Here is a 133,820-nt window from a genome sequence, read left to right as displayed (position 1 = left end):
AAATTTTCCGTTTTGCTTGTGGTATTTTGCTTAATAAAACACTCATGTAGTATCCAAAGAACCCTAACTGGTGTGCTTGCACACCAAGCAAGCAATTTAAAGGGTGTTTCTCTCCAAATGGGAAATAGAGTTGTTCTTCAATTAGAGAATCTAAAGAGGGAAAAAAATAAATAAAGACCACAATAGGCAGAAAGACTTGTTCCCGCCCAAGGTTTGATCATTTCTCAAACTCTCACCCACAAAGTTTCAAAAACCCAAATACCTACCATTTTGCGAAAATTCTCTATTAAGATTAAAGATAAAACTGTTATTTAACAAAAAATATTTAAAAAACTAAAATTTAACTCATTTTCTCTCGCTCATAATTTTGAAAAGTTGTATTTTCCCAGCTAGGGTTTGATTTTTTCAATCACCACTTTTTGGCAAACTTTGTTGTCTCCGATCACATTCTCTTTCCCTCCAAACTTTTTTGTCCCTCTCGAGCTCTCTCATCTCCCTCCTTTGCTGGCTTCATTGCAAACGAAGAAGAGGAGTCTTCGTCTGTGACAAAAGCAATGATTTTCATCTCAGACTCATCTTCGTCTCTCAAACAAAGATGACAAGCCTTCATGTTAGACAAAGAGAGAGATGAGAGAGACCCAAAGGGAGAGATAAGTGGAATTGTTAGTTTTTTAAATTGAGGGAGGAAATGAGATAAAATTTTAGTTTTTAAATATTTTTTATTAATAACGGTTTTATCTTTAACCTTAATTGAGAATTTTAATAGAAAAGTAGGTATTTAAGTTTTTGAAACTTTATAGGTGAGTTTGAGAATGCACCAAACCTTACTTACACTTCAAGCATTCTTCCATAACTTGAATACTACCATAATAAGGGATAACATTCTTTTAACCCTAGCCTATTTCACTACATAAAGTGGACTAACGACAAGGAATGAAATCTCAATATTCATTTAAAGAAGAGTTACATTTGAGCACTCTATATCGAAGTTGACAATCATATGAATTAGCCTTCGTTCTTGCTCTAACCTCGCAATCTCATATGTGTCTTTGTAGCTTTAATGTAGGGACAAAAATTACCATTACAATGAAAAGGTTAAGGAGACCAATTCAAGGCCAGAAGGTTGAAGATACTGAGTTTTGAATAGCCAGACAATAATTTCTAATTTGATGCAAAATTTTACATCAATAATTGGTGTTGTTTGTAAGAAAAGTACAAAAAGACATTATAATGACATGGTGACCACATGCTTTGTTAAAGGAAAAAAACGAAACAAAGATGCATTAAATTTTATAGCCTATGTTGCCAACATTTCTCTACATTGATCAACTAGGAGTGGTGATTGCACTGAAAACAGGCTTACCACCTCACAACAACTAAAGAATACAGGTTCTTGGAAAATTTGAGTTATGAATGATAAGATCTCTCCAAAATTGATTAATGACTTGTGCAACAAGTTACAAGATAACCTATTTAACTTGTTAATTGTATAAGCCATCACAATAAAGGCAAATTAGCTTATAGAATTGTCTTACTGGCTAACATGGATTGTATCCACAATGTGTTTTATGTGTTATTGCTTTGCAAGTACATGAGAGACCTAATCCACATGTTGAGGACTAATGAGTTAAAGTTGACCAAGGACTTTGTGTACAAAGAGCTACTAGTAAGGTAAATAGATAGATTAGAAAAAGTGTTTTGAAACAAGCAGATCCCTTTGGTCAAAATCCTCAAAAAGCTAAGAAGTCTACTTAAGAGGTTGAGCAAGATATGAGAGTAGTTCGAATCAAATTTTGAGGACAAAATTTTGAATATGGAGGGGAGAAATGTAACACCCTCATGTATGCTCCAAAGGTATTATTATCATTTTTATATGATTAATATTGAAATTCAGTCAGATTGGGCTAAAATCAAAAGTAGAAACCTATTTTGGCTGATGTACAATTGTGCACTCAAGAAATGCATGTTTGTATGTCTTAACAAAGGATGTACACCCATACTTCTAAAAATGTACGATCGTATGCAGTTAAATGTGAAGACTCCCAAATTAAGTAAGAATCCTGATCGAAGGAAGAGAGACATAAATATACAAAGTCGTCTCTAGCCAAGAATGAAACATGATTCTCTACTACCTTTCAATCAAATAGAGAGAGATAATGAGTTTGTTTGAGAGAGGAAAAATATCTGATAATTAACAATGAAGGTTTCTAGTGGGAGAATAAGGTAAGAAAAAAGAGTACCAATGAAAACATTGCTTGCTTGCAAAAACCATGTAAGTAGGATCATCTTCCTTATATTTCCAGAATAAATTAATAAACATTCTTATTTGTAATTGATACATCATGTTTGCTTGATCTATCCTTTGAGTAAAGAGTTCTTGTAATCTTACATTTAAGACATGTACGTATGTATTCCTTTTGTTTTCAAGCATCTATGTCTAAAAGAACAATTAGGAGTGATCGTATGTGTTATTGAAAGAGGTACGTTTGTACGTAGTAAACAAGTACACCCACATGTCCTTATTTTTCTTACATTTACACCTACAGTTCAAAGAGGTATGCTTGTGCACTATAGAGTGTCATGTCTATAGTTAGTGGATTTTGAGGATGTATGCTTGGAATAGCCATAAGAATTATTATGTTCCAAAATAATGCCATGTATACCCATGCATGGCCAAGAGTACACCCGTACATATAAGAAAAAGTACAATTGTAACTTGGTTATGTATATGTTGTACACATAAAAGATTAGATTGATTATTGAATGAGATTTAAGGTTCATTGAGGTGTCGAGATGAACCTTAGAAGTAGATACCCAAGGTGATGATTTGATACAATCAAGGGAAACCTCTATCTGATCTTATGATCTTGATTTATTTTCCACATTGTTTCTTTACTTTTGTCTTGAAAACCTTAAGGGGGCATTTGGTTTGGGTAATGTTTGATTACTAAAATAGAAAGATTACCTTGAAGATAGATTACTTATAAGATTACTAGGTATAAATGATTACTATGTTTGATAAAATTTGATAGGTATAAATAATTATTGTGTTTGGTTAAAGGTAATAAAAGATTACTAGTAAATTATTTTACTTAAATGCCCTTGAATATAATTATTTTTAAATATATTTTATATTATTTGTCATATTAATTAAAAATAAATTTATTTTTATCTCAAAAAATTAATAAATAATAATTTTTTTATAATAAACTCAAGATTACCTCAGTAATCTTTAAATACCTAAGGTGAAGGTGGTAATCAGATTACCACCTATATTACCTGCCACGTCAGCATTGGTAATAGAAGATTACTGTAATCTTCTATTACTGACAAACCAAACAAGAGAATAAAAGATAGATTACCAAGGTAATAATAAATCCCCCCAACCAAACGCACCCTAAAGGCATATAATGTTTTTTTCTTGTTATGAAACATGTAAAGATACATGTATTATGAATAATCATTAATAGAAGAGATGAAGTATTTCTAATCATAAGTGTCTATGTTCTACCATCTTTTTTGACTTGTTGGTTTACTTTCCTTTTATGCAATCCATATAAGTAAAAGTCAGCAAAATTTAAAGTATCTAATACTTCATCATTTACTAACATTTTAATTCTCTTTATGGAAGTATATCCCAATCTTTGATGTCACAACATAGAGGAATTTTCATTCATAACATTTTTTTTAATACAAACATTATTATAAACATACATTAAATTAAATGAAACATTGTTTTGTAAATGAATTTGGAACAACCAAATAGATAATGTACCATTTCCTATAGCTGAAACATTATAAAACAAATTAAATGATGTTTCATAAAATGTAAAGGAAAATCCAACTTCAAAACTAAAATCAAGTTTGTAGAAAAGCTTGAAATATAAAAAGTTAATTGTAAATTCAATGCGAAACCATATCTAAAACTAATTTGCATGTTCCAATTGCTTCAACATGTGAACACATCTTATTTTTTAAATAGATGCACTTTTTGGAGGCCATTGACTACCTTTGGTTTAGAAAGCCTTGTAATGTATTTGAAATAAGAACTGTAGAACTAGAATCAATTCATTATGTGTTATGAAAAACATCAACCATATTCGATTCATAACATACAAGTGAGATTGGATCACTATTCTTTCCTTGTGTAACCATTTATGTACTTTCACCAATTTCCATCAACAACCTCCTTTCTTCTTGCAGAAATATAGTCAATAGTTCATTGATTGACCATTTTCCCTTACGTGTGTTATAAGAGATTTTGAAAGATCCATATTGTTATGGCAACGAATTCAGAATGAAATAGGACTCGAACATCTCAATCTCAAGAAACTTAAGTTAAGCCATTATATCTTTTATTTGCATAATGTGCTCACACACACCTCTAACACTAGTAAGCTTCAATGATGATAACTTTGTCATAAAGGTTTTTACAATGGTTTTATCTAAAGACTCAAATTGTTCATTAATAGCCTTTAGTAATTTCCTATTATTGTTACACTCAAAGATTGAACCACAAATAATAATAGATATACGTGTCTTGATGAATATCATACTTAAGCGATTAGATCGCTCCCATTGTTCATACAAGGCAACATTAACCTAAGTGCTAATTTCTATAGGTGCAAGTGGTTCATCTTTCCTAATGATATATTCAATGTCCATACACTATAATTGGAGAAGAATTCTCTTCTTCCAAATCTTGTAATTATCATTACTCAAATAAAAAACATCATATACATTATTAGAGAAATTCACAGGTTAAATAACTGTAAATAAATATAAACATATATACTTATGTCACTAAATGGAGGCACATTAGTATATATATCATGTTCTACCAATGTATAAATATATTACAAATATATAAAACATGTAACATAAAAACTGTCTATGGGTTCATATAATATAGAATGAGTGTTTTATTGTGGAAGGAAGACTACATTTATTTTGAATATGATGGATGATAGACTGTAACCATATGCATTCTTGATTGACTTTATAGAGAGTTAGAATCTCTGAATGATTCAAAGATGTTACAACCAAAGTCTGTTTTGAGGAGTGTCATGATATTACTATGTCATTATAAGTAAAAACATATCTCATCTGTAATAAAATATCTCAAATCTCTAGTTTCATATGGATAACGAAGTATATGTTTGATTTTGTTCCAATGGTGACAGGTTGGTATAGAGCTAAATCAGGCTAATAATTCACTACCAAAGATATATCTGGTTTAGTGCATTGAACCAAATATAATAGGACTCTAATGGTATTAAGCTACAGTATTTAAAGATCGAGTATCTTTTCACCTTATTCTTTAGGATGAAATAGGACATTTTTAAAATTAAGAGACTAAATGACCATTAAGGTGCTTAAAGGATGAGTCTTATCCATATTAAAGCATTTTAACAATTTGTTAATATATGTTGAATGATTGATAAATATTTCATTAGAATTATGCTCGATTTATAGACTGAGACAATATTTTGTTTTCCTCAAATCTTTCATCTTAAATTCCTTTTTAAAATATTCAACAGTTTTTTAGAACTCTTCAAGAGTCCTAATTAAATTCATATCATCAACATAAATTGTTATAATAGCAAGTCTCAATTTTAACTTTTTTATAAAGACATAGGGGCATATAGGGTCATTCATATAGCCTTTTTTATCAAATATTCACTAAGGTGATTATATCACATTCTTCTATATTGTTTTAATCCATTTAATAATCTTTGGAATTTGATTGAGTATATGCCTCATGAATTGATCTTTTTGACTTTGAACAATTTAAATCTTTTAGAAAGTTTCGTATAGATTTCAATATCCAAATTTTCATATAAATAAGCAACAACTACATTCATTAGATGTATATTTAGTCCTTTAGAGACTATTAATTTAATTATACATTTGAATATGATTATTTCTACTACAGGTGCATATGTTTAATAAAAGTCTATACCTAGCCTTTGGAAAAAACTCTGGGTAATAAGTCTGACTTTATATCTAACAATCTTATTTTCTTATTTCTTTTTCGCACAATACCCATTTATATCCAATGAATTGGATGCCTTTAGGTGTGTTTGAACTATAGGTCCAAACACTTGACGTTTTGCTAGAGAAGTTAATTCTATCTGAATTGTTTCTTCTTATTTAGGCTAATTATGTTTTTGTCTACATTCATCCACAGTACGTGGTTAAAAATCATTATCATTCATAATTTCAATAACTACTGCATATGAGAACACATTAACAATGTTAACCATTTCACGGTTCTATATCCCTCGTGCATAAGCATAATTTATAAATATTTTTGTATTGGCATTTACATGTTTTTCAAGGGTTTGTGCCACTTCAAAGACTTAACTTTCTTCAAAGACCATAATCTATTCTAGAGAAATATTAGAGAGTGTAGATTTTTCAATCATTTTAGTACCATTAAAATTAATATCTACTTGATTCTTTGCCTTTCTTTTTCAATGAACAATGTCTTTCAATCCAACAGGTTTACCATACTGCTTGAATAGACTATTCAATAGTTATATTAATTCTTGTTGGTGTGTTGGTAACTGGTACATGCGATCTTGTCACTTTTGTTACATCCACAAATGCATAAGGCATTTGGTTGATAATAATTTGTAAACATACTATCTTCTGCACTTAAGTTTAACTTTGGGATGTTCAAGGATCTAGATGAGATATAATAGGAAAGTGCAAGTGAATTCATGTTTAATTTTACGAGACATTTTCTTTTTTCCTAAAGGTGGGAAGGTTGTCTCATCAAAGTAACAATCTAAAGTCATTTAATAAGAGACTCAACCGATCTATTTTAAGAATGGACATGCAAGACTGAATGCTCAATATCAATCCCCATGGACATATAATAATCATCAAATGTATTAGATGTAAATTCATCAATATTGTCTAATCGTATTGACTTGATCAAATCGTGCAGATGCATCAATTAAGACAATGAAATAACGAAATGGCTACTTGGTGGATGAATGGGTCCATATATATCCCCTTGAATCTTTTGTGGGAGAAGGATTATTTCCCACCTAACTTTTGATGCGTTTTCAAAATGTCACCCACGACAGATGAAAATCCACTTTTCCCACCCATGAGCCATTAATATGGATGATATCTATTTGCATAAGGGTAAAATATCCATTTTACCCTTGTTAGATGAAATGACAAAAATACCCCTCAATTTAGTCTACACAATTCATCCCAAAATTGATGTGAGGGTTTTACCATTCACCCACCTTAGGTTTTAGAAGCTAACATTTCACCTTACCTAAAGTTTTTAAACTTTGAAAACTAACATTTTCACCCCTAAACCTAAGGTTTCCATATTTTTCAAAATACAGTCGCCTCCCATAACTTTCAAAACTAACAGTTTCATCCCCATTCTTCAACTTCATCTCCCGACGTCGTCTCTGATGTCGTCACCGACCTCTTTCTTCTCCTAGTACGATGGCGGTGGTGCGATGAAGAGATCTTCATCTCCTCATCGCACGATGCGACTCTTCATCTCACGATGCGACTCTTCGTCACACCACCGTGCGACGAAGAGGCCTTTCTTCGTCACTCCACCTAGATGATGAAGGATGACTCTTCGCCGTCCTTTGTCGCTCATCACGTCGTCCAGACGCTACGACGAAGCATCGTCCTTCGTTTGTTCTTCCAGATCTGGACGATGCTTCATCATCCAGATCTGGGCAACGAAGGGTCATCCTTTGTAGTCAGAGATGGGAGATTGATCGATTACGTTGATCGTCAATGGTGGCCAGAGAAGGAAGCAAACCTTAGGGGTAAATTCTAAACTTTTCAAACTTTGAGGATGGGTTAGTTATTAGTTTTTAAAACCTGGAGGGGGGAAACGGTAAAATTTTAAAGTTTTAAGGTTTTAAATAATAAATGATGATTTTGCCCCTATCCCTAACTGAAAAATTGGATGGCAGTTTGGTCATGGGTAGGAAAAGTGGATTTTTATCTGCCGTGGGTGGCATTTTGAAAACGCATCAAAAGTTAGGTGGGAAATAGTCCTTCTCCCATCTTTTATAGGAATTGTGAGATTCAACTCCAACTTTGGAGGGAGATGGACTAACAACTAATTTGCCTTGTGGATTGGTGGTGCAAAATTTTTCATCAGACGATAAAATTTTGTGATTAGTTAATGCATATCTATATGAATTTTTAATAATCTTACACATCATTGTAAATTATGGGTGGCTTAGATGGTTATGTCAAAGCATAAAAATATTTGGATCAAAGAACTTCTAGTTCAATATTACGTATGTTTCAATTGTCTTTGTAATTGTATAATATAATCCAAATGATAAAGCAAACAATTCTTCTAGAGCATCCTTTCTTCAAAAGGCATTGCCAGTTTGCAGAGAAATTCTACACCATTTTCACTCATGTTTCAATATGATAATTATTATTTCTTATATTTTTAAAACTAAGTAGATTTCTTCTAGGTCTACTTGAATATAATACATCATTAATGTTTAATTTGATCTTATTTTTTAATACAATTGTGACTCTTCCAAAGCTTTCAATTAGATTTATTGACCTTCAAATAGTATTTAGTTTAGCTTCAATCAATGTTAAAGTTTGGAAGAATTTCTTTTCCTTAAGAATTATATACATTGTCGCATTATCTACCAAACACATGTCTCCATCATCAACTTTTAAAGTTAATGCTTTAATATTGAAGTCCATATCCTGAGTGAATCGTATTGATAATATGTTGTAAATATAATTGAAAAGTGAGAAAATATAACTATGCTTTAAGCTAATAAAATTGAAAGCAAAATATAGGCAAAATTCATTCAAACGGAGGAGTATATGTGTGTATACAATATGTAGTAGGTGGGGGGATATATATACACATTCCACTGCTCTCCACCGCCCTCCATGGCCAATTATTTTACAGCCCAAGTTTTCATTATCCAATAAATATGCCTCCCAAGATGAATTAAATATTGCCACCCAAGCCACTTTCTTCATAAGTGGGAAAACTTTCTTCACGTAGGAACCCATTTATATCATAAGTTCAAAAAATAGGTCTCCCGAATCTTATCTTCAAATCCTTGTGGAATATATGATGAAAGAGCAATGATCCAATTGAATGGTAGCCCAATTATAAGTATAAACTCGAATGGGCTAAATTTCATATCAATCCTATTAATCCTAAACCAAAACTCATTTCTCTGTAATCCCTAATACAACTATTGTAACATGAATGAGTGCACCAACACTCCACTAAATCTCGTATCTGGTAATTGGGCCAAATAGCCAAAGTAAGTTCTTTCAAACAGTTGTAATTTCGTCTGTGTTTACTGATTTAATCCAAGACATTACGGTTCATTGTACATGAGAAGTAACCTCTACTCGAAAGTGTCGTGTCTCGTTAGAGATTCTTAATTTGTTGCCATTATGTTTCTTTCATGAGAAATATCTTGTAAAAAAAAGTTATCATGACAAAGTTGATAAAATTTTCATAAAAAACATAAAATTAGAGAAAAAATAAAAAAATGAACCTCAAATTCAAAAACTATAAGTCAAAATACCCTAAAATGACAAAAATCAAAAAATCAAAATTTGAAAACTATATGTTGAAAACTCTTAAATAACAAACAACAAAAAATGAATAAGAAATTTGAAAACTACACGTTGAAAAGCCTTAGAATTACAAAAATTGACAAATAGACTAAAAATTCGAAAACAATTGGTCAAAAAACCCTAAAATAAAAAAAATGGGACCTGACATTTAAGAACCATACGTCAAAAAACCTTAGAATGACAAAATTTCAAAAAATTGACTTGAAATTTAAAAGCTACATATAAAAAAAGCCCTAAAATGACAAACATAAAAAAACAAATAAAAAATTTGAAAATTATACGTTGAAAAACCCTAGAAGAAAAAAATATAAAAAATTAGAAATTTAAAAACTACACTTCTAAAAACCTTAGAATGGAAAAAATAAAAAAGGGACATAAAATTTGAAAACTACACATAAAAAAACCTTAAAATAACAAAAATTGAAGGACTAACTAAAATTTGAAAACTACACGTGAAAAAGCCCGAAAATAATAAACATTAAAAAAAAGACCAAAAATTCAAAAACTATACATTGAAAAACTCTAAAATGACAAAAATAAAAAAACAGATTAGAATTTATTGCTAATTACAGACAAAAAATAATAAGCATAAAAAACAGAGAAAAAACAGAAAAAAATGACAAAAATAAAAAATGAATCAAAAATTCAAAAACCACATATCAAAAACTCTAGAATGAAAAAATAAAAAAACTAACTTGAAATTTGAAAACTACATGTAAAAAAAATTGGAATGAAAAAAATAAAAAAATAAACTTGAAATTCGAAAATTACGCGTAAAAAAAGTTTAAAATGACAAACATCAAAAAATGATTAAAATTTTGAAAACTACACGTAAAAAAACCCTACAATGGCAAATCTTAAAAAACTGATCTAAAATTTGAAAATTAAATGTTTAATTACTCTAGAATCACAAAAACCAAAAAATAATTTGAAATTTGAAAACTATATGTTGAAAAATCCAAAACTGACAAATACCCAAAAACAGACTTGGAATTTGAAAACTATTCGTCCTAAAACTCTAAAATGACAAACAATAAAAAACAAACTTGAAATTCAAAAACTATACATCCAATTATCTTAAAATGACAAAAATTGAAAAACTGATTTGAAATTTGAAAACTACACGCTGAAAAACTCAATAATGACGAACACTGAAAAATGAATCTGAAAATTGAAAACTACAGGTCAAAAAATTTCAAATGATAGAAATTGAGTAACGGATATTAAATCTGAAATATAGATATCAAAAAATCCTAAATTGATAAAAACCAAAAAACCAATCTTAAATTTGAAAACTACATATTAAAAAACTTAAGAATCACAAAAATAAAAAACGAATCTGAAATTTAAAAACTATACATAAAAAACCCTAGAATGTGAAAAAACAGATATAAAATTTGAAAATTATGCAAAAAAAAAAAGCCCTCGATTTAAAAAAATTATCAATTTGTCCCTTAACATTTTTTCACTCTCTCATAGGTCCTAAATGTTTAAAAGTATCATTTTTCCCCCATATAAATTTCTCTCTCTCCCACATGTCCAAAATGTTTAAAAACTTGAATTCCCCCTTCCTCCATAGGTATCACTATTTAAAAAAATCAATATTTTTCCCCTCCCCCATGATCCTCTATGGGATACTATTTCAAAACTTGCAATTTTTCCCTTCTTCAAGGTTCCTTTGTAGCGCGCCCCCCCCCCCCATGTAACTACTATTTAGAAAATCATATTTGTCCCCCTCTCTTGTGGCATCAATTCAATCCGAGGGATATTTCTCAAACCTCACCTGAGGTGAAGTTTCAACCTCAAAATGGGACAATTTTTTTACTAAAATCTCAACTTTCGACTACCATTTCAATAATAAATGATTATACACTTACTTAAACACAATAACCCTAAATTAATTCATCTAGTACAAATAAGAATCAAGTTACAAAATCAATTATTGAAATCCAAAAACTCTAAACTAAAAACATTTAAAATCTTAATCTAATCAGTAAAATCTAAATATTAAAACGATTCAAAAAGATAAAAGATAATTTATTTACCTTCTTTATCATTTTCGCCATTGGAACATGTCAAAAATTCCTTCCAAACCGCTGAAACTCAGTAATTGCAGTTGATCCATGAAAAACTCATGGATTTTCTTATTTTGGAAATAGTGATGGGGATATGAACTTTTTCGGTTTTATATATGAAGGCGTTTCGGTTATTTCAGGTTAAGGGGTATTTTTGCTTAAGTCTTAAAAAAAGAGACAATTTCCTTAAACCCTTAGATGTTTAGGTAATTGACTCAGCGGTCTTTTTAAAAATAACTTAATTAAATTCAAATTTAAATTAATTTATTTTTAAAAAGACCACTGAATCCCCACCACCTTCAACGCCTACAACTCTCCTCCAGTTGTCTCTGCTGCCCCTTCCCCGTCACCACCACCGTCAACAAATCCTCCTCTTATTTCACCACCAACTGTTGCGCCTCCCTTGTCACAATCGTTTGGGACGTGGTGGTTGACCCATCTTTTCAAAGGATCGGGTTACGGAAGCTCGTGATGGAGAGATTGATAGAAGAGTTGTTAGCCAAAGGGATTTTTATATAGCACTGCATTCTGAGCCCAGAGTGCTGGGGTTTTATAGGCCAATAGGATTTGTAGTCGATCCTGATGGGATTGGTTGCATGGTTTATTCAAGAAAAAACAAAAACAGGAATCATAATTTTTTCCTTTTTTTTTAAACCCGTCTCCCGTCATATTTGTTCTGTGGCTAAATTCGGTGTACAATAATCAGTCTTATAGATTAAAGTTTTATAAGTGTAATAAAGACACAGATAAAACAAGCTCATGAAATTTTACCTTCCTTTGTACCCAATAAAATCTTAATCAAATAAAACAAGCTCATGAACGGCCTCTCTTTTCTTTTTCTGAAGTGTGTTAGTTAAATGGCTTATGTTTTCAGTCCCCATAAACACTTTGTTTTTGTTTGTTGATAATACAGTCATGATTGATAAAATACTGGAATGGTGATTGTATTATCTGGAGGTGTTTGTTGATGTCTTCTTTTATTGGTGCTGTAGTTATGATTGATGGAATTAGGGACTGGTAATGGTATTGTTTACAGGTATTGCTGTGGTTGTAGTTTTGTTAACTAGATGGTGAGCAGTGATGGAGCGTACTGAATCAGTTTGAATTGATGGGATTATTGCTGAGTGATGCTAAATTGATCTACAAGAGCACATGTACTCAGTTAGTTCACAAATTAACCCAGAATGCCTTTCATAGCTTGTTTCTCTCTCCTTCTTTCCGGCTCTTCTACACTTTTCTTGATTCAAAACCCTAATCGGAGACTCTGATTTCGGTTCAACGGTTATGCTCAGATGGTGCGGCATAAAATGAAGCCACGGGATTCGAGTTCTTGGTCGGAGATGGAAAATTTGTTGTTGGTGGTGGCGGTGATTTGAGCTGAAATGGTGTAGTTTCATTTGTTTTGAGACGGAGAGATGGGAGTGAAGTGGAGATGATGCCATGTAGGAGCATTGTTGGATTCTGCAGAGGTGAAATGAGAGAAGGGTTAAACGAGGATTATATCTTTAATATCAAGGATATTAAATTAAATAGCTTACAAAGCGTATAAGAAAAAACGCCCACTTTGAGCGATTAAGTTAAAATGTCTCATTTTCACAAGTTTAAGTTAAAATATCTCAATTTTTATTTTTAAAAATTAAAAATACTCTTCACCACTTTTATATAAGTTCTTACCCTCCTATCTTTCTTATTCTATTCAAATTTTTAGTTTCACTTAATATTTAATATTATGAATTCTTTTAAAATAAAAAAATATTTTTGTTTTTGAGTTCGAATCGAAAAAAATCAATTCATGATAACAAAATATTTATGTAAATCTTAATCCAAAACTTAATTTATCCATTAAATCAAATTCATATATTTTATATAGGAAAATTAAATTAAATATTCTAAATTCATAAGCTCAAAGCAAAAATATCTAATATTATTTAGATTAGGGTTTTTGAATCTGTACAATTGATTGAGGTTAGGGGTTTATGTTATAATAGAAGTAGATTTAATTGTTGTTATTTTAGACATTATTTTTTGAAAATTAATTTAATTTCTGGAATTAAATTTGTGATAAACAGTACCTCATCAGTGAACTGCTTTTTAAGGGGCATTTTCACATGCCTCGAGGTAAACAATACATCACGAAGTTACTGTTTACTAAATGTAAAATAGTAATTTTTCATCAGACTGTTCACTCACGGTAAAAAATGCATCATGAAAAGTCATTGTTTCATATAAAGTTAGTAGTGATTTTTTGTGGGGAAATTATAAAAAATGGCCAAAATACCCCCCCCCCCCCCCCCCCCCCCATTAAGCAAAACTACCCAAATTCACTATTTTTAAGCAAAAATGCCCAAATTCACTATTCCTAAGCAAAAATGCCCATAGCTTTTTTTAAAATACCAAAATTACCCTTCCCCTCATATATATAAACCCGCTCACTCAGTAAATTCGACTCGAAAAAGACTATTCGTGAAAAATAAATATTGAGTTAGGGGGAAAAGTTACTTTTTTGAAATTGCAGGGGTGCTAGTAGATTAGAAAATTACAGAAGGGGCAAGGGTAAATATTGGACCTGTTTGTAGTAGAAATTTTTTCAGGGGGTAAATTAATATTTTTTCATACCTAGGGTTTGTCGACGTGTAGTTTTCGAATTTTACGTCCATTTTTTCTGTTTTAGGATTTTTCAATATGTAGTTTTGAAAATTAAGATTTGTTTTTTAGATTTTTGTGCTTTTTGGCATATTTTACGATATAATGACGTAATTTCAGCTCAATATTTCAGTTTTTTCGTTTATAAGATATATTGATTCGTACTTTTCAGATTTTCGAACGATTTTTCGATTAGTGGCATTCTTATGTATTTCAACTGATAGAGTTCGAATTTCAATTCCATAAGTACATCATACACATACACACATACAATAAATATATACATAAGAACATATGATAAATGAACAATGAGCTAACTAAATATACACCCGTGAGCTGCTCGATACAATGAAAATACAACTACGACGCTAAACGTCGATGCATGGAGATACACGACTCTTGGGATTCGCAGCTTGCCTTCAACACGTTTTCTTTTGTGAAAAATAACCCGCAAAAATTTTAAAAATTCGTAAGACATTCATAAAAAGCAAATATGTAAACAAATGTAGTAATGAAAAAAACATATAAAGATGAAAAATAGAAAACAATAAAAAAGGAAATGACAAAAGGTAAAAAATAAGATTTCAGTATCTTAAAATGGTGAAAATAAAAAAACAGAACTGAAATTCAAATTCTATACTTTGAAATACCTTAAAATGTCAATAATCGAAAAATTCTTCGAAAATCTGGAAAATAGGAGTTGATATATCCTAAAACGGTGAAATTTGAAAAAATGAAACTGAAATTCGAATTCTAAATGTTAAAATACCCTAGAATGACAATAATCAAAAAATGCTTTGAAAATCTAGAAAATAAGAGTCGATATATCTTAAAATGGTAAAACTCGAAAAAATGGAATTGAAATTCGAATTCTAAACGTTAAAATACCCTAGAATGGCAACAATAAAAAAATTCGTCAGAAATCTGGAAAATACAAGTCGATATATCCTAAAACGATAAAACTCAAAAAAACAGAATTGAAATTCGAATTCTACACGTTGAAATACCCTAGAATGTCAACATTCGAAAATCTAAAAAATACGAGAAAATATATCTTAAAATGGTGAAATTTGAAAAAACAAAAATGAAATTCGAATTCTATACATTGAAATACCCTAGAATGTTAACAACGGAAAAATCATTCGAAAATCTGAAAATACGAATCAATATATCCTAAAACGGTAAAATTGGAAAAAATGGAACTGAAATTCGAATTTTAAACGTTGAAATACCCTAGAATGGGAACAATTGAAAAATTCTTCGAAAATCTGGAAAATACAAGTCGATATATCCTAAAACAGTGAAATTTGAAAAAACGGAATTGAAATTCGTAAAATGTGCCAAAAAAACACAAAATTCGAAAAACTGAATCTCAAACTTGAAAACTACATATGAAAACACCTTAAAACAGAAAAAACGGATATAAACTTTGAAAACTACACGTTGAGAAACCCTAGATAAGAAAATTTTCCATTTACCCCCTAAAGAAATTCTTATTACAAACAGGTCCAATATTTATCCTTTGGCCCCTTAGTAATTTTCTAATCCATTAGCGCCCTTGTAGTTTCAAAAAAGCAAATTTCCCCCCAACCCATGGTATACATGCAACAGCCCACTGTCATGTGGCAAATTTTAGAAAAGCCCACCATGGACTAAAGACTCTCAACCAGCTCCCTAATGTTTTGAAAACGCTAATTAACCCCCCTAACCCACGGTCAATCCCTGTTGACCGTGGGAAATGCTGTTCCCACGATCGGACTGCCGATCACTTGGAAGCATTTTCCGACCAAAAATCGTTGTTTCGGCATCCAATTTTAACACAAATCAAATCTACATAGGCTATAACACAAAACCCCTCAACAAATTCAACGAAAACAATTTCAAGCATTGTTCAAAATCGAAACTCTAAAGTTTCAAACCGCAAAATCTCACTTAAATCTCAATAATATGAACAATTACTTGATTCAAATAAAATTACGGAAGATATACTAACCTTCTTAGCCATTTTCGACTGTCGGAAAGCATGAAGACTGTGGGATGGCCGTGGGACAGTGGAAAATTTCAAATTTTCCACTGTCTTTTCACAGTGAAAATGCCCAAAGTTACTGTGGGAAGTGAGGAAATTTGCTGTGTTTATATATAGGGTTAGTTTCATCATTTCACAAATGTTGGGCATTTTTGCTTTAACTTGAATATTTTGGATAATTTCGCTTAGACCCCCTTACTTTTGGCTATTTATATTAATTTCCCTTTTTTGTGATATACTATTTACTTCTCGCAAGAAATAACTATTTCACATAAAGTTAACAATAATTTTTTGTAATACACTGTTTACTTCTTGCGAAAAATCACTGTTTTATGTGAAAGTAAACAGTAACTTACGATGCACTATTTACTATGAGTGAACATCTCACAAGGTCATATAAAAAGGGAATTTTGGCGGTATTTTTGTTTTATATTAAGACATTTAATTTAATAACCTCCAATATTAATAGATTTTTTTTATTGTAATAAATGATTGATAGATGCGCTCTTGAATTTTTGAAATTTAACACAAAAAATATATAACATTACATCAAACCTTGGTGGAAATAAGTCTTTTAGCCTTAAGTATACCTGAGGAGATTTTCTAGGGTTTGCTAGTGATTATCCATATTTAAAGCATTTCATTGAAACTCTTTTATCATTTATTACATTAAATATTCTTACATAAAAATTTAGAAAGAAACTTCAACACATATAAAAATAAAACCACTAACATTTTCATCAAGACGAAATTAAAAGTGCATTTACGTAGTAACATCTACCTTAACATGAATTTACAATATGAGTTGTAAATTTTTTGAATTTACATGATCCAAATTCAGAAATTTCTACCATCAACTTAATTTGCATTTTCATCCACATTTTAAGGTTGGCCTCAAAATGCTGTTGCACCACCTTCCAAGCCGCCACCACATGTCGTTCCTCTGTCAGAGTAGCACCAATAGCAAACCTTATCACAAAGACTCCCTCTACCATGGCATGAGTCATGAATAATTTCCCAGATCTATTTATGGACTCCAACAATTCACTATTGAATTTATTTACTCTCTCCACCTCACTTGCCCTATCCAATGTTGATGGCAATCCCCGAAAACAAACCATAGCAAAGTTTCTTGGAACAACAACTTCAAACCTCTTGTTACTTCCCACTAGCTCTTCAAAGAGCTTTGCCATTCTCACATGGCTTCGAAGGAAATTCCTGAGATTGGCCACTCCATAGCTTCTAAGAACCATCCATAGTTTCATGGCCCTAAATCTTCGGCTTAGAGTTATTTGCCAATCTTTATAATCCGCCACTTTCTTCGAATCACTAGCCCTGTTCCTCAAAAACTCTGGATTTGTTGAGAGCGATTTTATGAGAGCGCCTGGATTCTTCACCCAAAGGCAACAACAATCTAGAGTAGTGAAGAACCATTTGTGTGCATTGAGACTGAAGGAGTCCACATCTTCAATACCATTCAGAAAATGTCGAAACTCTGGGCAGATACAGGAACTAGAAGGGAAGTATGCAAAATAATTAGGACTTTGCCAATGTGTTAATCCAGGGACAATGTGTTCCTGGACATCCTGGAGGATTTTCTCAATAGGTTTAGGATTATTTGGTGCAGATTTTGGCAAGCGTTTACTGAGATAACCCAGTTCAACCTGGCTTCGAACCGGCTGTTTCTCAACATTTTTGTAATAATCAACAATGAAGTCTATGATCATGTGACCTTGCCTACTCAGTTCCTCAGAATCTAGGGGGTTAATGAAAGATACTGAGTTGTTTTGAAGTTCAGGATCGAAATTTTGGCTACCCACATCTTTCAATACTTATTGTAATATTAATGAAACGTTAGTTGTGTTGTATAAAGATATATTGAAAGTATCAACAATTTGTATCATTAACAACACCAACTTGCAATGTTTTTTGTAGAGATATATTGCTACATGCATTGCACTTTTGGCAACAAGCAAATGCATGTTGTTGTATTTATGTATTGGCAACTTACAAAGCATCTTACCATACATTTATTTACGCACCATTTGAATAAACAACCAATTTCCAAAATCTGTATTGTAGAAATTAAAAAAACGTATATTTGTATGAGCGCAAATATTTAAATTTACAACCTTTTTATAAAGGCCAAAGGACTATTTCCCACCCCAGATATGCTGCAATCTCAAGTTTCCACCTTTTATCTTTGATAATACCAAACATCCACCTATGAGCAATTAAAATTAATGGTGGTAAGGGTAAAATAGTCATTTTCTCTATAATATTAAAAATAAATTAAAATAGAATCTATTTTATCCCCCCTAAACTTTAAAAGCTAAAAGTTTCCCCCAGCCTAAGTTTTAAAAAATGGCAGTTTCACCCTAGGGTTTCGTTTTGAAATCTCCGACGATATCTTCAGCTCCATTGCAGACGACGTCTCCCTCTCGAGGCATCCTCTCCTTCCGACGATCTCTTTCCTCCCATTTGGACACCCGATCAACGTCGGAGAAGCCTTGAAAGACGAAAAACTTCATCGGGGAAGACAAATCCCAGATGAAGACGAAGCTGTCATCTTCATCTCGAAATACGGTCGTCTTGCCAGAGGTCCTCTTCTGAGAAACTTTTAGTTTTTAAAGTTTAGGAGGGTCAAAAGAGATAAAATTTCAAGGCGTTAAGGTTCTGTTAATTTTAACTGTTCATGGGTAGGTGTTTGGTAATATCAAAGATAAAGGGTGAAAACTTGAGATTGCAGCATACCTTGGGTGGGAAATAGTCGTTTGGCCTTTTATAAAATTCTGAAAGTCAAACTCAATCTTGTTATTCAGGGACAAATTTCAATTCATGCAATTTAAGAACATTTTATTGTAATTCTGTTCAATTTAAGGACACTTGGTATTAAAAATGATTACATTGAATAGGGAACCGGGGCAAACCAATAGTTGTACAAGTTATACCAAAAATACAACCAAAATAAAGTCTGCTAAAATAATTTTATGCAATAAAATATTTACATTTATTTAAAAATATAAATAATAAATTTTGTTAAAAAACAAAGAAAAAGAAAAGGAAATTTTGTTGGCTTAAGGGAAGCCAGCAATGCAGTTTGGAGGCGCCGATGACATGGCCTGGATTTGGTCTAGTTGGTTCAGATCTGGTCGAACAATAGTAGGGCTGTTGATTGTGCTTCTAACATGAGTAAAAGCCCATGGATTTGTCTGGTGATTGCACTCTTCATAATTCTCCTTTAAAAAAAAAAAAAAAAAGAAAAGAAATAGGTCGATAAAAAAGAAACAGAAATTCCAGTCAAAATATGGCAGCTGCCGCATTTGCAAAGGTCATCCATCTTCTAATTCATTGAATTTGAAGGGGACTGGTGTGAAATTGCCATTGTTGGTCGATTTAAATAAATAAAAATAGTAGCCGCCCGGAGGGAAGTTTCCGCTTGAGGCAATTATAAAACAAATAAATTAGGTGTGCACTTGATAACACGGGATTTAAAACTCAAAACAATTAAATAAATAAATCAATAATAAACAGTTCTATTCGGTTTTTCTCGGCAACTCCTTTGAACCCTTTTAGGCCGGTTTTGACCCAACCCATCGGTTGGTCATCTCTAAGTACAAGTCCATGGGAAAACGCGTTTCTTTATAATTATATTTCCTTGGTTGTCGTTTACCACTGGACAGCCTATTCCATTCTCGCTTTTAATATCCTGATTCGTTGACTTGTCACTTGACTGACATTAACGGAGAAGCAACTTGTCTAATTAAACAGCCTTAATTAGAACATTGCAGCCTGGACTAAAAATTCTTGCATTTTTGCACAAGAGATACAGAATGATCACAACAGGCTCTTCAAGATTTATGCTTTTCCTTTGTTTCATTCTTCTACATATTGCTAAACCCACAATTGCCCAGCAAGACTTCCTGTACTACTTCTGCGAAAACAGCAAAGGTAACTATACAGCGAATAGTACGTACCAGGCAAACCTCAATGCCCTCCTCTCTACTGTTTCTTCAAACACCAATGGATTCTACAATTTTTCTGTTGGACAAAACTCAGACAAAGTAAACGCAATGGCTCTTTGTAGAGGAGATGTTAAAGTAGAGGATTGCCGTAGTTGCCTCAATGATTCTCGACATAAGCTCACTCAGCTCTGTCCCAACCAAATGGAGGCTATTGGATGGTATGGCCAATGTATGTTACGCTACTCAAACCGCTCCATATTTGGCAGAAAAGAAGTCCTTCCTCGATTTTGGATCCGGAACAATAATAATGCATCAAGTGTGGAAGAATTCAATCAAGTGCTGCAGACATTAATGGACAGCCTGAAAAATAAAGCTAAATCTGGCGGTTCGCTTCAAAAGTTCGCCACTGCAAATGCATCTGCCCCCGATTTTAAAACATTGTATGGACTTGTTCAGTGCACTCCCGACTTGACCGATATGGGCTGCAATGACTGCCTTGACACCATTATTGGAGCTATATCAAATTGTTGTGATGGGAAGAAAGGAGGAAGAGTTGTAGCTCCCAGTTGTAATATTAGGTATGAGGACTTTCGTTTCTATAACCCTACAACTGACGATCAAGCACCACCGCCTCCTCCGCCGGAAAACAATGGTACAGATTAATTTTACCATCTATATATATATATATACACACATAATATCTGAAGATTTATGTCATCAGGAAATTTAATATCATTCTAGCGTATAAGAATCTATAACAGTGATGAAAAATTTAATATGAAAAGTTATATGAAATAGGTATATGATAAGAAAAAGATTTTGCAGGTAACACTTCTGGAACTGTCGTCATCATAATCATTGTTGTCTCAGCTGTTGCTCTGGTTATATTTCTTATCCTCATCTGCATCTGCTTCAAAGTGAGGAAGCCCAAGAAAAAAATTGAAAGTAAGAAGAGCTTGCTCTTAATTTCTTATACATCTCAATATATTTGAAGTTTAATTATTTTAATTTCGTTGAAACAACAAATTCTATCTATACTTATAAAATAAATATTAAATAAATTGAGTACTAGTTCCAAATTATTTACCACTAATTAGCTGGACATGAAATCAGGTACTTTTATACAAAACAGAAGATTGAAATAAATTAACACTGCAATATCGGTTTTCCTTAAAACCAAATATAAAAATACAGAGCAGCAATTAATTCACTTTTATTAAAAAATTACCCTTTCCCATGGCCATGTTATATTTACATGATTTTCTGACTGTCTCCCTGAAGAGTTATACAAAGCATCTAAAACCAGGGTTTGAAGTTAGAATTAATGCATTTTTGTTGAGATAGTTAGTTCTGGAATGCAGTCATGCATTCATCAGAAGTTTTTTTTTTTTTTTTTTTCAAACTGAGACACCCGAATGGCATTTCCGCTGAAAGTTTTTTCCACTATTGAAGCTGTGGATAAAATCAGAACTGCAGAGTCCTTGCAATATGATTTTAACACAATCAAAGTTGCGACAAACGACTTTTCTGAAGCAAATAAACTCGGACGAGGTGGATTTGGTGCTGTGTACAAGGTTATTATGATATATTCTATATATTACTATGGAAATTATTAGTTTATTTTTTATTTTCTGCCTATAAACTTTTCTGTTGAATTTTCAGGGAACGCTTTCTAATCAACAAGATGTAGCTGTAAAGAGACTATCTAGAGATTCTGGACAAGGAGATCTAGAATTTAAGAATGAAGTATTATTAGTGGCCAGGCTTCAACACAGGAATCTGGTTAGGCTACTGGGTTTCTGCTTGGAAGGCGATGAAAGGCTTCTCATCTACGAGTTTGTGCCTAACACAAGCCTGGATCACTTCATATTTGGTAATTAAACTCACTTCTGCATATTTTTTTTTTTTGTTTTGTTCTGTGTTATGAAGCTTCCACATAATAGGATCTGTTCTTGTTTTCAAATAAGCTGAATAAATGTTTAACTGCCTAGATCCAATTAAACGACACAATTTGGATTGGGAAAGGCGATATAAAATTATAGAAGGCATTGCTCGAGGACTTCTCTATCTTCATGAAGATTCTCGATTGCGTATAATTCATCGTGATCTCAAAGCTAGCAACATTTTGCTAGATGCAGAAATGAATCCAAAAATTGCAGATTTTGGCATGGCAAGATTGTTTCAAATGGATCAAACTCAAGGTGATACAAGCAGAATTGTAGGAACCTAGTAAGTATCATATTACACTTTACTCTCCTTGAAATTATATAGGAAATTACCTGACACTTCTCACAAAATTATTACAACGTCCAACATTACAATTCAATTAAAGATTATTATAATTATTGATGTCATCGTGCAGCGGATATATGGCTCCGGAGTATGCAATGCACGGGCAATTTTCAGTAAAATCAGATGTTTTTAGTTTTGGCGTGTTACTTTTGGAGATTGTAAGCGGACAGAAAAATAATTCTTTCCTTAACGAGGGGCATGTGGAGTACCTTCTTAGCTGTGTAAGTATAAGCCTCTAATTTTTACATGTATTTCTGCAAGCGTGACGGACTATAACGATTGATAAATTGTTACAGGCATGGAGAAATTGGAGGGAAGGAACAGCGTTGAATCTTGTAGATCCAACATTGGGATCGGGTTCAAGACCTGAAATGATTAGATGCATTCACATTGGGCTACTGTGTGTTCAAGAAAATGTAGCAGACAGACCAACCATGGCTTCAGTTGTTCTAATGCTTAATAGCAACTCTTTAACTCTCCCAGTTCCCAAGCAGCCTGGGTTTTTTATGGACAGCAACATAGAATCTGACATCTCATACTCACGGGACATTAATCCAAGGTTGACAAAACCCGAACATTCAGAAGGGGAAACGAAGCCACTTTCAGTGAATGAGGCTTCAATTACCGAGCCATATCCTCGGTAGTTTTGAGGACAAATGTTTGTGTAAAATTTTATTGAAAAAGGAGAGACAAGGCATACATATAAATTTATGTTTTTACAGAGTAATTCCTAAACCATTTTCTTCTGTGTGTATATTTTCACTTAGAGTAATGCTAATTAGGTGTTATTTTATCTTAATTCAAAATTATCAAATTACATAATAACACATTATTCAAATCTAAATTAATTTGTTTTCTTTCATCCAAATAGCCAATGGGCCTTAGGAGGAAGATTAGTAAACTCAATAATATTTATTTGTCAAATCTTCTAGAAAAGCAATTACAAACATAAACACTTGTTTAATATGCTAGATGAAAATTATTGCCGTGGTAATGAAGCAATTCATAAGGAGTTCAGATAAAATTTTCCGTTTTGCTTGTGGTATTTTGCTTAATAAAACACTCATGTAGTATCCGAAGAACCCTAACTGGTGTGCTTGCACGCCAAGCAAGCAATTTAAAGGGTGTTTCTCTCCAAATGGGAAACAGAGTTGTTCTTCAATTAGAGAAGGCCAAAAGACTATTTCCCACCCAAACTATGCTGAAATCTAAAAGTTCCCCCTATTAACTATGAAAATACCGTTTACCCACCCATGGCCGGTTAAATTTAGCGGAACCCTAACCCCTGAAAATTTAATCTTATTTTCCCCCCTAAAAGTTTAAAAACTAACATTTTCTCCCTAAGCTAAGTTTGAAAAGATCGCATTTACCCCCCTAGGGTTTAGTTTCCAAACCCCTTCACTTTCTCCTGCGCCATCGTCGGCTGTCTCTCCCTCCCTGTGGTTTCTCTTCCACCGCCGGCCCCCCTCAACTCCACCCCAACCCATCCGACATCGAGAGACGACGTCTGGGAAAAGGAATCGTCTTCCCAGAGGATGACTCGTCTTCGCATCTGGGAAGACGATTCCTCTTCCCAGACGTCATCTCTCGATGTAGGATGGGTTGGGGTGGAGTTGAGGGGGACCGGTGATAAAAGTGAAACCATCGGGAGGGAGAGACGGCCAATGATGACGCTGAAGAAAGTGAAAGAGTTTCGAAACTAAACTTTAGGGGGAAAATGCGATCTTTTCAAACTTAGCTTAGGGGAGAAAAGTTATTTTTTTAAATTTAGGGGGGGAAAATGAAATCATATTTAAGTTTATTTTTAATATTAACTATAAAATGACAATTTTACCCATACTACCATTAATTTTAACTGCTAATAAGTGGGTAAACAGTATTTTCAAGTTAATGGGGGGAACTTTGAGAATTCAACATAGTTTGGGTGGGAAATAGTTGTTTGGCCAATAGAGAATCTAAAGAGGGAAAAAAAATAAATAGGAAATGAATAAAGACCACAATAGGCAGAAAGACTTGTTCCCGCCCAAGGTTTGATTAATTCTCAAACTCTTACCCACAAAGTTTCAAAAACCCAAATACTTACCCTTTTGCTAAAATTCTTTGTTAATATTAAGGATAAAACTGTGATTTAACAAAAAATATTTTAAAAACTAAAATCTAACTCATTTTCTCCCTTAGTTTAAAAAACTAACAATTTCCTCTTGCTCGTAATTTTGAAAAGTTGCTTTTCCCCCCTAAGGTTTGATTTTTTCAATCACCACTTTTTGACAAACTTCACTGTCTCCGATTACATTCTCTTTCCCTCCAAACTTCTCTCTCCCTCTCGAGTTCTCTCATCTCCCTCCTTTGTTGGTTTCGTTGCAAACGAAGAAGACGAGTCTTCGTCTGAGACAAAAGCAATGATTTTCATCTCAGACTCATCTTCGTCTCTCAAACAACGACAACAAGTCTTCATGTTAAACAAAAAGAAATATGAGCGAGACCCATAAGAAGAGATAAGTGGAATTGTTAGTTTTTTAAATTGAGGGAGGAAATGAGATAAAATTTTAATTTTTAAATATTTTTTATTAATAACGGTTTTATCTTTAATCCTAATAGAGAATTTTAATAGAAAGGTAGGTGTTTGAGTTTTTTAAACTTTATAGGTGAGAGTTTGAGAATGCACCAAACCTTAATTACACTTCAAGCATTCTTCCATAACTTGAATACTACCATAATAAGGGATAACATTCTCTTAACCCTAGCCTATTTCACTACATAAAGTGGACTAACGACAAGGAATGAAATCTCAATATTCATTTAAAGAAGAGTTACATTTGAACACTCTATATCGAAGTTGACAGTCATAATGTAGGGACAAAAATTACCATTATAATGAAAAGGTTAAGGAGACCAATTCGGTGCAAAATTTTACATCAATAATTGGTTTTATTTGTAAGAAAAGTACAAAAAGACATTACAATGACATGGTGACCACATGCTCTGTTAGAAGAGAAAAACAAATCAAAAATGCATTAAATTTTATAGCCTATGTTGCCAACATTTCTCTATATTGATCAACTAGGAATGATGATTGCACTGAAAATAGGCTTACCACCTCACAATAACTTAAGAATATAGGTTCTTGGAAATTTTGAGTTATGAATGATAAGATCTCTCCAAAATTGACCAATGACTTGTGCAACAAGTTACAAGATAACCTCCTCAACTTGTTAATTGTATAAGTTATCACAATAAAGGCAAATAAGCCTATAGAATTGTCTTGTTGGCTAACATGGATCATATCCACAATGTGTTCTATGTCTTATTGCTTTGCAAGTACATGAGAGACCCAATCCACATGTTGAGGACTAATGAGTTAAAGTTGACCAAGGACTTTGTGTACAACGAGCTACTAGTAAGGTAAATAGATAGATTAGAAAAAGTGCTTTGAAACAAGTAGATCCTTTTGGTCAAAAGCCTCAAAAAGCTAAGAAGTCTACTTAGGAGGTTAAGCAAGATATGAGAGATTGCCACCCAAAGTAGTTCGAATCAAATTTTGAGGACAAAATTTTGAATAAGGAGGGGAGAAATGTAACACCCTCATGTATGCTCCAAAGGTATTATTATCCTTTTCATATGATTAATATTGAATTTCAGTCAAATTGGCCTAAAATCAAAACTAGAAACCTATTTTGGCTGATGTACAGTTGTGCACTCAAGAAATGCATGTCTGTACATCTTAACAAAGGATGTACACCCATACTTCTAAAAATCTACGATCGTATGCAATTAAATGTCAAGACTCCTAAGTTACGTAGGAATCCTGATCGAAGGAAGAGAGGCATAAATGTACAAAGTCATCTCTAGCAAAGAATGAAACATGATTCTCTACTTTCTTTCATTCAAATAGAGAGAGATAGTGAGTTTGTTTGATAGAGGAAAAGCATCTGATAACCAACAATGAAGGTTTCTAGTAGAAGAATAAGGTAAGAAAAAATAGTACCAATGACAACATTGCTTGCTTGCAAAAACCATGTAAGTAGGATCGTCTTCCTTATATTTTCATAATAAATTGATAAACATTCTTGTTTGTAAATGATACATCATGCTTGCTTGATCTTTTCTTTGAGTAAAGAGTTTTTTTTAGCTAGAATTTAAGACATGTACGCCTGTATTCCTTTTGTTTTTAAGCATCTACATCTGAAAGAACAATTAAGAGTGATCGTATGTGTTATTAAAAGAGGTAAGTTTGTGTGTAGTAAACAGGTACACCCATACGTCCTTCTTTTTCTTACATTTACACCTATGGAACATAGGATGACAGTGTATGCCAAAGTTCCAAATAGTTATGCTTGTGCACTATAGAGTGTCATGTCTATAGTTAGTGGATTTTGAGGATGTATGCTTGGAATAGCCATAAGAGTGATTATGTTCCAAAATAATGCCATGTACACCCGTGTATGACCAAGAGTACAATCGTACATATAAGAAAAAAGGACAATTGTAACTTGGTTATGTACATGTTGTACACATAAAAGATTGGATTGATTATTGAATGAGATTTAAGGCTCATTGAGGCGCCGAGATGAACCTGAAAAGTGGATTCCCAAGGTGATGATTTGATACAATCAAGGGAAACCTCTATCTGATCTCACGATCTTGATTTATTTTCCACATTGTTTCTCTACTTCTGTCTTAAAAACCTTAAAGGCATATAATGCTTTGTTCTTATTATGAAACATGTAAAGATATATGTATTATGAATAATCATTAATAAAAGAGATGAAGTATTTCTGATCATAAGTGTCTATGTTCTGCCACCTTTTTGGACTTGTCGGCTTACTTTCCTTTTGCGCAATCCATACAAGTAAAAGTCAATAAAATTTAAAGTATCTAATACTTCATCATTTACTAACCTTTTAATTCTCTTTATGGAGATATATCCCAATCTTTGATGTCACAACATAGAGAAATTTTCATTCATAACACTTTTTTTAATACCAACATTATTATAAACATCATTATATTAAATGAAACATTGCTTTGTAAATGAATTTGGAACAACCAAATAGATAATGAACCATTTCCTATAGCTGAAGCATTATAAAACAAATTAAATGATGTTTCATAAAATGTAAAGAAAATCCAACTTTAAAACTAAAATCAAGTTTCTAAAAAAGCTTGGAATATAAAAAGTTAATTGTAAATCCAATGCAAAACCATATCTAAAACTAATTTGCATGTTCCAATCGCTTCCACATGTGAACGTATCTTATTTCTTAAATAGATGCACTGTTCGTAGGTCATTGACTTCTTTTGATTTAGAAAGCCTTGTAATGTATTTGAAATAAGAACTGTAGAACCAGAATCAATTCATTATGTGTTATGAAAATCATCAACTATATTCGATTCATAACATACAAGTGAGATTGGAACACTATCCTTTCCTTGTGTAACCATATGTGTATTTTCACCAATTTCCATCAACGACCTCCTTTCTTCTTGTACACATACAGTCAATAGTTCATTGATTGACCATTTTTCCTTACGTGTGTTATAAGAGATTTTGAAAGATCCATATTGTTATGGAAGCGAATTCAGAATGAAATAGGACTCTAACATCTCAATCTCAAGAAACTTAAGTTGAGCCATTATATCTCTTATTTGCATAATGTGCTCACACACACCTCTAACACTAGTAAGCTTCATTGATGATAACTTTGTCATAAGCGTTTTTATAATTGTTCATTAATAGCCTTTAGTAATTTCCTAATATTGTTACACTTAGGGATTGAACCACAAATAATAATAGATATACGTGTCTTGATGAATATCATACTTAAGCAATTAGATCGCTCCCATTGTTCATACAAGGCAACATCAACCTAAGTGTTAGTTTCTATAGGTGCAAGTGGTTCATCTTTCCTAATGATATATTCAATGTCCATACACCCTAATTGGAGAAGAATTCTCTTCTTCCAAATCTTATAATTATCACTAGTCAAATAAAAAACATCATATACATTATTAGAGAAATTCGTGAGTTAAATAACTGTAAATAAATATAAACATACATACTTATGTCACTTAATAGAGGCATGTAACATAAAAACATATTGCAAATATATAAAGCATGTAACATAAAAACTATCTGTGGGTTCAGCTTTTAATTTAAACAGGTTTATATACATATACATACCTTACAATGAAACTATCAAATTATATGTCTTTTCTTAATTCCTATAGATATATCAAGAAAAATAATTTGTTATTTCATCCTATTTAATTACATAAATATAATAAAAATTCATGTGGGATAAAATTTATCATATTTACAATGACTAATTACAAGTGATGTCATATAACTATATATGATCTTATGATACTTAATATAAAATTTTGATATATTCAAATATGTTATGGCTACTCTGTGATCAATCAAAATCATATTAATTATATGACATCTGATTTTATACATACAACAATTCTATCAAAAACTGGAGTAATCCAATTTCAAAACCAATTATGAATAACAAAATTTTATCATATGGATTCTTTAAACAAGGGATTTAATAAAATCAAAAGTATTTGCTATTCATAAATCAATTGTTACCCAATGCTACTTGGAAAACCAACATGCAAACCAAATAGTAACACTCAAGCTCAAGTCCCATAAAATTCCACTGCTCTCAATTGATTACAATAATCAATTATAGTCAAAATAAATTTAAACCAAATTTTAATTAAGTTTCAAAAAGGTCAAAAGATGATGGCATCCTAAAAATTTTCATGTTAAATAGGTTGGTGCATATTCCACTGCTCTCCATTGCCTTCCATAGCCAATTATTTTACAACCCAAGTTTTCATTATCCAATAAATGTGCCTCCCAAGGTGAGTTAAATGTTACTGCCCAAGCCATTCTTTTCATGGGTGGGAAACTTTCTTCACATGGGAAGCCATTTATATTGTAACACTTCCTCTTGAATTTCCACCACTTACAAATAATTACATTAACCTTGCTAAGAAAAAACCCAATGGGATAAAAGCCAAAACAGAGGAACATAATTATTTTAACGTCTTGCAAACCAGGGTTGAATGTGCTTAAACTGCCTCATCAAAAACCTTATTATAAAAATATCTCATCTGTAATAAAAATATCTCAAATCTCTAGTTTCATATGGATAACGAAGTATATGTTTGATTTTGTTCCAATGGTGACAGGTTGGCATAGAGCTATATCAGACTAATAATTCACTGCCAAAGATATATCTGGTTTAGTGCATTGGGTCAAATATAATAGGACTCCAATGGCATTAAGCTACAGTATTTAAGGATTGAGTATCTTTTCACTTTCTTCTTTAGGATGAAATGGGACATTTTTCAGATTGAGAGACTGAACGACCATTACGGTGCTTAAATGATGAGTCTTATCCATATTAAAGTGTTTTAACAATTTTTTAATAGATGTTGAATGATTGATAAGTATTTCATTGAAATTTTGCTTGATTTATAGGTTGAAACAACATTTTGTTTTCCTCAAATCTTTCATCTTAAATTCCTTTTTAAAGCATTCAATAGTTTTTTAGAGCTCTTCAAGGGTCCTAATTAAATTCATATCATCAACATAAACTATTATAATAGCAAATCCCAATTTTAACTTTTTTGTAAAGACATAGAGACATATAAGTTCATTCATATAACCCTCTTTTATCAAATAGTCAATAAAGTGACTGTATCACATTCTTCCATATTGTTTTAATCCATATACTGATCTTTGGAATTTGATTGAGTATATGCCTCATGGATTGATCTTTTTCTCTTTGAGCAATTTAAATCTTTTACAGAGTTTCATATAGATTTCAATATCCAGATTTTCATATAAATAAGCAACAACTACGTTCATTAAATGCATATCCAGTCCTTCAGAAACTATTAAGCTGATCGTACATTTGAATATGATTATATCTGTTGCAGGTGCATATATTTCATAAAAGTCTATACCTGGCCTTTGGGAAAAATTTTGGGCAATAAGTCTGACATTATATCTAACAATCTTATTTTTTTTCTTATTTCTTTTTCTTACAAATACCCACTTATATTCAATGAGTTGGATGTCTTTAGGTGTGTTTGAACTATAAGTCCAAACGCTTGACGTTTTGCTAGATAAGCTAATTCTATCTAAATTGTTTCTTCCTATTTAGGCTAATCATACCTTTGTCTACATTCATCCATAGTACGTGGTTAAAAATCATTGTCATTCATAATTTCAATAGCTACTACATATGAGAATACATTATCAATGTTAACCATTTCACTGTTCTACATCCCTCGTGTATAAGCATAATTTATAAATATTTTTGTATCGGCATTTACATGTTTTTCAAGGGTTTGTGCTACTTCAGAGACTTAACTCTCTTCAAAAACCATAATCTCTTCTAGAGAAATATTAGAGAGTGTAGATTTTTCAATCATTTTAGTACCATTATAATTAATATTTGCTTGATTTTTTGCCTTTCTTTTTCAAGGAACGATGTCTTTCAATCCAACAGGTCTACCACACTGCTGGCGTGTAATAGATTGATTAGTCATGACTTAAATAGACTATTCAATGGTTACATTAATTCTTGTCGGTGTGTTGGTAGCTGGTGCATATGATCTTGTCACTTTTGTTATATCCACAAATGCATCAGACATTTAGTTGATGATAATTTATAAACATATTATCTTTTGCACTTAAGTTTAACTTTAGGATGTGCAAGGATCTAGATGAGATATAATAGTTAAGTGCAAGTGAGTTCATGTTTAATTTTACAGGGCATTTTCTTTTTCCCTAAAGGTGGAATGGTTGTCTCATCAAAGTAACAATCTGGAGTCGTTTAATAAAAGACTCAACCAATCTATTTTAAGAATGGACATGCAAGATTGAATGCTCAACATCAATCCCCATGGACATATAATAACTTGTCTAATTGTAAATTCATCAATATTGTCTAATTGTATTAACTTGATCAAATAATTTGAGAAATATGTCTTCAATTTGATAATCTATGATAACAATTTAGCAAAGGCAACATTTTGAGTTGACAATAAAAAAACATGAGACCATTGTGTAGATACATCAATTAAGACCATGAAATAACGAAATGGCCACTTGGTTGATGAATGGGTCCATATATGTCCTTTTGAATCCTTTGTAGGAATTATGGAGATTCAACTCCAACTTTGGAAGGAGATAGACTAACAACTAATTTGCCTTGTGAATTGGCGGTGCAAAATTTTTCATCAGACGATAAACTTTTGTGATTATTTAATGCATGTCTATATGAATTTTCAATAATTTTACACATCATTATAAATTATGGGTGGCTTAGATGGTTTTGTCAAAGCATAAAAATATTTGGATCAAAGAACTTCTAGTCAAATATTACGTATGTTTCAGTTGTCTTTGTAATTGTATAATACAATCCAAATGATAAAATCAACAATTCTTCTAGTGCATGCTTTCTTCCAAAGGCATTGCCAGTTTACAGAGAAATTCTACACCATTTTCACTTATGTTTCAATATGATAATTATTATTTCTTATATTTTTAAAACTAAGTAGATTTCTTCTAGATCTACTTGAATATAATACATCATTAATGCTTAATTTGGTCTTATTTTTTAATAAAATTATGACTCTTCCAGAGCTTTCAATTAGGTTTATTGACCTTGAAATAGTATTTAGTTTAGTTTCAATCAATGTTAAAGTTTGGAAGAATTTCTTTTCCTTAAGAATTATGTACATTGTTGCATTATCCACAAAATACATGTCTCTATTATCAACTTTTAAAGTCAATGCTTTAATATTGAAGTCCATATCCTGAACGAATCGTACAATAATATGTTGTAAATATAATTGAAAGTGAGAAAATATAACTATGCTTTATGCTAATAAAATTGAAAGCAGAATATAGGCAAAATTCATTCAAATGGAGGAGTATATATGTGTATACAATATGTAGTAGATGGGGGGATATATATACGCATTCCACCGCCCTCCATAGCTAATTTTTTTACAACCCAAGTTTTCATTATCCAATAAATATGCCTCCTAAGATGAATTAAATATTGCCACCCAAGCCACTTTCTTCATGGGTGGGAAAACTTTCTTCACGTAGGAACCCATTTATATCATAAGTTCAAAAAATAGGTCTCCTGAATCTTATCTCCGAATCCTCGTGGAATATATGATGAAAAAACAATGATCCGATTAAATGGTAGCCCAATTATAAGTATAAACTCAAATGGGCTGAATCTCACATCAATCCTATTAATCCTAAACCAAAACTCATTTCTTTGTAATCCCTAATACAACTATTGTAACATGAATAAGTGCACCAACACTCCACAAAATCTCGTATCTGGTAATTGGACCAAATAGCCAAAGCAAGTTCTTTCAAACAATTGCAATTTTGTCTGTCTATTGATTTAATCCAAGACATTACGGTTCTTTATATATGAGAAGTAACCTCTGCTTGAGAGTGTTGTGTCTCGTTAGGGATTCTTAATTTGTTGTCCTTACGTTTCTTTCATGAGAAATATCATGTGAAAAAAAGTTATCATGACAAAGTTGATAAAATTTTCATAAAAAAAAAAAATTGGAGAAAAAATAAAAAAATGAACCTCAAATTCAAAAACTATAAGTCAAAAAACCCTAAAATGCCAAAAATCAAAAACCAAAATTCGAAAACAATATGTTGAAAACCCTCAAATAACAAACAACAAAAAATGAATCAGAAATTTGAAAATTACACGTCAAAAAACCTTAGAATTACAAAAATTGACAAATGGACTAAAAATTCGAAAACAATTGGTCGAAAAACCCTAAAATAAAAAAAAAAGAACTTGAAATTTAAAAACTACACATTAAAAAAACCTCAGAATGGCAAAAATTCAAAAAATTGACTTGAAATTTAAAAACTACATATAAAAAAAGCCTTAAAATGACAAACATAAAAAAACGAATAAAAAATTTGAAAATTATATGTTGAAAAACCCTAGAATGAAAAAAATAAAAAAGGGACCTAAAATTTGAAAACGACACATAAAAAAAACCTTAAAATAACCAAAATTGAAGAACCGACTGAAATTTGAAAATTGCACGTGGAAAAACCCTAAAATAATAAACATTAAAAAAAAGACCAAAAATTCGAAAACTACATATTAAAAAACTCTAAAATGACAAAAAAAAAAACAGATCAGAAATTCGAAGCCTATACATCAAAAAACCATAGAATGAAAAAACCAAAAAAAACCTGACATTTGAAAACTATAAGTCAAAAAACCTTAGAATGAAAAAAATTAAAAAATCAATTTGAAATTTGAAAATTGTGTGTCAAAAAATCCTAAAATGACAAATATAAAAAAACAGATCAAAAATTTGAAAACTACACTTAGAAAAACCCTATAATGACAAACATTGAAAAACCATTTTAAAATTTCAAAACTACAAGTCAAAAGACCTTAGAATGACAAAAATCGAAAAACTAATTGAAATTTGAGAGTATGCAAGTGTTCTACCAATGTTAAACCAAATAGCAGATAAAAATTGAAAAAATGTGTAATACAAGGATATTCCATGGCATTAATTAGAATTGTATGTAACATAAAACCTAAATCAAGACATTACCTCTTCAAATAGGTTAGGCTTGCAATTGCCTTGCGGGTGTAGTCAGGAAGAAATTTAGACTCCAGTAGTTTAGCCTTCTCCTCCTCTACAGCAGTTTTTCTCAACGAAATGTCACCATTGCTACAAGAAAACTGAACAAATGTAACTCCAAGCTTTGAAAAGAAAAAAAAAACAGAGCAATATTATTGAAAAATGAAAAGATATCAACCTGCTAAGTTCAGTGTCTCTTATATTCAACAAATTAGCTACACTAGCAAGAACTTGAGCCAAAGAAACAACAATAGATGGCGAACTCTCTTCTGCCAGTCTCACATTTTCCAAAATCTCTCTAATCCTTGCAGCTAAAACCATACAAATAACAAACAATTAGACGAATTAGAATTGAAAACCCCAAAAGAAAGTAAAGGTAATTAGAATTTATTGCTAATTACAGGCAAAAAATAATAAACATAAAAAACAGACAAAAAATGACAAAAATAAAAAAAATGAATAAAAAATTCAAAAACTACACATCGAAAACTCTAGAATGAAAAAATCAAAAAACTAACCTAAAATTTGAAAACTACACATAAAAAAAAGTTTGAATGAAAAAAATAAACCTAAAATTTTAAAATTACGTGTCAAAAAAGTTTAAAATGGCAAACATCGAAAAAGGATCAAAATTTTGAAAACTATATGCAAAAAAACCCTACAATAACAAATCTAAAAAAACTGATCTAAAATTTGAAAACTAAACATTTAATTACTCTGGAATCACAAAAACCAAAAAACGATTTGAAATTTGATAACTGTATGTTGAAAAATCCAAAACTGACAAATACCCAAAAATAGACTTGGAATTTGAAAACTACTCGTCCTAAAACTCTAAAATGACAAACAATAAAAAACTGTAAGATCGAATGCCCTAAGAGGGGGGGTGAATTAGACAATTTAAAACAATTTTTATCAATTTAGAGAATTAAAACAATTTATTCAAATAAATGAATATTGCCTAATTTTTAATCCAATTTATGAGAATAACAAAAATATTTCAAATAATCAATACAATCAAAATAACATAATATAAAGTATGAGTTTAAGGGAAGAGAAAATCAAACACGCGATATATAGTGGTTCGGCTCAACCCGGCCTACGTCCACTCCTCCAAGATTTCTCCCTTGGAGTATTCCACTAATCTTTGGTTGACCAAAAACTCAACCAAGCTTTTCTTCACAATACAATAGCTTCCAAGGTGTTATTAACCTTTACAAGTGTTAAAGCTCAATTTCTCTCATTAGAAATTTTCTAATCTCTCCAAGAGTGAACCTCACTCTTTTATAGTATGAATTTTAGTATGAATTCAAAGTGTGATCTCTCTCAAAGAGTGTATATGAATGTTAAGTTTTAGTGCAACCCAATACAAATGAAATTACAAAATATATGAGCAAGGGTTTTGATTAGAGAAGAGAGTTTGCAAGTGAATAGCTCAAAACTAATTTGCTCTCAAATATGTGAAAGTTTTTTGGTGGCAAAAGTTGTTTTCGAATGAATTTGATTGAGTTTATATAGGGGAAAATGAGAAAAGTTACCGTTGTACACAAAGACTAGCCGTTTTAATTTTTCAAAAAATGTACAATTCGATCGATCGGATATAATTCGGTCAACTAGATGTGATGTGGCACTCTCGTGGTGTCTACGTGGCACTAGCCGTTAGAACGTTTAAATCAAAATTCGGTCGATCAGATTTAATTCGGTCAACTGAATTTCTAAAAGCTAAAATACATGGCTTCTCGACAATTCGGAAGCTACCATCGAGGAATTCGATAGGTCAAATTTGGTTGACCGAATTTTATTAAAATTTACCCCCTGAATTTTCAAAAATTGTATGTGACCCCTAAAATTTTGAAAAGTGACAATTTAACCCATTTTTGAAAATTCTTTCAAAACCAACTTTAAGAAATGAAAATGTAGTTCACAAAACTTCATCATTTTAAATGAATTAATAAACTTTAGTGAACAAATTTGGCTTAACCCAATAGTTTGAAAAATGACATTTTAACCCAGAATGTGAAAGATATGAAAATGAGTTTTCAAGTGAGCTATCACATGCAAATAAATATTCTAATCAAAATGAATGCTCCAAATTACAAATATATCTACCTAAACTTGAGTTTTACTTCAAATTTTCAAGAATTCTTCACTTGAGTCTTGTCTTCATTTTCATCTTGAAACTCCTTTAAGTGCATTAGATAAATCTTTGCAATCTAAGCTCACACTCAAGTAAAATCATTAGTTAATATGCTTAGGGACATTAGTTTGTTATCATCAAAATAAGAGTATAATGACTCCTTGAGTCAACAAAAACAACTTGAAATTCGAAAACTACACATCCAATTATCTTAGATAACAAAAATTGAAAAACCGATTTGAAATTTGAAAACTACACGTTGAAAAACTCAATAATGATGAATACTGAAAAATGAATCTGAAAATCGAAAATTACAAGTCAAAAAACCTTCAAATGATAGAAATCGAGTAACAGACATTAAATTTAAAATATAGATATCAAAAAACCCTAAATTGATAAAAACCGAAAAACCAATTTCAAATTCGAAAACTGCATGTTGAAAAACTTAAAAATCACAAAAATAAAAAACAAACCTGAAATTTGAAAACTACACATAAAAAAGTGTGAAAAAACAGATATAAAATTCAAAAACTACGTTAAAAAAGCCCCAAGATTTAAAAAAATTATCAATTTGCCCCTTAACATGTTTTCACTCTCTCATAGATCCTAAATGTTTAAAAATATCATTTTGCCCCCATATAAATTTCTCTCTCTCCCACATGTCCAAAATGTTTAAAAACTCAAATTCCCTCCTCCATAGGTATCACTATTTAAAAAATCAACATTTTCCCCCTCCCCCATGATCCTCCATGGGATACTATTTCAAAACTTGCAATTTTCCCCTTCTTCAAGGTTCCTTCGTAGCCCCCCCGGTGTAACTACTATTTAGAAAATCATATTTGTCCCCCTCTCTCGTGGCATTGATTTAATCTAGGGGATATTTTTCAAACCTAGGATTCCCTAGGTTTGAGAAATTCCCTCGAGGTGAAGTTCCGACCTCAAAATCGGACGATTTTTTGACTAAAATATCAACTTTCGACTACCATTTCAATAACAAATGATTGTACACTTACTTAAACACAATAACCCTAAACTAATTCATCTAGTACAAACAAGAATCAAGTCACAAAATCAATTGTTCAAATCCAAAAACTCTAAACTAAAAATATTTAAAATCTAAATATTAAAACGATTCAAATAAGATAAAAGACCATTTATTTACCTTCTTTATCATTTTCGCCATTGGAACATGTCAAAAATTCCTTCCAAACCACTGAAACTCAGTCATTGCAGTTGATCCGTGAAAAACTCAAGGATTTTCTGATTTTGGAAATAGTGATTTGGGGAAAATATAGATGGGTATGTGAATTTTTTTGGTTTTATATACGAAGGTATTTCAGTTATTTCAGGTTAAGGGGGTATTTTTGCTTAATTCTAAAAAAAGGGACAATTTCCTTAAACCCTTAGATGTTTAGGTAATTGATTCCTTATCTCTTTTAAAAATAACTTAATTAAATTTAAATTAATCTATTTTTAAAAGGACCACTGAATCCCCACCACCTTCAACGCCTACAACTCTCCTCCAGTTGTCTCTGCTGCCCCTCCCCCGTCAACAAATACTCTTAATTCACCACCAACTGTTGCGCCTCCCTTGTCACAATCGTTTGGGACGTGGTGGTTGACCCATCTTTTCAAAGGATTGCGTTAGGGAAGCTCGTGATGGAGAGATTGATAGAAGAGTTGTTAGCCAAAGGGATTTTTATATAGCACTGCATTCTGAGCCCAGAGTGCTGGGGTTTTATAGGCCAATAGGATTTGTAGTCGATCCTGATGGGATTGGTTGCATGGTTTATTCAAGAAAAAACAAAAACAGGAATCATAATTTTTTCCTTTTTTTTTTTTAACCCGTCTCCCGTCATGTTTGTTCTGTGGCTAAATTCGGTGTACAATAATTAGACTTATAGATTAAAGTTTTATAAGTGTAATAAAGACTCAGATAAAACAAGCTCAGACAAAACAAGCTCATGAAATTTTACCTTCCTTTGTACCCAATAAAATCTTAATCAAATAAAACAAGCTCATGAATGCCCTCTCTTTTCTTTTTCTGAAGTGTGTTAGTTAAATAGCTGATGTTTTCAGTCCCCAAAAACAGTTTGTTTTTGTTTGTTGATAATACAGTCATGATTGATAAAATACTGGAATGGTGATTGTATTATCTGGAGGTGTTTGTTGATGTCTTCTTTTATTGGTGCTGTTGTTATGATTGATGGAATTAGGGACTGGTAATGGTATTGTTTACAGGTATTGCTGTGGTTGTAGTTTTGTTAAATTGGTAGGTTATGTTTTGTTAAATTGATGGTGAGCAGTGATGGAGCGTACTGAATCAGTTTGAATCGATGGGATTATTGCTGAGTGATGCTAAATTGATCTACAAGAGCACATGTACTCAGTTAGTTCACAAATTAACTCAGAATGTCTTTCATAGTTTGTTTCTCTCTCCTTCTTCCCGGCCCTTCTACACTTTTCTTGATTCAAAACCCTAAATCACAGACTGTGATTTCGGTTCAATGGTTATGCTCAGATGATGCGGCATAAAATGAAGCCACGGGATTCGAGTTCTTGGTCGGAGATGGAGAATTTGTTGTTGGTGGTGGCGGTGATTTGTGCTGAAATGGTGTAGTTTCATTTGTTTTGAGGCGGAGAGATGGGAGTGAAGTGGAGATGATGCCATGTAGGAGCATTGTTGGATTTTGCAGAGGTGAAATGAGAGAAGGGTTAAACGAGGATTATATCTTTAATACCAAGGATATTAAATTAAATAGCTTGTAAAGCGCATAAGCAAAAATGTCCATCTTTAAGAGGTAAGTGAAAATGCCTTATTTTCACAAGTTTAAGTTAAAATATCTCAATGTTTCTTTTTAAAAATTAAAAATACTCTTCACCACTTCTATATAAGTTCTTACTTTCGTTATCTTTTTTATTTTATTCAAATTTTTAATTTCATTCAATATTTAACATTGTAAATTCGTTTAAAAGAAAGAAAATTTTAGTTTTTGAGTTCGAATAAAAAAAATCAGTTCATGATAACAAGATATTTATGTAAATCTTAATCCAAAGCTTAATTTATCCATTAAATCAAATTCACATATTTTATATAGGGAAATTAAATTAAATAGTCTAAATTCATAAGCTTAAAGCAAAAATATCCAATATTATTGAGGTTAGGGTTTTTGAATTTGTACAATTGATTGTATGGGTTAATTTTTTTGGTGTTTTGAATGAATTTGTTGAACGGTTTTATGTTAGAATAGGTGTAGATTTAATTGTTGTTATTTTAGATATATTATTTTTTGAAAATTAATTTAATTTCTGGAATTAAATTTGTGATAAACAGTACCTCATCAGTGAACTGCTTTTTAAGAGGCACTTTCACATGTCTTGAGGTAAACAGTATATCACAAAGTCACTATTTACTAAATGTGAAACAGTAATTTTTCATGAGACTGTTCACTTATGGTAAACAATGCATCACGAAAAGTTATTGTTTCATATAAAGTTAGTAGTGATTTTTTGTGATGTACTACTTGCTTCTCGCAAAAAATAACTGTTTCACATAAAGTTAACAATATTTTTTTGTGATACACTGTTTACTTCTTGCGAAAAATCACTGTTTCATGTGAAAATAAACAGTAACCTGCGATGCACTATTTACTACGAGTGAACATGCCACAAGATCATATTAAAAGGGAACTTTGGTGGTATTTTTGCTTTATATGAAAAAGTTAGGGTCTTTTCGTTTAGTTTTAAATATATTAAGACATTTAATTTAATAACCCAAAATATTAATAGATTCTTTTTATTTTAATGAGGGATAGATGCGTTTAATGATTGATAGAAGTGTTTTTGAATTTTTGAAATTTAATTGAAGAAACTTTAAGATTACATCAAACCGCGGTGGAAATAAGTCTTTTAGCCTAAAGTATGCCTGGGGGATTATCCATATTTAAAGCATTTCATTGAAACTCTTTTTTCATTTATTACATTAAATATTCTTACATAAAAATGTAGAATGAAACTTCAACACATATAAAAATAAAACCACTAGAAAGTAAGCTGAGTTTAACATTTTCATCAAGATAAAATTAAAAGTGCATCTACGTAGTAACATCTACCTTGATATGAATTTATAATAATTTCCCAGACTTAATTTGCATTTTCATCTACATTTTAAGGTTGGCTTCAAAATGCTGTTGCACCACCTTCCAAGCCGCCACCACATGTAGTTCCTCTGTTAGAGTAGCACCAATAGCAAACCTTATCACAAAGATTCCCTCTACCATGGCATGAGTCATGAATAATTTCCCAGATCTATTTATGGACTCCAACAATTCACTATTGAATTTATTTACTCTCTCCACCTCACTTGCCTTATCCAATGTTGATGGCAATCCCCGAAAACAAACCATAGCAAAGTTTCTCGGAACAACAACCTCAAACCTCTTGTCACTTCCCACTAGCTCTTCAAAGAGCTTTGCCATTCTCACATGGCTACTAAGGAAATTCCTGAGATTGGCCACTCCATAGCTTCTAAGAACCATCCATAGTTTCATGGTCCTAAATCTTCGGCTTCGAGTTATTTGCCAATCTTTATAATCCACCACTTTCTTCGAATCACTAGCCTTCTTCCTCAAAAACTCTGGATTTGTTGAGAGCGATTTTATGAGAGCGCCTGGATTCTTCACCCAAAGGCAACAACAATCTAGAGTAGTGAAGAACCATTTGTGTGCATTTAGACTGAAGGAGTCCACATCTTCAATACCATTCGGGAAATGTCGAAACTCTGGGCAGATACAAAAACTTCCAGCATCTGCAGCATCAATATGAACCCATATTCCATATGTTTTGGCTATGTCAATTAGCGGACCGACTGGATCAACGGCGTTTGTTCCTGTCGTCCCAACTGTAGCACATAGAAAAAGAGGGATCAACCCCGCTTCTACATCTGATTCAACTATCGACTGCAGGAAGTCCGGGCATAGACCAAATGAAGATGATTTCATAGTCTTAATAGCCCGGAAGTTGTTGGGATCAATGCCGGCGATTTAAGCAGCTTTTTGGAGAGCACTATGAACCATAAACAACAAGCTTTGTAATGTTTTCTCTTCCAATCTTACTGAGAGTTTGATCTCTTGCAGCAGGTAATGTGCACAAAATGGATTCACATGTAGTACCTTGTACAACACCCCCACCATTTCCAGAGAAAAGGAAAGATTTAGGAAGCTTCAGCATTTCTCCAAACCAATCCACAACAATATATTGGAGCTCAGTTGCTGCGGTGATGACATCCAATTAAATCCTACAACATTAAAGCCTGTGCTAATCATTTCACCAATAATCCCAGCGACGCTGCCACTAGAAGGGAAGTATGCAAAATAATTAGGACTTTGCCAATGCGTTAATCCAGGGACAATGTGTTCCTGGACATCCTGGAGGATTTTCTCAATAAGTTCGGGATTATTTGGTGCAGATTTTGGCAAGCGATTACTGAGATAACCCGGTTCAACCTGGCTTCGAACCGGCTGTTTCTCAACATTTTTGTAACAATCAGCAATGAAGTCTATGATCATGTGACCTTGCCTACTCAGTTCCTCAGAATCTAGGGGGTAATGAAAGATATTGAGTTATTTTGAAGTTCAGGATCGAAATTTAGGCTACCCACATCTTTCAATACTTATTGTAATATTAATGAAACGTTAATTGTGTTGTATAAGGATATATTGAAAGTATCAACAATTTGTATCATTAACAACACCAACTTGCAATGCTTTTTGTAAAGATATATTGCTACATGCATTGCACTTTTGGCAACAAGCAAATGCATGTTGTTGTGTTTATGTATTGGCAACTTACAAAGGATCTTACCATACATTTACGCACCATTTGAATGCACAATCGATTTCCAAAATCTATATTATAGAAATTAGAAAAACGTTTATTTGTATAAGGGTAAATATATAAATTTACAACCTTTTTATAAAATTTGAAAGTCAAACTCAAGCTTGTTATTCAGGGACAAATTTCAATTCATGCAATTTAAGAACATTTTATTGTAATTTTGTTCAATTTAAGGACACTTGATATTAAAAATGATTACATTGAATAGGGAACCGGAGCAAACCAATAGTTGTACAAGTTATACCAAAAATACAACCAAAATGATTACATTAAAGTGGGGATTTGTCTGGTGATTACACTCTTCATAATTCTCCATTAAAAAAAAAAAATTAGGTCGATAAAAAAGAAACAGAAGTTCCGGTCAAAATTTGGCAGCTGACGGATTCGCAAAGGTCTTCCATCTTCTAATTCATTGAATTTGAAGGGGACTGGTGTGAAATTGTCTTTGTTGGTCGATTTAAATAAACAAAAATAGTAGCCGGCCGGAGGGAAGTTTCCACTTGAGGCTATTATAAAACAAATAAAATAAATTAGGTGTGCACTTGATAATGTAGACCTGGTATAGAGGGGTTTTATCCATCCCAAAAACGGGTATGGATTATTAATTGTTGAATCTCTACCCTATTTAAATTCCTAATTGGGTATACATACATGTGATGAGATAATCCGCAATCTAAAAACTAATATATTTTTTTCACTATCACTTTATTCTCTTTCTCTACTTTAAGGTTTTGTTCAAGCTGCAATCCTCTTTTTCTGACCACTATTCCTTTTTCTTACCTATCTCTTCTCCCTCTCTAATAGCATCTCTCAATGCATTTGATCCCTTTTAGGCAAGCAAACACGGGATTTAAAACTCAAAACAATTAAATCAATAAATCAATAATACACAATTCTATTCGGTTTTTGTCGGCAACTCTTTGAACCCTTTTAGGCCGGTTTGGACCCAACCCATCGGTTGGTCATCTCTAAATAAAGGAAGTCCATGGGAAAACGCGTTTCTTCATAATTATATTTCCTTGGTTGTCGTTTACCACTCGTCTAGCAATCATTAAATAACCACTTTTCTTTTAAATTCCATAAAACCAATCAATGAAAAACTTACGAGCCACGACTTACTCACGAGACGTAACCACTTTTCATTTTTAAAAATATTAAATACGTCAGGTAGTAGCCTATTCCATTCTCACTTTTAATATCCTGATTCGTTGACTTGTCACTTGTCTGACATTAACGGAGAAGCAACTTGTCTAATTAAACAGCCTTAATTAGAACATTGTAGCCTGGACACAAAATTCTTGCATTTTTGCACAAGAGATACAGAATGATCACAACAGGCTCTTCAAGATTTATGCTTTTCCTTTGTTTCATTCTTCTACATATTGCTAAACCCACAATTGCCCAGCAAGACTTCCTGTACCACTTCTGCGAATACGGCAAAGGTAACTATACAGCAAATAGTACGTACCAGGCAAACCTCAATGCCCTCCTCTACTGTTTCTTCAAACACCAATGGATTCTACAATTTTTCTGTTGGACAAAACTCAGACAAAGTAAACGCAATGGCTCTTTGTAGAGGAGATGTTAAAGTAGAGGATTGCCGTAGTTGCCTCAATGATTCTCGATATAAGCTCACTCAGCTCTGTCCCAACCAAATGGAGGCTATTGGATGGTATGACCAATGTATGTTACGCTACTCAAACCGCTCCATATTTGGCACAAGCGAAGTCCTTCCTCGATTTTCGATGCGGAACCCTAATAATGCATCAAGTGTGGAAGAATTCAATCAAGTGCTGCAGACATTAATGGACAGCCTGAAAAATAAAGCTAAATCTGGCGGTTCCCTTCAAAAGTTCGCCACTGCAAATGCATCTGCCCCCGATTTTGAAAAATTGTTTGGACTTGTTCAGTGCACTCCCGACTTGACCGATATGGGCTGCAATGACTGCCTTGACACCATTATTGGAGCTATTTCAAATTGTTGTGATGGGAAGGAAGGAGGAAGAGTTGTAGCTCCCAGTTGTAATATTAGGTATGAGGTCTATCGTTTCTATGACCCTACAACTGACGATCAAGCACCACCGCCTCCTCCGCCGGCAAACAATGGTACAGATTAATTTTACCATCTATATATATATATATACACACATAATATCTGAAGATTTATGTCATCAGGAAATTTAATATCATTCTTGCATATAAGAATCTATAACAGTGATGAGAATTTAATATGAAAAGTTATATGAAATAGGTATATGATAAGAAAAAGATTTTGCAGGTAACACTTCTGGAACCGTCGTCATCATAATCATTGTTGTCTCAGCTGTTGCTGTGGTTATATTTCTTATCCTCATCTGCATCTGCTTCAAAGTGAGGAAGCCCAAGAAAAAAATTGAAAGTAAGAAGAGCTTGCTTTAATTTCTTAAACATCTCAATATATTTGAAATTTAATTATTTTAATTTCGTTGAAACAACAAATTCTATCTATACTTATACAATAAATATTAAATAAATTGAGTACTAGTTCCAAATTATTTACCACTAATTAGCTAGACATGAGATCATGTACTTTTATACAAAACAAAAGATTGAAATAAATTAACACTGCCATGTTATATTTACAGAGCAGCAATTAATTCACTTTTATTAAAAAATTACCCTTTCCCATGGCCATGTTATATTTACATGATTTTCTGACTGTCTCCCTGAAGACTTATACAAAGCATCTAAAACCAGGGTTTGAAGTTAGAATTAATGCATTTTTGTTGAGATAAGTAGTTCTGGAATGCAGTCATGCATTCATCAGAAGTTTTTTTTTTTTTTTTTCAAACTGAGACACCCGAATGGCATTTCCGCTGAAAGTTTTTTCCACTATTGAAGCTGTGGATGAAATCAGAACTGCAGAGTCCTTGCAATATGATTTTAACACAATCAAAGTTGCGACAAACGACTTTTCTGAAGCAAATAAACTCGGACGAGGTGGATTTGGTGCTGTGTACAAGGTTATTATGATATATTCTATGTATTACTTTGGAAATTATTAGTTTATTTTTTATTTTCTGCCTATAAACTTTTCTGTTGAATTTTCAGGGCACGCTTTCTAATCAACAAGATGTAGCTGTAAAGAGACTATCTAGAGATTCTGGACAAGGAGATCTAGAATTTAAGAATGAAGTAATATTAGTGGCCAGGCTTCAACACAGGAATCTGGTTAGGCTACTGGGTTTCTGCTTGGAAGGCGATGAAAGGCTTCTCATCTACGAGTTTGTGCCTAACACAAGCCTAGATCACTTCATATTTGGTAATTAAACTCATTTCTGCAACATTTTGGTAGATGCAGAAATGAATCCAAAAATTGCAGATTTTGGTATGGCAAGATTGTTCCAAATGGATCAAACTCAAGGTGATACAAGTAGAATTGTGGGAACCTAGTACGTATCATATTACACTTTACTCTCCTTGAAATTAAAAGGGAAAGTACCTCACACATATTACAAAATTATTACAACGTCCAACATTACAATTCAATTAAAGATTATTATAATTATTGATGTCATCGTGCAGCGGATATATGGCTCCGGAGTATGCAATGCACGGGCTATTTTCAGTAAAATCAGATGTTTTTAGTTTTGGCGTGTTACTTTTGGAGATTGTAAGTGGACAGAAAAATAATTCTTTCCTTAACGCGGGGCATGTGGAGTACCTTCTTAGCTGTGTAAGTATAAGCCTCTAATTTTTACATGTATTTCTGCAAGCGTGACGGACTATAACGATTGATAAATTGTTACAGGCATGGAGAAATTGGAGGGAAGGAACAGCGTTGAATCTTGTAGATCCAACATTGGGATCGGGTTCAAGACCTGAAATGATTAGATGCATTCACATTGGGCTACTGTGTGTTCAAGAAAGTGTAGCAGACAGACCAACCATGGCTTCAGTTGTTCTAATGCTTAATAGCAACTCTTTAACTCTCCCAGTTCCCAAGCAGCCTGGGTTTTTTATGGACAGCAACATAGAATCTGACATCTCATATTCACGGGACATTAATCCAAGGTTGACACAACCCGAACATTCAGAAGAGGAAACGAAGCCACTTTCAGTGAATGAGGCTTCAATTACCGAGCCACATCGTCGGTAGTTTTGAGGACAAATGTTTGTGTAAAATTTTATTGAAAAACCCGGGACAAGGCATACATATAAATTTATGTTTTTACAGAGTAATTCCTAAACCATTTTCTTCAATGTGTATATTTTTACTTAGAGTAGTGTTAATTAAGTGTTATTTTATCTTTATTTAAAATCATCAAATCATATAATGTTATATTATTTGAGTACTCAAATGTAAATTAATTTGTTTTCACTCATCCAAATAACCGATAGGCCTTAGGAGGAAGCTTAGTAAACTCAATAATATTTATAAGTTGTCAAATCTTCTGGAAAACCAATTACAAACATGAACACATGTTTAATATGCTAGATGAAAATTAATGCCGTGGTAATGAAGCAATTCATAAGGAGTTCAGATAAAATTTTCCGTTTTGCTTGTGGTATTTTGCTTAATAAAACACTCATGTAGCATCCGAAGAACCCTAACTGGTGTGCTTGCACACCAAGCAAGCAATTTAAAGGGTGTTTCACTCCAAATGGAAAACAGAGTTGTTCTTCAATTAGAGAATCTAAAGAGGGAAAAAAATAAATAGGAAATGAATAAAGACCACAATAGGCAGAAAGACTTGTTCCCGCCCAAGGTTTGATCAATTCTCAAACTCTTACCCACAAAGTTTAAAAAACCCAAATACTTACCATTTTGCTAAAATTCTCTGTTAAGATTAAGGATAAAATTGTTATTTAATAAAAAATATTTAAATAACTAAAATTTAACTCATTTTCTCCCTTAGTTTAAAAAATAAACAATTTCCTCTTGCTCGTAATTTTGAAAAGTTGCATTTCCCCCCTAGGGTTTGATTTTTTCAATCACCACTTTTTGGCAAACTTCATTGTCTTCGATTACATTCTCTTTCCCTCCAAACTTCTCTCTCCCTCTCGAGTTCTCTCATCTCCCTCCTTTGTTGGCTTCATTGCAAATGAAGAAGACGAGTCTAAGTCTAAGATGAAATTCGTCTGAGACAAAAGCAATGATTTTCATCTCAGACTCATCTTCGTCTCTCAAACAAAGACGACAAGTCTTCATGTTAGACAGAGAGAGAGATGAGAGAGACCCAGAGGGAGGGATAAATGGAATTGTTAGTTTTTTAAATTAAGGGAGGAAATGAGATAAAATTTTAATTTTTAAATATTTTTTATTATTAACGGTTTTATCTTTAACCCTAATAGAGAATTTTAATAGAAAAGTAGGTGTTTGAATTTTTAAAACTTTATAGGTGAGAGTTTGAGAATGCACCAAACCTTAATTACACTTCAAGCATTCTTCCATAACTTGAATACTACCATAATAAGGGATAACATTCTCTTAACCCTAGCCTATTTCACTACATAAAGTGGACTAACGACAAGGAATGAAATCTCAATATTCATTTAAAGAAGAGTTACATTTGAGCACTCTATATCGAAGTTGACAGTCATATGAATTAGCCTTTATTCTTGCTCTAACCGTGCAATCGCATATGTGTCTTTGTAGCTTTAATGTAGGACAAAAATTACCATTACAATGAAAAAGTTAAGGAGACCAATTCAAGGCCAGAAGGTTGAAGCTACTGAGTTTTGAATAGCCAGACAATAGTTTCTAATTTGGTGTAAAATTTTACATCAATAATTGGTTTATTTGTAAGAAAAGTACAAAAAGACATTACAATGACATGGTGACCACATGCTCTGTAAGAGGAAAAAAACGAATCAAAAATGCATTAAATTTTATAGCCTATGTTGCCAACATTTCTCTATATTGATCAACTAGGAGTGGTGATTGCATTGAAAATAGGCTTACCACCTCACAACAACTTAAGAATATAGGTTCTTGGAAATTTTGAGTTATGAATGATAAGATGTCTCCAAAATTGATCAATGACTTGTGCAATAAGTTACAAGATAACCTCTTCAACTTGTTAATTGTATAAGCTATCACAATAAAGGAAAATTAGCCTATAGAATTGTCTTGCTGGCTAACATGGATCGTATCCACAATGTGTTCTATGTCTTATTGCTTTGCAAGTACATGAGAGACCCAATCCACATGTTGAGGACTAATGAGTTAAAGTTGACCAAGGACTTTGTGTACAAGGAGCTACTAGTAAGGTAAATAGATAGATTAGAAAAAGTGCTTTGAAACAAGTAGATCCCTTTGGTCAAAATCCTCAAAAAGCTAAGAAGTCTACTTAGAAGGTTAAGCAAGATAGAGAGATTGTCACCTAGAGTAATTCGAATCAAATTTTGAGGACAAAATTTTGAATAAGGAGGGGAGAAATGTAACACCTTCATGTATGCTCCAAAGGTATTATTATCCTTTTCATATGATTAATATTGAATTTCGGTCAAATTGGCCTAAAATCAAAAGTAGAAACCTATTTTGGCTGATGTACAATTGTGCACTCGAGAAATGCATGTTTGTACATCTTAACAAAGGATGTTCACCCATTCTTCTAAAAATGTGCAATCGTATGCAATTAAATGTCAAGACTCCCAAATTAAGTAGGAATCCTGATCGAAGGAATAAAGGCATAAATATACAAATTCGTCTCTAGACAAGAATGAAACATGATTCTTTACTACCTTTCATTCAAATAGAGAGAGATAGTGAGTTTGTTTGAGAGAGGAAAAGCATATGATAACCAACAATGAAGGTTTCGAGTGGGAGAATAGGGTAAGAAAAAAAAGTACCGATGACAACATTGCTTGCTTGCAAAAACCATGTAAGTAGGATTGTTTTCCTTATATTTTCATAATAAATCGATAAACATTCTTGTTTGTAATTGATACATCATGTTTGCTTGATCTATTCTTTGAGTAAAGAGTTCTTGTAATCTTGAATTTAAGGCATGTACGCCTATATTCCTTTTGTTTTCAAGCATCTACGTCTGAAAGAACAATTAGGAGTGATCGTATGTGTTATTGAAAGAGGTACGTTTGTACGTAGTAAACAAGTACACCCATATGTCTTTCTTTTTCTTACATTTACACTTGTGGAACATGGGATGACAGTGTATGCCAAAGTTCCAAAAAGGTATGCTTGTGCACTATAGAGTGTCATGTCTATAGTTAGTGGATTTTGAGGATGTATGCTTGGAATAGCCATAAGAGTGATTATGTTCCAAAATAATGCCATGTATACCCGTGCATGACCAAGAGTACACTCGTACATATAAGAAAAAGGACAATTGTAACTTGGTTATGTACATGTTGTACACATAAAAGATTGGATTGATTATTGAATGAGATTTAAGGCTCATTGAGGTGTTGAGATGAACCTGAAAAATAGATACCGAAGGTGATGATTTGATATAATCAAGGGAAACCTCTATCTGATCTCATGATCTTAATTTATTTTCCACATTGTTTCTCTACTTCTGTCTTAAAAACCTTAAAGGCATATAATGCTTTGTTCTTGTTATTAAACATGTAAAGATATATGTATTATGAATAATTATTAATAAAAGAGATGAAGTATTTCTAATCATAAGTGTCTATGTTCTACCACCTTTTTTGACTTGTCGGCTTACTTTCCTTTTATGCAATCCATACAAGTAAAAGTCAATAAAATTTAAAGTATCTAATACTTCGTCATTTACTAACCTTTTAATTCTTTTTATGAAGATATATCCCAATCTTTGATGTCACAACATAGAAGAATTTTCATTCATAACACTTTTTTTAATACCAACATTATTATAAACATACATTAAATTAAATGAAACATTGTTTTGTAAATGAATTTGGAACAACCAAATAGATAATGTACCATTTCCTATAGCTGAAGCATTATAAAACAAATTAAACGACGTTTCATAAAATGTAAAGGAAAATCCAACTTCAAAACTAAAATCAAGTTTCTAGAAAAGCTTGGAATATAAAAAGTTAATTGTAAATCCAATGCAAAACCATATCTAAAACTAATTTGCATGTTCCAATCGCTTTCACATGTAAATGCATCTTATTTCTTAAATAGATGCACTGTTCGTAGGCCATTGACTTCCTTTGGCTTAGAAAGCCTTGTGATATATTTGAAATAAGAATTGTAGAACCAGAATCAATTCATTATGTGTTATGAAAAACATCAACCATATTCGATTCATAACATATAAGTGAGATTGGATCACTATCCTTTCCTTGTGTAACCATCAGTGTACTTTCACTAATTTCCATCAACGACCTCCTTTCTTCTTGCACACATATAGTCAATAGTTTATTGATTGACCATTTTTCCTTACGTGTGTTATAAGAGATTTTGAAAGATCCATATTGTTATGGAAGCGAATTTAGAATGAAGTAGGACTCGGACATCTCAATCTCAAGAAACTTAAGTTGAGCCACTATATCTCTTATTTGCATAATGTGCTCACACACACCTCTAACACTAGTAAGCTTCATTGATGATAACTTTGTCATAAGCGTTTTTATAATGGTTTTATCTGTAGACTCAAATTGTTCATTAATAGCCTTTAGTAATTTCCTAATATTGTTACACTCAGGGATTGAACCACAAATAATAATAGATATACGTGTCTTGATGAATATCATACTTAAGCGATTAGATCGCTCCCATTGTTCATGCAGGGCAACATCAACCTAAGTGCTAGTTTCTATAGGTGCAAGTGGTTCATCTTTCCTAATGATATATTCAATGTCCATACACCCTCAAATAAAAAACATCATATACATTATTAGAGAAATTCACAGGTTAAATAACTGTAAATAAATATAAACATACATACTTATGTCACTAAATGGAGGCGCATTAGTACGTATATCATGCTCTACCAATGTATAAACATATTGCAAATATATAAAACATGTAACATAAAACTGTCTGTGGGTTCAGTTTTTAATTTAAACAGGTTTATATACATATACATACCTTACAATGAAACTATCAAATTATATGTCTTTTCTTAATTCCTATGGATATATCAAGAAAAATAATTTGTTATTTCATCCTATTTAATTACATAAATATAATAAAAATTCATGTGAGATAAAATTTATCATATTTATAATGACTAATTACAATTGATGTCATATAACTATATGTGATCTTATGATACTTAATATAAAATTTTGATATAATCAAATATGTTATGGCTACTTTGTGATCAATCAAAATCATATTAATCATATGACATCTAATTTTATACATACAACAATTTGATCAAAAACTGGAGTAATCAAAAGTATTTGCTATTCATAAATCAATTGTTACCTAGTGCTACTTGGAAAACCAGCATGTAAACCAAATAGTAACACTCAAGCTCAAGTCCCAAAAAATTCCACTGCTCTCCATTGATTACAATAATCAATTATAATCAAAATAAATTTTAACCGAATTTTAATTAAGTTTCAAAAAGGTCGAAAGATGATGGCATCCTAAAACTTTTCATGTTAAAGAGGTTAGTGCACATTCCACTGCTCTCAATTGCCTTCCATAGCCAATTATTTTACAACCCAAGTTTTCATTATCCAATAAATGTGCCTTCCAAGGTGAGTTAAATGTTGCCACCCAAGCCATTCTTTTCATGGGTGGGAAACTTTCTTCACATGGGAAGCCATTTATATTGTAACACTTCCTCTTGAATTTCCATCACTTACAGATACTTACATTAATCTTGCTAAGAAAAAACCCAATGGGATAAAAACCAAAGTAAAGGAACGTAATTATTTTAACGTCTTGTAAAGCAAGGTTGAATGTGTTTAAACTGCCTCATCAAAAACCTTATTATAAAAACTCAGTGGGACAAAACCTAGTTCAAGAAAAATAGTATAGTGCACATTTTTTCTAATATGTTAGTGCTCCCCTTGATGATTGTTCTCCTTCTTTATAATAGAATTAATTTGGTTGCTTGCTGAGTCATCGTATACCAATGTAGTATACTAACTTTTTAAATATTAATGTTGATAATGTCTTGGTGAACAAATCTAAAAATTTTCACTAGATCGTATTTGTTTGACATCAGTCTTTCGGCTCTAGTAGAGCTCATGAATGTAAAAGAACTTTGGTGAGATATATTTAATTTTGTCTCTTTTAATGTGTCTACCTCTAATATGGGTAATACATATTACATTGTCTTCATATAATATAGAAGGAATGTTTATTGTGAAAGGAAGACTACACTTACTTTGAATGTGATGGATGATAGACCATAACTATATGCATTCTCGATTGGCTTTAAGAAGAGCTAGAATTTATGAATGATTCAAAGATATTGCAACCAAAGTCTGTTTTGAGGAGTGTCATGATATTACTATGTCATTATAAGTAAAAACATATCTCATCTGTAATAAAAATATCTCAAATCTCTAATTCCATATAGATAACGAAGTATATGTTTGATTTTGTTCCAATGGTGACAGATTGGTGTAGAGCTAAATCAGGCTAATAATTCACTACCAAAGATATATCTGGTTTAGTGCATTGGGCCAAATATAATAGGACTCCAATGGCATTAAGCTATAATATTTAAGGATCGAGTATCTTTTCACCTTCTTCTTTAGGATGAAATGGGACATTTTTCAGATTAAGAGACTGAATGACCATTACAGTGCTCAAAGGATGAGTCTTATTCATATTAAAGCGTTTTAACAATATTTTAATAAATGTTGAATGATTGATAAATAGTTAATTTAAATTTTGCTCGATTTATAAGTTAAAATAATATTTTGTTTTCCTCAAATCTTTCATCTTAAATTCCTTTTTAAAGCATTCAATAATTTTTTAGAGCTCTTCAAGAGTCGTAATTAAATTCATATCATCAACATAAACTATTATAATAGCAAATCTCAATTTTAACTTTTTTATAAAGACACAGAGACATATAGGGTCATTTATATAGCCCTCTTTTATCAAATATTTACTGAGGTGATTGTATCACATTCTTCCATATTGTTTTAATCCATATAATGATCTTCGGAATTTGATTGAGTATATGCCTCATGGATTGATCTTTTTTGCTTTGAGCAATTTAAATCTTTTAGAGAGTTTCATATAGATTTCAATATCTAGATTTTCATATAAATAAGCAACAACTACATTTATTAAATGCATATCCAGTCCTTCAGAGACTATTAAGCTGATTATACATTTGAATATGATTATATCTGTTACAGATGCATATGTTTCATAAAAGTCTATACCTGACCTTTGGGGAAAACTTTGGGCAATAAGTTTGACTTTATATCTAACAATCTTATTTTTCTTATTTCTTTTTCTCACAAATATCCATTTATATCCAATGAGTTGGATGTCTTTAGGTGTGTTTGAACTATAGGTCCAAACACTTGACGCTTTGCTAGAGAAGCTAATTCTATCTGAATTGTTTCTTCCTATTTAGGCTAATCATACATTTGTCTACATTCATCCACAGTACATGGTTAAAAATCATGATCATTCATAATTTCAATAGCTACTACATATGAGAATACATTATCAATGTTAACCATTTCACGGTTCTACATCCCTTGTGTATAAGCATAATTTATAGATATTTTTGTATTGACATTTACATGTTTTTCAAGGGTTTGTGCCATTTCAGAGACATAACTCTCTTCAAAGACCATAATCTCTTCTAGAGAAATATTAGAAAGTGTAGATTTTTCAATCATTTTAGTACCATTATGATTAATATCTGTTTGATTTTTTGCCTTTTTTTTTTCAAGGAACAATGTCTTTCAATCCAACAGGTCTATAACACTACTGGTGTGCAGTAGATTGATCAGTCATGGCTTGAATAGACTATTCAATGGTTACATTAATTCTTGTTGGTGTGTTAGTAGCTAGTACATACGATCTTGTCACTTTTGTTATATCCACAAATACATCAGACATTTGGTTGATGATAATTTGTAAACATATTATCTTCTACACTGAATTTTAACTTTGGAATATGTGAGGATCTAGATGAGATATAATAGGTAAGTGCAAGTGAGTTCATGTTTAATTTTACAAGGCATTTTCTTTTTCCCTAAAGGTGGGATGGTTGTCTTATCAAAGTAACAATCTGGAGTAGTTTAATAAGAGACTCAGCCAATCTATTTTAAGAACGGGCATGCAAGATTGAATGCTCAACATCAATCCCTATGGACATATAATAATCATCAAATGTATTAGATGTAAATTCATCAATATTGTCTAATTGTATTAACTTGATCAAAGAATTTGAGAAATATGTCTTCAATTTGATAATCTATGATAACAATTTAGCAAAGGCAACATTTTGAGTTGATAATAAACAAACATGAGACCATCGTGCAGATACATCAATTAAGACCATGAAATAACGAAATGGCCACTTGGTGGATGAATGGGTCCATATATGTCCCTTTGAATCCTTTGTAGGAATTATGGAGATTAAACTCCAACTTTGGAAAGAGATGGACTAACAATTAATTTGCCTTGTGAATTGGCGTTGTAACATTTTTCATCAGACAATAAACTTTCGTGATTATTTAATGCATGCCTATATGAATTTTCAATAATCTTACACATCATTGTAAATTATGGGTGGCTTAGATGGTTTTGTCAAAGCATAAAAATATTTGGATCAAAGAACTTCTAGGTCAATATTACGTATGTTTCAATTGTCTTTGTAATTGTATAATACAATCCAAATGATAAAACAAACAATTCTTCTAGTGCATGCTTTCTTCCAGAGGCATTGCCAGTTTACAGAGAAATTCTACACCATTTTCACTCATGTTTCAATATGATAATTATTATTTATTATATTTTTAAAACTAAGTAGATTTCTTCTAGATCTACTTGAATATAATACATCATTAACGCTTAATTTGGTCTATTTTTTAATAAAATTGTGACTCTTCCAGAGCTTTCAATTAGGTTTATTGACCTTGAAATAGTATTTAGTTTAGCTTCAATCAATGTTAAAGTTTGGAAGAATTTTTTTTCCTTAAGAATTATATACATTGTTGCATTATCCACCAAACACATGTCTCCATTATCAACTTTTAAAGTCAATACTTTAATATTGAAGTCCATATCCTGAGCAAATCGTACTAATAATATGTTGTAAATATAATTGAAAAGTGAGAAAATATAACTATGCTTTAAGCTAATAAAATTGAAAGCAGAATATAGGCAAAATTCATTCAAACGGAGGAGTATATATGTGTATACAATATGTAGTAGATGGGGGGATATATATACACATTCCACCGCCCTGCATAGCCAATTATTTTACAACCCAAGTTTTCATTATCCAATAAATATGCCTTCTAAGATGAATTAAATATTGCCACCCAAGCCACTTTCTTCATGGGTGGGAAAACTTTCTTCACATAGGAACCCATTTATATTATAAGTTCAAAAAATAGGTCTCCCGAATCTTATCTCCAAATCCTCATGGAATATATGATGAAAGAGCAATGATCTGATTGAATGATAGCCTAATTATAAGTATAAACTCAAATGGGCTGAATCTCACATCAATCCTATTAATCCTAAACCAAAACTCATTTCTCTGTAATCCCTAATACAACTATTGTAACATGAATAAGTGCACCAACACTCCACTAAATCTCGTATCTGGTAATTGGACCAAATAGCCAAAGTAAGTCCTTTCAAACAATTGTAATTTCATATGTCTATTGATTTAATCCAAGACATTACGGTTCATTGTACATGAGAAGTAACCTTAGCTTGAAAGTGTCGTGTCTCATTAAGGATTCTTAATTTGTTGTCCTTACGTTTCTTTCATGAGAAATATCCTGTGAAAAAAAGTTATCATGACAAAGTTGATAAAATTTTCATAAAAAACATAAAATTGGAGAAAAAATAAAAAAATGAACCTCAAATTCAAAAACTATAAGTCAAAAAACCCTAAAATGATAAAAATCAAAAACCAAAATTCGAAAACAATATGTTGAAAACCCTCAAATAACAAACAACAAAAAATGAATTAGAAATTTGAAAACTACATGTCGAAAAACCTTAGAATTACAAAAATTGACAAATGGACTAAAAATTCGATAACAACTGGTTGAAAAACCCTAAAATAAAAAAAAAAGAGACCTAAAATTTAAAAACTACAGGTAAAAAAATCTCAGAATGACAAAAATTCAAAAAATTGACTTGAAATTTAAAAACTACATATAAAAAAAGCCCTAAAATGACAAACATAAAAAAACGAATAAAAAATTTAAAAACTACATATAAAAAAACCTTCAAATGAAAAAAATAAAAAAGAGACATAAAATTTGAAAACTACACATAAAAAAAAACCTAAAAATAACAAAAATTGAAGAACCGATTGAAATTTGAAAACTGCACGTGGAAAAACCCTAAAATAATAAACATTAAAAGAATAACAAAAAATTCAAAAATTACACATTAAAAAACTCTAAAATGACAAAAATAAAAAAACAGCTCAGAAATTCAAAGACTATACATCGGAAAACCATAGAATGAAAAAAAAAAAAAAACTTGATATTTGAAAACTACAGGTGAAAAAACCTTAGAATGAAAAAAAATTGATCTGAAATTAAAAAATTGTTTGTCAAAAAATCCTAAAATGACAAACATAAAAAAAAACAGATTAAAATTTTGAAAACTACAGTTAGAAAAACGCTATAATGACAAACATTAAAAAACCATTTTAAAATTTCAAAACTACAAGTCAAAAGACCTTAGAATCACAAAAATCGAAAAACTAGTTGAAATTTGAGAGTGTGCAAGTGTTCTATCAAAGTTAAACCAAATAGCAGATAAAAATTGAAAAAATGTGTAATACAAAGATATTCCACGGGATGAACTAGAATTGTATGTGACAAAAATCCTAAATCAAGACATTACCTCTTCAAATAGGTTAGGCTTGCAATTGCCTTGCGGGGTGTAGTCAAAAAGAAATTTAGACTCCAGTAGTTTAGCCTTCTTCTCCTCCACAGCAGTTTTCTCAACGAAATGTCACCATTGCTACAGGAAAACTGAACAAATTTAACTCCATCAGGCTTTGAAAAGGAAAAAAAAAAAAAACAGAGCAATATTATTGAAAAATTAAAAGATATCAACCTGCTAAGTTCTGTGCCTCTTATATTCAACAAATTAGCTACACTAGCAAGAACTTGAGCCGAAGAAACAACATTAGATGGCAAACTCTCTTCAGCCAGTCTCACATTTTCCAAAATCTCTCTAATGCTTGCAGCTAAAACCATACAAATAACAAACAATTAGACGAATTAGAATTGAAAACCCCAAAAGAAAGTAAAGGTAATTAGAATTTATTGCTAATTACAGACAAAAAATAATAAACATAAAAAACAGACAAAAAATGACAAATAAAAAAATGACTCAAAAATTCAAAAACTATACATCGAAAATTCTAAAATCAAAAAATAAAAAAACTAACTTGAAATTTGAAAACTACACATAAAAAAAGTTGGAATGAAAAAAATAAAAAAATAAACCTAAAATTTGAAAATTACGTGTCAAAAAAGTTTAAAATGACGAACATCGAAAAAGGATCAAAATTTTGAAAATTACATGCAGAAAAACCCTACAATGACAAATCTAAAAAAACTGATCTAAAATTTGAAAACTAAATGTTTAATTACTCTAGAATCACAAAAACCAAAAAACAATTTAAAATTTGAAAACTGTATGTTGAAAAATCCAAAACTGACAAATACCCAAAAATAGACTTGGAATTTGAAAACTATTCGTCCTAAAACTCTAAAATGACAAACAATGAAAAATAATTTGAAATTTGAAAACTACACATTCAATTATCCTACAATGACAAAAATTAAAAAATCGATTTGAAATTTAAAAACTGCACGTTGAAAAACTCAATAATGACGAATACTGAAAAGTGAATATGAAAATCGAAAACTATAGGCCAAAAAACTTTCAAATGATAGAAATCAAGTAACCGACATTAAATTTGAAATATATACATCAAAAAACCCTAAATTGATAAAAACCAAAAAGCCAATTTCAAATTCGAAAATTGCATGCTGAAAAACTTAAAAATCACAAAAATAAAAAACAAATCTGAAATTTGAAAACTACACATAAAAAACCGTAGAATGTGAAAAAACAGATATAAAATTTGAAAACTACTTAAAAAAACCCCTAGATTTAAAAAAATTATCAATTTGCCCCTTAACATTTTTTCACTCTCTCATAGGTCCTAAATGTTTAAAAGTATCATTTTGCCCCCATATAAATTTCTCTCTCTCCCACATGCCACATGTCCAAAATGTTTAAAAACTCAAATTCCCTCCTCCTCCATAGGTATCACTATTTAAAAAATCAACATTTTCCCCCTCCCCCATGATCCTCCGTGGGATACTATTTCATAACTTGCAATTTTCCCCTTCTTCAAGGTTCCTTCATAGCCCACCCCCCCGGTATAACTACCATTTCAATAACAAATGATTGTACACTTACTTAAACACAATAACCCTAAACTAATTCATCTAGTACAAACAAGAATCAAGTCACAAAATCATTTGTTTAAATCCAAAAACTCTAAACTAAAAACATTTAATCAGCAAAGTCTAATTATTAAAACGAATCAAATAAGATAAAAGACGATTTATTTATCTTCTTAATCATTTTCGCCATTGGAACATGTCAAAAATTCATTCCAAATCACTGAAACTCAGTAATTGCAGTTGATCCGTGAAGAACTGATGGATTTTCTGATTTTGGAAATAGTGATTTAGGGAAAATATAGATGGGGATATGAATTTTTTCGGTTTTATATGTGAAGGTATTTCAGTTATTTCAGGTTAAGGGGGTATTTTTGCTTAATTCTAAAAAAAAGAGACAATTTCCTTAAACCCTTGGATGTTTAGGTTATTGATTCCATATCTCTTTTTAAAATAACTTAATTAAATTTAAATTTATTTATTTTTAAAAAGACCACTGAATCCACACCACCTTCAACGCCTACAACTCTCCTCCAGTTGTCTCTGCTGCCCCTCCCCCGTCACCACCACCGTCAACAAATCCTCCTCTTATTTCACCACCAACTGTTGCGCCTCCCTTGTCACAATCGTTTGGGACGTGGTGGTTGGCCCATCTTTTCAAAGGATTGGGTTAGGGAAGCTCGTGATGGAGAGATTGATAGAAGAGTTGTTAGCCAAAGAGATTTTTATATAGCACTGCATTCTGAGCCCAGAGTGCTGGGGTTTTATAGGCCAATAGGATTTGTAGTCGACCCTGATGGGATTGGTTGCATGGTTTATTCAAGAAAAAACAAAAACAGGAATCATAATTTTTTCCTCTTTTTTTTTTTGTAATGTACTATTTACTTCTCGCAAAAAATCACTGTTTCACATCAAGTTAACAATAATTTTTTGTGATACACTATTTACTTCTTGCGAAAAATCACTGTTTCATGTGAAAGTAAGCAGTAACTTGCGATGCACTATTTACTATGAGTGAACATCTCATAAGATCTTATAAAAAGGGAATTGTGGTGGTATTTTTTGCTTTATATGAAAAAGTTAAAGCCTTTTCGTTTAGTTTTGAGTATATTAAGACATTTAATTTAATAACCCCAAATATTAATAGATTTTTTTAATTTTAATGAGGGATAGATGTCTTTAATGACTGATAGATGCGTTTTTAAATTTTTAAAATTTAACATAAGAAACTTTGATATTACATCAAACCTCGGTGAAAATAAGTCTTTTAGCCTTAAATATACCTGAGGGGATTTTCTAGATTTTGCTAGTGATTTTTCATATTTAAAGCATTTCATTGGAACTCTTTTTTCATTTATTACATTAAATATTTTTACATAAAAATTTAGAAAGAAACTTCAACACATATAAAAATAAAACCACTAGAAAGTAAGCTGAGTTTAACATTTTCATCAAGATAAAATTAAAAGTGCATCTATGTAGTAACATCTACCTTGATATGAATTTATAATAATTTCCTAGACTTAATTTGCATTTTCATCTACTTTTTAAGGTTGGCTTCAAAATGCTGTTGCACCACCTTCCAAGCCGCGACCACATGTCGTTCCTCTGTCAGAGTAGCACCAATAGCAAACCTTATCACAGAGATTCCCTCTACCATGGCATGAGTCATGAATAATTTCCCAGATCTATTTATGGACTCCAACAATTCACTATTGAATTTATTAACTCTCTCGACCTCACTTGCCTTATCCAATGTTGATGGCAATCCCCGAAAACAAACCATAGCAAAGTTTCTCGGAACAACAACCTCAAACCTCTTGTCACTTCCCACTAGCTCTTCAAAGAGCTTTGCCATTCTCACATGGCTACGAAGGAAATTCCTGAGATTGGCCACTCCATAGCTTCTAAGAACCATCCATAGTTTCATGGCCCTAAATCTTCGGCTTAGTGTTATTTGCCAATCTTTATAATCCACCACTTTCTTCGAATCACTAGCCCTGTTCCTCAAAAACTCTGGATTTGTTGAGAGCGATTTTATGAGAGCGCCTGGATTCTTCACCCAAAGGCAACAACCATCTAGAGTAGTGAAGAACCATTTGTGTGCACTGAGACTGAAGGAGTCCACATCTTCAATACCACTCAGGAAATGTCGAAACTCTGGGCAGATACAGGAACTTCCAGCATATGCAGCATCAATATGAACCCATATTCCATATCTTTTGGCTATGTCACTTAGCGGACCGACTGGATCAACGGCGTTTGTTCCTGTCGTCCCAACTGTAGCACATAGAAAAAGAGGGATCAACCCCGCTTCTACATCTGATTCAACTATCGACTGCAGGAAGTCCGGGCATAGACCAAATGAAGATGATTTCATAGTCTTAATAGCCCGGAAGTTGTTGGGATCAATGCCGGCGATTTGAGCAGCTTTTTGGAGAGCACTATGAGTTTGATCAGAACCATAAACAACAAGCTTTGTAATGTTTTCTCTTCCAATCTTACTGAGAGTTTGATCTCTTGCAGCAGATAATGTGCACAAAATGGCTTCACATGTAGTACCTTGTATAACACTCCCACCATTTCCAGAGAAAAGGAAAGATTTAGGAAGCTTCAGCATTTCTCCAAACCAATCCATAACAATATTTTGGAGCTCAGTTGCTGCGGGTGATGACATCCAATTAAATCCTACAACATTAAAGCCTGTGCTAATCATTTCACCAATAATCCCAGCGACGCTGCCACTAGAAGGGAAGTATGCAAAATAATTAGGACTTTGCGAAGGTGTTAATCCAGGGACAATGTGTTCCTGGACATCCTCGAGGATTTTCTCAATAGGTTCAGGATTATTTGGTGCAGGTTTTGGCAAGCGTTTATTGAGATAACCCGGTTCAACCTGGCTTCGAACCAGCTGTTTCTCAACATTTTTGTAATAATCAGCAATGAAGTCTATGATCATGTGACATTGCCTACTCAGTTCCTCAGAATCTAGGGGGTTAATGAAAGATACTGAGTTGTTTTGAAGTTCAGGATCGAAATTTACGCTACCCACTGATAAGGCCATTAATTGTTACTATTTTGATTTATAATTTCCTTGTGTTGTGTGGAAATTTGATGCAATCTAATAGAATTACTTATCTTTTTGCTTTTAGGAAGCTTTGAGCAATTTTGGAATAAATAGGGCCAAAAAGAGGAAAAACTAGAGCAGATATATTAAACTGGAAATTTCGTAATGCAGACTAGGCGTGGGCACGTGAAAGATGAGAGCAGAATCCGGAAAGCAGATCTGAACGCCTAGATCAGCTGCAAGAGTCCAGAAAATATTAAGATTTGCTTCCTAGGAAAAGGATAATCACCAGCTGGAAAAGAGGATTAATTGAGCTAAATAAGGAATGATATTTTTGGAAGAAGGATTTATATTAAAAATATATATCTTTTCCTTTTCCTTTCTTTTTGGGAAGATATGGATCACTTTGCTTGATTGGATTAGGAGATTAGGATTCAATTTCCAGATTTTTAGTAGGAAGATAATATATATATATTCTTATTTTTTTATTTGAGAATTATCAACCATTGTACTTAGAGAATTAGAGAGAAAAACATGGTTTACAGTGGCTGAATAATTTATCTTGGTTGAAGGGATCTGAAACCATGGAACTACAATGATTGTGAGATTTATTCTGTTCTTTAATGCATCTTTTTATTTATTCAAGTATTGATTATCTTTCTGAATTATTTGTTTATGATTGTGTTGATTGATTTCTAAGGCGCGCGATTAGTTTATCAATTAATATAATCTACGGCTAGTTTAGGTGCTGAATCCGTAATTGTTCAATCCATCTAATTGAAGTGGCAACTAGGTTTATTATTTGCTGCGTCAGAAGCGATAATCCTAGGGAAATAATCAACTAGATTAAATGTAACGTCGTACGTTTGTGTTGTCTTGCTTCGTTGGTCTTTCTAATTCGTAATGCTATTGTTTAATTAAATTCGAGATCGTATCCGAATTATTAATCAATAAGGGTTAATTGGAATACATGTTTTTGGTTAACTAATCATAAGGAATGAGAAGTAAATTTAATACCACAACGAATATTTGAATAATTAATTTGATATTTTTGGTTTCGATGATCAATCGTAGTTCCCATGGTGGATGTGACCGAAGACCAAGGTTTGTTAACTCGATTTATTTCTTTTAGATTATTTTACTGAATTTTTAGTTAGTGTTTTTTATTATAATTTGCATTCACTTCAAAACCCCCTTTTTATTTATTTGTTTCGATTTATTTGTGACGACATACTAATCAAAGCTCTTCGAGGGATCGATCCCTACTTTCCTTTACTACATTTTTGTTACAGGAATTTAGGATTTAATTTGGGTGTCAACGACAGCACGTACCAAATTTTGGCGCCGTTGCCGGGGAGTTTTTAATTTGTATGTTTGTTACGCGATCTTCGAAACAAGCTAGTTTACAATTTGATCCAGAAATTGAAAAGACTGCAAAAGGGTTGAGAAAAGAAACAAAAAGGAGACTGCACACACACAAGGCAGTTCATGAAACAGAGGAAAACATGGCTGAAAATCAGACTTTAAGAGAGCTTGCTGCTCCAAATTTAAATCAACAACCACACTGTATTACTTTTCCGAATTTAGATGTTAATACCACCTTCGAATTAAAATCTGGACTAATTCATCTTTTACCTATTTTTCGTGGTTCTGCAGGTGAAGATCCTCATAAACATTTAAAAGAATTTCATGTGGTGTGCACCGGCATGAAACCGAATGGAGTAACCGAAGAACAAATCAAGATGAGGGCTTTTCCGTTTTCTTTGAAAGATGATGCGCAAGATTGGTTGTATTATCTACCCGCTGGAAGTATCACTACTTGGCATGAGATGAAAAGATTATTTCTGCAAAAATTTTTTCCAGCATCAAGAGCAGCCAGCATAAGGAAAGAAATCTGTGGCATTCGACAACATACTGGAGAGTCTTTATACGAATATTGGGAGCGCTTTAAAAAACTCTGTGTGAGTTGTCCACATCACCAAATTAGTGACCAGCTGCTTATTCAATATTTCTATAAAGGACTTCTATCGAATAAGAGAAATATGATTGATGCAGCAAGTGGTGGAGCATTGGCTGACAAAACACCTGAAGCAGCCCAGAATTTAATTGCAAATATGGCGTCAAATTCACAACATTTTGGAAATAGATTAGACCATTCGTCTCGACGCTTCAATGAGGTCAATGTATCTTCTCTTGAAAGACGACTTGATGATCTAACTACTCTTGTACGTCAAATGGTTGTAGGAAAAACAGAGACAACGAAAGTTTGCGGAATCTGTTCGATAGGAGGACATCCAACTGATATGTGCCCAACACTTCAGGAGGACTGCTCTAAACATGCTAATACAGTGGGCGGATTTTTAGGACAGCAGCAGCGAAATCATAATTATAATCCCTATTCGAATACTTACAATTCAGGTTGGAGAGATCATCCTAATTTTCGTTATGGGAATGCAAATGCGGATCAGTCTTCAAATAATTTTCAGCCATACCAACAACATTATATTCCTAGACAGCAGCAACCAACTCAAAATTCTAATTCAGGTACATCTCTTGAAGATATTGTTAAAAGTTTGGCTACTAACACTATGAAATTTCAACAGGAAACCAGAACCAACATTCAAAATCTGGAAAATCAAATGAGCCAGATGGCTACTGCAATCAATAGGCTGGAAGCACAAAATTCAAGCAAACTGTCGTCACAAACTGTGATGAACCCAAAGGAGAATGTTAGTGCCATAATGTTGAGGAGTGGAAAGGAGCTGGAGATGTTGATTAAAGCACAACCTGTACCAGCACAGCCAATAGAAAATAGAGAAAAATTGGCAGCAGAAAATAATTCTTCTGAAAAGGTAGCGACAGGTAAATATCTTTCTTTCAGTGAATACAAACCTGTTCCTCCTTTTCCTAAAGCTTTAAAATTGAAGTACGAACATAATGCGGATTTATATGAGACCTTTCGAGAGTGTGAAGTCAATATTCCACTGTTTGATGCAATAAAACAAGTGCCTCGTTATGCTAAATTTTTGAAAGAGTTGTGTACATTGAAAAGAAAGCAAAAACTCAAAAGGTATGAAAAGATAAAGGTAGGAGAAAATGTTTCAGCCATAATTCGCAAAAATCTTCCTGAAAAATGCAAAGATCCAGGTATGTTTTGAATCCCTTGCACAATAGGAGGCACAAAAATTGAAAAAGCCATGTTAGATTTAGGAGCATCTATTAATGTAATGCCATATTCTATTTATTCTGTTCTTAATCTTGGACCTTTGGAAAAAACTGGCACAGTTATTCAGTTGGCCGATAAATCAAATGTATATCCTAAGGGGTTAATTGAAGATGTTCTTGTTCAGGTTAATGATAAATTAATTTTTCCAGCTGATTTTTATGTTCTTGACATGGAAAATAATGACCAATCTGCACCTATTTTGCTAGGAAGACCCTTTCTGAAAACAGCTAAAACGAAAATTGATGTTCACAAAGGCACACTGGCCATGGAGTTTGATGGTGAAGCTGTCCAATTTAATATTTATGATGCTATGAAATATTCTGATGTGAATTTTCCTGTGTATTCAGTTGATTTAATTGATTCTCTAGCGCAGGATATACTTGATGGTGATGATGAGTTAAAGGTGGCTAACCATAAAAATATTTTGAAAGAAAGAGATGACTTTAAATTAATTTCAGATGTGCAGAATGCAGGGACAAAGATGAATGAATTCAGAGAACTGAAAAATACAAGTAATTTATTTTATATTGAGCTACCAGTGCCTAATGAAAAATTGTTACCTTTTATTTTGCAGGTACCAGAGCTGGAGCTGAAACCTCTTCCAAATCACCTTAAATATGTGTACCTAGGAGATGGGAAAATCTTACCAGTGATCATTTCCAGTAAGTTAAATGAGCAGCAAGAAGAGAAACTGGTGCAAATTCCGAAAAAGCTAGAGATTCAAAGCGTAGCGACATCAAAAGTATTTCAAGTTAATGGCCATAGACTCAAACTGTTTTACAAAGGAATGCCAGCTGAAAACATCAGAGAAGTGGAGTTGAAAGATCCCGGATAAATAAATGAAGGCATTACGTCGAGCCGACGACTGTAAACAAAGGCTCTACTTGGGAGGCAACCCAAGCTTTCAATCTTATTTTAATTACTGCTTAAATTTTAATTTTCTAGACATTTGCTTTAATTTCGGTTTATGTGTTCCAATTTTAGTTTTAAATTTCAGTTTTAGGATTTTTAGATATTTAATTAGCAATTATTTTATGATTTTTGCTTAGATTTATTTTAATTTATTTTTATGTTACTGCTCAATCATCTTCTTCCTCCTGCTAGGTTCCAGGGAGCTGTCTATAAATGTTCATGGGGGAGAAATCTGCATTTTGGTGTTCTGGAATTGGGTCATGTGCTTCTGTCAAAAGTCCAGCTTCTGCTTTGCTATTTTCTTAAATTCAAGGGGGTCATATGATTTAGTGTGATTATAAGGCTGGGTTTATTTTCTTCCAGAGACCATATTCGCCAAACCTACGCTTCACAATTTCTCTCCACCTAAAATAAAAACCTAGCAGCCCCTTTCCTCATTCTGCAACGCCATGGTCAGAACCCGTTCACAAGCATCAAAGAGCAGCAAAAACCCACCCATCGAAGGCTTCCTACATCAGAGCTGTTATCAAAATCTGAAGAATCCTCTATCAATTGCAACTCTCCAAAAATTCGAACTACTGTTCCTTTTCCCCAAATCCAGAGAAGTCTTCTTTCCCTTTTCTTTTAAATTTCAGTTCTCATTATATTCTGTTTTGTTTAAACATTGAGGACAATGTTTGGTTTAAGTGTGGGGGAGGGTTTATTTGTGTTTTAATTTTCTGTTGTTTATTTTTCTGTTGTGTACTATTCTGTCCTTCAGTTTTATTTTATTTTTTTTTCCTGCTCTGTTTTATTTACTTGTTCTATTCTTCTCTGCTCTATTCTTCTTTGTTCTGCTTTTATTTTGTTTTGTTTCTCTGTCAGTTTTTTTTTTCTGTCTTCTTTGTGTTATGCTTATTCTATTATGCCTAAATTTTCTGCTTTGTTTCGTCTATGTTGTTGCTCCTTGCTGGATAAAGTTTGATTTTTATGGCAGCTAGTGTATCCTTCCCTATTTTTAGTCAGCTAAACAGTCCATTAATCTCACTTTGAATGAATTAATTTGTATGCATGCCTTGGAATTTAGCCGATTCAACAGGAGATCATTGTACACTGATTTGTTAGATTAATTAGGGGTATGCATTTAAACAAATTTTGATAATTGAGTGCTTGAGTTTGTTTGAAGTTAAGGTGAATTTAATTAACCCGTGAGTTTTGAGTCGAAAAAGATTGAAACATTCATATCAATCTATGTTTTCTTTGATGAGTGATATTCTTCAATGTGAATATATCTCTAGAACTTGCTTTGAACCGTTTCGAGACCACATTGAATTATGCATGCATGAAAATGATAAAGGCATTCTCGTTTAAACCCTTTAGCTTAAAAAGCCAACCTATTTTAAATTTCCCTAGTTAACCCTTTGAGCCTTACAAAGCCCTTGATTCTTTGTGCTAAAACCATATTACAAACCCAAGCCTTCAAGTAAAAATCCTCACCCAACCATGAAAATAAGCAAGGCATTTAAACAAAAATTTGTTGCTTGGTGAATGTGTTGTCTTGAGAAATTTAAATGTGGGGGAAAAGGGAACTTAATTGTATAAGAAGAGATGATGAAAAGAAGTTGGCATGAAGAGTGCTATTGAGATTGCCTTATATTGTTATCTTTGCTACCCAACTCTCTTAGTTATTCAAGAAAAAAGGAAAAAAAAAATTGCTGAAAAAAAAAAAAAAGAAAACAGAAAAAGAAAAAGAGAAAAAAGAAAAGAAGTTGAAAAAGAGAGAAGAGAAAGGCAATGGCAAGTAGCAAAGAAATGTGGTGAATATGGTGACTTTAGCTTTACCTTTTTGTTCCCCTTAGGTGTTTAAATGTTTTGTTAATATTCATGGTTTTAACCTTTTGTATCCATTAATCATCACCTTTACCCAAAACCCCATTACAACCTAAAATAAAGTCCTTTTAATTTATGCATGTATATAATCTAAGTGGTGGAGATTTGGTGTATAAGCAAGCTTATGGTAGAATGTTTGCATTAGAAGAATTTGAGCGAAACACCGAACCATTAAACACATGAGTGATATGAGTGATAACCGTGAGGATGATTCACCAAAGCTTTATACATGCTTTAGAATGCGATTATCTTGATTTTTCTTTGTGCATATTTCCTTGTAAAGCTTGATAATGATGTGTGTTGATGCTTGAATCTTGATTGGTTTGAATTTTAAGGTATGCACACTTTTTGGTATCGTGAGAAAAGAGATTGATGGAACCTTTTTGAGTTTGTTTTGTTTTGTTTTTGTTTTACTCGAGGACGAGCAAAAGATAAGTGTGGGGGAATTTGATAAGGCCATTAATTGTTACTATTTTGATTTATAATTTCCTTGTGTTGTGTGGAAATTTGATGCAATCTAATAAAATTACTTATCTTTTTGCTTTTAGGAAGCTTTGAGCAATTTTGGAATAAATAGGGCCAAAAAGAGGAAAAACTGGAGCAGATATATTAAACTGGAAATTTCGTAATGCAGAATAGGCGTGGGCACGTGAAAGATGAGAGCAGAATCCGGAAAGCAGATCTGAACGCCCAGATCAGCTGCAAGAGTCCAGAAAATATTAAGATTTGCTTCCTAGGAAAAGGATAATCACCAGCTAGAAAAGAGGATTAATTGAGCTAAATAAGGAATGATATTTTTGGAAGAAGGATTTATATTAAAAATATATATCTTTTCCTTTTCCTTTCTTTTTGGGAAGATATGGATCACTTTGCTTGATTGGATTAGGAGATTAGGATTCAATTTCCAGATTTTTAGTAGGAAGATAATATATATATATTCTTATTTTTTTATTTGAGAATTATCAACCATTGTACTTAGAGAATTAGAGAGAAAAACATGGTTTACAGTGGCTGAATAATTTATCTTGGTTGAAGGGATCTGAAACCATGGAACTACAATGATTGTGAGATTTATTCTGTTCTTTAATGCATCTTTTTATTTATTCGAGTATTGATTATCTTTCTGAATTATTTGTTTATGATTGTGTTGATTGATTTCTAAGGCGCGCGATTAGTTTATCAATTAATATAATCTACGGCTAGTTTAGGTGCTGAATCCGTAATTGTTCAATCCATCTAATCGAAGTGGCAACTAGGTTTATTGTTTGCTGCGTCAGAAGCGATAATCCTAGGGAAATAATCAACTAGATTAAATGCAACGTCGTACGTTTGTGTTGTCTTGCTTCGTTGGTCTTTCTAATTCGTAATGCTATTGTTTAATTAAATTCGAGATCGTATCCGAATTATTAATCAATAAGGGTTAATTGGAATACATGTTTTTGGTTAACTAATCATAAGGAATGAGAAGTAAATTTAATACCACAACGAATATTTGAATAATTAATTTGATATTTTTGGTTTCGATGATCAATCGTAGTTCCCATGGTGGATGTGACCGAAGACCAAGGTTTGTTAACTCGATTTATTTCTTTTAGATTATTTTACTGAATTTTTAGTTAGTGTTTTTTATTATAATTTGCATTCACTTCAAAACCCCCTTTTTATTTATTTGTTTCGATTTATTTGTGACGACATACTAATCAAAGCTCTTCGAGGGATCGATCCCTACTTTCCTTTACTACATTTTTGTTATAGGAATTTAGGATTTAATTTGGGTGTCAACGACAACACGTACCACCCACATCTTTCAATACTTATTGTAATATTAATGAAACGTTAGTTGTGTTGTATAAAGATATATTGAAAGTGTCAACAGTTTGTATCATTAATAACACCAGCTTGCAATGCTTGTTGTAAAGATGTATTGATACATGCATTTCACCTTTGGCAACCAGCAAATGCATGTTGTTGTATTTATGTATTGGCAACTTACAAAGCATCTTGCCATACATTTACGCACCATTTGAATACACAATCGATTTCCAAAATCTGTATTATAGAAATTAGAAAAACGTTTATTTGTATATATAAATTTACAACCTTTTTATAAAATTCTAAAAGTCAAACTCAAGCTTGTTATTCAGGGATAAATTTCAATTCATGCAATTTAAGAATATTTTATTGTAATTCTGTTCAATTTAAGGACACTTGGTATTAAAAATGATTACATTGAATAGGGAACCGAGGCAAACCAATAGTTGTACAAGTTATGCCAAAAATACAACCAAAATAAAGTCTGCTAAAATAAGTTTATGCAATAAAATATTTACACTTATTTAAAAATATAAATAATAAATTTTGTTATAAAACAAAGAAAAAGGAAAGGAAATTTTGTTGCCTTAAGGGAAGCCAGCAATGCAGTTTGGAGGCGCCGATGACATGTCCTGGATTTGGTCTAGTTGGTTCAGATCTGGGCCAACAATAGTTGCCCTGTTGATTGTGCTTCTAACATGAGTAAAAGCCCATGGATTTGTCTGGTGATTACACTCTTCATAATTCTCCATTAAAAAAAAAAAAAAAAAGAAATAGGTCGATAAAAAGGAAACAGAAGTTCCAGTCAAAATTTGGCAGCTGACGCATTTCATTGAATTTGAATTTGAAGGGGACTGGTGTGAAATTGTCATTGTTGGTCAATTTAAATAAATAAATAAAAATAGTAGGCACCCGGAGGGAAGTTTCCACTTGAGGCAATTATAAAACAAATAAATTAGGTGTGCACTTGATAACGTAGACCTGGCATAGAGGGGTTTTATCTATCTATCTCAAAAACGGGTATGGATTATTAATTTTTGAATTTCTACCTAATCGGGTGTGCACGTGATGAGCAATCTAAAAACTAATATATTTTTTTTAAGGTTTTCAGAACCAGACCAAAGTAAAAATTATTTTGAATACTAGTTCTGGTTGAACGATTTAGATTAGCCGGTTTGATCAGAATTATAGTTTTATAGAATAACTTAAAAAAATTATATCTAATTACATATGTTTTACATACTAAATATTATGTTATGCGTACTTTTCACAATTAACAAAATATATGTATTATTGAACATAAATGTAATAAGTAATAACCATTAACTTTGCATCAAAACAAAATATATGTATTAAAAAAATCAAATTCAACAAACATATACATTATTGAACACCTAAACAAAACACAATTCTAATATATACATTAAATAAAATATAACAGGAACCAACCAATATAAGCTTTATTGAACAAATAATATTCAATTTAACATTTAACAAAACATATTAAGAATATAATTTGTCTAACATAAAGTTTAATAAATGAGTAATTGATCATTCTTCATCATTATTAATGATAAAAAATATTGTCACCGCTCCTGTTACACCCCTCATCATTTGTTCAGCTTCTATAGTATCCTCTTTAATAGCATTATCTACAAAATATACAGTTGAATATTTTATTTTCTTTCACCCTAAAAATCAATTATTTATGCAAGTATTTCAATATTCGTTATTTATAACAATATTCATTATAAATTGTCATATATTGGTTTATTATATATAAATAGAGTATCATAGAAGATTGATATTTAACTTCCATAAAAGTACTAAGTCAATTACAAATCAACAATAATAAGTTAACCTATTATTAAACACCAAATTCATAACACAAATTGATAAGCACCATGGCCATAACACAAATTAATATATTGGTTTATTATATATAAATAATAACCTATTTATATGATGTGGGTATGATGTAGATACGATCTAAACTAAACTAAGTTTGAAAATTTATGAGCTTGAGTTTGATTAAATAAAAAATGGCTTGATTGGAATTTAATGAATTAAATTAAGTATTATTTGAGTTTAATCCATATAAAAATAACACAGTTTAAATTTAAATTTAAATTTGTGATTTTAATATACAGATTATCAATAAAATGAGGTTATTTTATCTAATAATTGATAAAATGATGTTATTATCAATTATTTGATATAATTTAAATCAAATAATAAATTAAATTTAAATCAAATTAAATTATTCATCACTTATAAATAAAATTGAATCAGATATTTTTAATTTAAATTTAATTCGATTTTAAAAACGAATTTACTCTTTTAACTTAAATACTATTTAACTTTAAGTTAAATGAATTTAAATTTGCTGAAATTAAACCAAACTGGCTTTGGAAACCGAAGCAGCTTGGGTCACGGCTTACATCCAGTACTGAGGTATTATATCTACGCGGTACTTGAAAAGCATGGAAACTTCAAGGATCCCTATAAACGTGTCCAAATGGGTTCATTTGAAAGAAGACAGGTTTGGTTGATTGACAGTCAACTTAAGAGATCCAAACCGAAAATTATAGTTCATTTAAAAAATAGTCTGAAGGACTATTTCAAACTCTAGTTTTGATCCATTATTAAATTCCTATATGTGAAATTTAAAAAACTCAAAGTTTTATTGTTTATTAAAAATTTAAGTTAGAATTAAAAATAATTTTTTTTTTTATTATATTTACTTTCTCAGTTTAAAAATCTTATAATTTATCTAATTTAAAATTTAAAAATTATCATATATTGATTTATTATATATAAATAAAGTATCATAGAAGATTGATATTTAACTTCCATAAAAATACTAAGTCAATTACAAATTAACAATAATAAGTTAACCTATTATTAAACATCAAATTCATAATACAAATTGATAAGCACCATGGCCATAACACAAATTAACAAGCATCAAATGCCAAAACCTGTTGAATTTAAATGTAAAAAATTACAATGTTGAGTTGTTGTGCACTATTTGACCAAATTATCAGAAGAAAAAAATTTTAAAAACACTGTACAGTAAGCGGTTAAACAAACATAATATAAAAGATGAAAACAATTAAATTATTCAATAATACACAATTCTATCCGACTTTTCTTGGTAACTCCTTGGAACCCTTTTAGGCTGGTTTTGACCCAACCCCATCGGTTGGTCATCTCTAAATAAAAGTCCATGGTAAAACGCGTTTCTTTATGATTACATGTCCTTGGTTGTCGTTTACCACTGGTGTAGCCATCATTACATAACCACTTTTCTTTTAAATTCCATAAAACTAATAGGTGAAAAAGTTACCAGCCACGACTTACTCACGAGACGTAACCACTTTTTCATTTTTAAAAATATTGAATACGTCAGGTAGTAGACTAATCCATTCTCACTTTTAATATCCTGATTCATTGACTTGTCTGACATTAACGGAGAAGCAACTTATATAATTAAACAGCCTTAATTAGAACATTGTAGCCTGGACAAAAAATTCTTGCATTTTTGCACAAGAGATACAGAATGATCACAACAGGCTCTTCAAGATTTATGCTTTTCCTTTGTTTCATTCTTCTACATGTTGCTAAACCCACAATTGCCCAGCAAGACTTCCTGTACCACTTCTGCGAATACGGCAAAGGTAACTATACAGCAAATAGTACGTACCAGGCAAACCTCAATGCCCTCCTCTCTACTGTTTCTTCAAACACCAATGGATTCTACAATTTTTCTGTTGGACAAAACTCAGACAAAGTAAACGCAATGGCTCTTTGTAGAGGAGATGTTAAAGTAGAGGATTGCCTTGCCGTAGTTGCCTCAATGATTCTCGACATAAGCTCACTCAGCTCTGTCCCAACCAAATGGAGGCTATTGGATGGTATGACCAATGTATGTTACGCTACTCAAACCGCTCCATATTTGGCACAAGAGAAGTTTCTCCTGAATTTTGGATGTGGAACATTAATAATGTATCAAGTGTGGAAGAATTCAATCAAGTGCTGAGGACATTAATGGACAGCCTGAAAAGTAAAGCTAAATCTGGCGGTTCGGTTCTCAAGTTCGCTACTGGAAATACATCTGCCCCGGATTTTAAAACATTGTATGGACTTGTTCAGTGCACTCCCGACTTGACAGATATGGACTGCAATGACTGCCTTGAAACCATTATTGGAAGTATTTCAGATTGTTGTGATGGGAAGCAAGGAGGAAGAGTTTTAGCTCCCAGTTGTAATATTAGGTATGAGGTCAATCGTTTCTATGACCCTACAACTGACGATCAAGCACCACCGCCTCCTCCGCCGTCAAACAATGGTACAGATTAATTTTACCATCTATACTATATATATATAAATACACACACAAAAGATCTGAAGATTTATGTCATCGGGAAATTTAATATCATTCTTGCATATAAGAATCTATAACAGTGATGAAAATTTAATATGAAAAGTTATATGATAAGATAAAGATTTTGCAGGTAACTCTTCTGGAACCGTCGTCATCATAATCATTGTTGTCTCAGCTGTTGCTCTGGTTATATTTCTTATCCTCATCTGCATCTGCTTCAAAGTGAGGAAGCCCAAGAAAAAAATTTGAAAGTAAGAAGAGCTTGCTCTTAATTTCTTATACATCTCAATATATTTGAAATTTAATTATTTTAATTTCGTTGAAACAACAAATTCTATCTATACTTATACAATAAATATTAAATAAATCGAGTACCAGTTCCAAATTATTTACCACTAATTAGCCAGACATGAGATCATGTACTTTTATACAAAACAGAAGATTGAAATAAATTAACACTGCAATATCGGTTTTCCTTAAAACCAAATATAAAAATACAGAGCAGTGATTAATTCACTTTTATTAAAAAATGACCCTTTCCCATGACCATGTTTTATTTACATGATTTTCTGACTGTCTCCCTGAAGAGTTATACAAAACATCTAAAACCAGGGTTTGAAGTTAGAATTAATGCATTTTTGTTGAGATAAGTAGCTCTGGAATGCAATCATGCGTTCATCAGAAGTGTTCTTTTAGTTTTTATTTTTTTCAAACTGAGACACCCGAATGGCATTTCCGCTGAAAGTTTTTTCCACTATTGAAGCTGTGGATGAAATCAGAACTGCAGAGTCCTTGTAATATGATTTTAACACAATCAAAGTTGCGACAAACGACTTTTCTGAAGCAAATAAACTCGGACGAGGTGGATTTGGTGCTGTGTACAAGGTTATTATGATATATTCTATATATTACTATGGAAATTATTAGTTTATTTTTTATTTTCTGCCTATAAACTTTTCCGTTGAATTTTCAGGGCACGCTTTCTAATCAACAAGATGTAGCTGTAAATAGACTATCTAGAGATTCTGGACAAGGAGATCTAGAATTTAAGAATGAAGTATTATTAGTGGCCAGGCTTCAACACAGGAATCTGGTTAGGCTACTGGGTTTCTGCTTGGAAGGCGATGAAAGGCTTCTCATCTACGAGTTTGTGCCTAACACAAGCCTGGATCACTTCATATTTGGTAATTAAACTCACTTCTGCATATATTTTTTTTTGTTTTGTTCTGTGTTATGAAGCTTCCACATAATAGGATCTGTTCTTGTTTTCAAATAAGCTGAATAAATGTTTAACTGCCTAGATCCAATTAAACGACACAATTTGGATTGGGAAAGGCGATATAAAATTATAGAAAGCATTGCTCAAGGACTTCTCTATCTTCATGAAGATTCTCGATTACGTATCATTCATCGTGATCTCAAAGCTAGCAACATTTTGCTAGATGCAGAAATGAATTCGAAAATTGCAGATTTTGGTATGGCAAGATTGTTTCAAATGGATCAAACTCAAGGTGATACAAGTAGAATTGTAGGAACCTAGTAAGTATCATATTACACTTTAGTCTCCTTGAAATTATATAGGAAATTACCTTACACTTCTCACAAAATTATTACAACGTCCAACATTACAATTCAATTAAAGATTATTATAATTATTGATGTCATCGTGCAGCGGATATATGGCTCCGGAGTATGCAATGCACGGGCAATTTTCAGTAAAATCGGATGTTTTTAGTTTTGGCGTGTTACTTTTGGAGATTGTAAGCGGACAAAAAAATAATTCTTTCCTTAACGAGGGGCATGTGGAATACCTTCTTAGCTGTGTAAGTATGAGCCTCTAATTTTTGCATGTATTTCTGCAAGAGTGTGGGACAATAACGATTGATAAATTGTTACAGGCATGGAGAAATTGGAGGGAAGGAACAGCGTTGAATCTTGTAGATCCAACATTGGGATCGGGTTCAAGACCTGAAATGATTAGATGCATTCACATTGGGCTACTGTGTGTTCAAGAAAATGTAGCAGACAGACCAACCATGACTTCAGTTGTTCTAATGCTTAATAGCAACTCTTTAACTCTCCCAGTTCCCAAACAGCCTGGGTTTTTTATGGACGGCACCACAGAATCTCACATCTCATACTCACGGGACATTAATCCAGGGTTGACACAACCCGAACATTCAGAAGGGGAAACGAAGCCACTTTCAGTGAATGGGGTTTCAATTGCCGAGCCATATCCTCGGTAGTTTTGAGGATAAATGTTTATGTAAAATTTTATTGAAAAAGCAGAGACGAGGCATACATATAAATTTATGTTTTTACGGAGTAATTCTTAAACCATTTTCTTCAATGTGTATAGTAACGCTAATTAGGTGTTTTTTTATTTTAATTCAAAATTATTAAATTACATAATAACACATTATTTAAATCTAAATTAATTTGTTTTCTTTCATCCAAATAGCCAATAGGCCTTAGGAGGAAGCTTAGTAAACTCAATAATATTTAAAAGTTGTCAAATCTTCTAGAAAAGCAATTACAATCATAAACACTTCTTTAATATGCTAGATGAAAATTAATGCCGTGGTAATGAAGCAATTCATAAGGAGTTTAGATAAAATTTTCCGTTTTGCTTATGGTATTTTGCTTAATAAAACACCCGTGTTGTATCCGGAGAACCCTAACTGGTGTGCCTGCACACCAAGAAAGCAATTTAAAGGGTGTTTCTCTTCAAATGGGAAATAGAGTTGTTCTTCAATGAGAGAATCTAAAGAGGGAAAAAAATAAATAGGAAATTAATAAAGACCACAATAGGCAGACAGACTTGTTCACTCCTAAGGTTTGATCAATTTTCAAACTCTCACCCACAAAGTTTCAAAAACCCAAATACGTACCCTTTTGTTAAAATTCTCTGTTAAGATTCAGGATAAAACTGTTATTTAATAAAAAAATATTTAAAAAACTAAAATTTAACTCATTTTCTCCTTTAGTTTAAAAAACTAACAATTTTCTCTTGTTCGTAATTTTGAAAAGTTGTATTTTTTCCTCCTAGGGTTTGATTTTTTCAATCACCACTTTTTGGCAAACTTCGCTGTCTTCGATCACATTCTCTTTCCCTCCAAACTTCTCTCTCCCTCTGGAGCTCTCTCATCTCCCTCTGCTAGCTTCATTGCAAATGAAGAAGACAAGTCTTTGTCTGAGACAAAAACAATGATTTTCATCTTAGACTCATCTTCCTCTCTCAAACAAAGATGACAAGTCTTCACGTTAGACAAAGAAAGAGATGAGAGAGACCCGAAGGGAGAGATAAGTAGAATTGTTAGTTTTTTAAATTGAGGGAGGAAATGAGATAAAATTTTAGTTTTTAAATATTTTTTATTAATAACAATTTTATCTTTAATCCTAATAGAGAATTTTAATAGAAAGATAGGTGTTTGAGTTTTTGAAACTTTATAGGTGAGAGTTTAAGAATGCACCAAACCTTACTTACACTTCAAGCATTCTTCCATAACTTGAATACTACCATAATAAGGGATAATGTTCTCTTAACCCTAGCCTATTTCACTACATAAAGTGGACTAACGACAAGGAATGAAATCTCAATATTCATTTAAAGAAGAGTTACATTTGAGCACTCTATATCGAAGTTGACAATCATATGAATTAGCCTTCGTTCTTACTCTAACCTTGCAATCTCATATGTGTCTTTGTAGCTTTAATGTAGGGACAAAAATTACCATTACAATGAAAAGGTTAAGTAAGGAGACCAATTCGAGGCCAGAAGGTTGAAGATATTGAGTTTGGAATAGCTAGACAATAATTTCTAATTTGGTGCAAAATTTTACATTAATAATTGGTGTTGTTTGTAAGAAAAGTACAAAAAGACATTACAATGACATGGTGACCACATGCTTTGTTAGAGGAAAAAAATGAAGCAAAGATGCATTAAATTTTATAGCCTATGTTGCCAACGTATCTTTACATTGATCAACTAGGAGTGGTGATTGCACTGAAAACAAGCTTACCACCTCACAACAACTAAAGAATATAGGTTCTTGGAAATTTTAAGTTATGAATTATAAGATCTCTCCAAAATTAATTGATGGCTTGTGCAACAAGTTACAAGATAACCTCTTCAACTTGTTAATTGTATAAGCCATCATAATAAAGGCAAATTACCCTATAGAATTGTCTTGTTGTCTAACATGGATCGTATCCACAATGTGTTCTATGTCTTATTGTTTTGCAAGTACATGAGAGACCCAATCCACATGTTGAGGACTAATGAGTTAAAGTTGACCAAGGAATTTGTGTACAAGGAGCTACCAGTAAGGTAAATAGATAGATTAGAAAAGGTGTTTCGAAACAAAAAGATTCCTTTGGTCAAAATCCTCAAAAAGCTAAGAAGTATACTTAGAATGTTGAGCAAGCTATGAGAGATTGCCACCAAGAGTAGTTCGAATCAAATTTTGAGGACAAAATTTTGAATAAGGAAGGGAGAAATGTAAAACCCTCATGTATGCTCCAAAGATATTATTATCCTTTTCATATGATTAATATTGAATTTCAGTCAAATTGGGCTAAAATCAAAAGTAGAAACCTATTTTGGCTGATGTACAGTTGTGCACTCGAGAAATGCATGTCTGTACATCTTAACAAATGATGTACACCCATACTTTTAAAAATGTACGATCGTATGCAGTTAAATGTCAAGACTCCCAAATTAGGTAGGAATCCTGATCGAAGGAAGAGAGGCATAAATATACAAAGTTGTCTCTAGCTAAGAATGAAACATGATTCTCTACTGCCTTTCATTCAAATAGAGAGAGATAGTGAGTTTGTTTGAGAGAGGAAAAGCATCTAATAACCAACAATGAAGGTTTCTAGTGGGAGAATAAGGCAGGAAAAAAGAGTACCAATGACAAGATTGCTTACTTGCAAAAACCATGTAAGTAGGATCGTCTTCCTTATATTTTCATAATAAATTGATAAACATTCTTGTTTGTAATTGATACATCATGTTTGCTTGATCTATTCTTTGAGTAAAGAGTTCTTGTAATCTTGAATTTAAGACATGTACGCCTGTGTTCCTTTTATTTTCAAGCATCTACGTTTGAAAGAACAATTGAGAGTGATTGTATATGTTATTGAAAGAGTTATGTTTGTACTTAATAAACAGGTACACCCATACATCCTTCTTTTTCTTACATTTACACGTGTGGAACATAGGATGATAGTACATGCCAAAGTTCCAAAAAGGTATGCCTATGTACTATAGAGTGTCATGTTTGTAGTTAGTGGGTTTTGAGGACGTATGCTTAGAATAAACATAAGAGTGATTATGTTCCAAAATAATGCCATGTATACCTGTGCATGAGTAAGAGTACACCTGTACATATAAGATTGGATTGATTATTGAATGAGATTTAAGGCTCATTGAGGTGCCAAGATGAACTTGAAAAGTAGATACCCGAGGTGATGATTTGATACAATCAAGGGAAACCTCTATCTGATCTCATGATCTTGATTTATTTTCCACATTGTTTTTCTACTTCTTTCTTGAAAACCATAAAGACATCTAATGCTTTGTTCTTGTTATGAACTATGTTAAGATACATGTATTATGAATAATCATTAATAACAGAGATGAAGTATTTCTGATCATAAGTGTCTATGTTTTACCACCTTTTTTGACTTGTCAGTTTACTTTCCTTTTATGCAATCCATATAAGTTAGTAAAATTTAAAGTATCTAATACTTCATCATTTACTAACCTTTTAATTCTCTTTATAAAGATATATCCCAATCTTTGATGTCACAACATAGAAGAATTTTCATTCATAACACTTTTTTTAATACCAACATTATTATAAACATACATTAAATTAAATGAAACATTGTTTTGTAAATGAATTTGGAACAACCAAACAGATAATGTACCATTTCCTATAGCTGAAGCATTATAAAACAAATTAAATGATGTTTCATAAAATGTAAAGTAAAATCCAACTTCAAAACTAAAATCAAGTTTCTAGAAAAGCTTGGAATATAAAAAGTTAATTGTAAATCCAATGCAAAACCATATCTAAAACTAATTTGCATGTTCCAATCACTTCCATATGTGAACGCATCTTATTTCTTAAATAGATGCATTATTCGTAGGTCATTGACTTCCTTTGGTTTAGAAAGCCTTGTAATGTATTTGAAATAAGAACTATAGAGCCAAAATCAATTCATTATGTGTTATGAAAACATCAACCATATTCGATTCATAACATACAAGTGAGATTGGATCACTATTCTTTCCTTGTGTTACCATATGTGTACTTTCACAAATTTCCATCAACAACCTCCTTTCTTCTTGCACACATATAGTCAATAGTTCATTGATTAACTATTTTTCCTTACGTGTGTTATAAGAGATTTTGAAATATCCATATTGTTATGGAAGCGAATTCAAAATGAAGTAGGACTCGGACATCTCAATCTCAAGAAACTTAAGTTGAGCCACTATATCTCTTATTTGCATAATGTGCTCACACACACCTCTAACACTTGTAAGTTTCATTGATGATAACTTTGTCATAAGGGTTTTTATAATGGTTTTATCTGAATACTCAAATTGTTCATTAATAGCTCTTAGTAATTTCCTAATATTGTTACACTCAAGGATTGAACCACAAATAATAATAGATATACGTGTCTTGATGAATATCATACTTAAGCGATTAGATCGCTCCCATTATTCATACATGACAACATCAACTTAAGTGCTAGTTTCTATAGGTGCAAATGGTTGATCTTTCCTAATGATATATTCAATGTCCATACACCCTAATTGGAGAAGAATTCTCTTCTTCCAAATCCTATAATTATCACTACTTAAATAAAAAACATCATATACATTATTCAAGAAATTCACAGATAATTGTAAATAAATATAAACATACATACTTATGTCACTAAATAGAGGCACATTAATACATATATCATGTTTTACTAATGTATAAACATATTGCAAATATATAAAGCATGTAACATAAAAACTGTCTGTGGGTTTAGTTTTTAATTTAAACAGGTTTATATACATATACATACCTTACAATGAAACTATCAAATTATATGCCTTTTCTTAATTCCTATGGATAGATCAAGAAAAATAATTTGTTATTTCATCTTAATTAATTACATAAATATAATAAAAATTTATGTGGGATAAAATTTATCATATTTATAATGACTAATTACAATTGATGTCATATAACTATATGTGATCTTATGATACTTAATATAAAATTTTGATATAATCAAATATGTTATGACTACTTTGTGATCAATCAAAATCATATTAATCATATGACATCTAATTTTATATATACAACAATTTGATCAAAAACTAGAGTAATCCAATTTCAAAACCAATTATGAATAACAAAATTTTATCATATGGATTCTTGAAACAAGGGATTTAATAAAATCAAAAGTATTTGCTATTCATAAATCAATTGTCACCTAGTGCTACTTGGAAAACTAGCATGTAAAACAAATAGTAATACTTAAGCTCAAGTCCCAAAAAATTCAACATTTTACAATAATCAATTATAATCAAAATAAATTTAAACCAAATCTTAATTAAGTTTCAAAAAGGTCGAAAGATGATGACATCCTAAAACTTTTCATATTAAATGGGTTGGTGCACATTCCACCGCTTTTCATTGCCTTCCATAGCCATTTATTTTACAACCCAAGTTTTTATTATCCAATAAATGTGCCTCCCAAGGTGAGTTAAATGTTGCCGCCCAAGCCATTTTTTCATGGGTGGGAAACTTTCTTCACATGGGAAGCCATTTATATTGTAACACTTCCTCTTGGATTTCCACCACTTATAGATAATTACATTAACTTTGCTAAGAAAAAACCTAATGGTATAAAAACCAAAGCAGAGGAACGTAATTATTTTAACGTCTTGTAAAGCAAGTTTGAATATGTTTAAACTATCTCATCAAAAACCTTATTATGAAAACTCAGTGGGACAAAATCTAGTTAAGGAAAAAATAGCACAGTACACATGTTGTATACTAACTTTTCAAATATTAATGTTGATAATGTCTTGGTAAACAAATCTAAAAGATTATCATTAGATTGTATTTGTTTAACATCAATTTTTCGATTCAAGTAGAACTCATGAGTGTAAAAGAACTTTAGTAAGATATATTTAGTTCTATCTCCTTTAATGTATCTACCTCTAATATGGGTAATAGATGTTGCATTGTCTTTATAAAATGTAGGAGTGTTTATTATGGAAGGAAGACTGCATTTATTTCGAATGTGATGGATGATAGACCGTAACCATATGCATTCTCGGTTGGCTTTATAGAGAGCTAGAATCTCAGAATGATTCAAAGATATTGCAACCAAAGTTTGTTTTAAGGAGTGTCATGATATTACTATGTCATTATAAGTAAAAACATATCTTATTTGAAATAAAAATATCTCAAATCTCTAGTTTCATATGGATAACGAAGTATATATTTGATTTTATTCCAATTGTGATAGGTTGGTGTAGAGCTAAATCAGGCTAATAATTCACTACCAAAGATACATCTGGTTTAGTGTATTGGGTCAAATATAATAGGACTCCAATGGCATTAAGCTATAGTATTTAAGGATCAAGTATCTTTTCACCTTCTTCTTTAGGATGAAATGAGACATTTTTCTGATTAAGAGACCAAATGACCATTAGGGTGCTCATAGGATGAGTCTTATCCATATTAAAACGTTTTAACAATTTTTTAATATATGTTGAATGATTGATAAGTATTTTATTTAAATTCTGCTCGATTTATAGGCTAAGACAATATTTTGTTTTTCTTAAATCTTTCATCTTAAATTCCTTTTTAAAACATTCAACAATTTTTTAGAGCTTTTCAAGAGTCTTAATTAAATTCATATCATCAACATAAACTATTATAATAGCAAATCTCGATTTTAACTTTTTTATAAAGACACAAAGGCATATAGGGGCATTCATATAGCCTTCTTTTATCAAATATTCACTAAGGTGATTGTATCACATTCTTCCATATTGTTTTAATCCATATAATGATCTTTGGAATTTGATTGAGTATCTTTTTTGCTTTGAGCAATTTAAATCTTTAAGAGAGTTTCATATAAATTTTAATATCCAAATTTTCATATAAATAAGTAACAACTACATTCATTAGATGCATATCCAGTCCTTCAGAGACTATTAAACTGATCTTGATTATATTCGTTATAAGTGCATATGTTTCATAAAAGTCTATACTGACCTTTGGAAAAATTTTTAGACAATAAGTCTGACTTTATATCTAACAATCTTATTTTTCTTATTTCTTTTTCCCAAAATATCCCTTTAGGTGTGTTTGAACTATAGGTCCAAACACTTAACATTTTGCTAGAGAAGTTAATTCTACCTGAATTATTTCTTCCTATTTAGGCTAATCATGCCTTTGTCTACAGTCATCCATAGTACATGGTTAAAAATCATTATCATTCATAATTTCAATAGCTACTGCATATGAGAATACATTATCAATGTTAACCATTTCACGGTTCTATATCTCTCCTGTATAAGCATAATTTATAGATTTTTTTGTATTGGCATTTACATGTTTTTTAGGGGTTTGTGCCACTTTAGAGACTTAACTCTCTTCAAAGACCATAATCTCTTCTAGAGAAATATTAGAAAGTGTAGATTCTTCAATCACTTTAGCACCATATGATTAATATCTGCTTGATTCTTTGCCTTTCTTTTTCAAGGAACAATGTCTTTCAATCCAACTGGTCTACCACACTGTTGACGCGCAATAGATTGATCAATCATGACTTTAATAGACTATTCAATAGTTACATTAATTCTTGTTGGTGCGTTGGTAGCTGGTACATGCGATTTTGTCACTTTTGTTATATCCACAAATGCATCAGACATTTGGTTGATGATAATTTATAAACATACTATATTTTATACTTAAGTTTAACTTTGGGATGTGTGAGGATCTAGATGAGATATAGTAGGTAAGTGCAAGTGAGTTCATGTTTAATTTTACGAGGCATTTTCTTTTTCCCTAAAGGTGGGAAGGTTGTCTCATCAAAGTAACAATCTACAGTCGTTTAATAAGAGACTCAACCAATCTATTTTAAGAATGGACATGCAAGACTGAATGTTCAACATCAATCCCCATGGACATATAATAATCATCAAATATATTAGATGTAAATTCACCAATATTGTCTAATCGTATTGACTTGATCAAATAATTTGAAAAATGTGTCTTCAATTTGATAATCTATGATAACAATTTAGCAAAGGCAACATTTTGAGTTGACAATAAACAAACATAAGACTATCATGCAGATACATAAATTAAGACCATGAAATAACGAAATAGTCACTTGGTGGATGAATGGGTCCATATATATCCCCTTAAATCTTTTATTGGAATTATGGAGATTCAACTCCAACTTTAGAGGGAGATGGACTAACAACTAATTTGCCTTGTGAATTGGTGGTGCAAAATTTTTCATTAAACGATAAAATTTTGTGATTATTTAATGCATATCTATATGAATTTTTAATAATCTTACACATTATTGTAAATTATAGATGGCTTAAATGGTTATGTCAAAGCAAAAAAATATTTAGATCAAAGAACTTCTAGTTCAATATTACGTATGTTTCAATTGTCTTTGTAATTATATAATACAATCCAAATGATAAAGCAAACAATTTTTCTAGTGCATGTTTTCTTTCAGAGGCATTGCCAACATACAAAGAAATTCTACACCATTTTCAGTCATGTTTCAATATGATAATTATTATTTCTTATATTTTTAAAACTAAGTAGATTTCTTTTAAATCTACTTGAATATAATATATCATTAATGCTTAATTTGATCTTATTTTTTAATAAAATTGTGACTCTTCCAAAGCTTTCAATTAGGTTTATTGACCTTGAAATAGTATTTAGTTTAGCTTTAATCAATGTTAAAGTTTGGAAGAATTTCTTTTCCTTAAGAATTATATACATTGTCGTATTATCCACCAAACACATGTCTCCATCATCAACTTTTAAAGTCAATGCTTTAATATTGAAGTTCATATCCAGAATGAATCTTACTGATAATATGCTATAAATATAATTGAAAAAGTGAGAAAATATAACTGTGCTTTAAGCTAATAAAATTGAAAGTAGAATATAAGCAAAATTCATTCAAACGGAGGAGTATATGTGTGTATACAATATGTAGTAGATGAGGGGATATATATATACACATTCCACCGCCTTCCATAGCCAATTATTTTACAGCCCAAGTTTTATGTAGTAGATGAGGGGATATATATATACACATTCCACCGCCTTCCATAGCCAATTATTTTACAGCCCAAGTTTTCATTATCCAATAAATATGCCTCCCAAGATGAATTAAATATAGCCACCCAAGCCACTTCTTCATGGGTGGGAAAACTTTCTTCACGTAGTAATCCATTTATATCATAAGTTCAAAAAATAGGTCTCCTGAATCTTATCTCCGAATTCTCGTGGAATATATGATGAAAGAGCAATGATCTGATTGAATGGTAGCCCAATTATAAGTATAAACTCGAATGGGCTAATTCTCACATAAATCCTATTAATCCTAAACCAAAACTCATTTCTTTGTAATCCCTAATACAACTATTGCAACATGAATGAGTGCACCAACACTCCACTAAATCTCGTATCTAATAATTGGACCAAATAGCCAAAGCAAGTCTTTTCAAACAATTGCAATTTCGTTTGTGTCTATCGATTTAATCCAAGACATTACTGTTTGTTGTACATGAGAAGTAACCTCTGTTTGAAAGTGTCATGTCTCGTTAGGGATTCTTAATTTGTTGTCCTTACGTTTCTTTCATAAGAAATATCCTGTGAAAAAAAGTTATAATGACAAAGTTGATAAAATTTTCATAAAAAACATAAAATTGGAGAAAAAATAAAAAAATGAACCTCTCAAATTCAAAAGCTATAAGTCAAAAAACCCTAAAATGACAAATTAAAAAACCAAAATTTGAAAACTATATGTTGAAAACCCTCAAATAACAAACAACAAAAAATGAATCAGAAATTTAAAAACTATACGTCAACAAACCTTAGAATTACAAAAATTGACAAATGGACTAAAAATTCAAAAACAATTGGTCAAAAAACCTTAAAATAAAAGAAAGGAGACCTGAAATTTAAAAACTACACGTAAAAAAACCTTAAAATGACAAAAATTCAAAAACTTGACAAAAAATTTAAAAATTATATGTTGAAAAACCCTGAATGACAAAAATAAAAGGAAAAACTAGAAATTTAAAAACTACATGTCAAAAAACCTTAAAACAACAAAAATTAAAGAACCAACTGAAATTTGAAAACTACACGTGGAAAAACCCTAAAATAATAAACATTAAAAGAATGACCAAAAATTCAAAAATTACAGATTGAAAAACTCTAAAATGACAAAAATAAAAAAATAGATCATAAATTCAAAGACTATACATCGGAAAACCATAGAATGAAAAAAACAAAAAAAAACCTGACATTTGAAAACTACCAGTAAAAGACCTTAGAATGAAAAAAATTAAAAAATCGATTTGAAAGTCGAAAATTGTGTGTCAAAAAATCTTAAAATAACAAACATAAAAAAACAGATCAAAAATTTGAAAACTACACTTAGAAAAACACTATAATGACAAACATTAAAAAACCATTTTAAAATTTCAAAACTACAAGTCAAATGGCCTTAGAATGACAAAAATCGAAAAACTAATTAAAATTTGAGAGTTTGCAAGTGTTCTACCAAAGTTAAACCAAATAGTAGATAAAAATTGAAAAAATGTGTAACACAAAGATATTCCATGGCATGAACTAGAATTGTATGTAACATAAAACCTAAATCAAGACATTACCTCTTCAAATAGGTTATGCTTGCAATTCCCTTGCGGGTGTAGTCAAGAAGAAATTTAGACTTCAGTAGTTTAGCCTTCTTCTCCTCTACAGCAGTTTTTCTCAATGTCACCATTGCTACAAGAAAACTGAACAAATTTAACTCCATCAAGCTTTGAAAAGAAAAAAAAAAAGAGCAATATTATTGAAAAATGAAAACTTCTCAACCTGCTAAGTTCAGTGTCTCTTATATTCAACAAATTAGCTACACTAGCAAGAACTTGAGCCGAAGAAACTACATTAAATGGCAAACTCCCTTCTGCCAGTCTCACATTTTCCAAAATCTCTCTAATCCTTGCAGCTAAAACCATACAAATAACAAACAATTAGACGAATTAGAATTGAAAACCCCAAAAGTAAGAAAAGGTAATTAGAATTTATTGCTAATTACAGACAAAAAATAATAAACAGAAAAAAATGACAAAAATAAAAAATTCAAAAACTCTAAAATAAAAAAATAAAAAAACTAACCTGAAATTTGAAAAGTACACGTAAAAAACAGTTGGAATAAAAAAATAAAAAAATAAACCTGAAATTCAAAAATTATGTGTCAAAAAAGTTTAAAATAACAAACATCGAAAAAGAATTAAAATTTTGAAAACTACACGCTAAAAAACCTTACAATGACAAATATAAAAAAACTGATTTAAAATTTGGAAACTGAACGTTTAATTACTCTAGAATCACATAAACCAAAAAACAATTTGAAATTTGAAAACTGTATGTTGAAAAATCCAAAATTGACAAATACCCAAAAATAGACTTGGAATTTGAAAACTACTCGACTTAAAACTCTAAAATGATAAACAATGAAAAACAAACTTGAAATTTGAAAACTACACATCTAATTATCCTAGAATGACAAAAATTGAAAAATCGATTTGAAATTTGAAAACTACATGTTGAAAAACTTAATAATGACGAATAATGAAAAATTAATCTGAAAATCGAAAACTACTGGTCAAAAACTTTCAAATGATAGAAATCGAGTAATGGAAATTAAATTTGAAATATAGACATCAAAAAACCCTAAATTGATAAAAACTGAAAAACCAATCTCAAATTCGAAAATTATATGTTGAAAAACTTAAGAATCACAAAAATAAAAAATGAACCTGAAATTTGAAAACTACATATAAAAAACCCTAGAATGTGAAAAAACAGATATAAAATTCGAAAACTATGCCAAAAAAAACCTTAGATTTAAAAAATTTATCAATTTACCCCTTAACATTTTTTCACTGTTTCATAGGTCCTAAATGTTTAAAAGTATCATTTTGCCACCACATAAATTTCTCTCTCTCCCACATGTCCAAAATGTTTAAAACTCGAATTCCCCCCTCCTCCATAGCTATTAGTATTTAAAAAATCAACATTTCCCCTTCCCCCATGATCCTCAATGGGATACTATTTCAAAACTTGCAATTTTTCCCTTCTTCAAGGTTCCTTCGTAGTCCCCCCAGTGTAACTACTATTTAGAAAATCGCATTTGTCCCCCTCTCTCGTGGCATCGATTCAATCTGGGGAATATTTCTAAAACCTAGGATTCCCCAGGTTTGAGAAATTCCCATGAGGTGAAGTTTTGACCTCAAAATTGGACAATTTTTTTACTAAAATCTCAACTTTCGACTACCATTTCAATAACAAATGATTGTACACTTACTTAAACATAATAACCCTAAGCTAATTCATCTAGTACAAACAAGAATCAAGTCACAAAATTAATTGTTTAAATCCAAAAACTCTAAACTAAAAACATTTAAAATCTTAATCTAATCAGTAAAATTTAAATATTAAAATGATTCAAACAAGATAAAGGACGATTTATTTACCTTCTTTATCATTTTCGCCATTAGAACATGTCAAAAATTCTTTCAAACTGCTGAAACTCAGTAAATGCAGTTGATCCATGAAAAACTCGTGGATTTTCTGATTTTGGAAATAGTGATTTGAGGAAAATATAGATGGGTATATGAATTTTTTCGGTTTTATATATGAAGGCATTTCGGTTATTTCAAGTTAAGGGGGTATTTTCGCTTAAGTCTAAAAAAAAAAGGAGACAATTTCCTTAAACCTTTAGATGTTTAGGTAATTGATTCCATATCTCTTTTAAAAGTAACTTAATTAAATTTAAATTTAAATTAATTTATTTTTAAAAAGACCACTGAATCCCCACTACCTTCAACGCCAACAACTCTCCTCCTCCAGTTGTCTCTGCTGCCCCTCCCCCGTCACCACCACCGTCAACAAATCCTCCTCTTATTTCGCCACCAACTGTTGCGCCTCCCTTGTCACAATCGTTTGGGACGTGGTGCTTGACGCATCTTTTCAAAGGATTGGGTTAGGGAAGCTCGCGATGGAGAGATTGATAGAAGAGTTGTTAGCCAAAGGGATTATTATATAGCACTGCATTCTGAGCCCAGAGTTCTGGGGTTTTATAGGCCAATAGGATTTGTTGTCGATCCTGATGGGATTGGTTGCATGGTTTATTTAAGAAAAAACAAAAACAGGAATCATAATTTTTTCCTTTTTTTTTTTTTTAACCCGTCTCCCGTCATGTTTGTTCTGTGACTAAATTCGGTGTACAATAATCAGACTTATAGATTAAAGTTTTATTAAAGACTCAGATGAAACAAGCTCAGACAAAACAAGCCCATGAAATTTTACCTTCCTTTGTACCCAATAAAATCTTAATCAAATAAAACAAGCTCATAAATGGCCTCTTTTCTTTTTCTGAAGTGTGTTAGTTAAATGGCTGATGTTTTCAGTCTCCAAAAACACTTTGTTTTTGTTTGTTGATAATACAGTCATGATTGATAAAATACTGGAATGGTGATCGTATTATCTGGAGGTGTTTGTTGAGGTCTTCTTTTATTGGTGCTGTAGTTATGATTGATGGAATTAGGGACTGGTAATTGTATTGTTTACAGGTATTGCTGTGGTTGTAGTTTTGTTAAATTGATGGTGAGCAGTGATGGAGCGTACTGAATCAGTTTGAATCGATGGGATTATTGCTGAGTGATGCTAAATTGATCTACAAGAGCACATGTACTTTGTTCACAAATTAACTCAGAATGGCTTTCATAGTGTGTTTCTCTCTCCTGCTTCCCGGCTCTTCTACACTTTTCTTGATTCAAAACCCTTATCAGAGACTGTGATTTCGGTTCAATGGTTATGCTCAGATGGCGCGGCATAGACTGAAGCCACGGGATTCGAGTTCTTGGTCGGAGATGGAGAATTTGTTGTTGGTGGTGGCGGTGATTTGAGCTGAAATGGTGTGGTTCCATTTGTTTTGAGGCGGAGAGACGGGAGTGAAGTGGAGATGATGCCATGTAAGAGCATTGTTGGATTTTGCAGAGGTGAAACGAGAGAAGGGTTAAACGCAGATTATATCTTTAATATCAAGAATATTAAATTAAATAGCCTGTAAGGCGCATAAACAAAAATGCTCATCTTTAAGAGGTTAGGTGAAAATGCCTTATTTTCACAAGTTAAAATATCTCAATTTTTCTTTTTAAAAATTAAAAATACACTTCACTACTTCTATATAAGTTCTTACCCTCATATTTTTTTTATTCTATTCAAATTTTCAGTTTCACTCAATATTTAACATTATGAATTTGTTTAAAAGAAAAAAATTTCTGTTTTTGAGTTCGAATAAAAAAAATCAATTCATGATAACAAGATATTTATATAAATTTTAATCCAAAATTTAATTTATCCATTAAATCAAATTCATATATTTTATATAAGAAAATTAAATTAAATAGTCTAAATTCATAAGCTCAAAGCAAAAATATCCAATATTATTGAGGTTAGGGTTTTTGAATTTGTACAATTGATTGAATGGGTTAATTTTTTTTGGTGTTTTGAATGAATTTGTTAAACGGTTTTATGTTAGAACAGGTGTAGATTTACTTGTTGTTATTTTAGGCATTATTTTTTGAAAATTAATTTAATTTCTGAAATTAAATTTGTGATAAACAGTACCTCATCAGTGAACTGCTTTTTAAGAGGCATTTTCACATGCCTCGAGGTCAAAAGTACGTCACGAATTTACTGTTTACTAAATGTGAAATAGTAATTTTTCATAAGACTGTTCACTCACGGTAAACAATGCATCACAAAAAGTCATTGTTTCATATAAAGTTAGTAGTGATTTTTTGTAATGTACTATTTACTTCTCGCAAAAAATCACTGTTTCATGTGAAAGTAAGCAGTAACTTGCGATGTACTATTTACTATGAGTGAACATCTCATAAGATCTTATAAAAAGGGAATTGTGGTGGTGTTTTTTGCTTTATATGAAAAAGTTAAAGCCTTTTCGTTTAGTTTTGAGTATATTAAGACATTTAATTTAATAATCCCAAATATTAATAGATTTTTTTTATTTTAATGAGGGATAGATATCTTTAATAACTGATAGATGCGTTTTTAAATTTTTAAAATTTAACAGAAGAAACTTTGACATTACATCAAACCTCGGTGGAAATAAGTCTTTTAGCCTTAAAGTATAGCTGAGGGGATTTTCTAGATTTTGCTAGTGATTATTCATATTTAAAGCATTTCATTGGAACTCTTTTTTCATTTATTACATTAAATATTCTTACATAAAAATTTAGAAAGAAACTTCAACACATATAAAAATAAAACCACTAGAAAGTAAGCTGAGTTTAACATTTTCATCAAGATAAAATTAAAAGTGCATCTACGTAGTAACATCTACCTTGATATGAATTTATAATAATTTCCCAGACTTAATTTGCATTTTCATCTACTTTTTAAGGTTGGCTTCAAAATGCTGTTGCACCACCTTCCAAGCCGCCACCACATGCGTTCCTCTGTCAGACTAGAACCAATAGCAAACCTTATCACAAAGATTCCCTCTACGATGGCATGAGTCATGAATAATTTCCAAGATCTATTTATGGACTACAACAATTCCCTATTGAATTTATTTACTCTCTCCACCTCACTTGCCTTATCCAATGTTGATGGCAATCCCCGAAAACAAACCATAGCAAAGTTTCTCGGAACAACAACCTCAAACCTCTTGTCACTTCCCACTAGCTCTTCAAAGAGCTTTGCCATTCTCACATGGCTACGAAGGAAATTCCTGAGATTGGCCACTCCATAACTTCTAAGAACCATCCATAGTTTCATGGCCCTAAATCTTCGGCTTAGAGTTATTTGCCAATCTTTATAATCCACCACTTTCTTCGAATCACTAGCCCTGTTCCTCAAAAACTCTGGATTTGTTGAGAGCGATTTTATGAGAGCGCCTGGATTCTTCACCCAAAGGCAACAACCGTCTAGAGTAGTGAAGAACCATTTGTGTGCATTGAGACTGAAGGAGTCCACATCTTCAATACCATTCAGGAAATGTCGAAACTCTGGGCAGATACAGGAACTTCCAGCATATGCAGCATCAGTATGAACCCATATTCCATATCTTTTGGCTATGTCACTTAGCGGACCGACTGGATCAACGGCGTTTGTTCCTGTCGTCCCAACTGTAGCACATAGAAAAAGAGGGATCAACCCCGCTTCTACATCTGATTCAACTATCGACCGCAGGAAGTCCGGGCATAGACCAAATGAAGATGATTTCATAGTCTTAATAGCCCGGAAGTTGTTGGGATCAATGCCGGCGATTTGAACAGCTTTTTGGAGAGCACTATGAGTTTGATCAGAACCATAAACAACAAGCTTTGTAATGTTTTCTCTTCCAATCTTACTGAGAGTTTGATCTCTTGCAGCAGATAATGTGCACAAAATGGCTTCACATGTAGTACCTTGTATAACACCCCCACCATTTCCAGGGAAAAGGAAAGATTTAGGAAGCTTCAGCATTTCTCCGAACCAATCCATAACAATATTTTGGAGCTCAGTTGCTGCGGGTGATGACATCCAATTAAATCCTACAACATTAAAGCCTGTGCTAATCATTTCACCAATAATCCGAGCGACTCTGCCACTAGAAGGGAAGTATGCAAAATAATTAGGACTTTGCCAATGTGTTAATCCAGGGACAATGTGTTCCTCGACATCCTCGAGGATTTTCTCAATAGGTTCAGGATTATTTGGTGCAGATTTTGGCAAGCGTTTATTGAGATAACCCGGTTCAACCTGGCTTCGAACCAGCTGTTTCTCAACATTTTTGTAATAATCAGCAATTAAGTCTATGATCATGTGACCTTGCCTACTCAGTTCCTCAGAATCTAGAGGGTTAATGAAAGATACTGAGTTGTTTTGAAGTTCAGGATCGAAATTTAGGCTACCAACATCTTTCAATACTTATTGTAATATTAATGAAACGTTAGTTGTGTTGTATAAAGATATATTGAAAGTGTCAACAATTTGTATCATTAATAACACCAGCTTGCAATGCTTGTTGTAAAGATGTATTGATACATGCATTGCACCTTTGGCAACCAGCAAATGCATGTTGTTGTATTTATGTATTGGCAACTTACAAAGCATCTTGCCATACATTTACGCACCATTTGAATACACAATCGATTTCCAAAATCTGTATTATAGAAATTAGAAAAACGTTTATTTGTATAAGGGTAAATATATAAATTTACAACCTTTTTATAAAATTCTGAAAGTCAAACTCAAGCTTGTTATTCGGGGATAAATTTCAATTCATGCAATTTAAGAACATTTTATTGTAATTCTGTTCAATTTAAGGACACTTGGTATTAAAAATGATTACATTGAATAGGAAAGCGGGGCAAACCAATAGTTGTACAAGTTATACCAAAAATACAACCAAAATAAAGTCTGCTAAAATAATTTTATGCAATAAAATATTTACACTTATTTAAAAATATAAATAATAAATTTTGTTAAAAAACAAAGAAAAAGAAAAGGAAATTTTATTGGCTAAAGGGAAGCCAGCAATGCAGATCTGGGCCGACAATAGTTGCCTTGTTGATTGTGCTTCTAACATGAGTAAAAGCCAATGGATTTGTCTGGTGATTACACTCTTCATAATTCTCCATTAAAAAAAAAAAAGAAAGAAATAGTTCGATAAAAGAGAAACAGAAGTTCCAGCCAAAATAGTGCAGCTGACGCATTTGCAAAGGTCTTCCATCTTCTAATTCATTGAATTTGAAGGGGACTGGCGTGAAATTGTCATTGTTGGTCAATTTAAATAAACAAATAAATAAAAATAATTGGCGCCCGGAGGGAAGTTTCCACTTGAGGCTATTATAAAACAAATAAAATAAATTAGGTGTGCACTTGATAATGTAAACCTGGTATAGAGGGGTTTTATCTATCTCAAAAACAGGTATGGATTATTAATTTTTGAATTCCTAATCGGGTATACATACATGTGATGAGATAATCCGCAATCTAAAAACTAATATATTTTTTTCACTGTCACTTTGTTCTCTTTCTCTACTTTAAGGTTTTGTTCAAGCTGCAATCCTCTTTTTCTGACCACTATTCCTTTTTCTTACCTATCTCTTCTCCCTCTCCAATAGCATCTCTCAATGCATTTGATCATGGTGTAGGCAAGCAAACACGGGATTTAAAACTCAAAACAATTAAATAAATAAATCAATAATACACAATTCTATTCGGCTTTTCTCGGCAACTCCTTTGAACCCTTTTAGGCCGGTTTTGACCCAACCCATCGGTTGGTCATCTCTAAATAAAAGTCCATGGGAAAACGCGTTTCTTTATAATAATTATATTTCCTTGGTTGTCGTTTACCAGCCACGACTTACTCACGAGACGTAACCACTTTTCATTTTTTAAAATATTGAATACGTCAGGTAGTAGCCTATTCCATTCTCACTTTAAATATCCTGATTCGTTGACTTGTCACTTGACTGACATTAACGGAGAAGCAACTTGTCTAATTAAACAGCCTTAATTAGAACATTGTAGCCTAGACAAAAAATTCTTGCATTTTTGCACAAGAGATACAGAATGATCACAACAGGCTCTTCAAGATTTATGCTTTTCCTTTGTTTCATTCTTCTACATATTGCTAAACCCACAATTGCCCAGCAAGACTTCCTGTACTACTTCTGCGAAAACGGCAAAGGTGACTATACAGCAAATAGTACGTACCAGGCAAACCTCAATGCCCTCCTCTCTACTGTTTCTTCAAACACCAATGGATTCTACAATTTTTCTGTTGGACAAAACTCAGACAAAGTAAACGCAATGGCTCTTTGTAGAGGAGATGTTAAAGTAGAGGATTGCCGTAGTTGCCTCAATGATTCTCGACATAAGCTCACTCAGCTCTGTCCCAACAAAATGGAGGCTATTGGATGGTATGACGAATGTATGTTACGCTACTCAAACCGCTCCATATTTGGCACAAGAGAAGTCTCTCCTGAATTTTGGATGTGGAACATTAATAATGTATCAAGTGTGGAAGAATTCAATCAAGTGCTGAGGACATTAATGGACAGCCTGAAAAGTAAAGCTAAATCTGGCGGTTCGGTTCTCAAGTTCGCTACTGGAAATACATCTGCCCCGGATTTTAAAACAATGTATGGACTTGTTCAGTGCACTCCCGACTTGACAAATATGGACTGCAATGACTGCCTTGAAACCATAATTGGAAGTATTTCAGATTGTTGTGATGGGAAGCAAGGAGGAAGAGTTTTAGCTCCCAGTTGTAATATTAGGTATGAGGTCAATCGTTTCTATGACCCTACAACTGACGATCAAGCACCACCGCCTCCTCCGCCGTCAAACAATGGTACAGATTAATTTTACCATCTATACTATATATATATAAATACACACACAAAAGATCTGAAGATTTATGTCATCGGGAAATTTAATATCATTCTTGCATATAAGAATCTATAACAGTGATGAAAATTTAATATGAAAAGTTATATGATAAGATAAAGATTTTGCAGGTAACTCTTCTGGAACCGTCGTCATCATAATCATTGTTGTCTCAGCTGTTGCTCTGGTTATATTTCTTATCCTCATCTGCATCTGCTTCAAAGTGAGGAAGCCCAAGAAAAAAATTGAAAGTAAGAAGAGCTTGCTCTTAATTTCTTATACATCTCAATATATTTGAAATTTAATTATTTTAATTTCGTTGAAACAACAAATTCTATCTATACTTATACAATAAATATTAAATAAATCGAGTACCAGTTCCAAATTATTTACCACTAATTAGTTCCAAATAAATCGAGCAGCAATTAATTCACTTTTATTAAAAAATGACCCCTTCCCATAGCCATGTTTTATTTACATGATTTTCTGACCGTCTCCCTGAAGAGTTATACAAAGCATCTAAAACCAGGGTTTGAAGTTAGAATTAATGCATTTTTGTTGTGATAAGTAGCTTTGGAATGCAGTCATGCATTCATCAGAAGTTTTTTCTTTTTTTAAATTTTTTATTTTTTTCAAACTGAGACACCCGAATGGCATTTCCGCTGAAAGTTTGTTCCACTATTGAAGCTGTGGATGAAATCAGAACTGCAGAGTCCTTGCAATATGATTTTAACACAATCAAAGTTGCGACAAACGACTTTTCCGGAGCAAATAAACTCGGAGGAGGTGGATTTGGTGCTGTGTACAAGGTTATTATGATATATTCTATATATTACTATGGAAATTATTAGTTTATTTTTTATTTTCTGCCTATAAACTTTTCTGTTGAATTTTCAGGGCACGCTTTCTAATCAACAAGATGTAGCTGTAAAGAGACTATCTAGAGATTCTGGACAAGGAGATCTAGAATTTAAGAATGAAGTATTATTAGTGGCCAGGCTTCAACACAGGAATCTGGTTAGGCTACTGGGTTTCTGCTTGGAAGGTGAAGAAAGGCTTCTCATCTACGAGTTTGTGCCTAACACAAGCCTGGATCACTTCATATTTGGTAATTAAACTCACTTCTGCATATTTTTTTTTTTTGTTTTGTTCTGTGTTATGAAGCTTCCACATAATAGGATCTGTTCTTGTTTTCAAATAAGCTGAATAAATGTTTAACTGCCTAGATCCAATTAAACGACACAATTTGGATTGGGAAAGGCGATATAAAATTATAGAAGGCATTGCTCGAGGACTTCTTTATCTTCATGAAGATTCTCGATTACGTATCATTCATCGTGATCTCAAAGCTAGCAACATTTTGCTAGATGCAGAAATGAATCCAAAAATTACAGATTTTGGTATGGCAAGATTGTTTCAAATGGATCAAACTCAAGGTGATACAAGTAGAATTGTCGGAACCTAGTAAGTATCATATTACACTTTACTTTCCTTGAAATTATATAGCAAATTACCTTACACTTCTCACAAAATTATTACAACGTCCAACATTACAATTCAATTAAAGATTATTATAATTATTGATGTCATCGTGCAGCGGATATATGGCTCCGGAGTATGCAATGCACGGGCAATTTTCAGTAAAATCAGATGTTTTTAGTTTTGGCGTGTTACTTTTGGAGATTGTAAGCGGACAGAAAAATAATTCTTTCCTTAACGAGGGGCATGTGGAGTACCTTCTTAGCTGTGTAAGTATGAGCCCCTAATTTTTACATGTATTTCTGCAAGAGTGTGGGACAATAACGATTGATAAATTGTTACAGGCATGGAGAAATTGGAGGGAAGGAACAGCGTTGAATCTTGTAGATCCAACATTGGGATCGGGTTCAAGACCTGAAATGATTAGATGCATTCACATTGGGCTACTGTGTGTTCAAGAAAATGTAGCAGACAGACCAACCATGGCTTCAGTTGTTCTAATGCTTAATAGCAACTCTTTAACTCTCCCAGTTCCCAAACAGCCTGCGTTTTTTATGGACGGCACCACAGAATCTCACGTCTCATGCTCACGGGACATTAATCCAGGGTTGACAAACCCGAACATTCCGGAGGGGAAACGAAGCCACTTTCAGTGAATGGGGCTTCAATTACCGAGCCATATCCTTGGTAGTTTTGAGGACAAATGTTTGTGTAAAATTTTATTGAAAAAGGAGAGACAAGGCATACATATAAATTTATGTTTTTACGGAGTAATTCCTAAACCATGTTCTTCAGTGTGTATATTTTTAGTTAAAGTTATTAAATTACATAATAATTAGGTGTTATTTTATCTTAATTCAAAATTATTAAATTACATAATAATATATTATTCAAATTTAAATTAATTTGTTTTCTTTCATCCAAATAGCCAATAGGCATTAGGAGAAAGCTTAGTAAACCAATAATATTTAAAAGTTGTCAAATCTTCTAGAAAAGCAATTACAAACATAAACACTTCTTTAGTATGCTAGATGAAAATTAATGCCGTGGTAATGAAGCAACTCATAAGGAGTTCAGATAAAATTTTCCGTTTTGCTTGTGGTATTTTGCTTAATAAAGGGAAATTATAATAAATATCCAAAATTAGTAGGTGTTAAGCAAAATTGCCTAAAACTCTAAGGTTTAAGCAAAAATGCCCTTAATTTGGGAAATGACCAAACTGCCCTTATATATAAACCCCATATTTCCCACGGATTTACTGTTTAAAATCAGAGAAAATTTGAATCTTCCACGGGTCAATGGGTTTTTATCTATCTGTCGACTTTTCGTGTTTTCCGACAACCAAAAATGATAAATAAGGATAGTACATCATCTCACTTCTTGTTTGAGTCAATTTATTGTTAGGATTATTGAGATTTGAGGGAGATTTTGAGGTTTGAATATTTAGGGTTTCGATTTTGAACAATGCATAAAATGTTTTGATTCTTGGTTGTTTTGCTTGAATTTCTTAAGAGGTTTTGTGTTATTGGATGTGTAGATTTGATTTGTGCTGAAATTAAAGGCTGAAATATCGATTTTTGGCCGGAAAATGGGTTAGATCTACCGACATTGCGGTAACCTCCCACGGGTGCTTGTGGAGTGGGGGGGGGGGGGAATTTAACTTTTTCAAACTTTTAGGGGCAAGGAGAAACAAGGGGAGAACCACGGGGGTTCGTGGTAAATTTTACATTGAACCGTGGGGCAGTCCATGAAAACCATGGGTTGGGTGAAAATTAACGTTTTTAAAACTATAGGGCCTATATGAGACAAACTTTGAACGACCATAACTTTTGATCCAGAAGGTGTTACGGAGCCTGTAATATATCAACACGAAGCTCATTTTGGGCTCCATAACAACAACTAGCTTTGCTAGTTGTGCCAAATTTGGAGGCCAAAATAAAACTGTTTCAATGTATATTATGTAGTTTTATCAAATTTAAGATTTTCGGTTTTTGTGATTTTGAGTTTGTTTGTGACAGGGCTAGACTTTTTTTATATGTAGTTTTCAAATTTGATATTTGTAATTATGATGTGCTTTTTTAGACACGTTTTACAATGTAATTACGAAATTTTTGATCAATTTTTCGATTTTCTCATTCATAAACTATTTGAATGTGTAGTTTTCAAAATTCAGATATGTTTTTTTAGATTTTCGAGTGATTTTTTTATTATTAAAATTCTAGGGTATTTCAATATATCTATTTATTCTTAACATGTTATTTTCAATGTAGTTTTCACGAATTGATCTTTTTCAATTTGAATTCAGAAATATTTCTTCCTCTCGAATGAACCTGTATTAATTGATATTAAGTAAAAATGAGAGTGAGAGTGAGTATTTAAGTGATATAAGAAGTGTATACAATGAGAATGAGAGTGAGGGAGTTTATATAGATTTGATTAAGAGTAATTTTGGTATTTTAAAAAACAATTAGGGCATTTTTGCTTAGGAATAGGAAAAATAGGCATTTTTGCTTAGGAATAGGAAAAATGAGCATTTTTGTTTAATAAAAGGGTAAAATGGGTATTTAATATAATTTCCCCTTAATAAAACACTCATGTAGTATCCGAAGAACCCTAACACCAAGCAAGCAATTTAAAGGGCGTTTCTCTCCAAATGGGAAATAGAGTTGTTCTTCAATTAGAGAATCTAAAGAGGGAAAAAATAAATAGAAAATGAATAAAGACCACAATAGGTGGAAAGACTTGTTCCTGCCCAAGGTTTGATCAATTCTCAAACTCTCACCCACAAAATTTCAAAAACCCAAATATCTACCCTTTTGCTAAAATTCTTTGTTAAGATTAAGGATAAAACTATTATTTAATAAAAAAATATTTAAAAAACTAAAATTTAACTCATTTTCTCCATTAGTTTAAAAAACCAACAATTTCTTCTTGCTCGTGATTTTGAAAAGTTGCATTTCCCCCCTTAGGGTTTGATTTTTTCAATCACCACTTTTTCACAAACTTCGCTATCTCCGATCACATTCTTTTTCCCTTCAAACTTCTCTTTCCCTTTCGAGCTCTCTCATCTCCCTCCTTTGCTGGCTTCATTGTAAACAAAGAAGACGAGTCTTCGTCTGAGACAAAAGCAATGATTTTCATCTCAGACTCATTTTCATCTCTCAAACAAAGACGACAAGTCTTCATGTTAGACAAAGAGAGAGATGAGAGAGACCCGAAGGGAGAGATAAGTAGAATTGTTAGCTTTTTAAATTGAGGGAGAAAACGAGATAAAATTTTAGTTTTTAAATATTTTTTATTAATAATGGTTTTATCTTTAACTCTAATAGAGAATTTTAATAGAAAGGTAGGTGTTTGAGTTTTTGAAACTTTATAGGTGAGAGTTTGAGAATGCACCAAACCTTACTTACACTTCAAACATTCTTCCATGACCTGAATCCTACCATAATAAGGGATAACATTCTCTTAGCCCTAGCTTATTTCACTACATAAAGTGGACTAATGACAAGGAATGAAATCTCAATATTCATTTAAAGAAGAGTTACATTAGAGCACTCTATATCAAAGTTGACAATCATATGAATTAGCCTTTGTTCTTGCTCTAACCTTGCAATCTCATATATGTCTTTGTAGCTTTAATGTAGGGACAAAAATTACCATTACAATGAAAAGGTTAAGGAGACCAATTCGAGGCCAAAAGGATGAAGATATTGAGTTTTGAATACCCAGACAATAATTTTGAATTTGGTGGAAAATTTTACATCAATAATTGGTGTTGTTTGTAAGAAAAGTACAAAAAGACATTACAATGACATGGTGACCACATGCTTTGTTAGAGCAAAAAAATGAAACAAAGATGCATTAAATTTTATAGCCTATGTTGCCAACGTTTCTCTACATTGATCAACTAGGAGTGGTGACTATTACCACCTCACAATAACTAAAGAATAGAGGTTCTTGGAAATTTTGAGTTATGAATGATAAGATCTCTCCAAAATTGATCAATGACTTGTGCAACAAGTTACAAGATAACCTCCTTAACTTGTTAATTGTATAAGCCATCACAATAAAGGCAAATTAGCCTATAGAATTGTCTTACTGGCTAACATGGATTGTATCCACAATGTGTTTTATGTCTTATTGCTTTGCAAGTACATGAGAGACCCAATCCACATGTTGAGGACTAATGAGTTAAAGTTAACCAAGGACTTTGTGTGCAAGGAGCTACTAGTAAGGTAAATAGATAGATTAGAAAAGGTGCTTCAAAACAAGCAAATTTGTTTGGTCAAAATCCTCAAAAAGCTAAGAAGTCTACTTAGGAGGTTGAGCAAGATATGAGAGATTGCCACCTAGAATAGTTCGAATCAAATTTTAAGGACAAAATTTTGAATAAGGAGGGGAGAAATATAACACCCTCATGTATGCTCCAAAGGTATTATTATTCTTTTCATATGATTAATATTGAATTTCGGTCAAATTGGGCTAAAATCAAAAGTAGAAATCTATTTTGGCTTATGTATAGTTGTGCACTCGAGAAATGCATGTTTGTACATCTTAACAAAGGATGTACACCCATACTTCTAAAAATGTACGATCGTATGCAGTTAAATGTCAAGACTCCCAAATTAAGTAAGAATCCTGATCGAAGGAAGAAAGGCATAAATATACAAAGTCGTCTCTAGCCAAGAATAAAACATGATTCATTACTACCTTTCATTCAAAAAGAGAGAGATAGTGAGTTTGTTTGAGAGAGGAAAAGCATCCGATAACCAACAATGAAGGTTTCTAGTAGGAGAATAAGCTAAGAAAAAATAGTACCAATGACAACATTGCTTGCTTACAAAAACCATATAAGTAGGATCGTCTTCCTTATATTTTCATAATAAATTCATAAACATTCTTGTTTGTAATTGATACATCATGTTTGCTTGATCTATTCTTTGAGTAAAGAGTTCTTATAATTTTGAATTTAAGACATGTACGTCTGTATTCCTTTTGTTTTCAAGCATTTATATCTGAAAGAATAATTGGGAGTGATTTTATGTGTTATTGAAATAGGTACGTCTGTATGTAGTAAACAGGTACATCCATACGTCCTTCTTTTTCTTACATTTACATCTATACAACATGAGATGACAGTACATGCCAAAGTTCCAAAGAGGTATGCTTATGCACTATAGAGTGTCATGTCTGTAGTTAATGGATTTTAGGGATCTATGCTTGGAATAGCCATAAGAGTGATTATGTTCCAAAATAATGCCATGTATACCCGTGCATGGCCAAGAGTACACCCGTTCTATAAGAAAAAGTACAATCGTAACTTGGTTATGTACATGTTGTACACATAAAAGATATGATTGATTATTGAATGAGATTTAAGGCTCATTGAGGTGTCAAGATGAACTTGAAAAATAGATACCCAAGGTGATGATTTGATACAATCAAAGGAAACCTCTATCTGATCTCATGATCTTGATTTATTTTCCATATTATTTCTCTACTTTTGTCTTGTAAACCTCAAAGGCATACAATGCTTTGTTCTTGTTATGAAACATGTAAAGATACATGTATTATGAATAATCATTAATAAAAGAGATGAAGTATTTCTGATCATAAGTGTCTATGTTTTACTACCTTTTTGGACTTGTCTGTTTACTTTCCTTTATGAAATCCATATAAATAAAAGTCAGTAAAATTTAAAGTATCTAATACTTCATCATTTACTAACCTTTTAATTCTCTTTATTGAGATATATCCCAATCTTTGATGCCACAACATAGAGGAATTTTCATTCATACCACTTTTTTTAATACCAACATTATTATAAACATACATTGAATTAGATGAAACATTGTTTTGTAAATAAATTTGGAACAACCAAACAGATAATGTACCATTTCCTATAACTGAAGCAATATAAAACAAATTAAATGATGTTTCATAAAATGTAAAGGAAAATCCAACTTCAAAACTAAAATCAAGTTTCTAGAAAAGCTTGGAATATAAAAAGTTAATTGTAAATCCAATGCAAAACCATATCTAAAACTAATTTGCATGTTCCAATAGCTTCTACATGTGAACGCATCTTATTTCTTAAATAGATGCATTATTCGTAGGCCATTGACTTTCTTTGGTTTAGAAAGTCTTGTAATGTATTTGAAATAAGAACTGTAGAACCAGAATCAATTCATTATGTGTTATGAAAAAAATCAACCATATTCGATTCATAATATACAAGTGAGATTGGACTATTCTTTCCTTGTGTAACCATATGTGTACTTTCACCAATTTCCATCAACAACCTTCTTTCTTCTTGCACACATATAATCAATAGTTCATTGATTGACCATTTTTCCTTTCGTGTGTTATAAGAGATTTTGAAAGATCCATATTATTATGGAAGCGAATTCAGAATAAAGCAGGACTTAGACATCTCAATCTCAAGAAACTTAAGTTGAGCCACTGTATCTCTTATTTGCATAATGTGCTCACACACACCTTTGACACTAGTAAGCTTCATTGATGATAACTTTGTCATAAGGTTTTTTATAATGGTCTTATCTGAAGACTCAAATTGTTCATTAATAGCCTTTAGTAATTTCCTAATATTGTTACACTCAAAGATTGAACCACAAATAATAATAGATATACGTATCTTGATGAATATCATACTTAAGCGATTAGATCGCTGCCATTGTTCATACAAGGCAACATCAACCTAAGTGCTAGTTTCTATAGGTGCAAGTGGTTCATCTTTCCTAATGATATATTCAATGTCCATACACCCTAACTGGAGAAAAAGTCTCTTCTTCCAAATCTTATAATTATCACTACTCAAATAAAAAACATCATATACATTATTAGAGAAATTCACAGGTTAAATAACTGTAAATAAATATAAACATATATAATTATGTCACTAAATGGAGGCACATTAATACATATATCATGTTCTAACAATATATAAACATATTGTAGATATATAAAACATCTAATATAAAAACTGTCTGTGGGTTTAGTTTTTAATTTAAACAGGTTTATATACATATACATACCTTACAATGAAACTATCAAATTATATGTCTTTTCTTAATTTCTATGGATAGATCAAGAAAAATAATTTGTTATTTCATCCTAATTAATTACATAAATATAATAAAAATTCATGTGGGATTAAATTTATCATATTTACAATGACTAATTACAATTGATGTCATATAACTAAATGTGATCTTATGATACTTAATATAAAATTTTGATATAATCAAATATGTTATGGCTACTCTGTGATCAATCAAAATCATATTAATCATATGACATCTAATTTTATACATACAACAATTTGATGAAAAACTGAAGTAATCCAATTTCAAAACCAATTATGAATAACAAAATTTTATCATATGGATTCTTTGAACAAGGGATTTAATAAAATCAAAAGTATTTGCTATTCATAAATCAATTGTCACCCCAGTGCTACTTGGAAAACCAGCATGTAAACCAAATAGTAACACTCAAGCTCAAGTCCTAAAAAATTCAACATTTTACAATAATCAAAATAAATTTAAACCGAATTTTAATGAAGTTTCAAAAAGGTCGAAAGATGATGGCATCCTAAAAATTTTCATATTAAATGGGTTGGTGCACATTCCACTACTCTCCATTGCTTTCCATAGCCAATTATTTTACAACCCAAGTTTTCATTATCCAATAAATATGCCTGCCAAGGTGAGTTAAATGTTGCTGCCCAACCCATTCTTTTCATGGGTGGGAAACTTTCTTTACATTGGAAGCCATTTATATTGTAACACTTCCTCTTGGATTTTCATCACTTACAGATAATTACATATAACCTTGCTAAGAAAAAACCCAATGGGATAAAAACCAAAGCAGAGGAACGTAATTATTTTAACATCTTGTAAAGCAGGGTTGAATGTGCTTAAACTGCCTCATCAAAAACCTAGTTAAGGAAAAAATAGTACAGTGCACATTTTGTCTAATATGTTATTGCTCCCCTTGATGATTGTTCTTCTTCTTTGTAATAGAATTAATTTGGTTTCTTGCTGAGTCGTTGTATACCAATGTTGTATACTAACTTTTCAAATATTAATGTTGATAATGTCTTGGTGAATAAATCTAAAAAATTATCACTAGATTGTATTTGTTTGACATCAATCTTTCGACTCTAATAGCACTCACGAGTGTAAAAGAACTTTGATAAGATATATTTAGTTCTGTCTCTTTTAATGTATCTACCTCTAATATGGGTAGTACATGTTATATTGTCTTCATATAATATAGAAGGAGTGTTTATTATGGAAAGAAGACTACATTTATTTCGAATGTGATGGATGATAGACTGTAACTATACGCATTCTTGATTGGCTTTATAGAGAACTAGAATCTTTGAATGATTCGAAGATGTTGCAACCAAAGTCTGTTTTGATGAGTGTCATGATATTACTATGTCATTATAAGTAAAAACATATCTGATCTATAATAAAAATATCTCAAATCTCTAGTTCCATATGGATAATAAAGTATATTTTTTATTTTGTTCCAATGGTAATAGGTTGGTGTAGATCTAAATCAGGCTAATAATTCACTACCAAAGATAAATTTGGCTTAGTGCATTGGGCCAAATATAATAGGACTTCAATGGTATTAAGCTATAGTATTTAAGGATCGAGTATCTTTTCACCTTCTTCTTTAGGATGAAATGGGACATTTTTCAGATTAAGAGATTGAATGACCATTAAGGTGCTCAAAGGATGAGTCTTATCCATATTAAGGTGTTTTAACAATTTTTTAATATATGTTGAATGATTAATAAATATTTCATTTGAATTTTGCTCGATTTATAGGCTGAGATAATAGTTTGTTTTCCTCAAATCTTTCATCTTAAATTCCTTTTTAAAACATTCAATAGTTTTTTTAGAGCTCTTCAAGAGTCCTAATTAAATTCATATTATTAACATAAACTATTATAATAGCAAATCCTGATTTTAACTTTTTTATAAAGACACAAAGACATATAGGGTCATTTATATAGCCCTCTTTTATCAAATATTCACTAAGGTGATTGTATCACATTCTTCCATATTGTTTTAATCCATATAATGATCTTTGCAATTTGATTGAGTATATGCCTCATGGATTGATTTTTTTTTGCTTTGAGCAATTTAAATCTTTTAGAGAGTTTCATATAGATTTCAATATCCAAATTTTCATATAAATAAGCACCAACTACGTTTATTAGATGCATATTCAGTCCTTCAAAGACTATTAAGCTTATCATACATTTGAGTATGATTATGTCCATTACAGGTGCATATGTTTCATAAAATTCTATACCTGGCCTTTGGGAAAAACTTTGGGCAATAAGTTTGATTTTATATCTAATAATCTTATTTTTTTTATTTCTTTTTCTCACAAATACTCATTTATATCAAATGAGTTGGATGTCTTTAGGTGTGTTTGAACTATAGGTCCAAACACTTGATATTTTGTTAAAGAAGCTAATTCTATCTGAATTGCTTCTTCCTATTTAGGCTCATCATGCCTTTGTCTACATTCATCCACAGTACATGGTTAAAAATCATTATCATTCATAATTTCAATAGCTACTGCATATGAGAATACATTATCAATATTAACCATTTCACGGTTCTACACCCCTCGTGTATAAGCATAATTTATAGATTTTTTGTATTGGCATTTACATGTTTTTCAAGGGTTTGTACCACTTCAGAGACTTAGCTCTCTTCAAAGACCATAATCTCTTCTAGAGAAATATTAGAGAGTGTAGATTTTTCAATCATTTTAGCATTATTATATTAATATCTGCTTGATTCTTTGCCTTTCTTTCTTAAGGAATAATGTCTTGCAATCCAATAGGTCTACCACACTATTGGCGTGTAGTGGATTAATCAGTCATGGCTTGAATAGATTATTCAATAGTTACATTAATTCTTGTTGGTACGTTGGTAGCTGGTACATGCGATCTTGTCACTTTTGTTATATCCACAAATACATCAGACATTTGGTTAATGATAATTTGTAAACATACTATCTTATGCACTTAAGTTTAACTTCGGGATGTGCAAGGATCTAGATGAGATATATTAGGTAAGTGTAAGTGAGTTCATGTTTAATTTTACGAGGCATTTTCTTTTTCCTTAAAGGTGAGAAGGTTGTCTCATCAAAGTAACAATCTAAAGTTGTTTAATAAAAGACTTAACCAATCTATTTTAAGAATGGACATGCAAGATTGAATGCTCAATATCAATCTCCATGGACATATAATAATCATCAAATGTATTAGTTGTAAATTCACCAATATTATCTAATCGTATTGACTTGATCAAATAATTTGAGAAATGTGTCTTCAATTTGATAATCTATAATAACAATTTAGCAATAGCAAGATTTCAAGTTGACAATAAACAAACATGAGACCATTGTGTAGATACATCAATTAAAACCATGAAATAACGAAATGGCCAAAAACTAAACATCGAAAACTCTAGAATGAAAAAGTAAAAAAAACTAACCTGAAATTTGAAAACTACACGTAAAAAAAATTTGAAATGAAAAAAATAAATCTGAAATTCAAAAATTACATGTAAAAAAAGTTTAAAATGACAAACATTGAAAAAGGATCAAAATTTTGAAAACAACATGCAAAAAAACCCTACAATGACAAATCTAAAAAAACTTATCTAAAATTGGAAAATTAAAGGTTTAATTACTCTAGAATCACAAAAACCAAAAAACGATTTGAAATTTGAAAACTGTATATTGAAAAATCCAAAACTGACAAATACCCAAAAATATACATGGAATTTGAAAACTACTCGTCTTAAAACTCTAAAATGACAAACAATGAAAAACAAACTTGAAATTTGAAAACTACACATCCAATTATCCTAGAATAACAAAAATTGAAAAACTGATTTGAAATTTGAAATTTGAAAACTACACGTTGAAAAACTCAATAATGACGAATATTGAAAAATGAATTTGGAAATCGAAAACTACAGGTAAAAAACTTTCAAATGATAGAAATCAAGTAACGGACATTAAATTTGAAATATAGACATAAAAAAACCCTAAATTGATAAAAACCGAAAAACCAATCTCAAATTCGAAAACTACATGTTGAAAAACTTAAGAATCACAAAAATAAAAAACGAACTTGAAATTTGAAAACTACACGTAAAAAACCCTAGAATGTGAAAAAACAGATATAAAATTTGAAAACTACAAAAAAAACCCTAGATTTAAAAAAATTATCATTTTGCCCCTTAACATTTGTTCACTCTCTCATAGGTCCTAAATGTTTAAAAGTATCATTTTGCCCCCATATAAATTTCTCTCTCTCCCACTAGTCCAAAATGTTTAAAAACTCGAATTCCCCCCTCCTCCATAGGTATCACTATTTAAAAAATCAACATTTTCCCCCTCCCCCATGATCCTCCGTGGGATACTATTTTAAAACTTAATTTTCCCCTTCTTCAAGGTTCCTTCATAGCCCCCTTGGTGTAACAACTATTTAGAAAATTGCATTTGTCCTCCTCTCTCGTGGCATCGATTCAATCTCGAGGATATTTCTCAAACTTGGGATTCCCCAGGTTTGGGAAATTCTCCCGAGGTGAAGTTCCAACCTCATAATCAAACAATTTTTTGACTAAAATCTCAACTTTCGACTACCATTTCAATAACAAATGATTGTACACTTACTTAAACACAATAACCCTAAACTAATTCATCTAATACAGACAAGAATCAAGTCACAAAATCAATTGTTGAAATCCAAAAATTCTAAACTAAAAACATTTAAAATCTTAATCTAATCAGCAAAATCTAAATATTAAAACGATTCAAACAAGATAAAAGACGATTTATTTACCTTCTTTATTATTTTCGCCATTGGAACATGTCAAAAATTCCTTCCAAACCGTTGAAACTCAGTAATTGCAGTTGATCCGTTAAAAACTCGTGGATTTTCTGATCTTGGAAATAGTGATTTAGGGAAAATATAGATGCGGATATGAATTTTTTCGGTTTTATATATGAAGGCATTTTGGTTATTTCAGGTTTAGGGGGTATTTTTGCTTAATTCTAAAAAAAAGAGACAATTTCCTTAAACCCTTGGATGTTTAGGTTATTGATTCCATATCTCTTTTTAAAATAACTTAATTAAATTTAAATTTATTTATTTTTAAAAAGACCACTGAATCCACACCACCTTCAACGCCTACAACTCTCCCCCTCCAGTTGTCTCTACTGCCCCTCCCCCGTCACCACCATCGTCAACAAATCCTCCTCTTATTTCACCACCAACTGTTGCGCCTTCCTTGTCACAATCGTTTGGGACGTGGTGCTTGACCCATCTTTTCAAAGGATTGGGTTAGGGAAGCTCGTGATAGAGAGATTGATAAAAGAGTTGTTAGCCAAAGGGATTTTTATATAGCACTACATTCTAAGCCCAGAGTGTTGGGGTTTTATAGGCCAATAGGATTTGTAGTCGATCCTGATGGGATTGGTTGCATGGTTTATTCAAGAAAAAACAAAAACAGGAATCATGATTTGTTCCCTTTTTTTTTTTAACCTGTCTCCCGTCAAGTTTATTCTATGGCTAAATTCAGTGTACAATAATCAGACTTATAGATTAAAGTTTTACAAGTGTAATAAAGACTCAGATGAAACAAGCCCATGGAATTTTACCTTCCTTTGTACCCAATAAAATCTTCATTAAATAAAACAGGCTCATGAATGACCTCTCTTTTCTTTTTCTGAAGTGTGTTAGTTAAATGGCTGATGTTTTCAGTCCCCAAAAACACTTTGTTTTTGTTTGTTGATAATACAATCATGATTGATAAAATATTGGAATAGTGATTGTATTATCTAGAGGTGTTTGTTGATGTCTTCTTTTATTGGTGCTGTAGTTATGATTGATAGAATTAGGGATTGGTAATGGTATTATTTACAGGTATTGCTATGGTTGTAGTTTTGTTAAATTGGTAGGTTATGTTTTGTTAAATTGATGGTGAGCAGTGATGAAGCATACTGAATCAGTTTGAATTGATAGGATTATTGCTGAGTGATGCTAAATTAATCTACAAGAGCACATGTACTTAGTTACTTCACAAATTAACTCAGAATGTCTTTCATAGTTTGTTTCTCTCTCCTTCTTCTTGGCTCTTCTACACTTTCCTTGATTCAAAACCCTAATCAGAGACTGTGATTTTGGTTCAATGGTTATGCTCTGTTAGGTCCCAATAAAAGCTTAATAAAATAGAGTTCAACCTAGGGTGAGAACAGCCCAGAATATTATTTCGAAAATAAGTTATTTGTACATCTGTTAAAAGGAGTTTAAATACAAAAAGAAACATAACAACTTTTTTCCCACTACTTGACCCTAACTACTACTTTGTAACAAAATAGCAGAATTATTGAAAAAAACTGTTGGACCCCACTTCTGAAGACCATTACTTTGTGCGTTTTATTGTGCATGTTGCATGGCTCATGCAATGCATGTAACTTAATACGTTGTGTAATCCATGGCCGAATATTTTGGATTTTTCTATGGCACTCAGACAGACCTTCTGAGTTTATCATTGCCCTCCCCTGTCAGCGGAACCTTGTCCTCAAGGTTCAGAAAACGAGTCTATAGTTCCTGCGAATTTTCCCAAGTAGCATCTTCAGCAAAAAGACGTTTCCACTTAACTAAAATTTCTTCCACAAATTTAGAACCACGTTTTATCCAACGTGTATCCAATATGGTTTCAGGCTCCAAGATGAAGTCACCATCAGGTGAAATAGGTGGCATTTCAGAACTTATAACATTAGTATCACTTATGTGTTTCTTGAACATGGACACATGAAAAACTGGATGTATACAAAAGCATAGAGGAAGCTTGAGCTTGTAGGCTACATTGCCAATTCGTTCTTCCACCAGATATGGTCCGTAAAACTGACTTGCAAGCTTTTGATAAGCCCGCTTAAACACTGAATGTTGACGATAAGGATGGAGCTTGAGAAAGACCATATTCCCTACCTAAAATTTGACATCTCTGTATTTCGAATCAATTCGCTGTTTCATTCGATTATTGGCAACATGTAAATTATCCTTGAGTTGATTTAGTAAAACATCTCGGGCAACCAGGTTTTGATCCACTTCATGTACTGAACAAGTTCTTTCTTGATATGGTGGAATTATTGGTGGTGGTCGACTGTAAAGGGCTTGAAAAGGAGTCATTCCAATAAAGGAATGATAGGTGGTGTTGTACCAAAATTCAGCCCAAGGCAAGAAAGAATACCATTTTTTTGGTTGATGATAAACAAAACACTGAAGGTATTGTTCCACACAACAGTTCACTACTTCGGACTGGTCGTTGATTTAAGGGTGATAGGCCAAGCTCATCTTCAATTGTGTTTCAGATAGTTTAAAATATTCCTGCCAGAAACGGCTAAGGAAAATAGGGTCTTGATCACTAATGATTGACTGTGGCATTCCATGTAGTTTAACAACTCCTTCAACAAATTTCTTGGCTACTATCTTCGCTGTATATGGATAGGACAAGGCTAAAAAATGTGCTGATTTGCTTAATCTGTCAATGACAACCAGAATAACTTGTTTGCCATTTGAAGGTGGAAGTCTGTCTATAAAGTCCATGGTGATATTATCCCATACTTTATAGTGGATCGGTAGTGGCTGTAGGAGTCCGACGGGCGATGGGCATTGGCGTATTTGGCAAGAAGCAACATATTCCTTCACTATTTTGTACATGGTAGGCCAATAAAATTGCTGAGCTAATTTTTTATACGTGCGAAGTATACTCGAATGACCTGCCCAAGTGGAATCATGAAACTCCTATAATAATTGTTGGACGACATCTGAATAGGAAGGAAGGACGACCCGATTGTGATAATAAACCAAATTATTGCGCCATATGTAAGGACTGTCTAGTTTGTCTTGTGCTTGTTGGCAAAGTCATTGCATGTAAGGATAGGTTTTAGCTTCAGTCTTAATAGTGTCCCATATGTGAGCTCAAGAAATGATGAGAGCATTACGGCTTGGGCTACCCACTACGCATGATAAAGCATAAGTTGTGTGGTTTTCCTTGCTTAATGTATATGTGATTTCATAGTCATAGCCAAGCAATTTAGAAACCCATTTTTCTTGCTCCGGTGTCACAATGCTTTGATCGAGTAGGTACTTGAGGCTCTAGTGATCTGTTTTGATGTAAAACTTTTAGCCTAGCAGGTAAGGTCTCCAAGTTTGTATAGCTTGGATGATTGCTAGCATCTCCTGGCGTAGGTGGACCAAGACCGTTTAGCGGTTCTCAATGCTCTACTCATGAATGCAATAGATTTCCCTTGTTGAGTGAGAACTGCCTCTATGCCATCATTGGATGCATCCGCTTCAATGATAAAGGGTTCATTGAAATTTGGCATAGCTAGTGTTAGAATTGTAGTCATGACTTGTTTAAGATTCTGAAATGCATGTTCTGTTTCATCTGTCCATCCGAATTACCCATTTTTTAAGAGATTAGTGAGAGGCCTAGCGATGACGCCATAATTGTGAACAAACTTCCAATAGTAACCTATAAGGCTTAAAAATCCACGTAACTCAGAAACATTAGTAGGCCTAGGCCAATTCAACATAGCTTGTATTTTACCTTGATCCACTTTAATTCCTTGTGGAGTCACTATATGGCCTAAGTATTCTAACTCTTGTTGACCAAAAACGCACTTGCTCAATTTAATATAAAACTGATTTTGCCTTAATATTTCGCAAGCTTTCTAAACATGTTTAAGGTGTAGATTCCAATTAGGGCTATATATTAAAATGTCATCAAAGAAAACTAGTACAAAATTTCGAAGATAAGAACGAAAGATGGAATTCATAACTGCTTGGAAGGTAGATGGGGCATCGCAAAGACCAAAGGGCATATCTAAATATTCATAATGACCGTTGTGAGTACGAAATGTTGTTTTATGGATATGTGGAGGATGGATTCGTACCTGATGGAATCCTACCCGTAAATCAAGTTTGGTGAAATAGAAAGCCCCATAGAGTTCATCAAGCATATCATCCATAGTAGGAATAGGGAATCGATCTTTAATGGTCACTTCATTAAGTGTTTGATAGTCCATGCAAAATTGCCATGTCCTATCTTTTTTTTTTACCAAGACAGGGGATTGAAAATGACTAGTACTAGGTCATATGAGTCCCAACTATAACATGTCTTGAACTTGTTTTTCAATTTCAACCTTCTGAAAGTAAGCATACCTATATGGTCTCACATTAATAGGTTCGGTCTCTTCTTTCAGGTTGATGTGATGATCCACTACTCGAATAAGCGGTAATTGCTTAGGCTCTTGAAATATGTCTTCAAATGCTCACAATAATTGTTGCATTTTAGGATGAATTTGTGGTGATAATAGTTGTGTTATGCCTTTAAAACACAAGGCAAATACTGAGCTCCCATGACGAATATCTTTAGAGATGGCTTTTATGGAGATAGGCTGGATCGCTTGGTTGTTGATGCCATGCAATATGTGAGTTTGATTTCCCAATATGAACTTCATGGTTAATTGTTTCCAATTGCATGATACAGTACCCAATTGCTCTAACCAATGGATACTTAACACCAAATCCAATCCACTTAATGGTAAAGCATAAAGGGTTAGGATAAAAGAAATACCTTGAATTAAAACAGAAACATTTTTGAAGCACCCTTGACATTTTAATGGTTCTCCATTTGCCATATTTACACTAAAAGGCCTTGTAGGATTTACTAGCAATTGTAACATGTTGGTCACTTTCTCACTAATGAAATTATGGGTAGAGCCCCTATCAATAAGCATAACCATTTCATGGTGTCCAATATTTACCATCACCCACATGGTCTGAAAGGTAGACCAACCCGAGAGAGCATGAAGAGATATTTTAGGCTAAGCATCCAGATTTGCTTCATCATCCGAATGATCATCGCCACCTTCTAGCAAAAAGAGTTGAGGGCTGTGACACTTGTGGCCTAGTGTAAACTTTTTCTCACAATTGAAGCAAAGTCCTTGTGCCCTTTGTTTCTACATATCCTCCCAAGTCAATCGTTTGATTGAAGTTGATGGTTTGATTGGTGTTGAGGAAGGTGAGTCAGCTAATGCTCGAGCAAATGGCTTGTTGAATCTTTGTTGTCAGTTAACTTGATCATCTTTCATCCGAGCAAGACTGATTACTTCCTTCAAGGATTTTGGTTTGAACATCCAAATTCCTTCTGCTATCGTAGCCTTGAGTCTTCCCATAAATGTTCCAACCTTCTATGTCTAACCTTGCACCCAATTTCCTAACCTCTCAAATTCTTTCTGGTATTTGTGTAAGGAGCCGACTTGTCTTATTTTTGACAAAGCTTCATCAAAGTTGTCATAATCTGTAGGACCGAACCGAGCCCATAGTTCTTTGACGAGTAGTTCCCATATCACTTTTTTGCCTTCTTTCGTGTAAACTTGATGTAGCCATTGCCACCACTGATTTGCTTCCTTCTCTAGATAGAAAGAAGCCAAGGACACTTTTTGCGTTTCCTGGGTGCTTTGATATTCAAAGAATTGGTCCACTCTAGTAAACCATTCGATAGGGTCGTCACCAGAGAATCTGGGGATACAAGGGTCGCCCATTTTCACCAGTATCTCAAGTTCCCTTTCTTGTCTCATGAAAATGGCCATTGGAAGAGTTCCCATGGCGACCATTGGTGCTTTTGGTGGGTGTTTCTTGCTTAGAAAGTAGGACTTCAGGCATCTTGCTAATTGCATTCTCCAATTTATGCAGCCAATCAGCGACGTTAAGTTCCAAATAGGAAAAACTATCTTGTAGTCCACCGAGTCTTGCTTCAAGGTGTTTGATCCGCTCTTCATTAATAGCCATGGTGCCAAGCTCTAATACCACTGTTAGGTCCCAATCAAAGCTTAATAAAATAGAGTTCAACTTAGGGTGAGAACAACCCAAAATATTATTTCGAAAATAAGTTGCCTGTACATCTACTGAAAGGAGTTTAAATACAAAAAGAAACATAATAACTTTTTTCCCACTACTTCACCCTAACTGCTACTTTACAACAAAATAGCAGAATTATTGAAAAAAACTGTTGGACCCCATTACTTCTCCCATTACTGAAGACCAGTACTTTATACGTCTTATTGTGCATGTTGCATGGCTCATGCAAAGCATGCAACTTAACACGTCGTGTAATCCATGGCCGAATATTTTGGATTTTTTTGTGGCACTTGTACAGACCTTCTGAGTTTATCATGCTCAAATGGTACGACATAAAATGAAGCCACGGGATTCAAGTTCTTGGTCAAAGATGGAGAATTTGTTGTTGGTGGTTGTGGTGATTTATGCTGAAATGGTGTAGTTTCATTTGTTTTGAGGCGGAGGGATGGGAGTGAAGTGGAGATGATGCCATCTAAGAGCATTGTTGGATTTTGCAGAGGTGAAACGAGAGAAGGGTTAATCGAGGATTATATCTTTAATATCAAGGATATTAAATTAAATAGCCTGTAAAGCACATAAGCAAAAATGCCCATCCTTATGAGGTTCGATGAAAATGCCTCATTTTCACAAGTTAAAATATCTCAATTTTTCTTTTTAAAAATTAAAAATACTCTTCACCACTTCTATATAAGTCCTTACCCTCATATCTTTCTTATTCTATTCAAATTTTCAGTTTCACTCAATATTTAATATTGTGATTTCGTTTAAAAGAAAGAAAATTTCTATTTTTGAGTTCGAATAAAAAAATAATCAATTCATGATAACAAGATATTTATGCAAATCTTAATCCAAAACTTAATTTATCCATTAAATCAAATTCATATATTTTATATAGGGAAATTAAATTAAATAGTCTAAATTCATAAGCTCAAATTCATATATTATTGAGGTTAGGGTTTTTGAATTTGTACAATTGATTGTATAGGTTAATTTTTTTGGTGTTTTGAATAAATTTGTTGAACAATTTTATATTAGAATAGGTGTAGATTTAATTGTTGTTATTTTAGACATTATTTTTTGAAAATTAATTTAATTTCTAGAATTAAATTTGTGATAAACAGTACCCATCAGTGAATTGCTTTTTAAAAGGCACTTTCACATGCCTCGAGGTAAACAGTACATCACGAAGTTGCTATTTACTAATTATGAAAAAGTAATTTTTCATGAGACTGTTCACTCACGGTATACAATGCATCACGAAAAGTCATTGTTTCATATAAAATTAGTAGGGATTTTTTGTGATGTACTATTTACTTCTTGCAAAAAATAACTATTTCACATGAAGTTAACAATAATTTTTTGTGATACACTGTTTACTTCTTGCGAAAAATCACTGTTTCATGTGAAAGTAAACAGTAACTTGTGATGCACTATTTACTACGAGTGAACATCTCACAAGATCATATAAAGAGGGAATTTTGGTAGTATTTCGCTTTATATGAAAAAATTAAGGCCTTTTTGTTTAGTTTTGAGAATATTAAGACATTTAATTTAATAACCCCAAATATTAATAGATTCTTTTTATTTTAATGAGGGATAAATGTATTTAATGACTGATAGATGCGTTTTTAAATTTTTGAAAGGGATTTTCTAGATTTTGCTAGTGATTATCCATATTTAAAGCATTTCATTGAAACTCTTTTTTCTTTTATTACATTAAATATTCTTACATAAAAATTTAGAAAGAAACTTCAACACATAAAAATAAAACCACTAGAAAGTAAGCTGAGTTTAACATTTTCATCAAGATAAAATTAGGTAGTAACATCTACCTTAATATGAATTTATAATATGGATCCAAATTGGGAAATTTCTACCACCGACTTAATTTGCATTTTCATCTACATTTTAAGGTTGGCTTCAAAATGCTGTTGCACCACCTTCCAAGCCGCCACCACATGCCGTTCCTCTGCCGGAGTAGCACCAATAGCAAACCTTATCACAAAGATTCCCTCTACCATGGCATGAGTCATGAATAATTTCCCAGATCTATTTATGGACTCCAACAATTCACTATTGAATTTATTTACTCTCTCCACCTCACTTGCCTTATCCAATGTTGATGGCAATCCCCGAAAACAAACCATAGCAAAGTTTCTTGGAACAACAACTTCAAACCTCTTGTCACTTCCACTAGCTCTTCAAAGAGCTTTGCCATTCTCACAAGGCTTCGAAGGAAATTCCTGAGATTGGCCACTCCATAGCTTCTAAGAACCATCCATAGTTTCATGGCCCTAAATCTTCGGCTTAGAGTTATTTGCCAATCTTTATAATCCACCACTTTCTTCGAACCAGTAGCCTTGTTCCTCAAAAACTCTGGATTTGTTGAGAGCGATTTTATGAGAGCGCCTGGATTCTTCACCCAAAGGCAACAACAATCTAGAGTAGTGAAGAACCATTTGTGTGCATTGAGACTGAAGGAGTTCACATCTTCAAGACCATTCAGGAAATGTCGAAACTCTGGGCAGATACAGGAACTTCCAGCATATGCAGCATCAATATGAGCCCATATTCCATATCTTTTGGCAATGTCACTTAGCGGACCGACTGGATCAGCGGCGTTTGTTCCTGTCGTGCCAACTGTAGCACATAGAAAAAGAGGGATCAACCCCGCTTCTACATCTGATTCAACTATTGACTGCAGGAAGTCCGGGCATAGACCAAATGAAGATGATTTCATAGTCTTAATAGCCCGGAAGTTGTTGAGATCAATGCTGGCGATTTGAGCAGCTTTTTAGAGAGCACTATGAGTTTGATCAGAACCATAAACAACAAGCTTTGTAATGTTTTCTCTTCCAATCTTACTGAGAGTTTGATCTCTTGCAGCAGATAATGTGCACAAAATGGCTTCACATGTAGTACCTTGTATAACACCCCCACCATTTCCAGAGAAAAGGAAAGATTTAGGAAGCTTCAGCATTTCTCCAAACCAATCCATAACAATATTTTCGAGCTCAGTTGCTGCAGGTGATGACTTCCAATTAAATCCTACAACATGAAAGCCTGTGCTAATCATTTCACCAATAATCCGAGCGACTCTGCCACTAGAAGGGAAGTATGCAAAATAATTAGGACTTTGCCAATGTGTTAATCCAGAGACAATGTGTTCCTGGACATCCTGGAGGATTTTCTCAATAGGTTCAGGATTATTTGGTGCAGATTTTGGCCAGCGTTTACTGAGATAACCCGGTTCAACCTGGCTTTGAACCGGCTGTTTCTCAACATTTTTGTAATAATCAGCAATGAAGTCTATGATCATGTGACCTTGCCTTCTCAGTTCCTCAGAATCTTGGGGGTTAATGAAAGATACTGAGTTATTTTGAAGTTCAGGATCGAAATTTAGGCTACCCACATCTTTCAATACTTATTGTAATATTAATGAAACGTTAGTTGTGTTGTATAAGGATATATTGAAAGTATCAACAATTTGTATCATTAACAACACCAACTTGCAATGCTTTTGGTAAAGATATATTGATACATGCATTGCACTTTTGGCAACAAGCAAGTGCATGTTGTTGTGTTTATGTATTGGCAACTTACAAAGGATCTTACCATACATTTACGCACCATTTGAATACACAATCGATTTCCAAAATCTGTATTATAGAAATTAGAAAAACATTTATTTGTATAAGGGTAAATATATAAATTTACAACCTTTTTATAAAATTCTGAAAGTCAAACTCAAGTTTGTTATTTAGGGACAAATTTCAATTCATGCAATTTAAGGACATTTTATTATAATCCTGTTCAATTTAAGAATACTTGTTATTAAAAATAATTACATTGAATAGGGAGCCGGGACAAACCAATAGTTGTACAAGTTATACAAAAAATACAATCAAAATAAAGTCTGCTAAAATAATTTTATGCAATAAAATATTTACACTTATTTAAAAATATAAATAATAAATTTTGTTAAAAAACAAAGAAAAAGAAAAGGAAATTTTATTGGCTAAAGGGAAGCCAGCAATGCAGTTTGGAGGCACCAATGACATGGCCTGGATTTGGATCTAAAGAACTTGGTTTCATCATGGACTTCTACTAAATACAATTCAGCGGCATGAACTCTTTTACTATTAAGGGAGCTGCATTGATGATGTCTTCTCACGGGAGGTCAGTATGTCCTGGTACTCTTGTGTGGCAGATTACAAATTTTTATATTAATATTGAAGTTCTTGAAAGGTGCCGTGATAGATGAATATGTGACAACTCTAGACAAAATTCACATCGACAAAACATGACAGAGATATTAGGTATAGAAGTTATAGTTAAATCTTATATCGAAAAAGTATGGAAGTTATATTAGTTATGTATTTACATTTTATATCATTGTTAAGATGTATTTATTGTTTTTTATTTTGGATAATTTAGACGTATTTTTTATTGTAAAACCTAAAAATAAAATCATAATGGACTATTTAAAAAACGAACTATATCTTCATATTGGATCAAGCTATTTGGACTAAGATATTACAAATTAGTATTTTTGCAATTTAATGTTTAATATGGTATAACAAATGGAATAGGGTCAGATCTGGGCCAACAATAGTTGCCTTGTTGATTGTGCTTGTAACATGAGTAAAAGCCCATGGATTTGTCTGGTGATTACACTCTTCATAATTCTCCATTAAAAAAAAAAAAAAGAAAAGAAATAGGTCGATAAAAAAGAAACAAAAATTCCAGTCAAAATATGGCAGCTGCCGCATTTGCAAAGGTCATCCATCTTCTAATTCATTGAATTTGAAGGGGACTGGTGTGAAATTGCCATTGTTGGTCGATTTAAATAAATAAAAATAGTAGCCGCCCGGAGGGAAGTTTCCACTTGAGGCAATTATAAAACAAATAAATTAGGTGTGCACTTGATAACACGGGATTTAAAACTCAAAACAATTAAATAAATAAATCAATAATACACAATTCTATTCGGTTTTTCTCGGCAACTCCTTTGAACCCTTTTAGGCCGGTTTTGACCCAACCCATCGGTTGGTCATCTCTAAGTACAAGTCCATGGGAAAACGCGTTTCTTTATAATTATATTTCCTTGGTTGTCGTTTACCACTGGTCTAGCCATCATTAAATAACCACTTATCTTTTAAATTCCATAAAACCAATCGATGAAAAAGTTTTCCATTCTCACTTTTAATATCCTGATTCGTTGTCTTGTCACTTGACTGACATTAACGGAGAAGCAACTTGTCTAATTAAACAGCCTTAATTAGAACATCGTAGCCTGGACAAAAAATTCTTGCATTTTTGCACAAGAGATACAGAATGATCACAACAGGCTCTTCAAGATTTATGCTTTTCCTTTGTTTCATTCTTCTACATATTGCTAAACCCACAATTGCCCAGCCAGACTTCCTGTACTACCGCTGCGAAAACAGCAAAGGTAACTATACAGCAAATAGTACGTACCAGGCAAACCTCAATGCCCTCCTCTCTACTGTTTCTTCAAACACCAATGGATTCTACAATTTTTCTGTTGGACAAAACTCAGACAAAGTAAACGCAATGGCTCTTTGTAGAGGAGATGTTAAAGTAGAGGATTGCCGTAGTTGCCTCAATGATTCTCGACATAAGCTCACTCAGCTCTGTCCCAACCAAATGGAGGCTATTGGATGGTATGACCAATGTCTGTTACGCTACTCAAACCGCTCCATATTTGGCACAAGCGAAGTCCTTCCTCGATATTCGAAGTGGAACAATAATAATGTATCAAGTGTTGCAGAATTCAATCAAGTGCTGCAGACATTAATGGACAGCCTGAAAAATAAAGCTCAATCTGGCGGTTCGCTTCTAAAGTTCGCTGCTGGAAATACATCTGCCCCGGATTTTAAAACATTGTATGGACTTGTTCAGTGCACTCCCGACTTGACAGATATGGACTGCAACGACTGCCTTGACACTATTATTGGACAATTTTCAGATTGTTGTGCTGGGAAGGAAGGAGGAAGAGTTTTAGTTCCCAGTTGTAATATTAGGTATGAGGTCTATCGTTTCTATGACCCTACAACTGACGATCAAGCACCACCGCCTCCTCCGCCGGAAAACAATGGTACAGATTAATTTTACCATCTATATTTATATATACACGCATAATATCTGAAGATTTATGTCATCAGGAAATTTAATATCATTCTTGCATATAAGAATCTATAACAGTGATGAAAAATTTAATATGAAAAGTTATATGATAAGAAAAAGATTTTGCAGGTAACACTTCTGGAACCGTCGTCATCATAATCATTGTTGTCTCAGCTGTTGCTCTGGTTATATTTCTTATCCTCATCTGCATCTGCTTCAAAGTGAGGAAGCCCAAGAAAAAATTTGAAAGTAAGAAGAGCTCGCTCTTAATTTCTTATACATTTCAAAATATTTGAAATTTAATTATTTTAATTTCGTTGAAACAACAAATTCTATCTATACTTATACAATAAATATTAAATAAACTGAGTACTGGTTCCAAATTATTTACCACTAATTAGCTAGACATGAAATCAGGTACTTTTATACAAAACAGAAGATTGAAATAAATTAACACTGCAATATCGGTTTTCCTTAAAACCAAATATAAAAATACAGAGCAGCAATTAATTCACTTTTATTAAAAACTGACCCTTTCCCATGACCATGTTTTATTTACATGATTTTCTGACTGTCTCCCTGAAGAGTTATACAAAACATCTAAAACCAGGGTTTGAAGTTAGAATTAATGCATTTTTGTTGAGATAAGTAGCTCTGGAATACAGTCATGCGTTCATCAGAAGTGTTTTTTTTTTAATTTTAATTTTCGTATTTTTTTCAAACTGAGACACCCGAATGGCATTTCCGCTGAAAGTTTTTTCCACTATTGAAGCTGTGGATGAAATCAGAACAGCAGAGTCCTTGCAATATGATTTTAACACAATCAAAGTTGCGACAAACGACTTTTCTGAAGCAAATAAACTCGGACGAGGTGGATTTGGTGCTGTGTACAAGGTTATTATGATATATTCTATATATTACTATGGAAATTATTAGTTTTTTTTTTTTTTCTGCCTATAAACTTTTCTGTTGAATTTTCAGGGTACGCTTTCTAATCAACAAGATGTAGCTGTAAAGAGACTATCTAGAGATTCTGGACAAGGAGATCTAGAATTTAAGAATGAAGTATTATTAGTGGCCAGGCTTCAACACAGGAATCTGGTTAGGCTACTGGGTTTCTGCTTGGAAGGCGATGAAAGGCTTCTCATCTACGAGTTTGTGCCTAACACAAGCCTGGATCACTTCATATTTGGTAATTAAACTCACTTCTGCATTTTTTTTTTTGTGTTTGTTTTGTGTTATGAAGCTTCCACATAATAGGATCTGTTCTTGTTTTCAAATAAGCTGAACAAATATTTAACTGCCTAGATCCAATTAAACGACACAATTTGGATTGGGAAAGGCGATATAAAATTATAGAAGGCATTGCTAGAGGACTTCTCTATCTTCATGAAGATTCTCGATTACGTATCATTCATCGTGATCTCAAAGCTAGCAACATTTTGCTAGATGCAGAAATGAATCCAAAAATTGCAGATTTTGGTATGGCAAGATTGTTTCAAATGGATCAAACTCAAGGTGATACAAGTAGAATTGTAGGAACCTAGTAAGTATCATGTTACACTTTACTCTCCTTGAAATTATATAGCAAATTTCCTTACACTTCTCACAAAATTATTACAACGTCCAACATTACAATTCAATTAAAGATTATTATAATTATTGATGTCATCGTGCAGCGGATATATGGCTCCGGAGTATGCAATGCACGGGCAATTTTCAGTAAAATCAGATGTTTTTAGTTTTGGTGTGTTACTTTTGGAGATTGTAAGCGGACAGAAAAATAATTCTTTCCTTAACGAGGGGCATGTGGAGTACCTTCTTAGCTTTGTAAGTATAAGCCTCTAACTTTTACATGTATTTCTGCAAGCGTGACAGACTATAACGATTGATAAATTGTTACAGGCATGGAGAAATTGGAGGGAAGGAACAGCGTTGAATCTTGTAGATCCAACATTGGGATCGGGTTCAAGACCTGAAATGATTAGATGCATTCACATTGGGCTACTGTGTGTTCAAGAAAATGTAGCAGACAGACCAACCATGGCTTCAGTTGTTCTAATGCTCAATAGCAACTCTTTAACTCTCCCAGTTCCCAAGCAGCCTGGGTTTTTTATGGACAGCAACATAGAATCTGAAATCTCATACTCACGGGACATTAATCCAAGGTTGACACAACCCGAACATTCAGAAGAGGAAACGAAGCCACTTTCAGTGAATGAGGCTTCAATTACCGAGCCACATCCTCGGTAGTTTTGAGGACAAATGTTTGTGTAAAATTTTATTGAAAAACCCGGGACAAGGCATATAAATTTATGTTTTCACGGGGTAATTCCTAAACCATTTTCTTCAGTGTGCATATTTTTACTTAGAGTAGGGCTAATTAAGTGTTATTCTATCTTTATTTAAAATTATCAAATCATATAATGTTACATTATTTGAGTACTCAAATGTAAATTAATTTGTTTTCACTCATCCAAATAACCGATAGGCCTTAGGAGGAACCTTAGTAAACTCAATAATATTTATAAGTTGTCAAATCTTCTGGGAAACCAATTACAAACATGAACACTTTTTTATTGTGCTAGATGAAAATTAATGCCGTGGTAGTGAAGCGATTCATAAGGAGTTCAGATAAAATTTTCCGTACTGCTTATGGTGTTTTGCTTAATAAAACACTTATGTAGTATCTGAAGAACCCTAATTGATGTGCCTGCACACCAAGTAAGCAATTTAAAGGGTGTTTCTCTCCTAATGGCAAAAAGTTGTTCTTCAATTAGAGAATCTAAAGGAAGAGGGAAAAAAATAATTAAGAAATGAATAAAGACCACATTATGCAGAAAGACTTGTTCCCGCCCAAGGTTTGGTCAATTTTCAAACTCTCACCCACAAAATTTCGAAAACTCAAATACCTACCCTTCTACTAAAATTCTCTGTTAAGGTTAAAGGTAAAACCATCATTTAATAAAAAATATTTAGAAAACTAAAATTTAACTCATTTCCTCTTTTAGTTTAAAAAACTAACAATTTCCCCCCCATTAATAATTTTGAAAAGTTGCATTTTCCCCCTAAGGTTTGATTTTTTTCATTACCACTTTTTGGCAAACTTCTCTATCTCTGATCACATTCTCTCTCCCTTCTAGCTTCTTTTTCCCTCTTAAGCTCTCTCATCCACCTCCCTTGCTGGCTTCGTCACAAAAGAAGATGACGAGTCTTTGCCTATGACAAAAGCAACGATTTTCATCTCAGACTCATCTTCATCTCAGACAAATATGACAAGTCTTCGTGTTAGATGAAGATGGTTGAGGAGGGAGACAAGACAAACCAAAAGGGAGAGATAAGCTGAGTGAGGGGGGAATTATTAGCTTTTTAAATTAAAGGAGGAAATGAGATAAAATTTTAGTTTTTAAATTTTTTTGGTTAATAACAATTTTACCTTTAACCTTAAAAAAGAATTTTAATATTAAAATGAATATTTGAGTTTTTGAAACTTTGTAAGTCAGAGTTTGAGAATGCACCAAACCTTGGGCCAGAATAAGACTTCTGGCCATTACAATAATGACAAAAGAGGGAAAGGGTATCTTGTATTCTACTTACACTTTAAGCATTCTTCCATAACTTGAATACTACCATAATAAGGGATAACATTCTCTTAAACCTACCCTATTTCACTACATAAAGTGGACTAATGACAAGGAATGAAATCTTAATATTCATTTAAAGAAGTGTTACGTTTGAGTACTCTATATCGAAGTTGACAATCATATGAATTAGCCTTCGTTCTTGTTCTAACCTTGCAATCTCATATGTGTCTTTGTAGCTTTAATGCAGGGACAAAAATTACCATTGCAATGAAAAGGATAAGGTGACCAATTTGAGGCTAGAAGCTTGAAGATACTGAGTTTCAAATGGCAAGACAATAATTTCTAATTTGGTGTAAAATTTACATCAATAATTGGTGTTGTTTGTAAGAAGAGTACAAAAAGACATTACAATGACATGGTGACCATATGCTCTGTTAGAGGAAAAAGAATGAAACAAAAATGCCTTAAATTTTATAGCCTATGTTGCCAACGTTTCTCTATATTGATCAACTAGAAGTGGTGATTGCACTAACAACGAGCTTACCATTTCACAATAACTAAAAAACAAAGGTTCTTGGAAATTTGAAGTTATGAATGATAAGATCTCTCCAAAATTTATCGATGACTTGTGCAACAAGTTACAAGATAACCTTCTTACCTTGTTAATTGTATAAGCCATCACAATAAGGGCAAAGTAGCTTATAGAATTGTCTTGTTGGCTAACATGGATCACATCCATAATGTGTTCTATGTCTTAATGCTTTGCAAGTACATAAGAGACCTAATCCATGTGTTGAGGAATATTGAGTTAAAGTTGACCAAGGACTTTGTGTACAAGGAGCAACTAGTGAGGTAACTAGATAGAAAAGAAAAAGTGCTCCAAAACAAACAGATCCCTTTGGTCAAAATCCTTTAAAAGACTCAAAAAGTTGATAAGTGTACTTAGGAGGTTAAGCAAGATATGAGAGATTGCCACCTAAAGCAATTTGAGTCAAATTTTGAATAAGAAAGGGAGAAATGTAACACCCTCATGTATGCTCCAAGCATATTATTATCCTTTTCATGTGATTAATATTGAATTTGGGTCAAATTAGGCTTATCAAAAGTAAAAACCTATTTTGGCCTAATGTACAGTTGTGCACTCAAGAAATGCATGCTTGTACATGTTAATAAAGGATGTACACCATAATAAAGGATATATACCCATACATCTAACAACGTCTGATTATACTCAGTTAAATATCAAGATTCCCAACCTGATTGAAGGAAGAGAGGAATAAATATACAAAGTTGCCTCTAACCAAGAATGAAACATAATTCTCTATTGCCTTTCATTCAAACAGAGAGAGAAAGTGAGTTTGTTTGAGAGAGGAGGAATATTCGACAACCAACAATGAAGGTTTCTAGTGTGAGAATAAGGGAAGAAAAAGAAGTACCAATGACAACATTGCTTGCTTGTAAAAACTAAGAAAAATGAGTACCAATGGCAACATTGCTTGCTTGTAAAAACTATGTAAGTAGGATAGTCTCTTTATATTTTCATAATGAATTGATAAAGATTCTTGTTTATAATTGATACATCATGTTTGCTTGATCTATCCCGTGAGTAAAGAGTTCTTGTAATCTTGAATTTAAGACATGTACGCTTGCATTCCTTTTGTTTTCAAGCATCTACATTTGAAAGAACAACTAGGAGTGATCATATGTGTTAGTGAAAGAGGTACATCTACACATAGTAAATAGTTAGACCTATACGTCCTTCTTTTTTCTTGTATGTATGCCTATGAAGATGGGATAACTGTGCATGCCAAAGTTCCAAAAAGGTATGCCTATGCACTATAAAGTGTCATGTCTGTAGTTAGTAGATTTAGAAGATGTATGGTTAGAATAGCCATGAGAATGATTGTGTTCCAAAATAATGCCATGTATGTCTATGCATGGCTAAAAGTACACCTATAAATATAAGCAAAAGTATAATTGTGACTTGGTTATGTACAAGTCGTACACATAATAGATTGGATTGATTATTGAATGAGATTTAAGGCTCCTTGAGGTACCGAGATGAACCTGAGAGGCAGATACCTTAGTTGATGATTTGATACAAACAAGGGAAACCCAAGTAAGATAGAATATACTAGATAGAAGTTCGAAAGAGTTTTAAAAGATTAGGTATCACAAGGATTGAATATTCCAATAAGATATGAGATTAGAAAATACCTACAATATATAGATAATGAGACTATAGGCTGAGTTAAGGAGTACTTGTGACATTAGCACACCTGTGGAAATGGTATAATTCATTAATTAGTGTCTTTAGATAAAGAGATGATAGCTAGGATCATATCATTGTTGATTGCCTTGGAGTTACCAAGACATAAAGAGTCTAATGATTGGGGTCCATAGATTGACAAGTTAGGATCGCAAGTATATTAGTTGGAAAAGAAATCAAACAGTCATTCTAAAGAGCCTTAGAGATTGGTCATTAAAATGGGTATGTCGAATCCCTTAGATTTAATTGAGATCTGACAATCCAAGATTGAGATGGAGATATTTGGGATTAGTAAAGAAAAGGGGATAAATTTGATTAAAGGATTGTCGGACAGATCATCCCTGCTTACTAAGTGTTTTCACTCACCTTTTTCCATTTTTATTTTGCAATAACATTCATAATTGTGACATTACTATTATTATGATTAATTAAGATTATATTAGTATGCACATTACTAATGTTATTCAAGTATGATTTTGATAATGTCTGACTTTAATATTAAAGCTTGTAGATTCATATTAGATATTGTCTTTATTATTATTAATAAGACTTGAGGCATTTCAAAATTATTTGACTTTTGGATATATTGATTATGGAATGCTAGGATGCATATTGAGATGATTATATTGATACTGTTGGACCCCTAGGTGCTTTAATGACAATAAAAACCTAAGTTAAAGTTACTAAAATGTCCAAAGAATGTATTAAAATATTACAAAATAGACAAAATTTGAAAAGTGTATGAACAATAAAATGAACAACTGTCAGTATAAGACAAACAATCATCACATGACTAAAATTGACATGTTCATCAAGTCGTTTGTAAGTTGTTTCTTTGCTTGTTCACACTTATGGAATAAGGTAATGAATAAATGTTCACTCAAAAGTGACGTCCTTTCATGACTAATTTCAAGTAATGAACAAAGATGGATAATTGTCATGCTTGTGTGTTTAACTTTCAAATTGAGTCAATGCAGGAAAAAGTCAACATTTAAAGTGACGACAATTCATCAAGATTAGTGACGATCGTTCATCCAGAATTGTGAAGACTAATAAGGATAGTTCATGTTCACGACATTCATTCAGGGTCAAAGTCAAAGTCAAGGTCATGGGAATTAAAGTCAACAAATCAATGATGACTGTTCATCAGGGAATGATCTTCATCCCTAGTGAAAATTTCAAGTGTTAAAGTTCTTGTTCTCCAACTCGTCAGCATGATCATTAGTAGCTCTAGAATTTCTAAGGCTTAAAGTTATGAAGGAATAAATTATCATTCACCTAAAAGTCACAATCATTCAGTCTTGGCATGAGAAATTAAATTCAACCATTAGGATCTTTGATTGAGATTGACCTTAGTGGAAAACAAAATTACAATGTTAGTGATAACCGTTCATTTTAAGAGTGATAACCGTTCACTAATATATTTTAAGAGAAAAATACGACTTTCAAAAGTTAACTGATAGTTTTGTAAGTCCAACAACTCTATCAACTCTTCTAGCCATATTTACCAATAAATTGAGCACATCTAACGTTAGAAAGGTTAGACAACAAATTGATAAAATCTTTAGCTCAATTCCTAAAAGCCCAAGTACTTAATTCCTATTCACCACCTTTTAGGATTATTTTAGCCATCAAATGGTTTTTCAATTGATATCAGAGCTTGGGGTTTATTTTTTTAAAATCTTATGATTTTAAAAGTGAAAGATCATGTTAGAATGGCCGACACTTCTATAGTTGTTTTTGTAAAACGAGAATGCATAACTGAGCCTCTATTATTTAGTTTTGCATCTTGCTCATAAGTGCACAAGTCACCAAGTAGTATAATATATATCAATCCTATAAGGATTGGAACAACTAACTATTAATTTGTTTTGAAGCTTGTATTAGCTAAAGAGATTGTTAAATAAAGAGATCGTAATGTATGAATATTGTTAATATTTCTTTTTAAACTACTAAAACTAAATATGCAAGTAACTAAAGCAATAAGTCAAATACGATTATAACACTACTGCTGAGTTTCATATAATAAAAGACTTCTTAGACTTCAGGTTTCACCGATGAGCTCGCATAATAAATTTGAGAACCGCCTCTTGTCTTTACAACCCAAGATGTACCAAAAGAATAGTTTATCTTAATGATAAACATACAATAATTTTCTTCTTTTTGCTTTTTAGGAAGGCTTTGCAATGTCATCTCTAGTGACTAACTTTGCCACAGAAGAAGCAAACAACTTTTCTCTTCCTCACACCACTAGTGGGTTATGTAACAATAGTAATAGTTGGTTATTTTTGGGCCTTGGACTTGGACTTGGTTTTTTCCTTGCTCTTGCCCTTAGTTTTGGGTGTTTTGACATCTACCATAAGTAAATTATTAACAGTAACTTTATTTACTTCTTGCTCAATAGTCTTCAATATGTATAACAACTCTTCAAATTTCTTTTCCTTTTCACTCAAGTTAAAATTCGTAATGAAATTAGCCCAAGATTTGAGAAGAGATTTCAATACCAAGTCAATGGCAAACTCATTATCCATGATAATACCCAAGTTTACCAACTGCTTAATATAGTCAATCATGTTAACTATATAAGGGCCAACTTTACCTCCCTCAAAACGTTTGCAATCATATAGAGTGGTCGACACCTCATAACAATCCTCTCTCATTCGAGTGTTGTACAACTTATGAAGGTAAGCAAGAATGGATGGTGCATCCATCTCCTTATGTTGTTTTTACAACTCAACTGACATGAAAGCTAGCATGAGACACTAAACCTTTACAAAGTCATCTAGATACTTATTAAAAATATCCTTTTGCTCTTAGGTGTCATTGAGATCAGGCTCATAAGGCAATGACCCTTCAAGGATATACAACCTTTCTCCTTGCAAAGTACAATATGAAGATTTCAATACCAACAAGTGAAGTTGCTTTTAGTGAGCCTATTTTCTTTCTAAAGAATTGATTGATAAGTTGTTGTCATAGTGGTTTGTTTTATCTATAAATATAGATTCAAAAGGCCTCAATAATTTTAATTAATTTATTAATTCATTTAATTACGAATATTAAATTAAATGCTTCCATTTTTCCCTCCAGTTAACAACCCCTCGCTATTGGACCCGGGAAGCCCCTATAGACTTTTTAGAGGACTGAGATCCTATTGCACTAATTCTCCCTTTTGCTTTGACAAACAAGTTTGAATTAACCAATTAGGTAAATATTCAAATTAATCATAAAAGCCTATCGTGTTGCCTTAACAAATTATACGACCTCAATTATGACTCTTGGTATCAATAAAAAGGATACTACATATCTCCTTGTATCGACAAGTGGATCTTGTTATGACAATCACATCTTTATAGTACCCAAATTATGAAAATACGTTGAATAGTATTGAACCATATCAATCCTTGTACCAGACGGTCTAGTGATCTCAAATCTAAGGACCATATGTACTCATGAGTTAAAGGATTTATTTCCATAAGCACAAGAGCAACCATCTATCTAAAAATCCTCTTGTCAGTCTGTTTGTTGAACACATCTACAATGTGCACCTATATATTGCACCAATCTATCAATTAACAACTTCAACATGTGAGAACTATTATCACTTTTTGGTGAAGTCTCTCAACACTATGATAATCTCATGATTATTACATGTGTCATTAGTTATAGTAATATTAAGATTATGAACGTTTTTAGAATGACCATTCACTATGTCATAAGGTTCCTACGATAAATCATTTGATTCTCTTGCTAAGATTCTACCATTCTAAAGATATATTATTCTTATAAATATATTATATTTAACATTAACATGCATGAATAATAAAGTACCTTTTATTAATAAATTATGAAATTACACAATTACAAATGTACAAACTAATTAGCTCTAAGGCACTACCCTAATGAGTAATGTCACACACGCTTGTGTGTCATGTGTGACAGGTAGAATAAAAAGGGGCACAAGGCCTAATGCATTTTATTTTACACAAACTATTTTCCATAACGAAGCAGTTGCCAAGAGAGAAATGAAATCGACTAATGAAGTCGTGAAAAGAGGTTGGATTTGTTAAAATCGCCACAACCACATGAACAATTGCTTGATTGCTATAGGACATGTAAGAATTGTGTTCTTCCGATTGATTAAGTTTTGAGTTTAATCAAATCTATAGACTATAATTTTGATTTGCAATTTTCTAAATAGTGTTTAATGTATGATATGAATATATGATTGAGTATATGTCAAAGCATGCTAAATAAATGAGTATTCTACACGCTTATATTAATTACATTGAGATTATATAAGTTGTTATGACCTTGTTCATGATTTGAGACTTTAATGATTTGTTTTTGTAAGTTAGATGAAGAAGAATTATCAAGGATGTTTAGAAACAAGTTTTGATTGATTATTCATGATTGTATTTTTTGATATTGGTCGAAAAACATAAACTTAGTAGGTTAGGAAATTGCATATTGCAATACATGATCGTGTAAGATAGCATACACGCCCGTGTATCTTTTTTCAAGAGAAAGACTTTTCGAGCCACTACGCTTTGTCTTGGGAAGAGAACTTCACATGACCACGTGGTATGTGACACACACATTTGCATGGTTTCCCTAAAAGTGGATGACTATGTTAGATGAATAAGTGATCGTGTATGGCCATAACTTCAACATTAGTCAATGCAAAGTTGACTATCAGGTGACAATTAGAGGGACATTTGTCTCTAATAAAACACATGTCCATGTAAAGACTAAGTGATGGACATAAGGAGAACAGAGCTTAGAAACGCTTTTATGTCTTAGGTAAAGTAAGAAAATATTGTTTTGCTTCTAAGTTATTTGCAAAGAAAAGAAGAGAAAAGAAAGAGAAAAGAAAAGCCTTAGTAAGGCAAGTTAAAATAGCTAGTTAAAGTATAGGTGCTCGATTTATGGAAGAATACATAGGCCCTAACCAAGTCAAATTCGAGTCAAAAATATAGGAAGTTAAGAAAAATGGTGTATACTTAGATAGCCACTAATTGTATGCGTAAGTGATAAGATATTTGAAAGCTATAGGGCTATATAAGAAATATATACTTATGACATGTATCATGTATTCGGTGCAAAGGTGCATTAGCCACATAGTTTAGTTTATTTTAGGTGTGCTTGATAAAAGATTGTGACATTTTAGTTAATTTGTCAAGTGGTCAGTAGGATGCATCATATATACATCTATAATAGGGTTTAACCAAGAGTGGTAATTTAGATAGTAATCTTATAGTTAGGTCTATGTAGTAAGGAAGGGACTGCGACAAAATTCTTCATATGACCAAGGTATCATAGCTAGTTAGCCTAATAATCTAGTTGGCATATGTGTAAGGCACAATAGTTAGTAGATATCCGGTCAATTGTTTTTACTAGGATATTAGATATGTTAGATCAACTTAAACCTTGGTAGTCTATGTTAGATAGCCAATATACTTAGACCACAAGGGTGTCAAGAGTAGACAAATAGGTATAAAAGGATGTCAAAAGACATTTGCTTTAACCACTTCAGGATAAGTGTTAAAACACAAGGCTTTCAACTATGATATGTGTAAGGTGTCAAGAGGTTACCCCTCATACTTAGTGTTTTCATTCACATGATCCTTTTCTATGGTTTTACAGGTAGAGGTGAGCAGTGGAGTATGCAAGAGAGCTAGCAGTTTAGCTTAGTTCATTACATGAGGTTAAAAGGCAAAATTGTCATTTCTAGTTTTATGATATTTATGCATTTGTTTTCACTTAAGACTTTATGGTTTATGTTTATGCATTAAGTTTATGATGAATAGATTTTCAGAGATTTGTTTTCAAATAATATTTAGTTATTGAATAAATTGAAATATTTCGAATATTTTTATTTCACTTTTTTGCATGTACTTAAGTTTAAGTATCTGATTACATGCTCTATATTTTATTGTGCATAAGAAGAGTTTAAGTTGTTCATGTATGTTTGGGTCATATTCCATGTAAGGATGTATATCTAGAAAGGGGTGTTATAGTCTCATAGTTTTCCAAGAAACAAAATTTGGTGACCACATCTACTATGAACTCGAATATGCTTCTGTGGCTAATTTTTATGCATAACTTTTATGGAAGAGGCAACAATTAATGGATTTTGGCTTTCAAATGAAAAATTATCCAATCTTTTGAGATAATAAAAGTGTCATTCAACTTTCTAAAAATATAATCTTGCATTCTAAGACCAAATATATAGACATTAGACACCACTTTTTATATGTCATTTTAGCAACGGTAATATTAAAATTGAATTTATTGATACTATTAATCAACTTACTAATATTTTGTTATATCCTTCACATCTATAGAATGGTTGCCCTTTATAGAAATCTTTCCTTACTACCTGGTCTTTGTGG

General features: G+C 32.2%; 5 protein-coding genes, 1 non-coding gene and 5 pseudogenes across 7 annotated transcripts; 5 read left to right on the top strand and 6 right to left on the bottom strand.

The window, feature by feature from the left end:
- Positions 1 to 17,156: 17,156 nt before the first annotated feature.
- LOC123219667 (tyrosine/DOPA decarboxylase 1-like) lies at positions 17,157 to 18,101 on the bottom strand. Its single transcript, XM_044641664.1, has one exon. The coding sequence runs from the start codon at positions 18,099 to 18,101 to the stop codon at positions 17,157 to 17,159; it is 945 nt and encodes a 314-aa protein (XP_044497599.1).
- Positions 18,102 to 20,078: 1,977 nt separating this feature from the next.
- Positions 20,079 to 23,430, top strand: LOC123218505 (putative receptor-like protein kinase At4g00960). The gene is made up of 7 exons (XM_044639978.1): positions 20,079 to 20,991; positions 21,165 to 21,284; positions 21,792 to 21,913; positions 22,002 to 22,212; positions 22,331 to 22,568; positions 22,702 to 22,852; positions 22,928 to 23,430. The coding sequence occupies exons 1-7, from the start codon at positions 20,208 to 20,210 to the stop codon at positions 23,273 to 23,275; spliced, it is 1,974 nt and encodes a 657-aa protein (XP_044495913.1). The 5' UTR covers positions 20,079 to 20,207; the 3' UTR covers positions 23,276 to 23,430.
- A 17,144-nt stretch (positions 23,431 to 40,574) lies between these two features.
- LOC123219666 lies at positions 40,575 to 42,050 on the bottom strand (annotated as a pseudogene).
- A 1,487-nt stretch (positions 42,051 to 43,537) lies between these two features.
- Positions 43,538 to 46,573, top strand: LOC123218510 (annotated as a pseudogene).
- Positions 46,574 to 60,370: 13,797 nt separating this feature from the next.
- On the bottom strand, positions 60,371 to 61,960 carry LOC123219665 (tyrosine decarboxylase-like). The gene has a single exon (XM_044641663.1). The coding sequence runs from the start codon at positions 61,958 to 61,960 to the stop codon at positions 60,437 to 60,439; it is 1,524 nt and encodes a 507-aa protein (XP_044497598.1). The 3' UTR covers positions 60,371 to 60,436.
- Positions 61,961 to 63,840: 1,880 nt separating this feature from the next.
- Positions 63,841 to 63,947, bottom strand: LOC123219842. Its single transcript, XR_006502921.1, has one exon. It is a non-coding gene; the product is annotated as a small nucleolar RNA R71 (small nucleolar RNA).
- A 9,344-nt stretch (positions 63,948 to 73,291) lies between these two features.
- LOC123218509 lies at positions 73,292 to 76,454 on the top strand (annotated as a pseudogene).
- A 15,499-nt stretch (positions 76,455 to 91,953) lies between these two features.
- Positions 91,954 to 93,674, bottom strand: LOC123219664 (annotated as a pseudogene).
- Positions 93,675 to 94,931: 1,257 nt separating this feature from the next.
- On the top strand, positions 94,932 to 98,217 carry LOC123218506 (putative receptor-like protein kinase At4g00960). The gene is made up of 7 exons (XM_044639979.1): positions 94,932 to 95,910; positions 96,077 to 96,196; positions 96,633 to 96,754; positions 96,843 to 97,053; positions 97,172 to 97,409; positions 97,543 to 97,693; positions 97,769 to 98,217. Exons 1-7 carry the CDS (start codon positions 95,127 to 95,129, stop codon positions 98,078 to 98,080), a joined length of 1,938 nt encoding a protein of 645 aa, XP_044495914.1. The 5' UTR covers positions 94,932 to 95,126; the 3' UTR covers positions 98,081 to 98,217.
- Positions 98,218 to 117,259: 19,042 nt separating this feature from the next.
- On the bottom strand, positions 117,260 to 119,047 carry LOC123219663 (annotated as a pseudogene).
- Positions 119,048 to 120,617: 1,570 nt separating this feature from the next.
- LOC123218503 (putative receptor-like protein kinase At4g00960) lies at positions 120,618 to 123,927 on the top strand. Of its 2 annotated transcripts, none has more exons than XM_044639976.1 (7): positions 120,618 to 121,546; positions 121,705 to 121,824; positions 122,348 to 122,469; positions 122,557 to 122,767; positions 122,884 to 123,121; positions 123,255 to 123,405; positions 123,481 to 123,927. In XM_044639976.1, the coding sequence occupies exons 1-7, from the start codon at positions 120,763 to 120,765 to the stop codon at positions 123,826 to 123,828; spliced, it is 1,974 nt and encodes a 657-aa protein (XP_044495911.1). In that variant the 5' UTR covers positions 120,618 to 120,762; the 3' UTR covers positions 123,829 to 123,927. The 2 variants fall into 2 exon arrangements, with proteins under 2 accessions (XP_044495911.1, XP_044495910.1); XM_044639975.1 differs by having other exon boundaries at positions 121,696 to 121,824.
- Positions 123,928 to 133,820: the final 9,893 nt, after the last annotated feature.

The sequence above is a fragment of the Mangifera indica genome, chromosome 6 (assembly GCF_011075055.1).
Source record: "Mangifera indica cultivar Alphonso chromosome 6, CATAS_Mindica_2.1, whole genome shotgun sequence".
Lineage (NCBI taxonomy): Eukaryota > Viridiplantae > Streptophyta > Magnoliopsida > Sapindales > Anacardiaceae > Mangifera > Mangifera indica.
This window is presented reverse-complemented; position numbering and strand designations above follow the sequence as displayed.

Excerpts from the sequence above, each read along its gene's own strand:
- LOC123219667 (XM_044641664.1), bottom strand. The coding sequence starts at position 18,101 with ATGATCATAGACTTCATTGTTGATTATTACAAAAATGTTGAGAAACAG.
- LOC123218505 (XM_044639978.1), top strand. The coding sequence starts at position 20,208 with ATGATCACAACAGGCTCTTCAAGATTTATGCTTTTCCTTTGTTTCATT. Across the intron at positions 21,285-21,791 it reads GCCCAAGAAAAAAATTGAAA|CTGTGGATAAAATCAGAACT; the intron begins GTAAGAAGAGCT and ends CCACTATTGAAG. Across the intron at positions 21,914-22,001 it reads GATTTGGTGCTGTGTACAAG|GGAACGCTTTCTAATCAACA; the intron begins GTTATTATGATA and ends TTGAATTTTCAG.
- LOC123219665 (XM_044641663.1), bottom strand. The coding sequence starts at position 61,960 with ATGGCCTTATCAGTGGGTAGCGTAAATTTCGATCCTGAACTTCAAAAC.
- LOC123218506 (XM_044639979.1), top strand. The coding sequence starts at position 95,127 with ATGATCACAACAGGCTCTTCAAGATTTATGCTTTTCCTTTGTTTCATT. Across the intron at positions 95,911-96,076 it reads TCCTCCGCCGTCAAACAATG|GTAACTCTTCTGGAACCGTC; the intron begins GTACAGATTAAT and ends AAGATTTTGCAG. Across the intron at positions 97,410-97,542 it reads AGTAGAATTGTCGGAACCTA|CGGATATATGGCTCCGGAGT; the intron begins GTAAGTATCATA and ends GTCATCGTGCAG.
- LOC123218503 (XM_044639975.1), top strand. The coding sequence starts at position 120,763 with ATGATCACAACAGGCTCTTCAAGATTTATGCTTTTCCTTTGTTTCATT. Across the intron at positions 121,547-121,695 it reads TCCTCCGCCGGAAAACAATG|ATTTTGCAGGTAACACTTCT; the intron begins GTACAGATTAAT and ends GATAAGAAAAAG. Across the intron at positions 123,122-123,254 it reads AGTAGAATTGTAGGAACCTA|CGGATATATGGCTCCGGAGT; the intron begins GTAAGTATCATG and ends GTCATCGTGCAG.